This window comes from Hippopotamus amphibius, chromosome 13 (genome assembly GCF_030028045.1).
Source record: "Hippopotamus amphibius kiboko isolate mHipAmp2 chromosome 13, mHipAmp2.hap2, whole genome shotgun sequence".
In the NCBI taxonomy this organism is placed as follows: domain Eukaryota; kingdom Metazoa; phylum Chordata; class Mammalia; order Artiodactyla; family Hippopotamidae; genus Hippopotamus; species Hippopotamus amphibius.
Genome location: NC_080198.1, coordinates 81100288 through 81222183, shown reverse-complemented (window position 1 = coordinate 81222183; position 121896 = coordinate 81100288). Strand labels below are relative to the sequence as shown.

Sequence of the window (121896 nt, the reverse complement as noted above, 5' to 3'; positions counted from 1 at the left end):
GACTCAAATATGAGTTAATTTTCATAATGCGAATTTGCCTCTTTGCTCCTTTTTGTCTTGCTAGAGATTTCTAGAAGATTCTATGTTTACACTAAAAATTTCTAAAGTCTATTCCATACTTTGCCTAGTCCTGTGTAACACACTTGTAGACAAGGGTTTTGTAAAGTAAATTAGAAAACAAAGTATAAAAATTTCCTTCTGTTAGAGATTTACAAGGCAAGGTAGGATTTTTAAAACTAAGAAAGTCTGCATAAATTGACCCCTTTTAACCATGTTTAACTCCACATTTCCTGAACTCATTTTCCCTCAGAACTCTTTTTTAATGTAATAATAAATCTATCTTTTGAATTATAAGATGCTATCTATTTTAAGATACCTCATTAATTTATGTGCCACTAAGAGAGGAAAACAGAGACAGTATGCCTTTGCTTTTTAAGACCCATTTAAATATACAGTTGACAAAACACAAAACTCAGGAAATAGTATTTTATCCTATATAATGAAACAGAAATATATATTCTAGAACTGAAATATTAAAATTTTAAAAAATTAAATTATTTTTGTCCATTTCAGTAATTTTGGTAACAGTCTATTGATACTTTTAGAGATTTCCATAAACTGTGAGAAGTTGTTCTTTGAATTCTGATATAAATGTATTTAATAGTATGCTACCATACCACCATGTACATTTCTTTAATCACAGTGGTACCTTCACATATCACAGTTTTAGCTCTCGGTGATTTTTCAAGTGTAAACTATGAGGCTTACAGGCAGTATTAGGAGAGGGCACCTTAAAGAAAACTCCAGGACCGACAGGAACCACATCAACCTGTCCTCACTGATCACCCATGATAAACTTCATTACAGATCACGCTCCTTTAATCCTCCTCATGACGTTTCCATGTGTGATTTCAAATTCGATTTTTAACTACTCTAGGTAGGATCCATATCTTCATTTCTCTGTATCTACACACCATGCCCACTTTGTATGAGAGTAGGGTCATTACAAATCTTTTTTATTAACAAGAGAACACTTCTCTCCATGCAGTAGCCAAGTGGAAATATATCTTAATTGCAAAAATTTTATATTATATTACTATGGTTGTTAGCAGATCATACCTTCATTTGCCTATTTGTAAAGACTTTCATTTGTTAGAAATGAATAATATAATTCTATGTAGATGCTAAATCAGAAAAGCCACACAATTTGCTGGTGCTATAAAATGTCATTTTAATAATTAAATAAACTTTATGATAGAAACAATAAAGTTGTTTCTCAATTCTGTACAAACACTGAATTTGCAAATAATTTGTAAGGAATATATTCATCTTATTACATTCAAAATAACGGCTGAACAATGATGATTATCATTTTTCCTTTTTATATTTTATGAATTCACACACTATTAATTTATAGTATTACAGTGCTTGATAATCTTGACAATATGAAATAAAATTCTTCTAATGGCATGTAGTGTAGAAAACAAAAATAAAATAATTAAAAGCCATTTGTATAACATTTTATGAAAACAAAATAATTTTTTTTCTGTAAAAATAAATTATGTACTTTATGCTGAAACATCATACTATTAAAGTGTTTAAAAAATAGTTACATTCACGTTTTGGCAGTGTGCTCAAACATTCTTATCTGCCATTCCCTCATGCATGATAAAGTGAGGTGCAAGCTGTTCTCATGTGAGAAAAACAGCTTATTTTCACAGAAAAGGAAATGATATATGAAACAGAATTAATTAAAAAAACCCAAGTGTCCTATTATAGAGATACAAAAATTCACTAAGAAGAAAATATTTTTCAAGGCCTTTGAGGTGATGCAACCTTTGACTACACTTCATCAAAGGTGGTTTTTAATCATGCTACCCTGTAACTTCCATCAAAGTAGCATGTCCATCAATTGTAGGTTACAGTCCAATGTTATAATTTAAAGCATAGTGTTTGGTCAATTGACTGAAGCACAGCAGCTGAACTCGTCACTGACCACCTTTTCTAAAGGAGCAAGAGAAACAAACATCTCCATTCTGCTCTAAGCATGGCTTCCAAGAGTAGCACCTTTGGCACTGAGTACAAGTTTTCCAGGTGGCAGAAGTCTCGAGTGGCATAACACGAAATAAATGGTCTGTTGCTGATGGTCGGGATCCTATTGAGCCAAACATGCTGGTTCACCTAGAAAACTGGTGAAAGACTAAGTACTGATTTAAGTTTAACCAAACAGGAAAAAAATTGTACTTATCCACGAGTAACGCCCGAACGGCAATTTGTAAACGAGCCTGCTTTCTGCTGTTTCTTCTTTGTCTTATTTTTCTTCCGCTTTTTCTCAGCCTTATTTTTCCTTGGCTTCTGTTTCTTGTTTTCCTCTTTATACCATGGTCCCCAAACTCCTCCATTGAGCCGAGGGTTACTTCTGGGGTCTTTGGGGGGATACCTGACGGGCACCGCGGTTTTGTTGAACTGTGAGAGTCTCCGGAGGAGCTGCTTCACGATGCCGGGATACCTGTTAGAAAGGTCCACTCTCTCATAGGGGTCGGCTGTGATGTTAAACAGCCATATACTTTTGCCAGTTGATAAGGTAATCCGTTCGTTATGCCACCGGTTCGGTCCCAGGTTGCTGAACGACTGAGGGGGCACCCAGTCGCTGTACCCTGGGTTCCCTGTGAGCAGTTTCCAGTGCTGCACCCTGATGGCCGACTGGATGGCGGTGTTCCAGATCCCATAGCCCGCTGCCCAGGATCCATTTTTCGCCTTGGTGTAAATGGGGTCGATGTTGTGCAAAATATCTATTCGGGGAGAACGAAGGCCTTCACTTATGGTCTCCCAGACGTCATAGCCATCTAGCTGAATGTCCTCATCAATTTGTCCCTCAGCCAGTGAAATCAGAGTGGGGTACCAGTCAGTGATGTGCACAAGCTCCTTACACACTGTTCCCTTGTTTTTCAGAAGTGGGCTGTGCACGAAGCCAACAGCCCGGATCCCCCCTTCCCAGTAGGTTCCTTTGCTACCTCTGAGGGGCCAGTTACTTCCTCCTGCTGTGGGCTGGCCTCCATTATCTGAAGAGTATATGATAATGCTGTTGTTATAGAAACCATATGTCTTCAGAGCCAGGGTCACATTGTTGATTGCTTCATCTAAGCAGGAAAGCATGGCAGCATACCTGCGCCTGTTTATGTTGACAATGGATCTGTAGTGTTCAAAATATCTGCCAGGGGCTTGCAGTGGAGAGTGCACAGCTTGGTAGGCAATATATAAAAATATCGGCTTTCTGGGGTCATGGGAAGCTAAGATTTGCTGCACTCTCTGAGTGTACATCTGTGTGGAGTATATGCCGTTGTCGTAGTCCCAGGCAGCATTGTCATTTTCGTACAAGTCATAGCCACACATCCCAGGACTGTCACATTTGTAGTGTGTATAGTAATCGCCACTTCCCAAGAGGGAACCAAAAAAGGTATCAAATCCTCTCTTGGTGGGCATACATTCTTTTCTGTAAAAACCCAAGTGCCATTTTCCAACCATATGTGTTGAATATCCAACCTCCTTCAGTTTCTGAGGTAGGGTTGCATTGTCCAGAGGTAAGCAGTTGGGCTGAGTAGGTCTTATGATAGAATGTTGAAGGCCGGTGTGTATCTGATACCTTGACAAAAGAGTAAAAATCGTGTCAGCGAAGGATAAAAGAGAGATTCCACATTAAAAAATGATTCTTAAATTAAACAATGTTTCTATGAAGAGAAATGTTACCCCAAATAAAATATGACCAGTTCAGTATTCTACTGTTGACCCAAAAGTCCTACCCTAATCAGCTATATATTTAACATTTGAAATGCACTTCACTTTAAATCAGTATTTTTGAAACTACAATTTAACCACTTATCTCAAAGTCTTTTTAAGGTTCTTATAACAGAATTAATTTGAATAAACTTTAATCTTTTAATTAATTATGTGACATAACAAACTAACATGATAAAGGAAAGGATATAAATTTCAGAGTGTTTGTAACTGAGCAGGATCCTATGGGGCCTTCTCAGGACAGATGCCACCACCACCACCTACTCCCGCCATGCCATGTCCTCCACCTGCTTCTTGTTCTCAGAAAAACTTTAGCCTCCTAGGCCTTCCCCAAGTTCCAAAGAATAAATTTAATCAGAGAAGTGAGAAAATGTAGAAACAAAGGAAAACAGTCACTCAAGACAAAATAATAATAGTTTAGCCATTAGACAAAGTCAAGGACCTTTAGTTCCTCCTCAAGGGCTATAGATAATACTCTGAGCCAAATATTTGAGCTACTTTGCACATTCTGAAACTGCGACCAGGTGGGAGAAGTTAACTGTATGCTGCCCACAAGCATACAGACCCCAGACTGGTTGGAACCAGAAGGTTGAAGATGTTGACACCTGGCTACCTCACCACCAACCAGTCAGAAGAATGTGCATGAGCTGATCACACACCCCACAGTCCTCTCCCTCACCATGTCTTTAAAAACCGTTCCCTGAAAGCCATCAGGGAGTTCAGGGTCTTTCGAGCACTAGCTGCCTAGACTCCTTGCTTGGAGCCCACAGTGAATGCTGCACTTTCCTTTACCACAACCCGGTGTCAGCAGATTAGCTTTACTGGGCACTGCACACAGGTGAGTGGACTCAAGTTTGGTTTGGTAACATGTTATTGTTGTTGTTATTGTTGTTGTTTTTGGTCTAAGGACCTCACATTAGCTCCTAAATCATTTTTTGAAATAGTTTATTTCAAGCTGCTTCAGAAGTACTAAAAAGACATGCAAAAATTATACAAAAATCTCCTGCTTGATTGTCAAAACCTGTCAAATCTCTGTAATGAGAAAGAGAATATTTCTGACTCACAATACATTGTTATTGAAAAGCCATTTTAGAGTAAATGTTTTAGTTAGTGCTAAGGAAGAATTACATTTTCCCCAAAACAGCAGGAAATGAATCCTTCCATGTTTCCCACAGTGTCTCCTTTTTACGAAAATTACATTCACTTCCAATTTAGTCTAAGAAAACAAGGTAACCCTTTCTATACATTAAAATTAAGTAGATGTTAATTTCTGGCATTGTTCTCTTCCCAAGGATATTTTGCCAAGGGCCTTTTTTCCAGAGAATGGTATGAATTTTCAATTAGGTCAATATGTGCCCATTAGTTTGTGCCATTTTAAAAGCGATTAACATCTATAGTTATTATGTAAGTTAAAAAAGATTTTTTAAACAGGAGATACAGAGATTCTGAGAAAATGAAGTTTTCAGAGAGTATTAGTATAAAAGTAAAAATATTCTTGGAATCAAATTACAAACTAATATTGAAATCAAAAAGAAATTTTCCAAATTGAACCTGAAAGGCCAACGTGTGACATGTCTTGGGTGGATAGTTCAATATATTTTTAAATGTTCAAATGATGGTATAATGCAACTGTGAGTTCTTTCAAAGTGTCGACTGCAGTAACAGGCTGATGGTTTCATAGAAGCTGTAGCGATGTCCAGTCACTAACACAAGATGGCATTCATATGGGCCTTGTTTACTTTGCTGATCATTTAGCTGTCAAAGTTCACAATTAACACAGTTGTGGTAATTTAAAATGTAATAAACTCCCCAAGAAATAAGCTTTTCATAAGTATTATTTAGCACTAAATTCATAAAGTGTTATTGCTCTTGATAATTTTGATCCAGTTCAGGATCTAAAACATTCACTTCTGAAACCACTAATTTTTGTGTAAGTACATGACAAATTGGTAACACGTATTAATATAAACATTGAGGATATTTGAAAAGGAGAAATCTGTATGATGTAAGAATTTAGGGAAGGATTTGTAGGCATAGGTTATTAACTAATCTTATGCAGAAAAAGTACTTGGCCAGAGTATCTATTCAATTCATTGAACAGCTAACCAATTGAAGTCTTTCTAATTAAATTGGGCATTTTTGCACCTAGTACTAAAGGCAAAGGGAATTTAGGCTTTTGAAAGTGTAAAATACAGAAAATGTTCATACAAAAAAGAATACAAAAGAAGAGGGCTGCTGCTTTCAGAAGATGGTACAGTGTTAGCAGATAAATAAGAGAAATAGAGCTGTTAATCAACTGTGTGGTTTTCGTCTTCTCCAGAGTAGAATGGTTTTCATATTGGAAAATTTAGAATCAACAATATAAAGGATTGGCAGCAGTTCGTAACAGAAGAGAGCTTTTCAGGGCAGCTCCTGCTTAAATGAGTTCAAGCCTCTGGGGCCAAATATAAGGGACTTTGAGGTAGAACTGGAGGCAAGGGTTAAGGATATAAGTTTTGGGGTCAGACAGATCTGGGTTTGAATTTGCTTGACTGCTTATTAGCTGTGTGACTTTGGGCAGTACTTATCCCCTCTGATCCTCAGTTTCCTCATTTGTAAAGCCAGCATAATAATACATATTGGGTTTTTGTACCATCAAAAGAGAGCACAGAGTCTGGTAAGGAGAGTACATTCAATAAATGATAGCTTTTATTATTATTATCCTAGAGTTCTGAATCATCTGTTACTAACATATTTCTTTAAAGTTTTATAATTTATAGGCCTTCTTTCACATGCATTATTGCATTTAGTCCTCATTACAACAGTGAGAAGTAGGATCCTTTATGTTCATTTTATAGATGGGAGGATAGAGTTATAGAGAGGTCCCCCAACTCCCCAACCTCCCCCACCAGGCTGTGAAACAGGTTCCTGAACAGCAAGGGCTAAGCCTGATGTTTTCTCTGGTCTCTTTAAGAGTTAATTCCAGTACTTCTTGAAAAATCAAGGAGCAGAGGAAAGATGCAGTCAATCTTGGGAAGTGAATCTGTTCTAACTTTCTAATTAAAGATAGGAAGAATTTATAAACCAAATAGTGAGGCTTATGCTGATCCCAGAAAAATTTAAGAACAATTTTTTAAGTAGATCATTTGTGAGCATTAAAAAAACAAAAACCAGGACTTCCTAGGTGGCGCAGTGGTTAAGAATCTGCCTGCCAATGCAGGGCACATGGGTTCAAGCCCTGCTCTGGGAAGATACCACATGCCACAGAGCAACTAAGCCCGTGTGCCCCAACTATTGAGCCTGTGCTCTAGAGCCTGTGAGCCACAACTATTGAGCCCATGTGCTGCAACTATTGAAGCCCATGCACCTAGAGCCCGTGCTCCACAACGAGAGAAGCCACTACAATGAGGAGCTTGCGCTCCACAATGAAGAGTAGCCCCCCGCTCACAGCAACTAGAGAAAGCCAGTGTGCAGCAATGAAGACCCAATGCAGCCAAGAAAAAAAAAACAAAAACAAAAAAAACAAAAAACAAAAAACAAATTAGGTAGGATCGAAAAGCAAGCAAATTCTTGCCAAGTTAGCTTCATTTTCATTTTAAAAAAAGATCAGAATTAAGAAAATAGCTTAGGAAAATGATAGGTATTTGAAAAGTCTGCCCATGATTCTTTTCTTATAAAATAATGGAAAATCACCTGTACGACAGCACTATAGATCTGTGATAAGAATGATAACCTTACACTTTCATACCAGTTAATTGCATACAGAAACTTTTCACTTACATGGTCATCTCTGGCTTCCACAACTGTGTGGAACAGGCAGGGGATTCCATTTACTAGTTCCATCTAACAAGAACAATAACAACAATAAAAGAACACTGAAATTCAGAGTAATTTAGTGGCTTTCCCAAGTTTTACAGCTGTAAGTTTTGAGTTCTACACTGGAATCCAGATTTTTGGCTTTGAAGACTTTTCCACTATACACTCACAGCTAACTGAACAGTTAGACCCATGTAAAGTTTGGGTTAATTTATTGGCATTAGTCTTCAGTATTTATTCATTTCCGTAGTTAAGCAATATTACTGACTGTATAACATGTGCCAGGAATTAAGTTTTTGTCTTGTTCTGTTTCTCTCCCTGCTGCCAGAGCTGTTATATTATCAAGTGGGTTGTAAGTAAAGATCCTCTAGCAATGGGGGTGACGTGAAGGTAAGAGTTCTCTGAACCCTGGGATCAGATGGAGACAGTGCTGTCGGTCATGAAGAACAGCACTGAATGCTAATACATTTTTTTCTTTCAGGAAGGAGATGGTTGGGATCTAGGGAAGATCTTGATAGAGTTTTTGGCTTCTCAGTGACATTGACTTGGCAGCAGCAACTAGCTGGAAGACCAAGCAGATAATTCTTCAAAATAAACTACAAAATAGTATATTAATTAATATTAACTGATTAACTGTTTGAGAATCCCCAAACTGGAAAGCAGTTTCTGGAGCAGCACAGAAACTACTTTCTGTGCCCTTTTTCTGGGCCCTTTCTTTGGCTTCAACTCACTGATTATTATTATGCATGACTTGAATAAAGAAATAGAAGACATGCTTATTATCTAGGAGGAATAGTTAAAAGTGGCAAAATGGAGATTCAAAGTAACCTAAATGACCCAAGATGTTGTTGGAACAAAGAAGATAAAATATACATAGAAAGTTAAAGAAGAGTTTAAAGACCGAAAGGGAATATGTCAAAAAGATGTAAAAAAAACCTGAATTAAGGAGCTCTTAACTGGCCAAATCTGGGACAATGCAAACATCAAAATAAACAGTAATAAATTACACCTGCTGAATAAAATAGGAAACCCTGAGTCCATAGTAATATAAGTAAATAAGTAAATAGGAAAAGTTTTATATGCAATGGGATATTGATATAGTCTCAAAATACCTCCTCACAAAACACTTATTAATTATATATATATATGGAAAAGAGTAAACATAGTGGAAGTGCTTGCTAAACACCATATTAATCAAGTGATCAAAGTTAACATCATCAGTAATCAGGATAAGTCAACATCATGTGCCACCAGGTAGGATGCAATGAGAAGAATATACTATAGTTTCTACAGTGTTCCACCTTAAGAATCAAATCCTCAGTACATATCTGGCAAAACCACACTAAGGGACATTCTACAAAATAACTGGCCTAAAATCTTCAAAATTATCAAGGTTATACAAGTCAAAGAAGGAGTGAGGAACTCTTCCAGTTTGAAAGAGACTAAGGAGACATGAATAAATGCAATATGTGATTCTGAGCTGGAATGTTTCCAATAAAGGACATACATGGGGAACTGGCAAAACTTAAATGGGGTCTGAGGACTAAATGGGAATAATAATGTTTTCCTGTTTTTGATAGTTCTTTTGTGGCTAATATATGAAAATATCTTTGTAGGACATATACAGTAAAGTATTGGAGATGATGGGGCATCAGGTTGGCAATTAATTCTCAGATGGTTCAGGAAAAATGTTATTTATGTTGTACTTGTGCTGTACTTAATTTTTTCTGTGGGTACAAGATAGTTTCAAATTTTTTAAAAAATGTGTAAGAAAATCTAAATGGGATAAATGAAAGGCATTACATGTCATTTAAAAAAATCAATTGTTGGGACTTCCCTGGTGGTCCAGTTGTTAAGAATCCACCTTCCAATGCAGGGGACACAGGTTCAATCCCTGGTCAGGGAACTAAGATCCCACATGCCGCAGGGCAACTAAGCCTGGGAACTCTAGAGCCCTCATGCCACAACTGGAGAGAAGCCCTCGCAATGCATGCTGCAACGAAGATGCAGCCAAATAAATAAATAAATAAATAAATAAATAAAATCAATTGTTTACATGTTAGTTATATAAGACTATGTAACTAGATTGGGAAGTTGGACCTATCAGATTATGAATTTAATAAAAAGCAAAAAAGAAAAATAAGAGCTAAACTATATATACTGTACTAATTTATAAACATTATAGAAACATATACAAAAATAGGAATTAAAGCAGATAAGATAAAAATAAATATAAATATAATATCTGGTATTTCTTCTTGCATTCTAATGAATCATCCTGTGTTGTCCTAGGGTGTCAGGATTACAATTTGTAGATTGTTAGTATAGGAAGGAGATTGTAGGAAGATTAAAACCAAAACACAGAGTTTTTTTTTAAGGCTATTAAAGTAGTTTGGGTCAAAGATGATGGTGGCTTGGACTACCATCTAGTGGCAGTAAAAATGAAAGTAAATGGACCGATCAAATGCATACTTTGGACTTAGAACTGACAGGATTAAATCAGTGAGGGGAGGGAGGATAGTGGGAGAGGAAAGGGAAAAAAATCAATAATGACTTGTAGATTTGTGGCTTTCATGATTCAGTGAATGGCAGATGGACCAGCTGGTCTCTGTTTTGGAAATTCCAAAGTATATAATTGGGACTCTTGGGTAACATTACAAGGAGGCAGATTTCACTCCAATGCAAAAACAAAAACAAAAACAAAAAAATTCCAAAGAAGAAAAGAAATAAAGACCAAAAAGTAGGTTAGATGATCATCTACCAAAGATTCTACAAAAGACATATGTGAATTGGAAAATAAGTACTAAATGACTTCTAAGGTTCCTTCTATAAAAATTCAGGGGTCAAGGACTATAGTTTAGTGTTTCCATAAAGAACTCCTTACAACCTCAGAGCAGAATTACAAAACCAAATTTATAATATTATGTACAGGTATTTGATAAAGAAGTTTCCAAAGGCATCAATATATATTTAACTTTCTTTGAATAATATAAAGTTGGATGAAAAAATAGGTTTTCACAGAATATATTCTGAATATATCCAGAATATATCCTGAATATAATTCTGTTTGCTAAAAAATAAAATAATTTTGAAATTCAGTGGGTTTTTTTTTGTCTCCATCTGGCTACGGTGTGAAGAAAATTCCATATGAACAATAGTAAAACTAGAGTTGATGCCAAATCTGCTTAAATCGATAGCTATCATTCTCACTTTCCTGCCAACTTAAAAGAAAAAAGCTAAGTGGGCCTTTCAGCTTGGCATTAGAATACGTGAAGAGTTTTGTAATCTTTTAAAATATTAATTTATATTACTGAGTGCTGGCAGTAACAGCAGTTTTTGAATTCTCTTTTTTCTAATAATGTCTAATATAATATTATTTTAATCCAATTACATATTTAATGTATCCTTGTAAGTATTTGTACTTACAAGGATAAAAAATGAATCCTTATAGTTTCATTCAGGCTCTAAAATCCCGGATGGTTAGAGGGTACAAAAGCAGCCAAAAGTGCAACAGAAACTGATATTTTGAAGGGAAGGAAACAGGTATAAGTGACTGCAGTTTATGTATCAAATGTCCACAGATATTTATAAGTTAGAAATTTATAATTTATTTTCCATATTCTGAAAGGAGTTCCTTTATTTATTTCCTTCCAAAAGACTTTTTTGTCTCAAAGACTATAATTCTATTTATAGGCTTTCATTTCATCGTTTAGTACTTACATCTTCTGGTGGGAGGTGGAGATTGGGGAGGGTTGTCATACAAAATCTATGCCAACGTTTTCATTTCATGAACAAATATCAACTCATTTATGAGATGAAAACTAGGCATAGTTTAGTATGAATTACTTATTTAATACTCCTTCACCCACCACCAGTCAGACACTGCTAGCTTTGGGGGTCACAAAGTTGAATACGATGGGTCCTGCTCTCAAGGAACTCAGTCTATTTGAGATGCAGACAACAGTTAGAAGATTATTATGACAGCAGTAAATACTACAGCAAAGAAAACCACAGCATTGTCTGAGTGCTAATAGCGGGTCAGGAAATGCTCTCAGAAGGGACCATGTTAGACCTGATTGCATTCATAGGAATATCTGCGGAGTATATAGACAAGTAGGTGCCAAATTACAGAGAGCTGTATTACAGCCTACAGCTGTACTAAGTTTTTTGTACTTAATGTAGGGCTCATAGGAATCCACAGAAATTTTGAAGAAAGAATAACATAATAAGTTTTGCATTAGAAAAAGCACTCTGGCTATAGTGTGAAGAATGCATTAGAATGGAACAGGATTTAGGCAAGGGGATTTGTATTAATCTAAGAGATAAATGTTGATAGTCAAAACCGAGATGGGTAACAGCAAGGATGAGAGGGGAAGATTAGAGATTATAAAGAGGGACATTTAATAGGGTCACAGATTATAGGTGAAGAGCATGGGACAGAGGAATGTTGAAAATGAGTCCAGAATGTCTGGTCTAGGTGGCTGAGTGAAAGGAGGCTTCCTGCACTAAGAAATCCAGGAACAGGAATGAATGGGAAGATGACTCCTGCTCTGTATTAAGCTGGAGGCACCTATAAGATACCCATCTGGAGGTGTAAAGGATGAAATAACATAAAGATTTGAGACTACTTAGCATATAGGTGGTATGTGAATTCATAGGAGCACATGACACTATCGAAAGACAGAACGGAGGCTGAGGGCAAGGAAATAATACCATCATTTAGAAGAAAAGCAAGAAGCACCAGTGAAAGAGTCTGACATGAAACAGCTGCTGTGTGAACTAGAGCAGTGGAGGGGAGTTATACAGAGTCGCCTGTATCCCATACTGTGAAGGAGTCAAAGAAAGTGAGAACTGAACAGCATCAACTGGATTTCACAACAAGCACACGAGACCTGATAAACGATATTTTAGTAGAATGGTGTGGGAAGAAGCCCAGATTTTTGTAAGCCGAGACATGACTGGAAAAATGTATAGGTGGTGAGCATAGACTACTTCAAGATTATAAATGGAAAAAGGAATATGGTGGGGCTCTAAACACTGATCTGAAGACCTGCTTATGATGTATTGCTGACTGCAAGAACATCTGGCTATGGCAGAATATCTTATTGTATTATTACCTCTTTACAATAAAAAATGTTAGGTTCTGTGAGGGCAGGGACTATTCACTGCTGTATCTGCACCACCTAAAACAATACTTGGCTCATAATAGGATATCAATAAATATTTTTGAATGAATGAATGAATAAATGTGAGCGTGTATGTATTCATTGAGAGAGAAAGAGAGAAAAAAATGTAAAGATATACACCAAACCCTTAGACATGATTATTTCCAAGGGAATAACAATTGTGGGAGAAGAGGAAGCTTTCACTTTCTGTTATATAAATTTATATATAGATGAAATTTAGATGAATGGGTTTCAAAGTAACTAGCTTATTCTACTCAGACTAATTATTAATATGGGACTAATTTTACCAAGGCAATTGGTTAGCAATTTGAAATAAAAAAAGAAATCTAAATGCCAACTGAATGGAAACACTCATTTATCTTATCAAGGAATGCTCTAAGTAAGGACATCTACTTGGGCGATTATCTTTAGCCCAGAAGAAAGGGGATGGAATGTGCTAAATGAATTCTGTAATTATCCCCTAAAACCCAGAGAAAATGTCTCTTTTCACTAAATAAGCATAAGGATAACTTGTCATATAATTTTAAAAATTCCTGCCTTTGAATGGTCTTTGCTGGTCATCAGAGCCTGCTGCTTATCCTTGCAATTGACTTGCTTATCCACAAAGCTTTCGCTACACTGATTATAGTTTTCCTGGTCTCATAAGAAAGACGGCTGCAAATCACAAGGTGAGTGGTTTCTTTCTGGAAATGTTCTTTTTATTCTCATCTATAATGTGTGTAAATCCTTGGCAGTTTCCATCAAAAAATAAGTTTAATCCCTAACTAGAGGGAATTTGCCATGACCCCCTTTTTCTGTTATCCTTTGGAAGTATTCCTTTTAAAGACCCAGACTTTCTACACTCCATTATTTAAAAATATTGTTTAATACATAAGTTAAAGACTACCAAACATCTATCCACGTGAACATTCACTTATATAGTTAATTGATTCCTTACCTGTAAAATTATTTACAGAGTAAAATTTAAGAGGGAACCCCAGAGGAGCATATAAAATGATTTAAAGAGACTTTTTCAAGGACACATGTATTCCATAAAGCAGAGTGTACCCATACTGTCAAAATAAAATTTCTATTTCTCTTGCCATTTTCACTACTACAACAGAGTATTATTAAATCAATTTAGAAAAAAACTGATTTATCGCTTCTATTCTAAACAGAAAATGTGCTTAGAGGTGTAGAACAGAGAGCAGCTTAAATATTAAACCACATTTCATGTTACCAACTTTGCCCTGAGACAGGATGTGTTACGGAAAGTATCCTTAGCTAATATTCTATTGATATTAGTTAAAATTATTAATGTAAAATGCAGATTCCTTAGGGAAAAAATCCTTCTAATTTTTTGGAAAATATGATCTCTTCACTTTCCTCTGTAAGCATTAGTCCATCATTTAGTTAATTCCCCTAGAAATAGGATTGCCATATTTTCAAATGGTGGAAAAGTCCAACATTTTCTTTGCAGTTCTGATTTTGAAAAAAAATTATGAAGAGCTTGACATTTCTGTTCATTAGTTGTCTTCTCTAGAAATTAGCCCAACAAAAAAGTGGTAACATTCTTGCATTCTTGAGCAGGATTACCTCCTCCTACCCATGGTTAGGAATTCTCTTTCAAATAACTGAGTATCTTTGCATCTGAAATTAGCCACATGTAAGTGAAAGTACTTCATGTCAAACTCATGTGGAAGGTATCAGTGTCTTAGCTGCAAGCCATGTGAAAACAAACTGAAACTCGGTGGCTTGGTAGAGAAAATGATGGCAGTCTCTAGAAAAATTTACAAATTCAATTTAATAAAAATTACATTTATTAAGAACTTACAATATTCCAGGCACTGTACTATGGGGGAACAGAAAGGATAGTGAGAATTTACGATAAATAACTCTATGGGGCATACTGATATACTAAGTATCAAAAGTAAAGAATAATTTTTATGTTTTAGGGAAAGTTTAGAAAAGAATATACTTGCTTATTCCTCAAGGCAGATGGTTTATTACACTTCCAGTTAATTAGCGTTATTTGTAAAGGAAGTTTATAATTCTATGTTATAAAGCAGTTTCAGCTAAAGAGAATTATTGTGTAAAAATTGTATTAATTGGTATGATTAAATTCTCAAGGCTAGAGCCATGCATTTTCATGTAGGCATCATTAGAAACAGAACATAGGCACCAATTGACATGTATTAAATAATTTCTTTCCTAAAAGATAAATTCATGGCCTTCTAATCTATCTGTGACTTTGCTCTTCTATTGGTATCTTTTCTAAACTCTAACAGTGATGACTATTGATTCCGTCCTAAATACTGAACTATTTTAAATAGCTTAGGATTTATTATAAAAATGGCAGTATTAATAAGCAATTAGTGCTGGCAGATAAGAATGTGGAACTGATGTTTTATATTCTGAGGTGTTAAACTTTATAAGTAGTTAGATGAAAGAAATTTAAGCAAATTTAAATGGATCCTTGTCCTAATCGTTTTTATAGATCATCTTTTTCGTACCCCATGTACAACAGCATGGTTACAACTGCCTTAATTTTATATAATAATTCTTTTCATTCAACTTTCTCTTTTGGGTAGAAAAATACCCAGAGTATTTGTTAAATTATTCTTAAGAAGCTTTTGTGGGGACTTCCCTGGTGGTGCAGTGGTTAAGAATCTGCCTGCCAATGCAGGGGACATGGGTTTGAGCCCTGGTCTGGGAAGATCCCACATACCATGGAGCAACTAAGCCCGTGCGCCACAACTACTGAGCCTGTGCTCCACAGCCCGCGAGCCACAACTATTGAGCCCACGTGCTGCAACTACTGAAGCCCACATGCCTAGAGCCCATGCCCTGCAACAAGAGAAGCCACCACAATAAGAAGCCTGCGCACCACAAACGAAGAGTAGCCCCCAGTCACTACAACTAGAGAAAGCCCGCATGCAGCAATGAAGACCCAATTCAGTCAATAAATAAATAAATAAAATAAAAGGAGCTTTTGTGTGTTTGAAATGTTTCACAGTTATAACAATAACTTCAAAAACTGGAAATAAAAAAGATAAATAAATATGCCCTGAAGATCCCTCCACTGGAATTTTTTTTTCTCTTTGGTTAGGATTATATGAAATAAAATGTATAAGAGATATTGTAAATTGTAAATTTTTATACAAATGCTAGTTATAACTACTTATTACTACAATTTCTCTCTCTCTCTTCTGTGTCCTTTCTGTCCATCATCTTTTCAACTCCACATCTTTCTCCTACTGCTCTGTTGTGTGCAAGTGATGAAACCAAAACCAAAGCAAAGCAAAACATAATGTCATCTCTTGGGACCAGTGAACTAGTGTCTTGAGCACTGTCTTTCTTTCTGACAGTCAGACTGGAATTTCCAGTTGTCAACCTGAAGCTTACCCCATGCAGTTGCCCTTTTCCCCTTTTACTTGACTAATGTGTCAGTTCCCTTAAAAGTCTATGGAGGAATGCAAAGAAATAACACATTGATCTATAGGGAGACCCATGTTACTTGCCAAGTACTCAGTTTTATTTTTACAAGATAAATGTTCTGAATGAAGACGGTTTGTAAAAAGAAGGACAGGTGTTGAATCTATAGGAATATTTATGGTATGCTGAGTTGTAATGACTTATAAGCAAAAACCAACTGATCTCTTTGTTGCCTGAGTCATACTTTCAGTGTTAATGTATGCATCTTGACATATTTCAGACGAGGAAATAAACTTGTTCCCCAAAATTTTCTTTGGAGTGCTTTAATATTATTAAGTAATATTTATTTTGTCTACCAGAGGGAAGATTTTATAGATAAATCTCAGCTGGGCTATTCCATCCAGTTTTTTGCTTACTCATACTATAACAGATAGGTTTCCAAAATATCACACAGATACTGCATCTATGACCCTGGGAAAGCATACTCAGTACTGATCATAGGTTTCTCAGCTGAATGTATCCCGGAAAGCTCCTAGAAGGTACCATTAAGAATTCAAGGGAGGGACTTTCTAGGTGGTGCAGTGGTAAAGAATCCACCTGCCAATGCAAGGGACACGGGTTCGCGCCCTGCCCTGGGAAGATTCCACATGCCACAGAGCAACTAAGCCCCGTGCGCCACAACTATTGAGCCTGTGCTCTAGAGCCTGTGAGCCACAACTACTGAGCCCATGTGCTGCAACTACTGAAGCCCACATGCCTAGGGCCCATGCTCCACAACAAGAGAAGCCACTACAATGAGGAGCCCGCGCACCACAATGAAGAGTAGCCCCCGCTCTCAGCAACTAGAGAAAGCCTGTGTGCAGCAACGAAGACCCAACGCAGCCAAGAAATACATTAAATAAATAAATAAATAAATTTATAAAAAAACAAAAAAGAATTCAAGGGAATAAAAATTGTTCTTGAAGCTGCTACTTCTCCTACTGCCTGATGCCCACTTTCTTGTACTGACAGGAGGGATCATGTGTCCTATTAAGCCATACCTGCCAACTCCTCTAAAAATTTATGTTGTAACATCCAAAACTGTCACTCCCATGTTCTTGAATTTCTACAATCCTGAAAAGCTGTTGTGTTGTTTTAGCTGCATTTCTACTAGGATCCAAAACACAGATTCTTAAAATTAGTTTAATCATATTTTTATAGTAACATAAGGGAATGTTGCATGCAAACATGTATTGATTAGCTAAAAATTATATTCAGAAGCTGTACTAATGTGGTTCTTAAATGTCATATTCAGAAAAGATTATATTAGAAACAAGTTTACAAAAACAGATCATTAATGACAATATAACTGGAGGCATGCTAAGGGAATAATAAGTGATTTGGGCTTACTAAAGGAGGACTATGTGATCTCCTTTTGTAATTTACCAATATATTATTAGAGTGTTCAATATGTCATATGATTATCAATAACTTTGCAATTCTGTTATTTGTCCTTGTCATTAGGGTTATTTTACTTTGAATTTACTATCCTGTAAAACAACAGAGCTGAGGACTAAAATGGCAAATTCATTTCAGAGAATCTCTGCATCAGTTTCTCATTTCCATGCCTCAGTTTACTCAGTTGCTTCAATAACCTCAAAATGAGGTTAATATTAGCACCTTTCTCACTATGATGAGGATTAAATAAGCTAATATATGCAAAGTGCTTAGATCAGTGTCCAGCACATAGAAACACGATAGAAAAAATTACAGAATTCAATGAGATTATGAGAGTTTTGGCAGACTTAACACATTTTACAACCTTTGGTTGTTATCTGGTCTCACCTAACAGTGAGTAAGAATCTCTAAATAACTACCACTTGATGAATTTTGGTATAGTAATCAAGGAGAGTATCACATGTATCTCAGAACATGACTCAAATACATCTCCCTTTTCCAACTATATACCTTTATGAAGCTAAGTTTTCATCACATACTTAAAATGTAACAACAATGAAAATCCAATTATCTTCTATTAAGGTAGCCATTAAAGAGAATAGTAAAATTAAAAATAATGCTAACCTTCTCACTACTTTTTAAAAAGAATATAGTTATAATCATAAAAATATTTATGTTAACGTAATTGGTTTGTCATTTTTAAATAAATAAATATTTTAAGAAATTCTCAGTTTTAATTGCTATTATGGTAAAAGCCAATAGTATTAACTAATATATAAACAAAAGTTCTTCGGAGTCCTCAGTGATTTTTTGAGAGTGCAAAAGGGCCCTGAGGCCAAAAAAGTTTGAGAATCACTTATGTCTTAATAGTCTCTGAATTATTCTATAATTAAAATTTTCTGAATAGATATGTCAATAATTACCAAACCTAAATAACAAATACTTCTATGAAATAGTATTTTGTGGTTAAAGATTATGAGATTAGGAGTAAAAGTTCCAATACTGAATCCATTGGTAACTTTCCAGCAAAATGAAAAAATTATTTTTTAAAGTCAAAATAGTATGCCAATTCTACTCATGTTGGTGGTGAAAAATTTCTGTATTGCATTCTTCAACTTCTGAAGCAGCCGGCTTTGGTTTTTACAGAAAGTAAAATAAATAAATAAATAAATAAATAAATAAATAAATAAATAAATAAAATACTATTTTTCATATCTGGATTGCACTGGAGCTGAAAGGTATATTGTCCTAGGGAGAAGATGGATTTAGCTGAGATCAAGGGCTTAGCTGTAGGAAAAGATGACCATGAGACTGTGAACCTCTAGTAATTAACAGAAATCCTGGGGACACTACAAGACTTCCCACAAACAGATGAAATCAATTTTAGGTAAATAAAATCTCAAAGAAAAGAGTAAAGTCCAGCATTAACAAATAGGCATTGCCTAAGGTAAGTCAATTCTCTACGTATCCATATCTGCTTCTTCAAAATGGAACAATAATACTGACTTCATAGCGTTGTTAAAGACATTAAAGTGAGTTAACATTAGTAAAATGTCTATGTAAACTTTAAAGTGCTAAACAAATGGTTATTGTTGATATTTTTAAAGTAACAAGTGGAGCCCTGGATCCATCATCAGAACTCATGGCTTTCAGGTCATGGTCCATCATTTGGATCCATCACTTACCCTTCCTAAACCTAACTTTCCCCTCCTGTATGAGGGACAGGGACATGCTTGATGCTCGTGGGTTTGGGGAAGGGGTAGTTAGTGAGGTGGAGGGTCAGAGAGATGGCAGAAACCTGTTGCTGTACAACATGACCCCACATTTTCAGAAAAGTTAGTAATGCCTCAGAAAAGTATTGGGAATCTTGTGGCGAAAGGAGAGGGCAGAGGTTCATAGCTCAGTGTGACTAGAGGAGGAAGCTGGAAGATGAGTAGATGCAGGAATGCAGCCTGGGAAAGGCAAAGAAATGAAGGGAAATGATGGGAATGGCCATAGTCAGCCCTGACTATGGAAGAGGGCTGTGGATCCTGGTTAACTAAATCACTGCTCCAAATAACATCTGACTTTCACTTAATATGGTCAGAATTGCAACACATGCCTTTCTCTTCAGGTTGCTGTGAAAGTTAAATAAGATATAATAATGTATAAAGAGGCCCTTTAGTAAAGAATGAAATATTATACAAGTTTAGTAATCATTATTAAGTAAGATAGGAGCAAAACAGAGTCCTGTAGATCCCTTTCACAGAGACAATCTGGGTGTTGAAGTAGTTTTGTATCTAATAGGATTCATGCTCTGTAAAGTGAGTATTGTCATGTTTTATTAAAGATTTTTAGGAGGAACTAGAAACATACTGTTCTATGGAAAGGAAGCACTTCCTTCTATATACCGAACACTTTGTTCTACACCCCTTTGAATTTTAATAAAAGAGAAAGTAACTTGATATTCCCTTGTATAAAAGCCAACAGCTAGTTTCTGAGAGTTAGAAAAAATGATACTACCATTCTGCCAAAGATCATAATTATTCTCTAGCTCTTATAACAGGGCAGTTTCAGTATGAATGAAAAGGCTTGCATAGAATGTTCATGTTTACACGATACTCAAATCTCATAAAAGATTCTCTAGAAAAGTGTTCAGTAGCTATTGGGTACAGGTGAACTGACTTAAGAGTACACATTCATAAAACAAGGCAACAAGCATAAAAATTATCCAGGATCACTTCACAAAATCTCTGTATACTGTAGACTACTGATACATTTTGCAGAAATGGGTTAGAATAACTATTGGTGACACACTTAAAGAAATATACTAGGCCACAGCAGGAAAATCCTTCCACAAAACGAAAACTTCTTATATAAAATAAGGAGTCTAGAATTAGGAAGTGTCCAGGGCCTTTCTGTTCTAACAGTCTATGAATCAGTAACTTTTACTAGCAATTAGAAGCTGGAAGATGAACTGAACTCTCCTAAAATGAAAATTTTAAGGAGAGAAATCATAAAGTATCTAGAGGCCTCTACGTCTCTTCAGAGGCACAGATTTAGCATCAAAGTCCACATCTAATACAAGTCCACATGGGAGATGAGTTATGACGATGGCCTGTTTTGATGAGAAAGTCAATCTGTTCTTCATGCACTTTAATCACCTTTCAGATTGACAATGAAGTTAAAAAATTTTTGAATAGGCTTGAGGTCCAGGATAACCACAAATGTCACATTCTCATTCTTGAACAATTTAAGCTGGGCCACTGAGGAGCTTAAGAAGGTGTTTGATAAAAAGCAATGGCACAAATAATGACATCCTGGAGCATTAAAGCTGGGATTACTGCATGAAATGGGATGGCTGGCCTGTGTGGACATTGTATGGAGTTGAATTCAACCCATCAAACGAAGAGAGAGAGCGGAATACTGTTTAAAATTCTCTGAAATAGGGACTTCCCTGGCGGTCCAGTGGTTAAGACTACATGCTCCCAATGCAGGGGGCACAGGTTTGATCCCTGGTTGGGGAACTAAGATCTCGCATGCTGCATAGTGTGGCCAAAAATAAATAAATAAATAAATAAAAAATAAAAATAAAAAAATTATCTGGAAGAGATGTACAGATACACATTTTTAAATGACCACAACTGTGAAACCAGTGGGAAACCCGAGTGTAGAAAGAAAAATTATAAGCTTTAAACTCTGAGTCATCTTTGGTTAAAATGAAAAGAAACTATAGAAAACCATGGTATTTGATGACAAGCCTTGAGAAAAAAGAATCTTGTTGACACAAGTACTTTGCAACTTCCATAAACTGTGCTATTACTCATTCCAGTAACAGAAGGAAGAGCACAAAGAACTGGGCTGTTAGGAGACTGGGGGTTGGGAGATGTGTGCAAAGGATTTAGGAGAGATTCTTTTAGTTTGTAACACACTCTTTTTCTTACTATCTTCAATGACAGTCCCTGTGTTTAATGTTTATTGAGGGGGGCAAAGGTTCTCAGTTATTCACCTGAAACTATAAAATCTGTTTAATCTACCAGAAATGTAGCTTTTAACCAAGAGGCTAGGTTAACCACAAAGCTGATGAAAAAGGCTTGCTCATCTAGCCTGTAAATAAAGCCACCAGCTAAGTGATTATTAACCCATCATTCTAGGAATAATCTCACCAACCTTGGTTAATTACACTCACCACATGGCATAGTTTCTCTTCTCAGTCTTAAAGCTACAGTCACTTTGAGTTCAGCTTTCCATTTTGCAAATTACTAAAATAAAGGCTGCCTCCAGCCATTTTAAATCCAAATGCAACATAATATTTCATCTTTCACAACAGCCACATGCAGATAGCCTGGTGGGCAACAACCAGGAATGAGGTACCTTGGTGAAAACTTCAGGTAGACAATGAGTCTAAATATCTAAATATCAATGAATTCTCAAATAATTCTAAGAAAAAACCAAGTAACAATCATTATGCTTGTACAACATGAACAGGGCAGATGTTTTCTTCCCTGTGATCTATCTTCCTCATTCAAATATGAAAGAGGGCAATGTCAACATTATAGTTTGTGAAGGAAGTAATGTCTACTACAGGGAAGAACACTTAAAAATGCAGGAAGTATCTCTGTGTCTACTTCTCTTCCCAAGGCAACTCTTTGCTTAAGTAAAACCTCATGACTTAATCAAAGATGCTATGTTAAGAAAGTACTGAGCTGAAATCCTTGGTACAAAATTAAAAACCAGACCAAATCAAGTATTGCTATTCATTTTAAATAGTTTCAATTACTAAGAGTTTGCAATTAATGAATAAGTGTAATTTAACATTTTTCATATTTGAAATATAAACAGGAGGATTATTAACAAATATTTTAATTATTCTTTTATGATTAGCTATTGTTCCATGCTTAATTATGGCATGTGTAACATAATATCATCCCATCAGGTCTACCATCCCATCAGGTCTACCATTTTTTCCCAAATATATTAGATATGTTCTGTAACTGTTTGATGGAAGTAATAGTAGATTTGACTCCCATCCATCACTGTGATATTTTCACTATGGGAAAATGATAATATTGAGAGCAATCTTCATACTTTTATTCAGATACTATAGGAAACAAGAAAGTAGTATTGATAATAATTAGATAGCATCAAAGAATTTTAGAATACTCTGAAACAGGTAACATTAAGTTAGAATGCTTTATCTGATGATTTATTAAACAAGACAGTTTTGTTTGATTTTATGAAAGCAATTCAATTTAGTACTGGTCAAATTCCTTTCTAGTGTACTCCTTGGAAGAATGCAATTTGTTATACTGCATGCAAAAAATGTTTGGTGAACTATGTGATGCTTAATTTCTGTGTCAACTTGGCTAGGCCATGCTGCCTTGATATTTGGTCAAACATTCTAGATGTTTCTGTGAAGATACTTTTAGATGAGATTAACATTTAAATCAGCAAACCGAGTGAAGCAGATTATCCTCCATAATGTGAGTGGCATATTCCAATCAGATGAAGGCCTTAATAGAAAACGCCTGAAATCCTCTGAGGAAGGGGGAATTCTCCCAGTATACCACCTTTGGACTTGAACTGCAGGGTCTATAGTCTGCTGGCTTATCCTGCAGATCTTTGGACTTGCCAACTTCCACAATCATGTGAGCCAATTCCTTAAAGTAAATCTCTGTCTCTGCAGCTATTTATATTAAAAGTAATTAAGTTAAACTAAAATTCAGTTTCTCATTTATATTAGCCATATTTCAAGTTTTCGATGGTCATATGTGGCCAGTCGCTACCATGTTGGATAGTACAGATATAGAATGTTTCTATTATTGAATAAAAGTTCTATTGGATCACATTTCTCTAGATAAGACTGTTCTAGATTCAAATTTTACTTCCAGGGCTTATTACCAATGTGAACTTTGTGCATTTAGTTACTTCATATGTAATATAATAGTAGTAGAATTTACCATGTAGGGTTGTTTTGAGAATTAAGTATTATAACTTATGTAAAATACTTGGCTTTTAGTAACCATTCAATAATTGCTAGATTTTACTGTTAGTAATATTACCATCGTCCCCGATTCTAATAAAATGCACATTTTTCATAACTTAACATTCCAAATTAAGTATTTTATAATTAACTTACATATCTAATATGATTTTATTTAATATATTGGGTTCTTTACTATAATGGCATCTTATAATCAATAAAATATGAAATACATTCCCAGAGCAATGTATGTGTTTAAAATTTGCATTTCAAAGTGATATAAAATTCTAAAAGCACCACAAGATGTAAATTAGGCAGGAACACTGAGATGAATAGCTTGGAAGAAAGATAATTTGTTTTTATTTTATGTCATAACTACAAAACTTCAAATTTATGTCCCTATCCTTCATATTATGAAATATTTCCAGCAAATATTTACTTGTCTGTTTAAAGATGGAAGACCAAGAGCTCTTTAGGTTTCTTCAGTTTTATAATTAACTTCCTCCTTCTCTCCCTCCCTCTCTCCCTCCCTTCCTGCCTGAACAATTTGCTGCTTAAACAAAGGTGAACAAGACACAGTGGCTTATCTCAAGGAGTTTACAGCCAAATAATAAAAGATAAGGTAAACATCTAGATAATTTCAATTCAGTGTGTTAAGTGCTTAAATAGGGGTGATGACAGTGTGATATGCAAACTCAAATGCTGGCATTCCAAGAAAGTTCAAAGAAATATTCCCTGGGGAAATATTTAAGCTGAGTCTTGAATACAGAATAGAAAGGTGAAGAGGGTAGGAGAGGCTAAATGATGTGAACAGGTACAATGGTGGAATTTTAAGTAGCTCAATATGGCAGGCAAGAGCCAGGGTTGGGGATGTTGGGAAGGGTTTTGTGTGGTAAAAGGACAGGTAACACTAGCTAACTGGAGTGTCTGCTGATGAGACTTTGCCAAGAGAACTCTATAGTTTTCAAGATGTTCTAGCTTTCAAGTTACAGCAAGAGAAAGTTCCTCTACTAAGGAATGCAGAACCATACAGTTTCAAAATATTGGATGTGGGAGAGACAGGCATAGAACCCAGGTGCTGTACACAAAGGTCAGGGTTAGGCAACGAGGGCAATGCATGATGGGGCAACGGAGCTCAGCTATAAGGGAGGGAAGTACTGAAATAAAAGATCGGTACGCTAGAAGCCAGCTTCACATACCTCACTTTTGACAGTGTCTGGTCAATCAGAGGAAGTTCCATAGAACGAGGACTAGCTTCACTGCACACAATGCAACAATGTGGTCTGCTGTGAAGGGGTGTGTTAGAGCAGCATCCTCATAAACTCAAAAGAAAGAAAAAGATGTACGCTTCCAGAATTAAACTACAAAATTAACCAGGTTAGGGAAGAACTTTGGAATCTGTAAAAGTCATTTGGTGGAGGCATCCATTGTTTTTACCAATGACATTAGCACTTATATAAAAAGGAATGTGTAAGGACTTCCCTGGTGGTCCAGTGGTAAAGAATCCGTGCCGCAGGGAAGGGGACACAGGTTTGATCTCTGGTAGGGGAACCAAGATCCCACATGCCAAGGGACGACTAAGCCTATGCACCTCAACTAGAGAGCCCGCGTGCTGCAAACTACAGAGCCCACGTGCCCTGGAGCCTATGCGCCACAACTAAAGAAGAGAAAACCCACACACCACAACTAGAGAGAAACCCACATGCCTTGGCGAAGGGCTGCGCACCTCAAAGAAAGATCCCATGTGTGGCAACAAAGACCTGACGCAGCCAAAAAAAAAAAAAAAAAGGAATATGTAACTCAGAATGAGGACCATTGACCTGCAAGTCACCCAGAAAAAGAAGTCAGAGGGGCAGTCTTTATTTTTGTGTCTCCAAGGCTGTGCTGTCATTTGGGTGCCTTGGTTATTTGACTCTTCTACATGTTGGGTACCTGTGACAAGTTTATCTCCATAGCAAAGATGCAAGCACTTTCAGTAGTTTTAAAACTGATGTGTCCACCTCAGGGAAGGTACAAAGCAGAAAGAAAAGATTAGAAACATTGCATGCATTTTTTTCATTCTTATAAAATTTCTGGTTTTGGGGGGACTTTTTTCTTATAATGCATATTATACATTATTTGTATATGTAATACATGATTAAAAAACATATATATACATACGTTGGGGGCATCTGATAATTTTTTAATTATAAGTTGTTTGCAATCAAAAATTAAATTTGTAAATCATAAAACATTAGAATCATAAGCATGTCCACCAGTTCTAGGCTCACTAACCAGTTTTGCTTATAATTTGGCTTCTATTCAATCAGAGAATGAATGCAGTGGCTACACCAACACAATAGCATTCCATACCATGTGAAAATTTGTATTTTAGGATAATAAATACTTTACTTGGTCCATGTACTTATGATGCCAGCCACTAAATACATATTTCTAAGAAAAAGATCCATTTTCAATGCAGTGGCTGGAAACTCAAATACCACACTCTGAATCATGAAAACTTAAAAGTTAAATATCACCCAATTAAGTACCAACAATTAAATACTGCTTTTTAATGTGATTTTTCAATATGGTCCACACATGTTTCTGAATCTACTAACTGTAACCAGTTGAAGTATACATAAATACGCATAAAAATAAAGACTGTCAATGGCTCAGCTTTCTTTGCTTTGGCCCAAATTCAATATTTTGAGCAAGAGGAAAAATAATAAGAGTGAATTTTTCCTATTCATTAACAACTTTACTCTCCTCTTGGACCTAGCATGATCCAAGATTAAATGAAAAGAGGAGGCAAAAGCAATTAATGAGATAATCAAAGCAAAGAAGGGCAGAGAAGAAGGAAGCCAACTGAGCTGTGAATGGCATAGCCCCTTTTTCCACCTGCTCAAAAGAGAGGAAAGCCATCTTAAAAAAAGAATAGCTGTATTTTCCCCTATTCCATTCCTTGTTTTGTTACTAAAATTTATTTAAAGGAAATGTATGCAATCAACTATTTTTCCCTGGTCATGATTAAAAATAATTTTTGGATTATTTTAGAATGGAAGAAGTTAAATATCTTTCTCTTCTGAGGAAGCTTTACATGTAAGCAAGAACTCATCTCAAGGGGTTCAGAATATCTGCAAGAAAAAAGTAATAACTGTAAGAACAAATAAAAATTAGAATTGAATTGAAAAGCAGGAAACTTCATCTAGGAGAAATTAAAATACAATTTAATTGCTAAATAAACTGAAATATAAACATAGGGGCAATGAAATTATTAATGCCAATCAGGAAAGAATGATGAGAATTAATAACAAACCAACAAACAAACCAAGATAGGAATTGAAGATCACAGCCTCAAAAATGGCAATGAGGAGAATCCACTAGAAGGTCAGAAGAAAAGGAAAAGATGCAAGAAATGAGAGAAAAAGGAAATAGCTCAGAGACTTCAACAATTTGCTATTATTTAGATAGCTGGCAATGACCTAATTTTCATTCTTAAGCAGAGGATTTAAGAATGTAAATGTATTTTTAAATAATTAAAGTTGATGCATGGACCAGAAAATTGGTTCACTCAGCATACTAAGTCCCTGTCATAACCACAATAAAGCTAAACATTATCAGTGAAACTTAGACTCTGGGAAACTGAAGGGAAATATGGGAAAAAGGGTATTATCTATAGATTATATAATGTGAAAGTCAAGATTTTCCCAAGAAGTTAATGACAAAACACATATGAATTCCTGGAACCACAGTATCAGCCTAGATCTGGCAAAACTCATAAGAATCATTCCCTAAACAAGTTTCTTCTTTTATAAGCTCAGAAATAGCTTAGGCTAAATTTCTACAGAATATCACCAATTTATAAATGACCCAAAGCAGAATTTTCTAGCAAAAGTTAAGACTCTACTCTTATTCACATTCTACCTTTCCACTCATGAACATTAAAACTACAGTCTCTTTTGTCAAACACGCTTATTTTCCAATAATACATTCTCAGCTCTGTAGACCATTGGCAAGACCCTCCCCCACAACACAGACAGGTCCCCTCTGTGCTCTGGATCAGCTCCCATCCCATTTGGTCTTTTATTCCTATTTAAGTCACCCCAGATGAAACCCACATCAGCGTCTCCAATTCCATGAAGGCTGTATATATTCATTCCTCTTTTTGCTCCCAACTCCAACTCCTCCCCAACACACTGTGTCCTCTGGAGCAGTCAGAAGTGAAGCTAATTTACTCTTCAATTTCTTCTTGAACCTGATCTTTACCTTCATGTAGCCACTGAAAACTGGCTCTCTTCTGACAGCACTCCATCCCCCTTAGCTCTCTCAAGAGGTGGCTCTTCCTTCTTCCATACCTCTCATAACACCAGGCCTGGAAGTGGGGTAAATACCCTACTTGCACTTCATAACTACTTCCAAACAAGTCTCTTTCTCCTCCCTATAAACCCGAACTTTGAATCCCATGTTATCAGACTACAGAAGATACTGCATCTCAGTTTTTCACACCATTCTTCTCCTTCAGATTTTGAAGACTTTGACTCTTGGTTTACTGTAAAACACTCTTCAACTCAACTTCAATATCCAGATGAATGATTCTCCAATGCCCTGAACTTGGTTCCTTGACATCCACTCCTCCCATGACCTTGTCTCTACAGCTACCAACTCCTGTGATCATGTCTTAGAAGATCTTTTCATTACCATTTATAGAAACCCCACTCAAATCACAGTTTCAAGCACCTCATTCTCTAATCACTGACTCTTGTTTTTTTCCCTACTTATTCCTTCTAGTACTTAAGTTTTTAAAAAATCTGTGCCCACTGAGACTAGCAATCCATTTATTCTACTACCTTTGCACTATCCTTATACCCATTGCCTAGTTTAAATCCCTTGTGTATTCATTGTAATTACCTCCTTGTATATGTATGCAACTCTCTTTCCTTCCCTCTAAGTTTATCACATTCTTTTGGTGAAACTTTAATCTTGCCTAAATCCAACTATCTGCCTAAGCCATTCCATGAAAAAGAAACCTGAAATGATGTGTACTAGTCGCACTTTAAAGTCATGATCGTGAATCGCAAGTGGGTCCTTAGTATTGGCTATAATCCTACTTTATTTTCCTTGCTCATTACCGCTCTCATTTTACCAGATAAACTTTTCATACCATACTCTTCTCCTCAACTCTCTAACAGCTCTCCGTCATCCTCACTCTCAGCTCATAAAGTTACCCACCCCAATCTCCCACCTCCTTGCCTCTGTGCTCATACACTGTACCTTCCTTCCTAATTCATGGATAAGGCCAGTCCTCCACCTTGCACATTAGAGCTCATCCTTTGTTGTCTACTCAGGAACACCTTTGCAGAAATTCTGCCACCCTATCTTCAGCATCAGCAAATTCTTCCTTTCTATTGAACCAATCCCACCAGCTTAATAACACTGTTGCTGTTATTTATTCCATCTTACAAAACACCTTTTCTTGACCCTACTTCTCTTTCCAGGTACTGCCCCATTTTTTTTCATTTCATTTTTACATCAAAACCCCTTGAAATATTTGTTGACACTTGTCTTCATCTAGCTTTTTCCCACTCTTTTTTTTTTTTTTATTGTATTTTTAAAATTTTTTTTTGGGGGGGTACACCAGGTTCAATCATCTGTTTTTATACACATATCCCCATATTCCCTCCCTTCCTTGACTCCCCCCACCTCGAGTCCCCCCCACCCTCCCCGCCCCCGTCCTCTAAGGCATCTTCCATCCTCGAGTTGGACTCCCTTTGTTATACAACAACTTCCCACTGACTATTTTACAGTTGGTAGTATATATATGTCTGTGCTACTCTCTCGCTTCGTCTCAGCTTCCCCTTCACCCCCCACCCCCTCCCATACCTCGAGTTCTCCAGTCCATTCTCTGTATCTGCATCCTTGTTCTTGTCACTGAGTTCAGCAGTACCATTTTTAGATTCCGTATATGTGAGTTAGCATACAATATTTGTCCTTCTCTTTCTGACTTACTTCACTATGTATGACAGATTGTAGTTCTATCCACCTCATTACATATAGCTCCATCTCATCCCTTTTTATAGCTGAGTAATATTCCATTGTATATATATGCCACATCTTCTGTATCCATTCATTTGTTGATGGGCATTTAGGTTGCTTCCATGTCCTGGCTATTGTAAAGAGTGCTGCAATAAACATTATGGTACAAGTTTCTTTTGGGATTATGGTTTTCTTTGGGTATATGCCCAGGAGTGGGATTACTGGATCATATGGTAGCTCTATTTGTAGTTTTTTAAGGAACCTCCAAATTGTTTTCCATAGTGGCTGTACCAACTTACAGTCCCACCAACAGTGCAGGAGAGTTCCCTTTTCTCCACACCCTCTCCAACATTTGTTGTTTCCAGATTTTGTGATGATGGCCATTCTGATTGGTGTGAGGTGGTACCTCATTGTGGCTTTGACTTGCATTTCTCTGATGATGAGTGATGTTGAGCATCTTTTCATGTGTGTGTTGGCCATCTGTATGTCTTCTTTGGAGAAATGTCTATTTAGGTCTTCTGCCCATTTGTGGATTGGGTTATTTGCTTTTTTGGTATGAAGCTGCATGAGCTGCTTGTATATTTTGGAGGTTAATCCTTTGTCCGTTGTTTCATAGGCAATTATTTTTTCCCATTCTGAGGGTTGCCTTTTAGTCTTGTTTATGGTTTCTTTCACTGTGCAAAAGCTTTTAAGTTTCATGAGGTCCCATGTGTTTATTCTTGATTTTATTTCCATGATTCTAGGAGGTGGGTCCAAAAGGATCTTGCTTTGATGGATGTCATAGAGTGTTCTGCCTATGTTTTCCTCGAGGAGTTTTATAGTGTGTGGCCTTCCATGTAGGTCTTTAATCCATTTGGAGTTTCTTTTTGTGTATGGTGTTAGGAAGTGTTCTAATTTCATTCTTTTACATGTTGCTGTCCAATTTTCCCAGCACCACTTATTGAAGAGGCTGTCTTTTTTCCATTGTATACTCGTGCCTCCTTTGTCAAAGATAAGGTGCCCATATGTGTTTGGGCTTACTTCTGAGTTCTCTATTCTATTCCATTGATCTTCCTTTCTATTTTTGTGCCAGTACCATACTGTCTTGATCACTATGGCCTTGTAGTATAGTTTGAAGTCAGGAAGCCTGATTCCACCAACTCCATTTTTCCTTCTCAAGATTGCTTTGGCTATTCGGGCTCTTTTGCGTTTCCATACAAATCGTAAGATTTCTTGCTCTAGTTCTGTGAAAAATGCCATTGGTAATTTGATCGGGATTGCATTGAATCTGTAAATTGCTTTGGGTCGTACAGACATTTTCACGATGTTGATTCTTCCAATCCAGGAACATGGTATGTCCCTCCATCTGTTTGTGTCGTCTTTGATTTCTTTCATCAATGTCTTAAAGTTTTCTGCATACAGATCTTTTGCCTCTTTAGGCAGGTTTATTCCTAGGTATTTTATTCTTTTTGTTGCAATGGTGAATGGGAGAGTTTCCTTAATTTCTCTTTCTGCTCTTCCGTTGTTCATGTACAGGAATGCAAGAGATTTCTGTGCATTCATTTTGTATCCTGCTACTTTACTAAACTCAACAATTAGTGCTAGCAGTTTTCTGGTAGAGTCTTTAGGGTTTTCTATATATAATATCATGTCATCTGCAAAGAGTGACAATTTTACTTCTTCTTTTCCAATTTGGATTCCTTTGATTTCTTTTTCTTCTCTGACTGCTGTGGCTAAAACTTCTAAAACTATGTTGAATAATAATGGTGAGAGTGGACACCCTTGTCTTGTTCCTGTTCTTAGAGGGAATTCTTCCAGTTTTTCCCCATTGAGAACGATGTTGGCTTTTGGTTTTTCATATATGGCTTTTATTATGTTGAGGTAATTTCCTTCTATGCCCATTTTCTGGAGAGCTTTTATCATAAATGGAGGTTGAACTTTGTCAAAAGCTTATTCTGCATCTATTGAGATGATCATATGGTTTTTATCCTTCAATTTGTTGATATGATGTATCACGTTGATTGATTTGTGTATATTGAAGAATCCTTGCATCCCAAGGATAAACCCCACTTGATCATGGTGTATGATTTTTTTAATGTGCTGTTGGAGTCTGTTAGCTAGTATTTTGTTGAGGATTTTTGCATCTATATTCATCAGTGATATTGGTCTGTAGTTTTCTTTTTTTGTGACATCTTTGCCTGGTTTTGGTATCAGGGTGATGGTAGCCTCGTAGAATGAGTTTGGGAGTGTGCCGCCTTCTGCAATATTTTGGAAGAGTTTGAGAAGGATAGGTGTTAACTCTTCTCGAAATGTTTGATAGAATTCGCCCATGAACCCATCTGGTCCTGGGCTTTTGTGTGTTGGGAGATTTTTAATCACTGCCTCAATTTCTGTACTTGTGATTGGTCTGTTCATGGTTTCTATTTCTTCCTGGTTCAGTCTTGGAAGATTGTATTTTTCTAAGAATTTATCCATTTCTTCCAGGTTATCCAATTGATTGGCATATAATTGCTTGTAGTAGTCTCTCATGATGTTTTGTATTTCTGAGGTGTCCGTTGTTACTTCTCCTTTTTCATTTCTAATTCTGTTGATTTGCATCTTCTCCCTTTTTTTCTTGATGAGTCTGGCTAATGGTTTATCCATTTTGTTACTCTTCTCAAAGAACCAGCTTTTAGTTTTATTTATTTTTGCTATGGTTTCCTTCCTTTCTTTTTCATTTATTTCTGCTCTGATCTTTATGATTTCTTTCCTTCTGCTCACTTTGGGGTTTCTTTGTTCTTCTTTCTCTAGTTGTTTTAGGTGTAAGGTTAGGTTGTTTATTCAATAATTTTCTTGTTTCTTAAGGTAGGACTGTATTGCTATCAACTTCCCTCTTAGAACTGCTTTTGCTTCGTCCCATAGGTTTTGGGTTGTGTTTTCGTTGTCATTTGTTTCTAGATATTTTTTGATTTCCTCTTTGATTTCTTTAGTGATTTCTTGGTTGTTTAGGAGTGAATTGTTTAGCCTCCATGTGTTTGTATCTTTTGCAGTTTTTTTTCCTGTAATTGATATCTAGTCTCATGGCGTTGTGGTCTGAGAACATACTTGATATGATTTCAATTTTCTTGAATTTGCTGAGGTTTGATTTGTGACCCAAGATGTGATCTATCCTGGAAAATGTTCCGTGTGCACTTGAGAAGAACGTGTAGTCTGTCGTTTTTGGATGGAATGTCCTATAAATATCAATTAAGTTGAGATGGTCTAATGTGTCATTTAAAGCTTGTGTGTCTTTATGTATTTTCTGTTTGGATGATCTGTCCATTGATGTAAGTGGGGTGTTCAAGTCTCCCACTATTATTGTGTTACTGTCGATGTCCCCTTTTATAGCTGTTAGCATTTGCCTTATGTATTGAGGTGCTCCTATATTGGGGGCATAGATATTTACCATTGTGATATGTTCTTCTTGAATGGATCCCTTGATCATTATGTAGTGTCCTTCCTTGTCTCTTGAAATGGTCTTTACTTTCAAGCCTAATTTGTCTGATATGAGTATTGCTACTCCAGCTTTCTTTTGACTTCCATTTGCATGGAATATCTTTTTCCATCCCTTTACTTTCAGTCTATATGTATCCCTCGGTCTGAAGTGGGTTTCTTGTAGGCAGCATATAGAAGGGTCTTGTTTTTGGATCCATTCAGCCAGTCTGTGTCTTTTGGTTGGAGCATTTAATCCATTTACATTTAAGGTGATTATTGACATGTGTGTTCCAATTACCATTTTCTGAATTGTTTTGGGTTTGTATTTGTAGGTGTTTTCCTTTTCTTGTGTTTCCTACTTAGAGAAGTTCCTTTAGCACTTGTTGTAAGGCTGGTTTGGTGGTGCTGAATTCTCTTAACTTTTGCTTGTCTGGAAAGCTTTGGATTTCTCCCTCAAATCTGAATGAGATTCTTGCTGGGTAGAGTATTCTTGGCTGTAGGTTTCTCTCTTTCAGGACTTTCAGTATATCCTGCCATTCCCTTCTGGCCTGCAGAGTTTCTGTAGAAAGGTCAGCTGTTATCCTTATGGGTTTTCCCTTATATGTTGTTTGTTGCTTTTCTCTTGCTGCTTTTAATATTTTTTCTTTGTCGTTAGTTTGATTAATATGTGTCTTGGTGTATTTCTCCTTGGGTTTATTCTGTATGGGACTCTCTGTGCTTCTTGGACTTGGTGAATTATTTCCTTTCCCATGTTGGGGAAGTTTTCCACTATAACCTCTTCAAATATTTTCTCAGACCCTTTCTTGTTTTCTTCTTCTTCTGGGATGCCTATAATTCGAATGTTGGTACGCTTAATGTTATCACTGAGGTCTCTGAGACTGTCTTCTAATCTTTTTATTCTTTTTTCTTTTTCCTGCTCTGTGGCGTTTATTTCCCCCATTCTATCTTCCAACTCACTTATTCGTTCTTCTGCCTCAGTCATTCTGCTGGTTATAGCATCTAGAGTATTTTTAATTTCCGTTATTTTGTTATACATTGCTGTTTGTTTTTCTGAGTTCTTATGAACTGTTTCTTGTACTTTCTCCATTTTGTTATCGAGATTTTGTATCATTTTTACTATCATTACTCTAAATTCTTTTTCAGGCATTTTTCCTATTTCCTCCTCATTGATTTGGTCTTGTGGGTTTTTTCCTGCTCCTTTGCCTGCATGGTGTTTCTTTGTTTCCTCATGGTTGTCCAAACTTTTGGGGTTGCTTGTCCAAGTTCTGGCACATAGTAGGTGCATAATAAATATGAATGTCCTTCTCCCAGTGCCTCTAGCATGTTAGCCACTTCTTGTTTGGTGCACCAAGTCCCAGGAACTTGGTTAAGTACTTTGCATAGTAATTCCTTCAGTCTTCATATTGAAACCAAGCAGGACACTGTGGGGCTCCTGGGCACCTTCCCACTCTCTTTTGAAAATATTTCTAACTGGTTTTTATACCCACCACTCCACTAAAAGATCACCATTGACCTCATGTTATTAAGTCCAATGGCCAATATTCAGTCTTGATCCACGAGTAGCTTTGATCCATGAGTAGCTTTCAGCAAGCTGATCATCTGATTCTCCTTTACACACTTTCTTCACTTGGCCTCCAGAACACTCTCTTAGTTTCCCTCCTACTTTTCTAGCTGCCTCTTTTTAGTATCCTTTTGATTCCCCTCATCTAATAGATGTCTTAACTCTGGAGTGCTTGGGTTTAACTTTGGATACCATATAACCTCATGGCTTTCAGTGTCTTTCACTTATATCTTCAGATATATACTCTCTCTTCCAATCCCCAGTTTCTTGTATTTAACTGCTTTCCTGACAACTCCATTTTAATCTCCAATATGTGCCTCATATTTACCAAATCAAACTTTTTAATTACCTCCCTCCTCAAAAGACACAAATGATTTAAAACAATAAACAATTTAAAATTGTGTATTCTAAACCCTGGAGTTTATCTTTTATTAAACTGAAATATGAATTGATCCAAGAAAGTAAGAGCAAACAAAACCAGTTTTCTGGTGCAAACCCAATTCAGGGATTCTCTGTGTCCTTGTTTTGACTACATGCTCACCCCTTTCCCAATTTTCCCATTTACACTAAGTGTATAACATGATTCTCAAAATTCCCCTAAAATAGAAATTAATAGTGTCTGGATTTCATATTACTTTCCTTCTGAAAGTCAGTATCTCTGAAAATTTAAAATGAATTTTAAATATTCTTTCTAACCTTAGGTAATTAATTAAGGATACCAACTGAGGGAATTAAATGTCAGATAAAACTAAATAATTAGGGAACATGTTGCCCATTATATCCTCACCATAATTCACAATGTAAATAAATGCAAAATATGATGCTTTAACCTGGAAAATACATAGTGATCATATGTGTAACAGCTCTGAGTTAGTGTGACCTTTTCCTCATTCATGTAATGAAAATGTATTGAGCAATTTCTGTGGGGAAGGCACAACTTTAGATGTCATGAAGAATGCCAAGATATATAAGAAACATAGAGCTAGGTAAGGAAGACAAGATATATATAGAAATACACGCGAGACAAAAAATTCTTCGTGGGCTCTGAAGAGGAGGAATCTAATGCTGGCTGGGTAGACAGAAAGAATGTCACATGGTTCATAATTTACTGGAGAGTAGAGTGTGATTCCTGGCTTTCTACTTCATACAACAATACTGAAATAAAGGTGTTACTTTAAAGGTTACTGAATGAATGAGTGAATGAATAAATGAATGAATTTTGTGTACTTTTATGTTCATCAATGAGATTGGCATTCAAAAGAAGGAGAATGTATCTGCTACCTTCTGAAAAAGAGGGCATTTGCATGTAGAGGCAGACAACAGTGGGCAGATGTATTCCAAAGGCAATCTGGTTTGGTCAGCAAAAAAAAAATTTGAAGAACTTTCAAAAAGCACATCTACGACTTTCATTAGGTAGCTGCTTTTCACACTTCACACACAGGCACTTGCGTTCGTGGCTTCTGGTGCCTGTAATAGCTACTTCAGATAAATACATTGAATGAATACACACATAAGCGAAGGCTGAATGTTAAAGAGTGTTCTCTACCAACTCAGCCTGTATATTTTCTGTGTGGCATAATCTGAAGTTACCTGGGTTATTTGTTCCCTACGCGCTGCACACAGGAATTAGAATACAAACTCCATGCAAGTGAAGGCCTTTCCTGGCTTCTTCATCGCTGTATTTTTGGTGCACTGCAAAGTGCCTGATGCACACAGCACAACGGAAATAGCAAGGCATGAGTGTTTTAATATCGGGATGTGGCAGAGTAAGGAAGGGAGCAAAGTTAACTATTACGAAGGAGGAATGTTGCCTTGAAAAATGGACACATTGCTAACAACTGATACTTTTTGAATATTCATAATTTAAGTGACATTAGGCAGGATGCTATGTGGGATATACACTAAAAATCAAACAAGGAACATAAAAAATTATAGTGTCTTTAACCTCTGTTCATAAAATGAAGACAATAATATGATCTTCCTCACCGTAACCCATAAACACAGAAAAATATATTTTTCCTTAGACATAGAGAATTGCTTGGAGAATGTTACTACATAAAGATGAGAAAATTTTAATAGCTAGAATTAAAAATAATGTACTAATTAAAAAATAATTTGGTTTCTACTTTTTATATTATGCTGAAATCTAACCACAAAATTAGTTATTAAAAAAACTAGTATATATTCTTTTAGAATTAGAATCAGATTCACTTTGGCCTTTTTTTAACCTAAAAATAATTAGAAGGGCACTGTCACTAATCATGGAGGTGAAGATATTTTATTATGGCTTGAATACCAAAACTTTTTTGTTTTGCAGCTCATAAAAGCAGAATAATAATGAAGCAAAATAAATTAAAAAAAAAACCTCTAAGAATGTAATAATTATTTGGTTATTTCAAATGAAATATTAATGTGTCTTTAATATCTCCTGTTCATATGTTTACATCCCAATTTTTAGTTATAGTACATCAAAGTCTGTGGACACGAGAACATTAACGCATCTAAAGGACATGGAAAACTTAGTGAGAATTAGGTCCTGCTGGATTAAGCAACAGGATAATACTGAATGCCTAGAAAGTAAGGATAAGGAAAGACAACTCAGAGAAGGAGGTGGAATTATCAAAGATGGATTTTTATCCACTTTAAAACTTGGCCTAGGGCTTCCCTGGTGACACAGTGGTTAAGAATCCACCTGCCAATGCAGGGGACACGGGTTCGATTCCTGGTCTGGGAAGATCCCACATGCTGGGGAGCAACTAAGCCCGTGTGCCACAACTACTGAGCCTGTGCTCTAGAGCCCGTGCTCCACAACTACTGAAGTGCCTAGAGGCTGTGCTCCATAACAAGAGAACCACTGCAATAAGAAGCCTGTGAACTGCAATGAAGAATAGCCCCCCACTCTCCACAACTACAGAAAGCGCGCACACAGCAACAAAGACAAAATGCAGCCAATAAAAAAAGAAAAAAACAAAACCCCCAAAAAAACTTGACCTAGAATTGGCTCTAAGAAAAAGTTACATTAAAGAGTAAATTCAAAATGGATTACAAATTTAAAATAAGAGAAAACTTTTTTCATGTTAAATCTAACTATTTTGATAGGCTGTATACATACTTCTTGAATTTAGGTATATATGTTTAAAGCAGATTACTCTTGGGGTAAGGTTCTTAGGGATCCCTTGCACAACTGATTTCCTTTTTCTTTTCTGGTTTCTACAAAGCCCTCCTGAAGTAAACCTCCAGGTTTCAGAGAAAAAGGAGATAGGCTTCCAGCTGAGCAGCCTTTGAAAGTTTATTAACAGAGAGCAAACAGATCTTTCCATTTGGTTCTACATCTGAACTTCTGTGCTCTTCACAGAGCCGGGAACATTGTAGAGACTCATAAATATTTCTAGAAAGAATGAATGCCATCTTTCCAGATGTGATGTACACAGCAACATGAGAACACCCCATATATTCTGAAAATAAGATGCACTAGTCAGAGTTTCTAAGGACTCCAAAAGTTGTAAAACAAAATAACTCACTTTCCAGTTACATAAATAAGCAAGTCAATGTGTAATTCTTTGGCATCTCCGGGAATTTAAAATGATACAGGAGTTGCTTCTTCTGTGTTCATGTCTTGGTTCATCAAATATTTATTTGGTTCCTACCATTTGGAAGAAAATCTAGGACTTTAAAAGATGTGATGGCATGGCCTATCTGCCCTCATATGACTTACGACAAAGTAAATTATCTGATATTGGTGTGTTCCCCAGAAGCCCCCAAATAATCACAATTCAAGACAGATGTGCTGCTAAAAATTATAAATTGTCACTTAATTCAAGTTAAAAACATGAATTAAATACCTAATGCATAAGGCAGTACATGAAACTCTGTGGTGGAAACAAAAATAATACACAATTTATACCTTAAATTATAATCTAGATGAAGCAATAATTCATAGACATGAATTACTGTAAGCAAGACAAAATGTTAAATTAATATTGCCAAGTTAAAACTGCAATTCAAAAATAAGAACACTCGAAATATTTTCATTCATCATCTACTCTAGCACAATTCTGAGATAGATATTATTATTATTACAGATTATAAATTAGAGGTTTAGAGAGGTAAGAGATGTATGAGAGGTCACATTTCCAGAACATGGATTTCTAGGGATGATGGTGGGAGCAGGAATTCCCTGAAATATGATTAAACCGTTAAGATGCTGAAGGAGGAAGACTGGATACCAGTTATAAGGAATCTTGTTAGGTAAATGTGGGATGAATAGTGAGTAATAAAGGCAAAGAAAGATTAGATTTTGGGGGGAAATGAAGACCTAGTCAAATAATGGTAATTTTTGAATTACCTTTGAATTCATGTTTCCACCCCTTCTTCTCACTTTCCATGTTGTTCTACTCAAATTAATTTATTAAGCAGCTTCAGGATCAATATTTTATAAAATAAAGCCCAATATAATCCTGGAGCTAAAAATACCCAGTTACCTGCAAAGGACACATGATATAGCCATTGCAGAATATGATGCCATTGAAATTATGCCTGCAAATTTTCAAAGACCCAAGTAACAAGCGCCCGCTTCGTCACTGTTCCAAATAAACCCCAAACAACATCACTCCTGTGACTTCATTCAAAATGAATCCTTGTTCTGGAACCACTTTCATATTTAAAGGCTCATTTCAAAAGCCACCTCTGCCACGAAGCCTTCCTCTCTACTTCAAGCACAAAGTAGAACACAATCAACAACGACTAGGGAATGTTCTTAGGTTTGGCAAGGAGTGGATGTGAGTGATCTTTTTATAGTATTTTTATTTTTGTGAGTGATCTTTTTAGACCTTTAAGTTGGTATATACACAATGGGCAGTGCTGCTAGAACTTCAGAGTTTTTCTTAAAATGCAAAAGTCACAAAAATATGAAAAAAATATTTACTACATGTTTATTTAAATAGCACCCAAGACATATATTCCATCATAGACTAGAATAACTAACTCTTTGGTACAGCTAATATATACATATGTGAAGAAAATATCTGGCCTAACGAGTCAGAAATTTACCTAGATGGTAGAAAACAATAACAACTAGGAGTGCAGAGCATCTTTCTACTATGGACCCCAAGATATTCATTCACAAAGGTAGACTTTGACTCTTTGGTGGGGGGAGTCCCAACACGTATTCTCAAACCCAAGCAGTTTCAGGAGTTTTTCCGAGGCTACTAACATCCTTTTGGCTAAAGTTCACTTCTGAGGGTTCAGAGCTGCTCAGATACTTTTTAAAAGTTGAGAGAGAGGAGTCAGCATTTGCAATAGGCTCTACTTTTGACCCTCCCTGCTCTTGTTCCTCTCCTAGGGCTCCTATGATCCTGAATCCTTCTGCTTCACACTTTAACTCACACCTGAGGACTTGACTGGTGCCTCTTACTCCTAAAGCATCTACTGAAGCCCCTCTGCATGAATCTCTGCCACTCTTATGCTCTCCGTGGAGGATCAGATTCATCACTGTGCTGAGCACCATTCCATGATGTTCCACCACATCACATGTAACAGATTGGTTTCCTACACTGAGCAGAAATTCCCATGTAAATATCTCAAACATGTTTTACTGGGGCTTGAGAACTTGTCTGGAGGTTCTATCAGGGGAGCGCAGCTACTCGTATACCCTTGACCGAAGAACAGTCCTCCTCTATTGGGGAAGGTCGTCCTCCTCCACCGAGCGCGCAGCTTCAGGAGGGACACACAGGGAGTGGTGAGGGAGGAAGGGGACACCCACCTAGCCAGCCAGATCAGCCGAATCAACCCTGGTGATCAGTGGGGTGACAGATGTGGCAGCCAGATTGCCCTCACATCCAACTGGGGCTTACCTATGCTTTCTTTTAACAAGTATTAATTGAACACTCTTTTGGGCCAGGCACTAGAGTATGTGTGACACACAGCTGTTCACTTCCCCCAGGGGAGTCAGATAATAAACAATTCAACCAATTATCAAATAAGAAAATTCAAGTAGTGATAACTGCTATGGAAAAAACTAAAACAAGCTAATGGCAGAGAGACTGAAAAAAGGTACATTAAGCAGGGGGGAAAGAGAAGGCTTCTTTGAGGGTGTGGATTTTGTGCTGACACCTGAACGACGAGATGAAGCCAAGTAAAGATATGGGAAAGTCATTCAAACAGAAGGAAGGGTAAGTGTAAGGGCCCTGAGCTGGGAATCAGATAGGTATGTCCATGAACAGAGAGAAAGACAGTGTGGCTGGAGCACAGTGAAGGAGGTAAGATCGTAGGAAACAGGCTTGGGGGGGAAGGTAGGGCCAGAATATGTTGGACCTTGTAGACTGTGTCATGGAATTTGGATTTTACGCTAACTGAAATGGTAAAACCATTGGAAAGTTTTAAGCAGGGGAGTGATATGATTTGATTTAAGCTTTTCAAAATCTCTTTGGCTGGACTTCCTAGGTGGCGCAGTGGTAAAGAATCTGCCTGCCAATGCAGCGGACATGGGTTCGAGCCTTGCCCTGGGAAGATTCCACATGCCGCGGAGCAACTAAGCCCGTGCGCCACAACTATTGAGCCTGTGCTCTAGAGCCCGTGAGCCACAACTACTGAGCCCATGTGCTGCAACTATTGAAGCTCATGCGCCTAGGGCCCATGCTCCACAACAAGAGAAGCCACTACAATGAGAAGCCCACGCACCACAATGAAGAGTAGCCCCCGCTCTCAGCAACTAGAGAAATCCTGTGTGCAGCAACGAGGACCCAATGCAGCCAATAAATAAATTAAATAAATAAATAAATTAATTAATCAAAAAAAATCTCTTTGGCTAACTTGTGGAGAATGCAATTGTGGTGGCAAAAGAGGAAACAGTGTGAATACTGCTGTAATAATCAAGGCAAGTGGTGTTTGTGGCTTGGCCTGTGGTATGGAACCAGGAGACTCAGAGAAGTGACATTTAGGAAATGATTTGCTTGCAGATCTGATAGGGTTAAACAGGGGATGTGTGTACATGTGCATACAGGTATGTATATATCTGTGTGGGTCTGTGTATTTGGGATGGAGTAGTTGGATAAACAGGAGCCAAGATGACTTCTAGGATTTGGGATCAAGCAACTGTGTGGACAATGGGAAAACTAGAAGAGGAATATACAAAGAAATCAATAGCTCTGTCCAAAAAACAGACCACTAGATCAATCTCATAGATTTATAAGGCAGATTTCTTGAGGAAAGATTTCCTCATAATTTTAGAGTTATCTAGTCACCAAAAGGGGTTCATTGCATACAAGAAAAATAGTTAAGACCAACTTGTCCAATAAAATTATATACATTGTCAAGGAAATATTGTCCAAGATCTGGAAATGGGCAAAAGAGATTTCCGAGTATTCTTTCAGGGGTATGCTAGTGTTCTATGGTATCCTCTGGGGATTATCATTTCTATAGGGGTATGAGCCTTACAACTGACTAGTGCAACTCTGTAGGGGTTAGAAGTTAAGTGGTAGAAAGTTGAGGGTAATACAAATGGTTCTTGTCCATGTCAATGCAAATGAATTTTGTCCAGTAGAAATACAACTTGTTTCTGCCCTATAAAAAATATGATTCCAAACATTATATTTTATTGCCCTCTGAATATTAGCCATCTTGTACTTATTAACAAATTCATTTTAGCATTCATGACTGCATATACATCATTCTCCACATTCTCATGTGAATTAATATTGACTTATTTATGGTTCTCTCCTTAATTAATGAGTTTAATAAGATCTTCGACATGCTTATTTTATACTTAAATGACTAAAATTTTTATCTTTTGAAATTACATGTTAAAAACAAGACAAAAACCCCAAACGGAGTCACTTGTGTTAAGCTCCCATCACAAAACCAACACTTAATTACCACTTAGACTCTCCTAGAAATGGAATCTTAAACCAGTCAGTCAGGAGCTGCCTGATCAGCACCAGTCAGGTAATTTGCCTGATAGATGCAAGTCTTTCATTTTGTACAGCTCCTTGGAGCTCCTTTCTATCTGCTAGATTGGATGCCACCCAATTCAAATTGATTTTTGCTCAAATAAAGTAAAAAATGTTAATATCCCTCAGTTTATCTTTTAACACGTTTAACAAGAATAACAATGGCGCGTTAAAACAAGAGATATTTTTGAAGTCTGAATAGAAACTTATTTGCTGGGATTAGTTCTTTGGTGATCTCCTTAAAATGCCCATTTCTGACAATGAGACAGGAAAAGACAGAAATAAGTAAACTTTGAATAGTTAGTTTTATAACTGACCAATAGAGATATGAGTGATATCAGTATTGTGACTGAGTACATATGGAATTGTTCCTAATGTTAGGGGAACCACTGACTGAAACCACCCACCCTGGCCAGGAACGATAGTAGCCACTCGCATGAGCTATCTTACAACAGGAGGTCCTGGTAAGGAACGTGGAACTAACAAGCTACCACCAACTGGAAGAATTTGGGAAAGATCAAAATGGGAGAGGAGGGGCTTCCCTGGTTGCATAGTGGTTAAGACCTCCAATACAGGAGGCCTGGGTTTGATCCCTGGTCAGGAAACTAGATCTCACATACATGCCACAACTAAGGAACCCTCAAGCCACAATTAAGGAGCCTGCCTGCCACAACTAAGATCTGGCACAACCAAAAAAATAATTAAGAAACAAAAAAAAAGGAGAGAGGAGATGCCAGAACACATGTCCTACTCACCTCCTAGAATTCTCCTCGCTGAAGTCCATCTTGGCTGAGTGATGGTGTGCCACCAGGAAGGACCCTGAGTCAGAATGATTGGCCAGAGAGAACCAGGAAACTAACCCCATCACCATAAACCCCGAGACTGTGAGCCACGTGGCAGAGCAGTCCTCCTGGGTTCCCTTACCCTGCTGCTCTCTACCCAGGTACCCCCCCTCCAACAAAGTCTCTTGCTTTGTCAGCACGTGTGTCTCCTCGGACAATTCATCTCTGAGTGTTAGACAAGAGCCCACTTTCTGGCCCTGGAAGGGGTCCCCCCTCCTGCAATACTAAGACACTCGCATTCTAAGGGATTTGGGGTTTTTGTTTTTTGATCATCTTTCAAAAAAGGCATCATGAACAAGTATGAAAAAACTAGCTTAATTGCCACTGTAAGTCCTATTACTACATTTTCATACTAAAATCCTTAATGCAGTTTACTTTTATGCATCTGACATTCATACAAACAGATATAACCATTGTTTAGAAGTACCCTGTATATTTGCAGTATGACTGTTCTTTGATTTCTTTTTACTCTCCTACTTATGGAAAGGAAAATGATTCTCCCAAGTAATTTTCACACATCTTCACAATCTTGGTTGTTGGAAGAGGACCTTTGGGGCTTAAAAATACTAATCTGCTCATAGTTGCAGGCAGAGGGATCTAGGAAAGCAATTTCTCACAAAGTGCTTTCCTTCTACTCTTTAAATTTCCTGCCACTAAGAATCACTTCTTGGTATAAAATAATGTGCCTTGGGGTTATTGGGATGAGTAACTTTAAATAAAAGAGGCGTGAGTCACTTCTAACTACATACCCCAGATTAGAGAAGAAGAAGTAAAAAGTGAGCTGGAATTTACTTCTTCATTCTCCCAGATGTCTTTCTAGCCACTTTCTTATCTGCTTCCTTCATGCCTTTCTAGAACTGGAAACAACAGGGACTGTGCTTGCACTACAAAGTTAAAGTGAAAATCAGTCCTAAATGTTATACCCACCATTTCTGAATGACTCACAAACCACTAAGCATAAATACAAGAATGCTATACAGGCACACAGAGAAGTTTTACACAGAGAAGACTTCTTTTCACAGCAAGTGGCATTTTTAGGAGCATAAAAAAATGTACCCGAAAGAATAGAATGTTCAAATATTGAAGATAACTTAAAAATGCCATATTTTACAGTGGATCAGACTTTCAAGTTTTACACATGGTCTCCACTGAACATTTTAGAGTAAAAAGCACATCAAGAAATGTGGTAACATATATACACAGTACACACACATAGGCACACACATATGTGTGTGTGCACGCAAACATGTCAGTAACTACGATTTATATATTTAATATGCCAAACTCTTCAAGTTCTATTTTAATTTACATAAATTTACATTTCTCCTTGACCTTAATAATAGCAATAATAATGCATCTATAATATTTGTATTTGCATACATTATACAATTCATTTTCACACACATTATTACAGTTGAGCTCAGTGGGTAGTCATGAGGAAGCATATGCAGTATTAAAATCATTTTGGTAATTTGAATTACAGCTGCTTTGCTTTCCCATCCAGTGGTTTTTAGGTTCTTATTTTCTCTTCCTAAACATATTTACTGTTGCTTAATTACACAAATTTTAAGGATAGTGTAATGATAGTTAAAAGTTATTTATGTAATTTAAAAGTTAATATAATCAAATCTTCATCCATCATCAGAAAAATGAAATGGTATCCAATATTTGATGATTCACTAAAAGAATTTGATGAAGTCACTTCTCATTAATTCCATGAACTAGGTGGAAAACATTTGAGTTTTATTTTTGTCAGTATGACATTTTATACAACACTGATGTACATAGTCAAAATTTTCAAACTGTCATGTTTAGGTACTTTAATTATGATTTAAAAGTCAAAAAATAGCTTTTTCTTTATTAGATAGGAAATCAACTGCCTTAATTAAATAAATTATACAGACTGTTTTTTACAAGTTACTTAAATTTTGCTGTTTCTTTTTTGCTTGGGAAACCTTAAAATACTTTCTTTGGATAAGAGTAATATGGTAATGATGAGGAAGATTTGAAATCTATAGTTTGAGGCCTGCTATGTGAACCCTGCCTGTTAATAACTGCATAGGAATGATTGATATAAGTATAAAATGTACTGTTTCTGCCTCTGCTCGCCTTTGTCTGAACTTCCGTGTCCTGCAACCCCTAGCAACTCCCATGTCCTGTAACCCTTAGCAACCCCCATGTTCTGTAACCACCTGTAATTTATAGAAACTATGTAACCAATCAGTTAGTACCGACTGTAGCTATATGTCTTAATCTATAAAAGGAGAAAACTGTCCTGAAACAGTACCCAGAATTTTTGGAGTGTTAGCTCGTCTGGGTCTGCTGGCTCAATAAACCTGAGTTCTCCAACTCTCTGAGTGTGGTGCTTGGTTTCTCATGGGATCAAGTTCTGCAACAGTAAAACATATTACCAAATTTTCCTGGATATAGAGCATTTTCTTTAATTATAGCATTTGGAAAGTGAACCTTTAAGCTTTTTATCTAATAAAAATATATTAAACTACAGTATTTTGTATACTATATTATGAAATGATGGGGTTCCAGAATGAGTGGTACTTTAGTGTATTTGATATTTTAAGCTGAAGGAGTCTAAGGAACCAGTAGAAGCAGCAAAGTCACTCTGAACTCCTTGCTTCTTCCCTGAAAGCAGGAGATTAACCTCCCATGTGAAAGATGCCCTCCCTGCACCAGAAGGAAGGGAGACATTCTCATCACCAGAGAAGGTGAATTTAGGGCAGAGAAGGCTTTATAAACAACTGCTGTTACTTCTTTGCCATTTTCTATCCACAGCTCAAACCCCTTTGTTTTGTCAATTCTTCACAAATTTGTTTTTGTCCAAAAGGTATAAAAGCTTCCTGCTCTGGTTACGTCCTCTGGTCTTTGTTCTCCTGTGAAGGGTCCCATGTACGTGTAAACATTCAATAGAATTTGTATGCTTTCCCCCTGTTAATCTGTCTTACGTCTGTTCTTAGTCCCAGTCAAAGACCCAAAAAGGGTAGAAGACAATCTTTGCTCCCCTGCAGAAGTAAAATGCTTGTGAGTTATTTATGACTTCATTCTAAAATACTATCTTATCTATAAGAACCAGAGAAGGGAATTACTTGTTGAGAATTATATTCTTTCATAACTATAGATCAGTAAACCCAAATGCTTTATAATCACCAAGAAATCTGAACCAGGAAAAAAATTAAAAATAATTACTCTTTACTTCAGAATCTTCTTTACAATTAACATTGTAGATTTGAATATTCCCTAGAACTCTAAAGCTATACCAAGTGTCATATTTTGTAATATCTAGGCAGCTTTACTTATTTCAACACCAACCACTTAAACTTTTTATGCCCTAATAATAGTTGCATGCATGCTGCATTCTAGGATTTTTTTCTACGCATATTGTTAGTTTTATCCTTATAGCCTTGAATTTTACTGCGCTTCCCTGATTTTATCTACTGATGTCTAGGCAATCATATTTTAGAATCAAATTCCAAAGTATGTTCCAGGAAACGTAACAATTCTATTACTGCAGGAGCACAAAGGGAAGAGTACAGCTCTGTGCTGTTCCATATCCTCTTCCACCCTTCTTGGATAATATTTGTTCTTAGAATTTTCTGTATCACTTCATTTGGCTTTGCTCTTAAAATTTTCTGTATTTCTTCATTGCAACAAATGTTCAATGAATTTCTTAAAGTCCACCTTTAAGAAATGTGCGATCTCATCTATGACACCTTTTTTTTTCTGGCTAGCAGTGAAGATAAAATGAATAACAGAGATCATCTCTTTCCTTCATGCTTGACTTTCATCAAAGGAGGGGAAAAAAGGCATATGGATGAAAGTTGAGAAAGTACACACTAGAATCTGCCATTTCTCAACAAAGTTCATGATCTGCAGACAGTGAACCAGGACTGGTATTCAATGACCCACTTCCATTCCACAGATACTTACTGATGGCCCCTTCAATGTCCACATTAAAAATAGACAGGAATGATGTTAACAGCCAAGTGTTAGTGAGGTTTGACTCCAGGTCTATCCCTGTGCTAAGGGCTTTACCTCCTTCTTCCTAAATATTTCTCATAATGACCCTGTGGGTTATAGGTATAGGTATAGGTATACTAGTGTCATTTCAAATATAAAGAAATGAAGGCATAAAGAGATGAAGCTGATGGTCTCATCACTCATGAAGCACTTTTGAAATGTGTAGATTTACCCTACTCCATACACACCATGTTAGTTCTTTATGCCTCCTAACAAGCCTGCAAAGCAGATGAAGATCATTGTTATTATGGCTCAAAGCCTCTCCTCCACTTGATTTTCAAAGGCTCTTTGGAGGAAAAAAAAAGTACGGAGGAATTTTCTTTCCTAGGCATTTCCTACTTTTAATCTGGGAATGGAGTCAGACACTGTAAATGCCAAGACTCTAGGGGTCCACAGAAACACATGCTATACAGATGCAAACTACATGGTTTCTCAGGAAATAAAAAGAAGTTCTAATAAAATGTACTGAAAAGTGATTACATAGGAATAGTAATATGGGGCTGTCTGAAAGGAGAAACCTGCTTCTGAAAGAAGAGCTTCTCTATTTCCCTCCCTTTGAAGCGATTTCAGCTGTCCAGAGCTGCCCCGAAGGAAATCCATCACAGAGAAGAAAGGACATTTCTATTCTATACGCTTCCCATTTCTTTTATGCTTCCCCTAAACCTGCTCCCCTGCACCCTCATGGTTGCTTTACTGCCAGCTGGTGAAGGGAAAGCTATTCCTAGTATAGCAGATGTAGGATGCACCAGCCAGATGAGCCCTGGACCTGGCAGTCAGTTTGGTTTGGTAATAAGGAAACAGCTCAAGAGAAACATAGGAATGGGACACTGAATCATTCTGCTGAGAAACATTATGCAACAGCTGTGAGATAAATCTTGAAAGAAAGAAGGAAAAATGGGGAGGAAGGGAGGGAGGGAATAAAAGAAAGAGAGAGAGATTGGTTTTGTTTCAAAAGGTCTATGAATTCTAGAGTTATATAAATTCTATTTGGTTCTGTAATATGAATATCAAAATGCTGCTCATCAGCTCCTTAGGCTTATGCTAAGGTGACTGTGTTCTCTTTATTTTTATAGTCATTGATTATAAAGGCTTGCATATTAAGAAGCTAAGCTTTTCTGATTATACCATTACTAGGCCTAGGAATAGGATTATTTTCTCTGGAGTCTGCTCGGAGACAGCATCCTATTCTTAAAGAGATATGCATACAATTGAAGCACTGGAACACTGGTTTGGCCAGGATACTATGTAATTCGTTTATAGCACTGCCTCACCCAACTCTGCTCAAGTTTGCGGGGAGGAATCGGGGAGTAAAAGAAAACAAATGAAGGTTTCCATGTTTGAAGAAACAAATGTGAAAAAGGGAAAGGATCCAGAATCATAGAAGTTAAAGATATATGAGGAAGGCATGAAAAGCCCAAACAGTAAAGCTATAAAGAACCACACTTGTTTCTTAGTCTCACTGCTTGTTCTAGAATGCTTCCAGGTTGTGGGAATTTCAGTTTCTCACCAGACGGCTCATTTTATTTCTGAAGAGTTTGCTAATAGAAGGTTCTCATTTGGATTGATCCAGGCTCTACTTGTCTGGAATCTTAATAAATGCAGACTCTCTTCTACATTACAGTTCTTCAAATATGTGAAGACAGTTGCCATGTTTCTGAGTTGTCTCAGCTAGTTCAGCCAATCCTCACGCTCTGTGGTTGCCAGATCTCCTCGCTGGCAGGCAATGCAGTTAGTCGGTGTCCCTCTGAAAGTCTGCCACTGTGAACTGAACATAATGCTCCAGATGTGGTATGAACAGTGCAAAGTTCAGTGGGACTGTTGCCTTCCTTGATGTGCAGTCTGCACTTTGTGAGGATTCACATCAGTTTATTTGGCAGTTCACAGGGGTGGCATACGATGAGTTTGCAGGCATGTTAATAAAATAAACCCTAAGGTTTTTTTTTTTTCTCCATGTATAATTTTCTTAAGCCAGGTTTCCTGCATTTTGTAGAAGAACAGTTTAATTGGTAAATCTACACAGAGAATTTCCTGTTTTCTGATGTTTTTTTCTCATTCTTCCTGCCATTTAATGACCCAGAAGATACTTGATTTTTTCATCCAGCATGTTAGCTATTCCCCTCCTGTTAATTTTGGTAAACATGTGTCTTCACCTGAATCATGTGTTAAAGACTTTGAGGGGACAGCACTAACTCGGAGCAAAGTCTTATAAAACGTTACTGGAGACCTGTCCTCAGATTAACTTTGATTTATTACTCAGTTCACTTTGCTCATTCAACTTTTTATTTACCATTGTCTATTTTTTTAATTTAAAGGATTGACTTTTCTATAAACTTTGTTGAAACTGAGCTATTGTGGACCTATACCTGATGCTGGCATGCCAAAAGAAAATTAAGTGATATTTTGGGGGCATGATTTCCTTTCCGTGAATCTGAGGTAGATTCTAATGATCACTGATTCCTTTACTAAGTTACTGAATAACAATCAATTGCCTAGTCAAGTAGTGTTTTTAATCAGGGCACCATAATCAATTAATTGGTTTTGTTCCTAAAATCCAGACTTTTCTCTTTTTGACATTGGGATACTACACATCTTCAATATTCTGATACATTTACTTTTCAGGAGTCTTCAATATCTGCTTTTCAATTTTTTCACACACATATTAATGTTCAAAATATGGCAGGTAATCTAATCCATTGTGGATTCTCAATTCAGCTAATTGTTCTTACAATCTCTTAACCCAGGTAACCAAGTACCTTCAGTACAGGATAAACGCCTGGATGAAGTAGTGCTGAAAGTAGTCACTAGAGGGCAATAGAGGGCTGAGAAATAGGTACTGGACTGAGTGATAGCGGGTAGGACCAAGGGACCTATAGATTAGAGAAGGCCAGCCCCTAGGAGAGGCATATCTTTTACACTTATCCAAAAATTCCAGTTTAGATACATGGTTCACATAAAAACTGGGGCATGATCGAGATGGATCTGCCAGTCAGCACTCAGATGGAGGACACAGCAATGACACACGTTGTTAGGAAGTTTGATATCAATATCAGAAAATATCCTTGACAACAGTAGTCTTGGTGTCATGGTTGAAGTCTGTATTCAAAGCTAAGATCAAAATAGTATAGCCTCAGCTACAATTTATTGAGTGTCTACTGTATATCTAGAAATAAACCAACAATATCTCCCATTCTTGGAACAAGCTTTGGAAAGTAACATCATTCCCATTTCATAAAAAGGAAAGTGGGGTTTAAGAAATTTAAGTGGAAGAACTGGGATCCAGACGGAGGTCTGCTGAGCTCAAAGGCATGTGTTCTCTATGCTGAAAGACTGTAGGGTATCCTGATTCAATAATTAGAACTCTGGGAAGAGAGCAAGGCAAAAACTTGTGACTATCTGCTTCAAAGACCTGGCCTTCTCTCTTAGAACTCGTGGAGAGTGGACACATCTTGTCACTTATCTTGGGCTTCTATTTACTGGCAATTGTAATCATATTTCATCAGTCCTTTACTGTTTGAAGTCATCCTGCTTTTCGAGGAGGCTGTAAACAAAATACATTCTATTTTCTTTAAATTCTTGAAGAAAATGTATACTTTGTAAATATAATATATCATTTTTTTTTTTAGTTCTATGGATTTAATACAAACAATGCAACGTTCTCAGTAATAGTTTGAATTTCAAATAGGACCTGCACATTTTGGCCCCAAATATTGGCCACATAAAAGCAGCACCAGGTTGACCTAATGAAAATGTATATAATATAATTAAGGGAGGAAATATTTAAAGAGGTAAAAAAGGATTTTCAGTGTTAGTATCTGTAAAACAAACAAACAAAAATGATCAGTGGTAGCATAAGAAAGGATTTTAAAACTGCTGGATATTAAACAACTTAGAAGTGAAGATTAAGTGCTCTGGGGAGAGAAAAAAACATTCAAAAAGTAGCACAAGTGATGAGAAGGTCACTGATGTCAAAGATGCGTGACATAAGTTTGAATAAAATTGTTTCAAGAAATGTGACATTCAAAAAGGCAAAGTTTTTAAATATATTCAAAGCATTCTAGAACAAACTTTAGGACTAAATAAATATGATTCTTTATAACTTTACTGTTCTGGGTTTCTAATGGCTTTCTCAGCAAAGAAGTAATTAAAATAATACATTAAAACCAAATCTATTGTAGACTTTCTGAAAGGATGTCCGCTGGACATCTCATTAGGTAGCTGAATATATCCATTACATATCTGAATATATGGAAATCTATTAACAGTGGTCTCCCCTCTCTTTGCCTCCCTCCTTCCCAGCATATAAAAATTATTCCTTGCAATCAGTATAGATTTTTCCTTGAAATTAATAATGTTTCCATACTAGCTTTCTCTGATCTTAAAAAATATAATCCGCAAGGAGTATGAAATAGAACAAAATTTTAAGTTTATGTAAATAAACCCATAATTCATATTATTTGCTTGTTTTCATCCTTTATGAGGATACAGATTTCAAATACTTATAAAAGAAAATAAATAAAATGTTTATTTCAAATTCTGCCTCAAACTAAATACTTAGGAAGCTCTATATTTCAAAAAAACTAAAACATCTTCATTCATTCAAAGTTAAACAGACTATACTTTAAAAGTCCACATATCTCTTTTAACTCTCACTGCACTAACTGTCCCAAGGACAAAGATTTCCACAGTTATTATAGGAATTTTTTGATGTACGGGTATTACCAATAGGTGGGAATTTACCTCATAGCAGCGAGAGAGATGCAGCCAGCTCATACTGGGCAGCAATCCACCAACGGCCCACTTGCTGAAAATAGAGCCATGCCTTTTAAATTTGCGCTGTTTCTGAAATGTCCATGGACATTCAACACCTATACCCCCGGAGCCAGATGTTCGGCAGCTCTTAGAAATAATTTCCAATTTGTTCTAATGCAATAATGCTTCCTCTTTGTTATCTCTGTGCACTTATCTGTCTTGTGTTATTTTGGTCTCCCCTTCTTTTCCCCTACAAACAGAGCTATGTTCTTTTCTATCCCCCCTCTCAATTTCTTGACTGTTTTCTTTAGCATATTTGAGCACACAGCATCTGTTTCTGAGTCTATGCCAGATGGATGAAATTAATTATTGGAGAAATCTGAGGAAAGGGAGATCAAGCTATTTTTTAACACAGGCAGGGGTAATGGAAGGGTAGAACAAGAATTGAAAAACGGAGACAGTCATTACCAGGAATACACTAAAGCCACTTCTCAGAGTCTTGTCAGATCCAGTGACACTTATACCTAATTTGAGAAAGTTCTTGAGCAGTTATGGCAGATGTATTATACTTACCTCCCCCTCCCCCCATTCTCATTATTATTTATCAAAATAAATGGACAGACTGGTTATTATTTGCATGTTAACCAATTAACCAATTTCTTTTATTTTTTTAATAAATTTATTTATTTTATTGGCTGTGTTGGGTCTTTTCTGCTGTGCGCGGGCTTTCTTTTAGTTGTAGTGAGTGTGGGCTACTCTTTGCTGTGGTGTGAGGGCTCCTCATTGCCGTGGCTTCTTTTGTCACAGAGCACGGGCTCTAGGCGCGTGGGCTTCAGTAGTTGCAGCACATGGGCTCAATAGTTGTGGCTCACGGGCTCTAAAACGCAGGCTCAATAGTTGTGGCTCATGGGCTTAGTTGCTCCGCAACATGTGGGATCTTCCTGGAGCAGGGATTGAACCCTTGTCCCCTGCATTAGCAGGTGGATTCTTAACCACTGCGCCACCTAGGAAGCCCACCAATTTGTTTTAGATCCTAAATATAGAAGGGACTCTAATAATCTAAATGATTATATAATTAAATAGGAAATTTGGGAAAAAGACTCAACAGAAATACTCAGAGCCCAGGTTCCACGCCATCCTGCAGAGGCTCTGCCAGAGTTTTTATTGTAAGAGAAACTACCAGGATGCAGTCTGTTTGGTTTTTCCAAGCACCAAATTCATATGAGTAGAGCTCAATAAATACTATGAAAATAATAATGACTAACATGTGTGGAGTTCTTTTTAGTATACACATTGCTTTGTTTAATCTTAATAATTGTTATAATCCTCATTTATAGATAAGGGAACTGAATATTATGGAGATAAAATGAATTAGTTAAGGTCACACAGACAGTGTTTTAAACCATAACTTTCAAATTCCAAAATGAGGCTTTCTGATTCCAAATCTGTTGTTATTTCTACGTGTTGTGCTGCCTCTTTTCAAAATATTTTAACAAATTCTATATTATAGGAACCATAATGTGGTGATTATATTTTTTAATGTAATTTTTAAGAAAATGTTGTCTTTTAGTATCTTCCAGCAATAGTGGCTATGGTTTAATATTTTATGAAGATAATGTTTTTGAGCCATTTGTATTATGAAAACTGAGTCTTTTTAAACTGAAACTGTGGAAATATTATTGAAGTCTATTTAAACACCATTAGTTGGTTCCACTTTATTTTATTTGATCAGAATTTTTTTTTCTATGTATAGAAACTCGCAGTTTGGGTAGACTATAGCCCTAGCAAAGCTAAAGCCTCACCCAGGGATCCTCACAGTTACTGACAAGTACTCTACGCAAATGTGCCAACAACTCATGAATAGTGTAATGCCTCAGAATAAGGATCACCAATTTAAACAAATGTATTAAGAAAATAAAGTTTCAAAGCACACTAATTTTGATTACCTTTGATTAAAGTGCTGCTACAATGATAAAGTTTTCTGAACTAAGGATAAAGGACATTTATTCATTTAGATGAGGGAAAACAGATAACTATGTCTTTAATTAGACAATGTAATCTCTAAGATAGTTAATGTATTTTCACATTAAGAATGTTTGAGCTCACACTTTTCATAAAAAGGCCTGATATATCTCTACAGCAGAACTATTCAAAAAAAGTTAAAGGCAACTGCTCAAACTTCAAAGCAAGTATGTTCACTCTTGCTTGGGGCAAAACATGAAAATATTTAGTTGAATTAGGAGATAGTTTATGAAGTTCTGGGTAGCTGAAATAAGATTGCTTTTGTTAACATTGCAAACGACAATTTTGTAATTTTAATAGAAACAAAGAATACAATGAACAAGTCTCTTAGAGATTTTCATCTTGTCCAGAGGCCAAAATAAGTGGACTCTTTGGTCCTCATTGATCCTCTGATGGTAGTGTACAGGTGCTTCACTGAAGGGCTTGGAGATGACCTGAGCTGCCTATTTATGATGCTTCTCTAACTCCACCAAACTGTTCCACTAGTGGGCTAGGGTGAGGGACAAGGTCCTACACTTGCCAGATGGCCAGCATTAGATAATAAGCTATGGAGGCTCCTGCAGCCAGTGAGGTGTGGTGGTGTTCCCTCCTTCTGAACACTTGGGTTGGGTTTGGGGTAGGAGTGGGGAAGCCTGCCTTGGAAGCATGGGGAGCCAGGCTACATTTGTGCAGGTGCGTGAGCCTGTATTTTGTAGTAGAGGCTTGTTTGTGGGTCAACATTTGTTTCTGTGTATCAGCTTCTCTTGACTTAGGTCAATATTCAAGTGGCTGTGAGTAGAGAAAGCAAATCCCACATTATCCTGGGAAACACACTATCCTTATTTTGTGAGCTTGGAGTCCTCTGTCTCACACAGTCTGACTGAGGCACTAAAAGCAAGAAACATCATTTTGAAATATAAATTAGATCATGGCACATCTGTTCAAAACCTTTTCCATGGCACCCCATTTCCTACCACACTGCTCGTTCACTCCATGCAAGTGTCCTGGCCATTTCTCAACCACACCAAGCCAGCTCCAATCCCAGACCCTTTGCCCCTGTTGCCCCCTCAGCCTGGATCAACCGGGCTTAGCCTATTCCTCATTTCATTCAAGTTGCAAATGTTTCCTCCTCACAGACATCTTTGCTGAATGCCCTACAGAAACGGGGCAATTCCTCTCATTTTCTTTTTCCTTAAGTTGCTTTACTTTTTTATAGTAGTTACCACTTCTTAACATTGCACCATCTTTTAAATTAATATACATGTTAGGTATAAAAGTACATTTTTATAGGTTAAAAAGTCCTAATATCAGAAACTTAAATACCACCTGGTAGATATACATGCAACCTGTTTATCTTCTTTGATATTTTTTTCTTTATGTGAAAAAATTTTATGTAAATTCACTTCCATTAGGAAGAATGCAATGTTGGTTGAATTATTCTATTCTATTTTATCAAGTCTATACATTTTATTTCATAAGTTTTGTTTATTTTGTAAGGAGATTAGCTATTGTCACAAAATGGTCTTTTTGAATCACATGCATTTATTATATATAAACTAGAGTATACATATATCTATATAAACCATTACATATTGTTCATTTGGTTAGTGAATATGTTGTTCAATAAAGTTCTTGGTGAAAATGAAAAATGTGTCTTTTATTTTTACTTAAAACCAAATAAATTTTTTTGGCCAACCCAATAGTTTAGGAAACCTAAGTGCCTTGTTAACACTTACTTCACATCAAGTTCTTATTACATGTGTAACCCAACCATGGTGAAACAGAAAAACACTCCACAAAAACAAAAGCTGAAGGAAATAAGGCTAAGGAATGAATTAAGGTATTTATGAATTATGAAAATGTGTATCTTATGGTAAGTATTCTAATCCCACTGAATATGAGGAAGGACAGAAAAAGCTTAACTGGAATTTAAAATTGGTTAGGAAAGAGAAACTTCCTGCTTCTGTGGTTGAAAATAACCATGACTTTTTTAAATCAGAGAAGGCTCTGGATTTTCTTCTCTGGATTATTTTTTTAATGAAAATTACCTTTTGGATATTGTTTAGCTATCATGTAACTCTAACTTAACATAAGCAAATTGACTATGTCCAAAGCTGCTACAGAAGGAAATAAAACTCATTCCGACATTGCTCTAGGATAATAATACATCATCTTACTTATGAGAAGACAAAGTATATAATTCAACCTCTCCCTATTATATATCTTGATTTTAATCAGAAAATTAATATATTAAGGAAATGTGGAAAATAAAAAATCTTTCCACTTACAATAAGTAAAATTAAATTATTCAATAAGGACAAAATTTTATAACTTTAAAAGTTTTGATTAGAAATTTATAGTAGAGATATAAGAGTACTGTTTTTCCACAGGCTATATTAATGATAAATTCCAAACGGATATAGAATATCTGGAAAATGCACAACATATATTTATGCTTCTTTGCCAAGTATACCCAAATGATAGCTATTTGGCTTACAGTCTGATGATAATTTCCCTTTTTCCTTTCTCTTCTCTTTGTCTTTATGCTTCCAACTGACTTGACTTAGGCTTCTCTCTAATTATCTGGAATAAGATATAATTTAAACTATGACCAAATATTCATGGAACCCCATCTCTTAACCAAGACTGGATGAGTAGTAGATGGGATAAGTTAAAACAGACTTGTATTGAATAATTTCTCAAGACAGCATTGGAGAAGTTGAATATTCACTGAGCTATATGCCCAAGCTAAAAAAAAAATTTTAAATATCTTTTAAAATTTGTCTATTCCATATATATGCGTTACTATATGATATTTGTTTTTCTCTTTCTAACTTACTTCACTCTGTATGACAGTCTCTAAGTCCATCCATGTCTCTACAAATGTCCCAGTCCTTTTTACAGCTGAGTAATATTCCATTGTATATATGTACCACATCTTCTCTATCCATTCATCTGTTGATGGACATTTAGGTTGCTCCCATGACCTGGCTATTGTAAATAGTGCTGCAATGAACACTGGGGTGCATCAAACCGATCAACCGGTTTGCAAGGCAGAAATAGAGACACAGAAGTAGAGAACAAACATATGGACGCCAAGTGGGGAAAGTGCGGGGTGGGAGGGTTGGAGGGGGATGAATTGGGAGATTGGGATTGCCATATATACATTACTAATAAGAAAAAAAATATCAAATTGTACACTTTAAATACATGCAGTTTATTGTATGTCAATTATATCTCAATAAAAGTTCTTAAACAATAAATGATTTGGAAAAGAAAAAAAATTTCTTTGCCTAAAAATATGAGGATACTATTGGGGAAGATAGTGATTTTGAAAGACAGTGAGATAAAGCCTACTCTACAAAAACAAACAGAATAAAATAATTAGGACCCAAATTATTTATAATAATAAAAGGTGCCTCCTCATTTTATAGGGTGCAGTTAATATACTGTTCTCTTAGAACACAAAGAGGTAGGAAAAATAGAAGAGGATCCAAGCTAAAAGCAAAATATTATAAATATACTAGAAATCAGTAAGACACATATGCACTTAATATTTAGTGACTATTTACTATATGCCATGTAGTGTCAGATATAGAGCAAATTTAAATTTTTAAGACAAGGCCTCGGCTTTTGAAGAGCTTGAAGTGCAACGGAAAATATGGCAATGAGGGCTGTAGTACTGGTAATTACGTGTCAATAAAGTGTGTGAGTAAAAAAAGAGAAATCTGCAGGAATAAGCAAAGGAAGAAAAATTTGACTTGAGTTTTGAAGGATAAAACACATATACACAGGATGAGAAAGGGGTAAAATGCACTTCAAAAGGAACAGCATGAAAAGGCATAGAAGTATGAGAAAGAGATGAGTTCATGAAATGGTGACACGATCAGACACGCAAGTAGATTACAGGGTACTTGGAGGAGCTATGAGAAAAGAGTCTGGAAAGACAGCGAGAGGCTGGTTTGTGAGGGGTGTTTTGTGTGAAGATGTAGGCTCCCCATTGTCAAGAGCATCATCCGATATGCAATTTAGTAAGATAATTTCAGTGGCTTAATGGAAAAAAATGGTGGAAGGAAGAGAATGGTGGTCATGGACCATTTCACAACTGTTGCAATTGTACAGGTAAGATGAACCTACATAACTATGTATGTTGCCACATTAGAGAATACATTTTACTTTAGAATAATTAATGTTTTAAATAACTGTGGGCAGCTCATAATTACAAAATGTTTTTAGGCAAGGCTAGGTTTGGGGAGGCAGGGTCTTGAGGAGGACTCATTACATAGTAAGCTGATAGCATTAAGGCTTCAATGTGATGTCTGATGCTTTGGAACAGTGACAGTTCTTTTGTATTCAACTCTCGTGAAGGTATTTTTAAATTTATACATCTTTTATTTACGTATTTTATTTCCATTTTATTTCCATATCTTTATTACCATCTTTAAACATCCTTTTTTAAAAAGTTGATTTTAGAGACCTCTCCTGAGAAAAGTGAATACAAAAATAAATCCTGTATGACTGCAAAACTAATAAACAATGCATTTTATTGGAAAATACAATGTAAAATTAAGTCAACTAACTATGTGAGGATGGCAATGGGTCTTTAAAATTCTGCAACAAATGTGATCTTTAATTCCATCTAGCAAGAAAATTTTAAATCGATCTTTCCAAGATATAACATCGAAAAGCAAAATCTAACAACTCCAAGTTCTCTCTCTATTGTTGAGCACAAAACCATACTCACAAATGCACAACATATGTTCTCATAGTTCACAGTCAGTGATTTGTTTGTATATTGAACATGCTTTGCTTCTTTTATATTTCTTTTTTTTTTTTAAGTAACATTAACCGGCAAGAGACTCCAAATTGCCTATGTGAGGAAAAACCTTAAAAGTCAGATAGAATTTCATCTACATGGCTTAAATACATCTTTTAACCTTACGATGTAATGGCAGTCATAAAACTTTTATGCATAAATAACAAATTGGTCTAGCACACAGATGTTCTAAGACATCCTCTCTGGACAACATCCCCTAAGTTAGGAGTCAGTGATTACCATTCTATGTTCCATGCTAAGATGTTCAAGAAAACAGCTTCGTATTGAGTGACATATACAAGTGCAGCAAATCTTTTTAAATTTGCATGTTGTTTTGGGAAGCTTTTTAAAAGAAACTATAAGCCAGCATATGGAAATTTATAAATGTGGCCCAAGTCTGCCTGGAATCTAATTAGAGATGCCTTCCAGCTGTTGCCAATGCCGGGAGCCTCTATTTCCTCTTACTCTCTCCTTCCAAACTACCATGGAAAAGAAAGCTGAACAGCAGTCTCCTGATTCAACTTGAACTGAGAGAGGCGGCCCAGTAAAAAAGGAGATGAAAAATCAGCCACCTTACTTAGTGTTACTGTACATAAAGCACTGCACCACGAAAATCCAGTCTAACTAGGGAGAGTTACAGAAGAAAAATTAGCGCTAAATAAAAAATTATGTGCTTAACTGGTAGCAAGAATAGTGTTATCAAGGTTATGATTAATGACAGAATGCAGTCTAGTGTTTCCCTATGTGTATACAGGTTAAGGAATCCATTAATTATTTTTCTATTTGTACTATATTCCCCAAACCATTCACCTATGATAATTAAAGAAGGTCTGTAGGGACTTCCCTGGTGGCGCAGTGATTAAGAATCTGCCCGACAATGCATGGGACACGGGTTTGATCCCAGGTCCAGGAAGATCCCACATGCCATGGAGCAATTAAGCCCATGCAACACAACTACTGAGCCTGCATGCCACAACTACTGAAGCCACAAGCCTAGAGCCCATGCTTCACAACAAGAGATGCCACCGCACTGAGGTGCCCACGTACCACCATGAAGAGTAGCCCCCATTTGCCACAACTAGAGAAAAGCCTGCACGCAGCAATGAAGACCCAACGCAGCCAAAAATAAATAAAGAGGGGAAGAAAGATGGCAGCGAAGTAGGACATGGAATGCATCCCTCTCCACAGATGCATTAGGAATACATCAAAAGATGCAATAATTCCCACAGAGAACCAGCTGAACACCAGCAGATGACCTCAGATACCAGAAAGGACTGAAAAGATTCTGACATAACTGGTATTTGTTTGACTCAACACTCTTGCCATTAGTCTGAGGCTTGGACAGTCTTCTTTAAACACCTATTGCTGGGACAAGCAACCTCTGAAGTCTGAACTACTCTATCAGAAGTCCAGTAGGAGGCTCTGGGGAGGGAGCACTGAATCCAGGATGCTAGACTACTAGGGAGTCCTCAGACACAAGGAAGATTAACTGCAGGGAACTCTCATGGAGCCCTGTACCAGAGTCTAAGACCGGGCTTCATCAGACTGTCTGCAACTGCCAGTGCTGGGCACCTCACACCAAACTACAAACAAGACAGGAACACAAACCCACCCATCAGCACACAGACTACCTAAAGCCATATTAACCTCACAGATACCCTAAAACACACCACCTGACATGGCCCTGCTCATCACAGAGAAAAGGCACAGAGCCACACACCAGAAAGCAGGCACCAGACCTCCCCATCAGGAAGCCTACTCAAGACACTGGACAAACCCCACAGGGGGAAGAGGGCAGAAACAAGAGGAATTACTACTAGACAGCATAGGGAAAGGAGACAGCAAATCCTATAAATTAGACAAAAGGAGAAAACAAAGAAACACCATGCAGGCAAAGGAGCAGGAAAAAAACCCACAAGACCAAATAAATGAAGAGGAAATAGGAAAATTGCCTGAAAAAGAATTCAGAGTAATGATAGTAAATTTGATCCAAAATCTCAACAATAAAATAGGGAAAATACAAGAAACAGTTAATAAGGACTCAGAACAACTAAAGAACAAACAAACAGTAATGGGCAACAAAATAACTGAAATTAAAAATACCCTAGATGGTATAAACAGCAGAATTACTGAGGTAGAAGAACAAATAAGTGAGTTGCAAGATAGAATGGGGGAAATAACTGCCACAGAGCAGAAAAAAGAATAAAAAGAATGGAAGACAGTCTCAGAGACCTTGTTGACAACGTTAAGTGCACCAACATTCGAATCATAGGCATCCCAGAGGAAGAAGAAAAAAAGAAAGGGTCTGAGAAAATCTTTGAAGAGGTTATAGTGGAAAACTTCCCCAACATGGGAAAGGAAATAATTAACCAAGTCCAAGAAGCACAGAGAGTCCCATACACAATAAATCCAAGGAGAAATACACTGAGGCATATATTAATCAAACTAACGACAATTAAACACAAAGAAAAAATACTAAAAGCAGCAAGAGAAAAGCAACAAACAACATATAAGGGAAAACCCATAAGGATAACAGCTGATCTTTCTGCAGAAGCTCTGCAGGCATGAAGGGAATGGCAGGATATACTGAAAGACCTGAAAGAGAAAAACCTACAGCCAAGAATACTCTACCCAGCAAGAATCTCATTCAGAGTTGACAGAGAAATCAAAAGCTTTACAGACAAGCAAAAGTTAAGAGAATTCAGCACCATCAAACCAGCCTTACAACAAGTGCTAAAGGAACTTCTCTAAGTAGGAAACACAAGAAAAGGAAAACACCTACAAATACAAACCCAAAACAATTCAGAAAATGGTAATAGAAACACACATGTCAATAATCACCTTAAATGTAAATGGATTAAATGCTCCAACCAAAAGACACAGACTGGCTGAATGGATACAGAAACAAGACCCTTCTATATGCTGCCTACAAGAAACCCACGTCAGACCAAGGGACACATATAGACTGAAAGTAAAGGGATGGAAAAAGATATTCCATGCAAATGGAAGTCAAAAGAAAGCTGGAGTAGCAATACTCATATCAGACAAATTAGACTTGAAAGTAAAGACTATTAAAAGAGACAAGGAAGGACACTACATAATGATCAAGGGATCCATTCAAGAAGAACATATCACAATTGTAAATATCTATGCACCCAATAGAGGAGAACCTCAATACATAAGGCAAATGCTAACAGCCATAAAAGGGGACATTGACAGTAACACAATAACAGTAGGAGACTTTAACACCCTACTTACATCAATGGACAGATCATTTAAACAGAAAATAAATAAGGACACACAAGTTTTAAATGACACAGTAGATCATTTCAACTTAGTTGATATTTATAGGACATTCCATCCAAAAATGACAGAATACACTTTCTTCCCAAGTACACATGGAAATTTTCCAGGATAGAGCACATCTTGGGTCACAAATCAAGCCTCAGTAAATTCAAGAAAATTGAAACTATATCAAGCATCTTCTCTGGCCACAATGCCATGAGACTAGATATCAATTACAGGAAAAAAACTGTAAAAAATACAACCACATGGAGGCTAAACAGTATGCTTTTAACAACCAAGAAATCACTAAAGAAATCGAAGAGGAAATCAAAAAATATCCAGAAACAAATGAAAATGAAAACACAACAACCCAAAACCTATGGGATGCAGCAAAAGCAGTTCTAAGAGGGAAGTTTATAGTAATACAGTCCTACCTCAAGAAACAAGAAAAATATCAAATAAACACCCTAACCTTAAACCTAAAACAATTAGAGAAAGAAGAACAAAAAAACCCCAAAGTGAGCAGAAGGAAAGAAATCATAAAGATCAGATCAGAAATAAATGAAAAAGAAATGAAGGAAACAATAGCAAAGATCAATGAAACTAAAAGCTGGTTCTTTGAGAAGATAAACAAAATTGATAAACCATTAACCAGACTCATCAGGAAAAAAAAGGGAGAAGATGCAAATCAACAGAATTAGAAATGGAAGTAACAACTGACACTGCAGAAATACAAACGATCATGAGAGACTACTACAAGCAACTATATGACAATAAATTGGATAACCTGGAAGAAATGGATAAATTCTTTGAAAAGTACAATCTTCCAAGACTGAACCAGGAAGAAATAGAAACCATGAACAGACAAATCACAAGTACGGAAATTGAGACTGTGATTAAAAATATTCCAACAAACAAAAGCCCAGGGCCAGATGGCTTCACACGTAAATTCTATCCAACATTTTGAGAAGAGATAACACCCATCCTTCTCAAACTCTTCCAAAATATAGCAGAAGGAGGAACACTTCCAAACTCACTTTATGAGGCCACCATCACCCTGATACCAAAACCAGGCAAAGATGTCACAAAAAAAGAAAATCACAGGCCACTATCACTGATGAATATAGCAAAAATCCTCAACAAAATACTAGCTAACAGAATCCAACAGCACATTAAAAAGATCATACACCATGATCAAGTGGGGTTTATCCCTAGGATGCAAGGATTCTTCAACATACGCAAATCCATCAATGTGATACATCATACCAACAAATTGAAGGATAAAAACCATATGATAATCTCAATAGACGCGGAAAAAGCTTTTGACAAAATTCAACATCCATTTATGATAAAAAAAAACTCTCCAGAAAATGGGCATAGAAGGAACCTACGTCAACATAATAAAAGCCATATATAAGAAACCAAAAGCCAACATCATTCTAAATGGTGAAAAACTGAGAGAATTCCCTCTAAGAACAGGAACAAGACAAGGGTGTCCACTCTCACCACTATTATTCAACATCGTTTTGGAAGTTTTAGCCACAGCAATCAGAGAAGAAAATGAAATAAAAGGAATCCAAATTGGAAAAGAAGTAAAATTGTCACTCTTTGCAGATGACATGATATTATATATAGAAAATCCTAAAGACTCTACCAGAAAACTGCTAGCACTAATCGATGAATTCAGTAAAGTAGCAGGATACAAAATTAACGCGCAGAAATCTCTTGCATTCCTATGCACTAACAACGAAAGAGCAGAAAGAGAAATTAAGGAAACTCTCCCATTCACCATAGCAACAAAAAGAATAAAATACTTAGGAATAAACCTAACCAAGGAGGCAAAAGACTTGTATGCAGAAAACTATAAGACACTGATGAAAGAAATGAAAGATGATACAAACAGATGGAGAGACATACCATGTTCTTGCATTGGAAGAATCAACATAAGGAAAATGACTATCCTACCCAAGACAATTTACAGATTCAACACAATCCCTATGAAATTACCAATGGCATTTTTCACAGAACTAGAACAAGAAATCTTACGATTTGTATGGAAACGCAAAAGACCCCGAATAGCCAAAGCAATCTTGAGAAGGAAAGATGGAGCTGGTGGAATCAGGCTTCCTGACTTCAAACTATACTACAAGGCCACAGTGATCAAGACAGTATGGTACTGGCACAATAATAGAAAAGAAGATCAATAGAACAGAATAGAGAACCCAGAGGTAAACCCAAGCACATATGGGCACCTTATCTTTGACAAAGGAGGCACGAGTATACAATGGAAAAAAGACAGCCTCTTCAATAAGTGGTAAAATTGGACAGCAACATGTAAAAGAATGAAACTAAAACACTTCCTAACACCATACACAAACATAAGCTCAACATGGATTAAAGACCTAAATGTAAGGCCAGACACTATAAAACTCCTCGAGTAAAACACAGGCAGAACACTCTATGACATACATCAAAGCAAGATCCTTTCTGACCCACCTCCTAGAATCATGGAAATAAAATCAGGAATAAACAAATGGGACCTAATGAGACTTAAAAGCTTTTGCACAGCAAAAGAAACCATAAACAAGACAAGAAGGCAACCCTCAGAATGGGAGAAAATACTTGCCAACGAAGCAACGGACAAAGGATTAATCTCCAAAATATACAAGCAGCTCATGCACCTTATTAACAAAAAAGCAAATAATCCAATCCACAAATGGACAGAAGACCTAAGTAGACATTTCTCCAAAGAAGACATACAGATGGCCAACAAACACATGAAAAGATGCTCAACATCACTAATCATTAGCAAAATGCAAGTCAAAGCCACAATGAGGTATCACCTCACACCAGTAAGAATGGCCATCATCACAAAATCTAGAAACAACAAATGTTGGAGAGGGTGTAGACAAAAGGGAACTCTCCTGCACTGTTGGTGGGAATGTAAATTGGTACAGCCACTATGGAAAACAGTTTGGAGGTTCCTTAAAAAACTACAAATAGAACTACCATATGATCCAGTAATCCCACTTCCTCGGCATATACCCAGAGAAAATCATAATCCAAAGGAAACATGTACCATAATGTTTACTGCAGCACTATTTACAATAGCCAGGACATGGAAGCAACCTAAATGCCCATCAACAGATGAATGGATAAAGAAGATGTGGCACATATATACAATGGAATATTACTCAGCCATAAAAAGGAATGAAATGGAGCTATATGTAATGAGGTACATAGATCTAGAGTCTGTCATACAGAGTGAAGTAAGCCAGAAAGAGAAAAACAAATATTGTATGCTAACTCATACATACGGAATCTAAAAGAAAAAAAAAAAAAGGTACTGATGAACCCAGTGACAGGGCAAGAATAAGGATGCAGCTGCAGAGAATGGACTGGAGGACCCGGGGTTGGGGGGGCAGGGGGCAAAGGGGAAGCTGGGACGAAGTGAGAGAGTAGCATAGATATATATACACTACCAACAGTAAAACAGATAGTTAATGGGAAGTTGCTGTATAACAAAGGGAGATCAACTCAGTGATGGGTGATGCCTTAGAGGGCCAGGACAGGGAGGGTGGGAGGGAGTCGTGGGAGGGAGGGGATATGGGGATATATGTCTAAATACAGCTGATTCACTTTGGTGTACCTCAAAAGCTGGTACAAGAGTGTAAAGCAATTATATTCTAATAAAGAGCTTATAAATAAATAAATAAATAAATAAATAAATAAAGTAAGTAAGTAAGTAAATAAATAAAATTAGAAAAATAAAGGCCTGTGCACCATTAGCTTTAAGAAATATCAGGCCTCTGCATCATAGATTTGCTATTTTTTTGTCTACATTAAGCTGAATATTTTGTCTTTGACTTAATGCATAGCATATTTGGAGGACACTGATCTAGATCTTTAATGATAATTAAGATTTCAAATAGGTTGAGATGAGGGTGATTGTGGCACGATTTTACCTCTCTCTTTAGTTTAATCACTTACTTTCCACTGAATTCCCCTCTATCTTCTGCCATGCCTTCACCCACATCTTCAAACATTTGTCTCTCTTCGAACCTACTACTTTTTAAATTACCGCAGTATTTCTCTGTTGCTTTTGTTTCAAGGCCAAAGCCCTCATACAGGTTACACACACTCTTTTTATTTCTGCCCCACTGACCCTTTTAATAACTTCTCCAGAAGCAAAGCTATTTGAGTTTTTTGGGAGGAGGCTGGATAAAATAATGTCTTTTCTTTTTTAAAATAAATTTATTTATTTATTGGCTGCATTGGGTCTTTGTTGCTGTACATGGGCTTCAGTAGTTGTGGCTCACAGCTCTAGGGCGCTGGCTCAGTAGTTGTGGCTCATGGTCTTAGTTGCTCCACGGCATATGGGATCTTCCCAGCCCAGGGACTGAACCCGTATCCCTTAGCATTAGCAGGCAGATTCTTTACCACAGCACCACCAGAGAAGTCCCTCTTTCTTCTTAAAATAGTAACTTTAAAGCACTATAAACACTGTAATAATAACTAGAACTGTCTGAAAAGAACATTTCTTTTCAGGCAAATGTTGTTAAATTAAGTAATCTGCCTCAAATTGCTGCAGACATAGTTTTGAATGGCTCACCCAAAACATATACCTCACAAGCCAACAGCAAACTGCAGGGGTTTGGGGGTGGAGAAATGATTTCTGTTTACCCTCAGTCCAGTGTTCTGTCCCATTAACAGCTTTACCTCTAAATATGCATGACATTTCCTTTAAAAAAATCTTCTGCTTAATGTTTCAAATACACAGACAAGTCCTGACCTAGTGAATCAATTCCTTAATATTGAATCACTCTGGCCAAACATGAGTCAGAGTAATAAAGTTCCCCGAGACATTTAGCTATTAGAACATCAGGGACATATGTGAACCTGTGAACAAATTCACAGTCTCAAGACAGAAAGTTTAGCTTTTATGAAAGGCCAGGGTAAGAGAGAAACAGCATTTCATTTGTTTCATGTCTTTTTTTTTAAATTGAAGGATAGTTGATGTGCAACATTATATATGTTACAGATGTACAATATAGTGATTCACAGTTTTTATGTTTCATGTCTTATCTTTTCTGAATTTCAACATTTATTAAAGAAACCTCAGTTTGCTATCTTTTTTTATTTATATAGGTACAATGATCATGTGCTGCATTTAAACACAAATTGTAGGGACACTTGCTATGCTTCACTTTCTACATATTTAGCTTGTTTTTTTTAGACTAATTGGCAACTATAGTCAGCATAGGGTTAACTGTTTCACCAGAATGTTGTATATGGTTGCATAGTATCAAATAGTATATGGTTTATGAAAAATGGAGTGCAAATATAAAGCCAAATACCATGGTTTAAAGTCAGAATATTCCCCACCTAGAATTTTGATTAATGCCTATTTTGGGTCATGTTACTATGATCTACTAGTCACTCAAACAGAACTTTTCTGAAAATCTTCTGGTTTCTCCTCTACTTCAAGTTATGTTCATTCAGGTATTAAGTAATGTCCATTCTATCACTATCGCTTAGATTTTTGTTCTCTTTTCCTTTCTTACTGTTATGACCTTTCAATTTCTCATTTCTCTTCTGAACAGCTGATTCCCTTGTTGTTGAATTAGAGAAATATTGGGTGAGCCAAAAAGTACCTTCAGTTTTTTAAGTAAAAATAAAAGACACATTTTTCATTTTCACCAAGAACTTTACTGAATAAAGTTCTTGTGTATTCACCCTTTTGTTCCACTACCTTCTGCCATTTTTCATGCAAATTCATAATTCCATCTTCCCAAAATTTTTTATCTTTTTTGAGCAATGAACTGTTCCAGGTGCCTTTTGCAGTCTTTCAGGGAACTGAAATTTTTTCTATTAAAAGAATTTCGTAAAGACCTAAATAAATGGAAATCTGAAGGTGCAATGTCTGGTGAATAAATGGCGGATGAATCAGAATTTCCCAGCTAAGCTGTAACAGCTTTTGCCTGGTCATCAAAGAAACACGCGGTCTTGTGTTATCCTGATGGAAAATTATGTGTTTTCTGTTGACTAATTCTGGATGCTTTTCATCAAGTGCCACTTTCAGTTGGTCTATTTGGGAGCAGTATTTGTTGGAATTAATTGTTTGGTTTTCTGGAAGGAGCTCATAACAGAGGACTCACTTCCAATCCCACCATACACACATCACCTTCTTTGGATGAAGACCAGCCTTTGGTGTGGTTGGTGGTGATTCGTTTCACTTGCCCTACGATCTCTTCTGTTCCACACTATTGTATCTGCTTTTCATTGCCCATCACAATTTGTTTTAAAAACAGAACATTTTCATTATGTTTCAGTAGAGAATTGCATGCAGAAATATGGTCAAGAAGGTTTTTTTCTCTTAGCTTATGTGGAACCCAAACATCGAAGCAATTCATATAACCAAGCTGGTGCAACTGATTTTCAACTCTTGATTTGGATATTTTGAGTATGTTGGCTCTCTCCCATGTGGTATAACATTGATTGCTCTCAATTATTGTTTTGATTTGATCACTATCAACTTCAACTGGTCTACCCTACCACGGAGTATTGTCCAGTGAGAAATCTCCAGCACAAGACTTTACAAACCACTTTTGACATGTTTGATCAGTCACAGCACTTTCTCTATACACTGCACAAATCTTTTTGTGTGTTTCAGTTGTGCTTTTACCTTTCTTGAAATAATAAAGCATAATATGGCGAACATGTTGCTTGTATTCTTCCATCTTCAATATTAAAATGGCTACACAAAATTCACCAATTTTGGTAAGTCTTTTTTTTTTAAATGCACACTGATATGACAGCTGTCACATACAATCTAACAAAATTGTTTCGAATGAAGTTCAAGAAAACTAAGTGCTACTACAACCATCTTACAGAAAAAAACCAAACGAATCTTTTGGCCCACCCAATAATAATGATGTAGTCGAGTTATAGTAGGCATTTTACAGAATATACAAAGGATAACAAATTTTAAATGTTAGTTCCCAATAACTGTTCTGCAACATGCTTACCTACAACTTAGTTATTGAATAATAGTTTCCTCCTATTCTTTTTTCTCTACTAGGATATCGAAATGGCATTTGATGACGAGAGAAAAACTTAAGAGTCTGATACCTGAAAAGTCTTCTCCGCCATACAGACATTGTTTCATTACAATTTTCCACATACTTCCATGTCCTCTCTTTTGGATGTTAAAGCCTTTCATGCCCCCTCCACTGTAGTATTACATCTCAAGATTATTACTGAATTGCCTCATCTTTATAAGCTATCATTGATTCTTTAAAAGCATCAAAACAAACATAATAATTTGTAAAAAAAAAATGCTGTAATCAAAGCATTTTCTTTAAGAAATGTGTTTAAGAGATTGGTGGCTTTTTGTTGCTGCTGCTGCCGTGTCACTATTTTTACATTTTACACACTGATTCCCATATTCTATATTCTTGAGAGAATGACGGCATTATTGAAAAGGTAGAATTCAGTCAGTAATTTATCTTCCTTGACATGTTGGAATATTACTCCCAGAGTAGATTAAATAGGCCTGAGTATCTCAAACAATGACCCAGGATCCCTGGAGACTGGGCAGAGGGGCCCTGAGCCTACATTAGAAGGAAGGGGTTGAGGCTGGGAACCCTTGCCAGCAGCTCTGCTTTCATATGTTTTGTATACTGGGGTATTCCATGAAAGAATTCACTTGAATAAGAAGTTCCACAGTTTTTTTTTTTTTAAAAAGTCTGTAAATCACGGAACAAGTTTTAAGTCCAACAAGGAAATAAACCAATTTACTTATGGCAGACAAAGATGTGTGAAGTGGCCAGCTCCTTGAGGTCAAAAATAAGTAATGGAGACAGAGACAACAGTGTGGTTCCTGTGTAGACAGCCAGGGACGTGATACTTAAACTCTGCTTCAGAGACGAGGGGAAGGCCTCCAGCACTTGGGAGGTGAAATAACACTTACATGACAAGACAATGTGGCTTGATTACAGTTTCACACAAAGGTTTAAAATTAAGAGACTTAGAGGAGGGATCTGAACTTGTAGAATATTCTTTTAGATTCAGCATTCTTTAAGAAATAAATCATTGAAAATTTTCTTTTGCATCACTTTTGCAGTGCTTGTCCTTAAAATCCAAGAAAGGGAAAGTATGGGCTCTCTGTTACATCAGAGGAGGTTGGACCTTTTGATCTCAGTAGTAGTGGGGTAACTAAAGAGAATGCATGCAAACAAACACTCCTCTAAATATAGCTTTTCTCAGTGTCTGCACAGCTGTTGACTGACTCTTTGGTCCAGAAAACAATGGCAGAGTCAGCAGTAATACAACTTACTCAAGGTGGTTCATAAGCTATTTAGGAAGTGCTTTACTTGAAGAATAAACAGAAGAGATCACCAATGTGGAAAGTTTTTTTAAATGACTGTTTTTCTAAAAATAAAAGCAAATATTTTATTTTTAGCCATTATAAAATGAGAAACAACATGGGTGTACCTTAAATTAAAACAATATATTATGAGAAGTAAATCCTTAACATCATAACTCTGAAATTACAGGTGCAGAGCCAGCCACAGAGCACTGTCCAGACTCTTTGGCTTTGGCATTCATCCAAGGAAAAGGGAGAAATGTGTAAGTGTGCGCATGTTTGTTTGCATACACTTGATGTTTAATCTGTCTGAAGTATCAGCATTTTCAGTGTGATGAAAATAGACAGGAATGTTGAGTTTATACACTGGCTCTTCTTGTTGGTTTCCTTTTTTCATCAACCATCTAAGAAACTCTGGATGTGCAGAGTTTGTGCCTATAAACCCAATGTGGTAAAGTTATGGGAATGGTGAATTCACCCAGTCAATGCCATCCTGGGACATCTTTGGGGCTGCACAACCATCCTTGCCCTAAAAAGCCTCTTCCTCCACATTACCTTTGCTGCTTTGTCTCTGTTTTGAAATATTAGTAAGTGGCTAAGCCAGAACTAAAATACTCAAACACAGATCTTCTGACCCCCATCTACTACTCTTTCCCCAAACTATACTGTGAAGTGAAATATATACATGATATATATATATAAAATGAAAAAATACATATATATATACACATATTACTGCAATCCTTCAAATATTAGGGAGTCAGGCAAAGGAGAATGGAGAAACAAAGGATGTTTTTCATTATGGGCTTTGAAGTGTATGATGTAATTGTCAAAGAGGTTCCTATAATTTGTGATCAGTAGTAACTTTATCTGCTTGAACAAGTACTTTTTTGGGGGGGGGGGGCGCGGGAGGGTTCTGTTTTTTGCTAATAGCAGAATGAATGACCTTGAATTTGTACTTGATTCCTCTTTTTCTTTCCAACCATCCAACCCATTTGTAGTTCCTCTAAAAATTCTGTCTGCTCGACCTGTGGAATGTACTCAGAATTAACCCCTCTCTACACCCCATCATCTCTCACACAGGTTATTGCAATGGGTCTTTTTACTAGGTCTTCCTGCTGCAAATCTTACCTCCAGGGTGTATCCTCAACACAGCTGCCAAAGCAATTCTGTTTACACCCAGGTTGGGTCATGTCACCCCTCTGCACTAAGCCTTCCAATGGCTCCCATTTCACTCAGAGTGGAAGTCAGTGGCTCTGCCTTGGCCTGCACTGCACTACAGGATCTGGCTCCCTTAACCTCCTTGACCTCACCTCCTGCTAGTCTTCCTTGCCCCTTCTCTGATCCAGCCTAGCTGGACTGGCCTCTTGATGGTAATTGAACTCACCAGGGGTGCTCCTGTCACAGAGCTTGTGCAGTTACTGTTCAGTCGGCCTGGAGCAGCAACATACGAGGCTCCTTCCTTCACCTCCTTCCTTGGTGAAGCCTTCCCCGAGCTCTATGATATGGCCCTCTTCACCCTTAAACTCTTAATTCCTGTCCCTTTTTCTGCTATGTTTTCCTTCACAGTGCATTAGCTGTGCTCTCTAGCACAGTATATATTTTATTTACTTGTGTCTCCCTGCACTAGAAAATAAATGCCAGGAGAACAGAGATTTTTGGAGGTTGTGTTGACGGATATGTTTCCCAGCACCTAGAACAGTATCTGGTAAAGTAGGCACTTGATAGTGAATGAATGAATGAATGAATAAGGAATGAATTTCAAGGAAATAAAAACAAAAATCCCAACTAAATCAAAGGTCATTACCTCATGAACCATTAACTGGCAATGGAAAGCTTCATGAAGGCTTACATACGAGTTTGACAAACTAGTCAATGCATTGTTTTCTCCCCTAAGGAACTTCTAAGGATATGCATTTAACTTTGGGGCTCCTCTTTACAAGACTGAGAAATAGTAACATTTACCTACCTCATCATATTTGTGGTGAGGATTAAGTGACAATATAAACATGTGCCTCATGCAAATTCTAAATTACGTTTTTTGTTTTGTTATTTTTGACATCTGAGATCATTCAGAGCCACATCAGCAAAGAGATCCGAAAAGTTCTATTGTTGGAACCAAATCATTAAATTATTTTAGCAAATCTCACACCACTGATCCAAATGACCCAATTTTCTTTTAAAGGTAAATGATGACAATAAATTCTCCAGCTAATTCAGACTATGTACAACACTATAGAAAATTCAGATATATGCGTATTCATCCGGAAACTGCTATAAATTAGATGAAATTCATAGTTTGACTTAAACAAAACTCCAAAGTAAATGTCCACTTTCTTCAGGTTGGCATTGTAGTAGAAAGGTTCTAAAAAAAAAAGAGCCATGTGCCAAAATGTCTATATCTCCTAGCACCTTTAATTTCAGGATTTAGTCCTTAGAAATTCAGTTGCTTTTTGCTGTTGAGCCAACTGCTTTGCCACAATAGAAATCTTTTTATCATTCATTCCATGGGAGCAGAGACATGTTTATAGAGAAGAAGTCTCTTTCAAAAGTCAGACCTATGAGACCTGAAACAAGCTTTCAATTATAGAGAATATGAGGAAAAACACAGTCAACTGCATTTGCTACTTGGACAGTACTTAAATAGTCATATGCATAGAGTAGGTTTTAAATAAATGATGGAAAAAAAAAGAGATAAAGATAGTAGTAAACAGTCATGAAGCATTAAAGGCTAAACTATTGCAGTGTTACTCAGTGTGGTTCCAGACAAGCAACTTCACTATCACCAAGTGGCTTGTTAGTAATGTGGCATCTCAAGCCTCACTCAAGAACTTCTGAAACAAATTTCTGGGGAAGAGCCCAGAGAAATGAGAAATGCTTTACAAATTCTCCAGGTGATTAATAATTTGATTAATAATTTAAGTGTTCTTACAAATTCTGAAAGGTAAATTAATAACATTAGCCCTAATTTACATATGAAGCAAATGAAGAACAAGAATGGATTCCAGTTTTCCCAAATTGTATGGGAAAACCAGTTTGAAATGAGTTTTTGGTTCTTAGAATAACTCTATTTAGGTCTTTTTTTTTTTTTACTTGAATAAGATATTCACTTATTTCTACTCTAAAGATAAGCTGTGAAGCTATACCAAACCCATCCTGTCAACCATCTGAGTAATGTAGTGGAAAATCATAGTTTTGGGGTTGGAATTTCTAGTCTCATTATTTACTATGGGATTTTGGCCAAGATATTTTACCTCTGTGAGCTTGATTTCTTCTTATGTAAAATGTGGATGTTAATAATTATCCCCAAGTTATGAGGCTTAGAGAATATGTATATATGGAGAGAGACACACACATAGATTAGAGAATATATATTAGAAAATAATATACATATATAAAATATATTCCTTAATACTTAAGTTCCACAAAAATATTACATCTTTTCTCCCAATATTTTATCTTCAACTAAATCCTTTAGCTAGAAAAATGTATAGCTAAGTTAATTTTATAGCATTACAAAGACAACCAAAAAAGAATCAAAGTAAAAAGCTGATTTCAAATATTTGAGCTCATATTTTTTAAGCATGTTAAAAAACTAAACTAAAATAAACTTTAATTTGACGAGTATGAATTACTAAGTTCACATATTTATTATACATTTATTATGGCTTTATCTTGTGCAAGAACCTGATGTGTTCAAAGGATATAACCTCATGATGTTCAATCTCAAAGATAATTTTTATGTCTAATAAAACAATTAAAAATTTTTGCATTCCTCAGATTCAAGATTATGGCACAATATTTTTAAAAATTTCTAATAAATTAGACTTATTAAGAACTTAAGATTATTGATCATTTATAATATACATTAATATTGTAGTGTACATTATCATGGCATACATTAACACAATTAATATTATAGTATAAGATCATACTATCAAAATTTCAGTATAGATTGATAATTATAGTATAGATTATCATAGTATAAATTAATAAGTAGAATGGAGTTTGCAAGCAAAGATAACTCATGAATTTTTGCTAGGTAGAAGAGCAGACAAATTGGGTCAATTAACTTTTTTGCTTTGCTTTTGTTTGTAGATAGAAGGAATTAAATTCATTTACATGCAGATGGAAATGATTTTGTAGAGATATAAAAATTAATAATGAAGGAGAGATGGTAAAAGTCTAGGAATCAGGGGATTGAGGAGGGAGAAGGAGCTCTGGGAGGCATGCGTCTTTGACAGATGTGAGCACCTCAATGCCTATTGGTGGAAGGAAGGCAGAAAACATGGCTATTGATGCTGGTAGGTGGGGAAATTTTATATTGGTAACATGAAGAGATAATTCACTGTTGCTTCTTTGCTTTCAATGGAACTTTGAAGTAAAGTAATGAGCTGATGAGGGGATATTGGCAGTTTGGGACGGTGAGAAATCTTGAAATAGTAGTTCTGAAGAGTTGGACATATACTAGAGGAAGGTTAGAGGACCACTGGGCATTTTTGCCTGCCTAATTTGGATTTGTGGTCATTAATTTAATAGAATATTGGTTGCCACTTAGGTTCCTGCCTCTGTGTCCACCTATTGGTTGGACCTTCTCAGACTCTTAACGTTGCCAAACCACATTTATCCAGCTTGTCTGGACACTGTGCATGGAACAATCCAATACTCTCACAGGGTCCTGTCAGTTTCCCCAGGCCTTTTCTCATCCAGATCTGGTTCCCTTACCCTCTCCAGCAAGCTGGAGAACAACCAAGTATTGAGAAAACATATCAATGTATCTCCTCAGCAAGGGTACAGTGACTTAGCAATTGTTTTCTGGCTTTTCTCCCTGCCAGGTGCAGGTGGTTGGTAGACTGGTGTTGGTGATATGATAGAGACATGATATTGATTCTGTCCGATCAGTGGAGAGAAGAGTCCCATTCATTGCTTTAAAATGTTTAACAATGTCTTTGTTGGAAAAAATGATGTGCAACATGCCTCTGAATTCTAAGAATTCCATCACTGTATTTTGGCTGCCACACCTTATAATACCCAAGAAAATGTGTATAAAGCTTGCGTATAAAGATGTAAAATGGCCAGAGAATTATAGGAGGAGAGATGAGGGATGTTGAGGGTCTGGAAGGATGCAACGGCATTTTCCCAGAGGAGAATGAAAAACATTCTAGCGAAGGGAATTCTGCTTAGAAGGGAACAGGGGGGTTAAAAGGCATAATCCTTGTGGGAAAGTACAAGTACCCTTGCAGTGATAACCCACAGAGGGTATAAAGGGGAAAGTATTGGGATATCGTACCAGAATCTTGTCAGAGGCCAGATTTTGAAGGTCCTTGTATGGAATGCCACAGGTAATGGCAGCTTCTAGAAGATGTTAAGCAGGGAGTGGCATGATTTTGACTGTGTTGCAGAGATTTCATTCAGGTCTTTGCGTGGAATATGGATTCAAATGCTGCAGTATAATCATTAAGAAAGTTAACGAAATAGTAATCACAGAGCACATGAAATGCCAATCACCATAAGGCCTAGAACAATGTCTTATTTCAAAACTCTTTATTGTACACCTACTGAGTGGTAGTCCCTGGGGCGAGCTAGCATTCAAAGCTGAATAAGAGATACTAACGACATTCAATAAAATGTTTTAAAATTATTGTTGACTGAAGGAATTTGAAGTAATTAATCACTGGCCTTTTCATTACCCAATTTTTAATTCTTTTCATTTAGTGTGGTACTCTTAATGTCACTGTTTAAACATACATCTGCTTTTGCTTGTCACAGGCTTAGCAGGGTTCCAACAGATTCTGTCAAGCATGACAATAGCAACATGCCAAGTGTAACAACCAACAACAACACACAAAATCTCCAAGTGCAGAAACTTAAAAAACATACCCCTAATCACCTTCCTGGACATTTCAGAACTAAAAATATCATATGAAAAATCCCGGTGGATAAAATATATTAAAATTGAAACACATGGAATTTAATTTTAACTTTTTATACTTACAGATTGAAATTGGAAAAGAGATATGATTATAATCACAGCTTTTAAAAAGAACAAGCAGTCAGTTCTTTTAAAGTTAGTATGTGATTAAACATTATGGAGAGGTAGTTCTAAATGTAGAAGAATTTCTACTTAAAAACTATATAATACTTAAGATTTTTCACACTATTTTCACATATGTTATCTCAATTAAGTGCTATAACCTTTGAGATTATCATTATTCCTACCCTACAGATGAAAACACGGAGTCTCCGAAAGATTAACTGACTCATTCAAGGTCATAGCCAGGAATTTGCTGAATCAGTACTGTAATTCAGATTTCCTCTCTATATATTCTATGTTAGTTCTGCTCTGTCACATGGCCTGCCAAAGGGAAATAAATAACTGTTTATTTATCTTTTCATTCATTCATTCTTCACATGTATTCTTCATGCCTATTAGTACAAAGCACTGGATTGGTTGCTGTGAGATTTATGGAGGTAATAAATCAGTCTTGCTCCTCAGGGGACCAGCGTGTGAGCAAGATGGAAAATCATGCCTAATAAGATAGTAATAGAAAGAATTATGTAAGGTTATCATTGGAATAATATTTCTGTCTAAGGAATCACAGAAACCTGTATAGGGAAAGTGGTATTTTAGCTGAATCTTAATGAGTGGCTGGCATTTGGGCCAAGTGAGATAGGGTATGAATTCCAAGTAGTGGAAACAGTAGGTGCAAGAGGAGGGAGAAAGTCAAGGATAAGATGTGCTCGAGAAACAGTGAATCATTCTTTTCTTTAGAGCAGAGAGTTTGAAGATACAGAAAGATAAGGCTAAATTTGTTTTTGAAGACTGGACTAAGGTGCTTACACATTTCACGGCAGGAGGAATGGGGTGATGAAAACAGCAAGGGTTTTGCTGAAGCCACATGCGTTTGGGTTCCAATAGAGGTTCTGCTGCTTAGAAGCTGTGTGGCCACCAACGACTTACATAATTTCTCTAAAGCATTCATATATCATCCATAAAATGAGGATATTTGTTAGGCATTTGATAAATATTTTTTGAAATAATAAAAATATATTACCTTCAGGGTGATGTGAAGATCAAATGACAGAATGTTTGAAAAACAACTGGCACAAAAAGGCTCTCAGTAAAAATCAGTTTTTTTCCCCATTCTGTGGCATTCAGTGGAACTAGGGATGGTATTTGCTGACGGGTGGTGATGTAATGAGAGTTATGTTTGAGTAAAGCAAATGTGTTGGGTGAATTAGAAGAGAGAGGGAATAAAGTAGTAGAGACAAAAAGTCTCTTTTGCAATAGAGCACACAGGGGAAATGAATGTCTCAATGAAGTTACACTCCTGGGAATATTTAATACCTGGAATGAGAAAAGAATATTGCAACACACTTTAATTATATCAGAGTAAAACACAGAAAAAGATTACGTAAAAATTAATTCCATAATATTGCTATAGGAAAAAGTCCAAATGAAACTAAATCTTGAAATAAAAGAAGTTTTCATGCCTACCTAGGAGCTCCAAGCATTTTTGGTCTTCCCTTCTTTGATCTCTGTGAGAGGTCATATGGATGAAACAAAATGATCTGAACCCTTGGCACCTGGATGTATTTCCACCTTTCAGGACAGCTATTCAGGAAACTCACCAGAATTACCTGAATAGGGTTTCACTTCAAAGCATGTCTTTTTAAAAAGACTCATTTAAAAGTAGGGACTTTGATCATAAGGGTGTACCAATAGCCTACTTGACCATGATTCTACTGTCAGAAAAATCCATATGGTCAAATAGGAAGAGGCAGCTATTTGTTGAATGGTGTTGTCTGTTGAGCCACTCTTTCTGAAATGGTTATATATGTGAGGTTTTAACGACACCCTCTCCATTTGCTGTTACATTCATTTTCTAAAGCCAAAGTGAGGCTTGGGAAAAACTCCTGTTTCTTCTAAACTTCTAACCATAAACATTTTTCTAAAGGTTTATGTATTAATTAAATATTTATGAATGTAATAAGTGAACTCTTAGTAACTGATATTTATTGTGTACTCTTAGGATGTAGAACACTACTTAAAACTAGGTCTTGGATAAAAGACGTGGATGGAAGAGGAAGCATGCATGACCCTTGATGTTTACAATCTAAGTGGGGGTGGGGGAAATATTGTGTGTATGTACCACATGCCTATGAAGTGGAATAATCAAACCCTACTCCCCTCTGCTTCCTTGAATCTTTCTCCCATGAAAGTGGCTGAAAGAATTCAAATACTTTTTCAGGGTTTTCAATACTGGGGTAATTGTTAAATAATAATTTCATATCTAAAAACAATATAAACTACTGGGAGATACATTCCCTTGCTTCCATAAAGGAGGCCTACACAGATCCTGTCTTCCTGGACCAAACCCCCAAACCTCCTCATTGTACACAGTGTGGCTACAGTAGTTGGCTATGGACAGGCAGGAGGCCCAGCTCAATCAACCTCTAGAAAGAAGTTAAAACTTGACACAATATTTCCTAGGAGGTCATCTGGAAAAAAATCCCACCATGCTTTTCAGCCCTTTTTATTTCAGTCTTCATCATAGTTCCAATCTTTCCAATGTATCTGCTTTTACTCAGATTCTAATCTCTATATATCTCTGTACATTTTCTGCTCTGATTAAACCCTTCTCCCCTCCTAAGTCCCTAACTCCTTCCAAGGAGCCTTCTGTTACTGAAACTTGGTCATTAGCAAAATCCTCTCTGACCTCATCACTTTCCCGGACATTCCTCCCACCTTCTTGCTCTAGCTGATCACTGGCTGTGCTCTCAACTTAGCACTGGTCTTCTACCCATACCCCAATTATCAAAGAGGCCGAAGCAAGAACTGGGTATCCTTCTAGTTCCTCACTGGTGCTTGTACACAGTTTGGCTCCTTTCTTTCTTTTTTTCTTTTAAGAACTTTTGAGATATAACTGACATACAAGAAATTGCATATATTTAAAGTGTACAGGGACTTCTTAGGTGGTGCAGTGGGTAAGAATCTACCTGCCAATGCAGGGGACACAGGTTCCATCCCTGCTCCAGGAAGATCCCACATGCCATGGAGCAACTAAGCCTGTGAGCCACAACTATTGAGCCCATGTGCCGCAACTACTGAAGCCCACGCGCCTAGAGCCCATGCTCCACAACAAGAGAAGCCACTGCAGTGAGGAACCAGTGTACCACAATGAAGAGCAGCCTCCGCTTGCCGCAACTAGAGAAAGCCCATGTACAGCAATGAAGACCCGATGCAGCCAATAAATAAATAAATAAATAAATAAATAAATTTATAAAAAAAAAAAGTGTACAATTTGATATTTTTTTCTTATTAGTAATGTATATATGGCAATCCCAATCTCCCAATTCATCCTCCTGTTTCTTTTTAAAGGCCCAACCTTTTTGAACAGTCAGGCAACAGGTTAGAGACTCACTGTCTTTCCTGTTAGAGTCTTTTATCTAATTCTAGGTCCTGCCCTCCCATCCCTCAGTCATAGATGATTCCAGCAACTGGCTCACTGTGCTCTTGAATTCAATTTCTCCAATTATTCTTAATGGTTTAAATATCCACCCAAGTGATCCATCCAACTCCCGGCCCTTGTAATACTTTGCCTTCCTCACTTCCAAAGATGTTTTCCTCCATCTCATTTTAGCACCCATTCCCCTATCATTTCTAAAAACTGCACTGCTTATAAAATTTTGATCCCAAGCATGCATTTCTCCAACTACCATTATTTACCTTTTCAGCTTTCCAAGTTTACTGTGGTGTCCTCACTTCAACCCTAGTCTGAGAGTCAATCCACTGACCCTGGCACTTTTTTACAGAACATATCCCCTTATGGCCTTCTCGGGTTCCTTGCCAAGTTTAGAGTCCACAATCCCAATCTATTCATTTGGCAAAGCTCCAAATCTAGGTAAATCCACCTCTTCAACAGCGCTTCTTCTGCACACAAGCACCTGAACCTGGCACAAGAAAAACAAACAAGTGATGACTGGTCTCTATTTAAATTTATGATCCAAATCTCGGATGAGCTCTCATTGCGACCTGGTGTTTTTACGGCACTCCCCTACTTAATTCACTTTCTCACTCTCCTAGAATATTTTCTATCTCTGCCTTTAAACCTTAAGGTCCTCATTCTCATCTAATGACCTCATTTGTTATTTCACTTAGAAAGTAGAATAATTCAGAAGAGAACTACCTCATATTCTCCAAAACCAAATCTTTCAACCTCTTTGAACATGTACATCCATACCCTCCCTTCTTTCATATTAAAGTGAATGAACTGGTAAAGAATAGCTAAAGCAATTTGGAAGAAGAACAATTAAAAAAACTTACATTACAGATATCAATATTTATTTTAGAGCTATAATTGTTAGGAGAATGTAGGATTGGCACAAGAATAGACAAAGAGACTAATGGTGCAGAATAGAGTCCAGAAACAGACCCAAACATGTAGATTTATCTGATTTATGAAAAAGATGACACTGTAGTGAGGTGGAGAAAGTAAGATATTTTTAATAAATAGTGTGGATCAAACGGGTTTACATATGAAAAAAATATGCTTGAATCCTGACTTATACCATACTAGAAATTAATTCCAGTTGAATTGTAAATGTAAATAGAAAAATGAAACTATAAAACTTTAAAAAAAGACCATTGTCACGATCTTGATTCAGTCAAAGATATCTTAAATAGGACATAAGGAAAAAGACTATAAATAAGCCTACAATAAAGTTAAAACCCTCTGTTCAAAAAAAAACATTATTAAGAGAGTCAAAAAGCACGCCACAGAATGGGAGAATTCATTTGCAATACAACTGTCTGACAAAGGAATAGAATATAAAAATAACTACCACAAATCAACAAGGAAAAGCAAACAGCTAATGAAAAAATAGGAAAAAAAAAAAAAAACTGAAAAGATACAAGCAGATATCCAAATAGTCCATAAAAATATGAAAAGATTCTCAATTTTTTTAGTCACCAGGGAAACACAAATCAAACCATAATGGTAAACCAGTGCATAACAACCAGAATGACTAGAATGAGAATGACAACATCAAGTGTTAGCAACAATGTGAAGCACATAGAACTCCACATTGCTAATGACAGTGTATAGTGGTAGAACCACTTTGGGTAACTGCTGAGCAGTATCTACAAAAACTGAACATACTCATCTCTATTATCCAGTAATCCCACTTTTTGAAAGATACCCAAGAGACATGTACACATATATGCACCAAAAAACATATGCAAGTATGCTGATGGCAGCACTATTAATAATGGTCCAACACTGGAAACAACACACGTCATTCAACAGAATGGGTGAATAAACTATAGTACACTTATATAAAAGAACACTATTCAGTAATGGGAACAAATGAATTATATCTACAGGCAACAACATGGATAAACTTTACAAACATAATGTTAAGAGAAAGAAGCCAGACATGAAAAAATACCTTCTCTACTATTCCATTTATATGAAGTTTGAAAACAGGCAAAATTAATCTAAGGTGTTAGAAGTCAGGAGGGTGATTACCCTTGGCAAGAGGCAGGGATTGTTTTTAAAAAAGATTAATTTATCAACTATCCTATTACAAATACACATTATTTGAGTTACCTTCGCATTTGTTAAAAATGATCATCATGATATTTCAAGTGGAAAAAATGAATAACAAAATAGTAAAAACACAAAATTATTGCCAAAAATATAAATTCAGTTCAGACTGCCAATCTTTCCAACTCTTAAAACACATCTAAATTTTGCAAAACTCATAATTCTTTTTCTGAGGCCTTATATTCTCTTTTAAGAAGAAATGATGTCAGTTCTATGTCTTTATTTGAAAAACTATTTTAAAAAAGGTGAAAAAAATTACTTTGAAATAAATCAAGCTGCTTTCTCATTCAGCCTTTATATCACCAGTCCAACTTTGAACTCCTGTAGTGTTGTTTCTCAAAGTCCAATGTACAGAACCTCTGCATCACTACCTCTCTCGGAATGTACTGCCACATCTATTTTAAATGAAAATAACAATAGTAACTACTTCATAGAAGTGCTGTAAAGATTAAATGAGATAAAAACGCATTATTTTGGAACACAGTAACTGCTCAGTAGATGCCAGCATTTAATACTAACACTCTTAATTTACATTAGTAGCATTATCAGAATAACCTAATTTTGTTAAATTACTACTAATTTCTGGGCTCAACCCCAGACCATTGAAGCTGAGTCATTGGTTGGGCCTGGAAATCTGCACTTTAGCTACTACCATTTTGGCTGATTCTTTTTGCACAAATTTGAGAATCACTGTCCAGAGACTAGGGCTTACTTATTTGTTCCTCACAGTTCCAATACAGGGATAGGCACACAATGAATGCTTATTGACAGGCTAGCTTATATTCAATACTGCCAGACTGATACGATGTAAATTATTGAAGAATCTGGAATTTATTATAGATTTGTGCAGTATAAGGGAATAGATTTTTATATTTTGACTCCTGCAAAATATAAAGGGAGGATTGTTTTGTTAATAGTATCAAAAGTAGCTCCAGCTTCAATCACTTAAACTCTTTCTTTATAAATGTGAAGATATTTGAATTCTATCATATTGCACATAACCTATTCTTTCCCTTAATGTAATTCAGTCCATTTACGTTTTTTATTGCTTTTTTTTTTAAACTTTAGAGGATCCAGAAATCATAGATATGTACTCATGGAGAGGACAAATGACCATATTCTCTGGGCTTGCATTATGAATATTAGACCCAAAACTAGGCTTCCATAAACCACTTTCTTTCTTACATCTGTGTTCATTTAAGGAAGATTCCAGCAATTTGTCTAAAAAGAGAACTGAAAGTGCAAATGTCTTCAACTGTTTAATTCAAATAGAAATTTAAGTCAAATCACAGTAGCTATTTGAACTTTCTGTCTATAAAACAGTTTCGCAACTTGTTACACTGGACAGAAAAATTTAATAAGGAGAATAAATCTTCTCATGAGATGTTTGCATCAAAAAGACAGGAGAGTCAACCTTTGACAACAAAGAAAAATGAGGATTTATTTCCACCCTCATTTCTGCTTCATGTCATTAAGTACTTATTAAGGACTTATTTTCCAGCCAACAATCTGCTCCTTTACAAATACCAAATGCCCTTGACTTTCTGATGCCACAATTAACCTTTAAAATGACTGTGAAGTACAGTGAGTCTTCTTTACGCTCCCTCTTAAGAGAGAAAAGAACTGGAATTTTTTCTTTTCTGGCAGTGATGGTAACTCCTGACAGTTTGCTAAGCAGTGGAAATCATGCAGTAAGCAAAAGTCTCTGCAAGACAGAGATTCCTACAAAATAGTCTTTATTTTTCCAATGGATACTGGCTACTCTTATAGGATCCAATTCCAAGAACAACTTCGGTGAAGCAAGGGTCCCCTGAAACTGAAATCACAAGACTCATACACTGAAACCGCTAAGGCTTTTCTTCTACCTCTGCCCAGTCATAGCTGGACCTCTGGGTCTCCTAGTTTATCTCTGTTCCACAGGCTGAATTTGGACATGCAAATCAGTTATAACAACCTATATTGTGACAGGATAGAGTGAAAATATGAAAAGGAGTGAACACCCTAAGTAGAAGATTTAGCTATTTAGCAAAGCAATGATAATACTAAAAACAGCATCCAAATAATCTACTTTTTATTAGAGTTAATCAGAAAATTCCCAGATGTGTGAGGAGCAGCAGAAAACTTCAGATGAAGCTTAATCATGCTGAGCATTTACCACTGTATTTTCTCCCACTTTGAGAACTACCTTGGTAATTACATATTGCCTTCCTTAGCAATTCTGTAAGAGAAAATTGCCTATCAAAGACCCAAACACACTCACATGTACACTGGTCAGATTTTACACTGCCTTCCATATGTTTCTTTAGCCCCTCTTCTCTCTGTGATTACCTGTGGCTTTGATTATTCAATCCTAGATTTAAGAATAAACCAAGAGTCCAGAAAAATTTTGGTCTGTTTTTCTTATCAGTCATGGTGACTGTGAATTCTATTGTGAAACCTGACACAAAATCTGAGCATTCTCAAAAGCCAACACAGATTTAGAAAAGAAGACTTCTGGAGCCCTCTGGTTGGTAGGTGGGAGTTTACAAGTTCTGATCTCATTTTAAAACTCTGAAGGCACTTCACAGCAGGCTCTGAGAGTAAAATGAGACTAAAAAGTGAGGAAAATGAGACTAAACTAGTGATGAGACTTTCAGGATCATCAACAGGACATTGATTCTAATTTCCACCACAACTAAATGCATTTTATCCATTCATTCATTCACTCATTCATACTTTTAGTTCTCCATATTTTCTGCAACTCCATTAAGTTAGGAGCTGGATCTTAATTAAGTGCGTAATATTTCTCCAAGGAATAAATATATGAAGCAGTAACACTTACTTTCCAGTAATAAACTGACTCCTGGACGGTGTGCAAATAGGCTGGACATAGTAGTTCTCCAGTTTAACTCCTTCGGCAGCAAGCTTGTCAAGAGTGGGAGTCCTTATCTCCGATCCGTGGTAACCCACATCTCTAAATCCCTGATCATCCGCTAGGATGAAAATGAGATGGGGCTGGGAGATGGCAGTTATGCTGGGCTCTGGTCTGTCTCCAGTTTGAGCTCGCAAAGCCCCTTCCTCTTCCTCCTCCAAGCCCTGGCCCCAGGACAGGTAACCATAGGTAAGGAGGCTGAGGACCCAGAAGCCTGCCAGCGCCCCCATGGCTAGCATCTTTCCGGGCCAGACCCAGGCTTGCGGAGGAGGTGGCGGAGGCGGAGGCCCCGCGCAGCCCCTGGAGGCCATTCACTCTGGTCCTGGCTGAAACTCTAAGGCAGAACAACGCACCGCACGCCGCCGCTGGCGCACACATGCACGCAGGCGGGTAGAGCCAACAGGAGGTGGAGGGTCTCCACCTGGAAAGAAGTCCTATGCTCCTCTCAGCTGTCAACGCGTCCAACAACTTTAATCTTCTGTAAGTGGGGGCTTAAGGAATGGAACGTGTGGGAAAACGAGTCGCTTTTCTCCATCAAGTTGCACTTTCTCCTCCTCCTCCTCCTCGCTCCCCAAAGTAGCTTCCACACAAAAGGTTAATGCCTCCACCCAAAAGTTCTCAAGAGAAAAAAATCAAGTAAGGAATTGAGAATCACCTTGGGCAGAAACTTTTCGTGGCCAGAACTTTTCGCCCGCTAGGTTGAGGAGTGACGTTGTCCTGGGGGCGCGCGCACCGATGGCTGTGGGGTCGACAGTAGGTCCAGCAGTCCCATCGCCTGGAAAGTACTGGGAAGCTGAACCTCCGATAAAGAGCTCTTACCCAGGCAGATAAAGACTGCATGCAGTGAACAGGCTTCCGGATCACTCTCTCCACTTTTCCAGGGCTCTTTCTCTTGGTCCTCTCCGAGGCGTTTGCCAGTCTCTCCGAGGCGTTTGCCAGTCTCCCCGACACTCACCAGCCGGCGAAGTGAGAAAAAACATTCCGCTTTACTGATCTCCCTCCACCGCGGGCCACTCCTTCCCTGAAGGAACTTCGGGCAGCGGTTCCTTCTGCCCGCCGCTGGAGCGCACGGGGACCGAAGTGGGTCCCTGACCCCGTGCCCACTTCACGCCAAGCCCCCTTGGTCTCCGCGGGGTTGGTGTGCCGGCGGAGGAGCTGCAAGTTGCGTGCGTTTTGTCAGCGAACTTATTTAGTTTTGGCACCCGGAGTTCCTTGCTGCCTCCACCCTCTTTTCTCTCCAGTGAATCACAGAAAGGTACTTTCTGCTTTAGCTCCCCCAGCAAGAGGGGGAGGGGTAAAGCCGGTTTAGAGATTCGATCTTTCCTTTTTCCTTTTCGGGAGGAGGGAGGGGAGGTTTTGCAGGAGAGAAAGAGAGAGCTGCGAGCTGCTTGAGCCCTGCGGGATCCAGGGCAATCCGCCTGGGCTACCGCTCCCCTCTCGGACTGCCCTCCATCCTCCGGAGAAGGGGAAAACGGCGGCAGGAACGGGGAAGGGTGAAGTGGGCGCTTCTTCTCGTTAGTCTGCAAATCAAGAGCCCGCTCACCCATCCCGAATGCTGCGCGTGCAAACTTTTTCTAGCTTCTGGAAGGAGTGAGAGAGGAAGAGCAGGAGAAACAGCAAACTGCGTAGACACACTCCCTTCTTCTTCTGGTTTTCCTTTCCAACCCCCCCTCCCCCCCCCCCCATTTTTCCTACTTCTTTTATCCCCGCCTCCTTTTTTTTTTTTTTTTTTAACAGTCGCGACTACAAGTTAAGTTGAAATCCCTTTCTCTATTGCTGGCTTTTACAACCTGACTTCCTCATTAGCGTCTGTCTGCATGAAGATACTGGAATCGCCTCCTCCTTCTTACGTCTCCACAAACTTACCCAAAGCGTGTATCCAGCCAAGAATATGGGGAGGAAGAGGTATCACACATTTCACCCTCAGGAATCACGAGGCCGGTCTGCATTCCTGCAATAAAGAAACCACCATTTCCCAACTTTGTCCCTCCCCCTTTTTAAATAACTATATGGAGTAAAGCAAAAGCTTGTCCTGATTGTGAAGATATGCTTGCTTTTACTAGAGTCATGTTTTTAAAGCTCTTCTCAAACACAGGAATGATTCATACTATCTGTAGGGGAGGCAATCAATGCCAAAGCCACTGAAACATGCTTTCCCCCCTCCCCAGATTCATTTAGCAGTTATCTATTGAGCACCTACTATGTGCTGGCACATAAAATGTCAGATTCTGCCAATTGCCTAGATATAAATCTGTTTCATTTAGCTATTTCCTTATTTTTATTTATCTACTTATATATTTTATTGAAGTATAGTTTACAATGTTATATTCTGTTCCTGTTAAGTTTCTAGGCAAAACATGTGTAAAATGAAAATTTAACACCTTCGAAACTTGCAGTGTGCACCATGCAGTTAATTTTGCTAACATGTGCAGCCTACTACTAGCCTTCTCTTCCCTGAGGCCATTCTGGTTAGTCTGTGGAGAGATGGGCAGCTTTAGAAGACCTGCTTGGAAATGTGATCTTGGCAGTTCTGTGAGTTAAATCACCAAATATGTAATGAGTGAACTGAATATTGGGAGATTGAAAGCACTGTGAGGTAATGCTCCCAGCTCTTTGGGCCTAGACAGGTGCTTGAGTAGAAAAGACGCAAATAAACGTTCAGATCAATCCAGCTACTTTTAGTTGGGGAGAGTCAGTGACATAAAACAAGAAGCGTCCATGTTGCTATGCAAGAAAGAAGGCCATTTTCAGTCCAGATTTCAAGCAAAAGTAAAAAAATAAATGTTAACATTTGCTGAATACTTAACATGTGCTAACCGTAATACTCTATGTACTGATAAAGACTCACACACACATATATGTTCTAAGTATTTATATAGTGTTTTATACATTTTACCTCCTTTCCTTCTCCACCAACCTTATAAGGTATTCGCCCATTCAACAAATATTTGAGGATTTAGGCCAGTGCTAGAGGCTGGAAACATAATCATGATAGCCTCTGCTCTAGTGGAACTTACATTGTGGTAGGGAAGAAATATACTGATAAACTAATCATCTCTAAACTCTAATACCTACTATTCTGTGGTATTTTGTATAAGTATTCAGATAAGTATTCAAAGGAGAAGGAACAAAATTCAAGGACATTTTAAACAAAGAAAGCTGACTTAGACTGAGTGTGGTTAGTGGGTAAGGTGGTACAAGTGATTTAAGTGACCTTAACAGTGAGGGAGATGTTATTTTGTTTATTATTCTCTTTTTGTAGGAAATTTAGACTTAGAAATCTGACTTTAAAACCCATGTTTTTCAAAAAATATTCTTCCCACAAGTGGCTTTAAGATGTTTTCCAGCCACACAGTACAAAAAGAACACAGCTGCCAGAGTTAGAAAATTCTAATCCCCACACAAGGCATGCAGACTATCCACATGCAGGATGGAAAGGCAGAACTAAGCCCTAAAAAAGCCATTTCTGGAGTAACACTAAAGGAGACTGAGCACTACTTACAATTAGTAATAAGAGCCAAGAAACAAGAATGTTTATGCCATGGTAGACTAAATGAGATGTGACTCAAAGGGGAAAATCCATCAGCTGGGTGCCCCACCCATGGTAGGAAATAGGTAAGGGTTATTCCCACATACATAAGGAAGACTAGAGAATGGAATCAGAGGCTAATGAATGGCCTATGCTTTATCGTACCTCTACTGATATTTTAAATACATAAACTTCTCATTTCTAATTATAGGACTGGTTTCATGCACTCTAAACAATAGTTTTAACATCCTCATGAAATTCCAAGTTAAAGACCCTTAATAATTTATAGTTCTTTTCTGAGCTGGCATTTTGGTGTTCAGGCATCAGGTTCCCTTGTGGAATCACATCTTAGGTTTATTTTGGCTTGGATGTGGTCACATTGCAAGTATACTCCTCTAGTTATGGAATGTTTATATAAAAATTAAAGGTGCTATTTGATTCGGTTAAAAAGATGAGAAATGCAGAATTGCTTTGAGATGAAATTAATGTGGACTGATTATTCAGGTAAAGCCTAATCAGGAGATGGGACTGAAGCTGTGCCTTACAGTATGGTGGAAAGTTGGAAAGGAGAAGAAGAAGTTAAAGGAAGGACATTTCAAATAACAGAAAAGAGAATAGCAACTGGCTGAGACACATTTGGACTGGGAGAGTTTGGGAAATAATCTTAGAATGTTCAAGTGATACCAGATATTGAAGGACTTTGAAAAGGTATGAAGGGCTGGAACTTGATTCTGGGGACATCAGGAGTGATGAGGTCCTTTAAAAAGGACATAATATGATAAAATATTTTACTAAATCTTATTAAGGTTATTTCTGGGATTTATAGAGATAGAGGCTACAAATGAATTCCTTTAGTCCATAAAAGTTTGAAGAGTTGTAGTTTTACCCTGAGAGTACTGAGTCTATTGAAGTTTCTTGTTTTAGACATGATGAAAAATATAGGAAAAGAAATCCCAGAACATTTTTAGGAAGATATTTGAGGGAGTAAAGACTAGAGTCAGACAACTGCCACAATGTGTAAAATTTCTACAGCAATATACTTTTTAGGATAAAGAACTATGCTATGGCTATGCCATTTGATGGGAGATGGGCATTCATTGAAAGCTTAGAAAGAAGTAAGGAATCAACTAAGAGGAACACAAGGGACAAAGGAATAAGGGACACAAGATAGGACCTCCTTTGATAGGATAATGTTAAAAGAAAAGAATAAATATGGTAAATTGGCAGGATGGTCACTACCAGAGAGGGGAAATCAGAATAAGGCACCACAGTGTGGCCTGGGGCTCCTCAGGGGACAGACCAAGTGTAGTAGATGGCCAGGGGTGGAATGAAGGAATGGATATCAGGAGCCTATCAGTAAATAGAGAAGCTACGAAAAATCACAGATGAACAGTAAAATGAGTAGTTGCACAGAATTTCTTTGAAATATTTATGTTAATCCTCACCATCAAGATGACATTTCCTGTAGCACAGAATTGCCCTAGCTTACAAATTGCATATATCTAAACAAGTTTTGTTTTTCTTTGTGGTTTTTTTTTGCCTAGTAGGATAGCATGCCTGCTATACTGTTTCGTTTTCTTTGTAGGTTATTTATTTTCAACTAAACATGTACTTGGATGCTTAAAATATACAGTTAATTTTTAAATACAGCTTTAAAAAAATGTAAAAATGGTCAGTCTAGGGATTTACAGACTATTAAAAGATTTAAAGTCCTAATTGCTCCTTGTTTGGGTTTAAAAGCATATTAAGATCTTTTTTTTTTATTAAGTTCTTAAAAATGAAGTCTGTTACTAACTTTAAATTCATACACAAATTGTAAAACATGTTTGTCCTAATATAGTCACCTTCACATAGATTTCATATAAGAAACTCCTTATTAGTCATTATTAACTCTTTATGAGACTGTGGATCTAAAGCTACTTTGAGCCATTGTCACAAGAAACAACAGCTCTCTGAATAAGACCTCGTAGGATGGTTAAATGCCTGGTTTAGTAATTAAGATCACTTTCCTTTTTTTGAAAAGCCTTTGTTGAAATAAGCTGTAGTAAAAAGATGAGACACTAAAATTTCAAGCGTGTAAAATTGTAGCTATGCAAAAAGTTTTCGACATTAGAAACTCATAAAATCTGAACTCTCAAAGAACAGATCTTTCTTCCATTCTATAAACATCTTTATATGAAAGCAGATTTTTAAACAAAATATTTATTATGGGAAACCTGGTAATTTCTATAATTTTAAAATCTATTTTTATTGCTTAAATTTTAAATAAAAGTCTATGTTATTTACATAGCAATTTTCTGTTTAGAATATCAGTTCCTAAGCCTGGCTGCTTGTTAGAATCCTTTAGTGAATTTTTTCAAAGGTAATTCCCAGCTCCTCCCAAAACCTAAATCAAAATATCCAAAGTCTGAAAATATCTACGTTAGAAAAAATTTTCCAGATGATTCTCATGTGTATTGCGTTTTGAGCACCACTGATTTAGAATCTAAAGCATCAGAATGTTTTAATGGGATTGCTTAATGAATAAGGTTGGTGCCATCTACCAAATATAATATGGGAAACACAGATGAAAAATAGGTGTATAAGTCTAGAGTCAGAACATCTGAGGACTTAGCACCTAGTTCCCATAAGATGGCAGGAAGAAGTATAGTTGGGATGTGGATAAACCACCAGGATCTAGAAAAGAAAGGAGAAGCATTAAAGTCCAAGGGGGTGATTACCTGGGACAGCAGGCATTGGTGGATTCAGAAAAACTCAAAGGGAAGAGCAGCAAGCAGGAAGAGCTAAGTTTGGAATCCAGCTCCTTCATAGAAGTCTTTCGGTAAAATTCCTGGAACTCTCCTATGGCATTGACCAAAGGTATAGGGTACTGACATCCTGAGATTGAAGTGGTCTGGTGTCTGGTCTCATTGGGGCTAGACAGATGTGAAATCCAGAGTCAAGGCTAACCAGTAAGAGTAAGTGCGTGATCAGGTATCCAGAAAGTAGCATATTCCCGATTATGGACTTTATGAATGTATAACAATCATATGAATTTAAGAATATAAGAAATGATTGAATCAAAGAATAAAAATTGTATGAATTTATAAGATATTCAACAGTAAAACCAATAGAAGTTGGTGACTGGAGAAAAACAGTGAGGGAGGAATGAATGATTATACCTAGTTTCTGGTTTAGAGAAATTGAATGAATGGTGGTACCATTTACAATGGTAGAGGTCATGAAAGAACTAGCAGGTTGGGTGAGTAGATGGCAAAAAATTAGTTTAGTGTTGCTGAATTTGAGATCTGTGAGGTATCTCAATAAAGGAGTTAGTAGATAGGTGGATATATGAGTCTGGACCTCAGGGAATAGGGCAGAACAGAAAATTTCATGCACATCTAGAGTGGGTAAAATTTCCCAGGGAAAGATGGAAAATGAGAGTGACAAAGGGCCTAGGACAGAACTATTTAAGGATAGGGAAGATGAAATGAGGTCCACAAGGAGACTAAGAAGTAGCAAGAGAAATATAACTGCAAAGAGGGCAACATTTATTGAACAGTACTTAACAACGGCATGGTGCCAGCACTATATGAAGTGGTTTTTCGTGAACTGTCTCAGTGCTCTTCACAATCATACCTTTACTTATGCAGGTAAGTACTATTATTTTGTAACAAAATGGGAAGCAAGAGAAGGACATCAAGGAGAATAAGATATCAAATAGTCAAGAGCCAGAGAACCAGCACACTAGGAAGGGGGAGAGGTCAACAGAGTCAAGAGTAAAGAGGACAGTGAGATAAAGAACACAGTAGGTGTTAGTTCATTGGGATAATTCTCTGTGAATAGCTTACTAAAGCTTTCTTCTCATTTGTGTTTACCAACACTGACAATGATAGAGCTCTAACTTTTGAAGTATTGATAACAAAGTAGGTTTAAAAATAAAACAAGGTTTTAGTCCAAAATATAAAGAAAAACACTGATAATCATCAAATAATATAAATGTTAGAATAAATTAGATGAGACCTGTGGAGTCCTTACAAAGAAAAGTATATATTTATTTTGGAAGATGAAAAAAATGAATAAATGGTTTTGAATAAACTTTCTTCAAAACGAAGGACCAAATATTGTAAAGATAGTTAAAAGCATGTACTCTAGAGCCATTCTGCCCATTTGCTAGCTAATAAGTTACTTAACTTCTCTTTGCTTCATTTTCCTCATTTGTAAAATGGGGATAATATTAGTACCTACCAGATAGTGTGGGATATTGCTTAGCTGTTGCCAAACAATGCTGCTTAACAAACCACTCCAAAACTCAATGGCTAAAAACAACAATAATTTAGTCTTACAGATCTGAGCATCTGTGAACCAGCTCTGTTCCAAGTGTTTTCCATTTCCTCCTGTGTTCAGTGGGATAGACACATGTTCTTCTCATAGCAATGGCTGAAGCACAAGGGAGCAAGCCCAGCCAAGCAAGCACATGTCAACACTCAGCTTATCTTCTCACGTCCCATTGGCCAATGCAAATCTTATGACCAAGCCTAGAGTCAAGGCGTAGGAAATACACCCTTCCTAGGATTACGCCATGACAAAGCTGTGGATGCAGGAAGAGTTGAAGAAATAGGGCCAAAGTTGTTTTGAGAATTAAATGAGTTAATATTTGAAAAGCACATAGAACAATGCTTGGTCCACTGTAAGCACTATGAATGTTTGTTTTAATTTGCTATTACTATGATAATTATTTCTAAATTATTGTTCCTAAATTATAAATTATTCCTAAGTTTAATGTCATTCAGTCAAAACCTCTATCTGATGATAATTCAGAACTCAACATAAGGTAATCTCAAAAAGAAGAATAAGGGGAAGGCCCCAGCCTTACCAGATAGTAGAACGTATTATTGCACAATAATAATTAAATGCTGATTAATGAAGGAAAGGAGAGGCCAATAATGGGTCTGATGCTATAGGAAAACATATATGAAAATAAACTTTTCAATATGAGAGAAAGGGTAAAGGCAGAGTGATGAACATAATACTTGGATAATTATGTAACCATACTAAAAAATGAATAATTAGTTCACACCAAGAGGAAAACATGTCTAATTGAAGTTGGAAAGCTTAAAAAAAAAGTAAATGAAAGAAACTCCAATATAAAATTTAACTGACTATATGTCAGCTATATGGGGAAACTATTCTATTTTCAGTTTTTAAATGATACAGAAATTTCAATGGTAAATGATTGATTATTAAATACTTTTAACAGACTATGAAATCAGAAGTTTTAATAGAGGTGCCAAGATTCAAGCTGTGATTTTCCAAAGAGGTATGCCAGAACAAGATGCCAGTTTTCAAAGGAGGTTATTGAAAACCAGTTGGACAACTCTTAAAATTCTTACCCAAGCCAAGGCAATAAAGGGTCAGATTGTGTGGAGATTGGAGAGGATTTGTGAAGACATTTTTATAAAGTTGTCGGTGTGCCCTGAGAACACCTAAACCTGCCTACATGGGTCTAAGGTGGGAGATACTGACTCTGAGGTCCTGTAGTCTGGTACCTGGTGTTGCTTGAGAAAGAGTCAGGACTGGTTGTCAATGAACCAGAGGAAGAGAGGGGTTTACAGGGGCTGGCCAGCTCTCCCAGAGTTTGTTGGGGCAAAACATGGTCATGTTCCCTGGAAAGCAGATGTGGGCCACGTGTGAAAGAAAGCAGGTCTGGAATTGTCTCAGGTCATGTTCAGGAAAGTCTCCTGCAGGCTCAGGCAGACTTCCATAAAGAGAATCAAGGGGCCTGACTCTGTAGAATATGCCTAGAGGTGCCTGTTCCCATGTCAAGGGAATTGCAGGTAAAACATTGTAGGGGGGCCGATATGAAGAAAAGTCACCTTGAACACCTGCTAGGCCCAGATGCATCATAGGCATCATTCAAGAGCTTACTTGACTCCCCTACCTGTTCTCTCTCCCTGCGCACTGATCCTAGAGGAGTAGAAGTTGAAGTTAAGCTAGGGAAGGAGAAGCGGAAATACTAGGCAGGAAATAGGGAACTAGAAAAATACTCTAGGTTTCTAGGCTGAAGGGGTACTAATCTGGGGAAGGGACAGAAGATTTGCTTTAAATGAAGTTCAGAGTTCTGCTAATTATATATGATTGGGGATCCTAATTCTGAATTAAGATCAGGTTCTGTGATATACCACGATCACAAGATTATTTGTTATTTGGGAATGAGTCCAGAAGTCTGAGGGCAAGAGACATTAGGCTCACAGAATTTTAAGGAACACTGAGAAATAAAAACAAAGTTGTAAGAATCTGCTGGTTGTGCTTGTTCAACATAATAGATATAAAATTTTAACTGTGTGACAATTAATTACAAAGCTAAACCCTAAAAGGAAAATTGGTAAGATATTTCTAGTACGATAGCAAGAAAAGAGATCATATGTTTTCCATATAAAGAGTTCTTTCAAATTTATAAGAAAAATATCCTAACCACCAATAATAAGTATGTAAAGAAGCCAGGCAAACAATGAATGCAAATAGAGATGGATCAAAAGAAAGTAAAAATATTTATCTTATTTGTAATGAAAGGAATATAAAGTAAAGCAAACTATCATATATTTTTATACCTATTAAGTTAGTAAAAAGAACAGTATATGATGTGTAATATTAGTAACATTGGAGTGAAATTGGTACTCTGCTGAGAGCATTGGTTTGATATGTCCTTTAAAAAAAAAACAGCATGACAATACGTATCACAATATCGTATCACAATATCATATCACAAACCATACAGGTATCTTAACACATTAACTCAGTAATAGCATTCTTTGACACTTATTCTAAGAAAATAATTCAGTAGACTAAAAAAGGTATATTGATGCAAACAGTCATGTGAGCACTATGTATATATAATGCAAGGGAGTGAAAACAATTTCACAGGACACAGCGAGAAAGAAAGCCTCAGAGTTCTGAATCAGATGTGGTTTCAGGGTCAAATTCTTCCTTCTCTGTCTCTTTGTGATTTAGGGCAATTCACTTATCTTTTCTGAACCTCAGTGACATCAAGTAAAAATAAAGAGTGAGAAAAATTCTAGCCCTAAGATTATACCCTTTGTTTCACTTTTATATTCCTTTTCTCTCTCCTTAATAAAAGTACAGGCCTTTAACCTGTTGGATACCAGCTAAATTGATGAAGTCAGAGAGATTTCAAAATGAAGACAAAGAGAATTTGTCTTTTCAAAGAGTACCACATCATCTTCTCACAGTGAAATTGCATTAGGTTCACATATCTTGTTTCATTAAAAAATATCCTCAAATTTTGTAAATATGTTACTTCTTTCCTTACTTGAAAAATAAAGTGTATTTGAAGACTAGATTCAAGTTCTAGTTCTGCTGTCCACCATGGTGCAAGCTCCTTGAGTTTCAATTTTCAGTTGTCAAGAAAGAAAATAATATCTTTCCTATCTACTTTTTTAGTGTGGTTCTAAGAATCAAATTGAGATGATAAGCATAAAAGTGTTTTGAAACTATAAAGCACCGTATAGGTTCTTCATCTCTCCACAGTTTTCTTACTTTTTCTGACTTCAGAAAACCTTTTGCCTCTGGGGACTCCTGAGCAAATGAATGACTTGGTGTCCATCTGAAAAGAGTGGGTGGAAATCTAAACCTAAGCCAGTGGTTGTGGAATAGTTTGGTTAACTTTCCACATAAAAATAAAAGTTATGGATACTAAGAAGTCCACAACCAGCCAAGATCAACCCATAGTGAAAGATCATTACAGAATCATAGCTTACTAGTATAAGGTAAACATTCTGGCTAGGCCCACCCGAACATTACAGAGCTGGTGTCAAGATTGAAAATGAAGTCCTATGTGCCATATATCTAAATATTTAATAGTTATGTCGAGCTAAAAAATTGTTAAATACAATAGGTTCTACCCTCCTACCTACAATGAATTCCTCTGGTTGGCTTCAGTTTGAAATCTCTAACAATCAATTTAGCTTGTGTCTTGTTTCTGCCCTAGAAATCCTGCATTCTCTTGTTATACGAAGAGTAAAGGAATGTACATGGGAAACAAAGATATCATTTGAGAGCTGGAATGTATATTTACCTTCAAAATGATCTGGAAGCCTATCAAGATTAGAATTCCTGGACTTGTCAGAATTCCCTGTCATTAGTTGGTGGTTCGGGTGGGCCTGAGTCCATGTTCATGCCTCTCTTTTTCTGTCCCTGTTCTTGCACCAGAAGGCCTTTGGATACTTAGTGTGCAGACACTCCAGACCACAGGACCAAACTGTCCATATCCCCCTAAACGGTCGTGTTCTTTCCTTGATCCAGGGAGCATACTATAGGTGTGTGGTCCACCCTCAGGAGGACAGATCTGCAGAAGGGATCTTTGCATGGGATTTTGGGGTCCCAGATATTCCAAATGTGATCTAAAAGGGGGTATAAGGACTCTGGGTAGGCTTCCTGCCCTCTGGGAAGGAGCAGAACTGGAGCAGGGCCAGAGTAGTCCCTTTACAGGGTGGGACCTAGGGCAGGTACCCTTCTTGCCCAGGTCTACAGTACTGTTTCTGGCTTTTTGATTTATCAGCCTATTTAACTGCCCAATCTCTTTCTTATCTCCACTTTAACCACCCTTAGGCTCAGTTTCACTTTGGGCCTCCTAATCCCTCAAAATGGGAAATCTTTGTTCATGCCCTACAGATACTTTCATTCCTACCAAATATATTTTCATTTGTTGTAATTCTTTCAGTGGATGGTCATTTCCTTGCTTAACATGTGTAGGTAGATCCCTCTACTATTTATTCCTTCACTCAGCTCACATCTTCTCTATCAACTTCAAAAATATGCTTGTTTTAAAATCTTTGTTTTTTCTTTTCTCCTGCCTTGCCATTTGTTCAACTATCCCCTATCGAGGGCCCACTAATGGTCAGTCATTGGAGATACATACAGCAGGGCATAAGACAGGCACAGTCCATGCTTTCATGGAGATTGCAGTTGACTGGTAGAATTGATAATGGGTGATTAGTTACAACTGTGATGAGTTCTTTGAAGGTGATACGTATAGTTATATAAGAGTCTAAAACAGGGGTCCTAATCTATATGGGAGAAATCATATCCCAACTTTAGGAAAACAGCTCTATTTATTTTCTTTACTTTGGCTGTGAGTATTGCTTAATTTCATACTTTTCAGTCTCAGAGGAGTTTTCCTTACTGTATAGTTATCCTTATAATGATTTTGAAGGATCTCTCCCATAGCTTTTGAAGGCTAAAATGTAATCATTGTAAAGTAAGCTGTGATATAATTGTCACCTACATGTGGTAATCTCATGTATCCAGAAGGATACAGTCAAACTAACAGAGAAAACATGACACATGAAGGTTTTTCCCTTCATATTGGAGCCCAGCTACTCTCAGCTTCTATCTACGCCTGCATGCAACATCTCTTAAGACTCATCATATCTATATACCTTGATTCATTTCTCACTACTTGGCCTTTTTTTTTTTTTAATAAATTTATTTATTTATTTTATTGGCTGTGTTGGGTCTTTGTTGTTGTACATGGGCTTTCTCTAGTTGCAGTGAGTGGGGGCTACTCTTCATTGTGATGCGCAGGCTCCTCATTGCGGTGGCTTCTCTTGTTGTGGAGCATGGGCTCTAGGCACGTGGGCTTCAACAGTTGAAGCACACAGGCTCAATAGTTGTGGCTCACGGGCTCTAGAATACAGGTTCAATAATTGTGGCACATGGGATTAGTTGCTCCGCAGCATGTGGGATCTTCCAGGAGCAGGGCTTGAACCTGTGTCCCCTGCACTGGCAGGCAGATTCTTAACCACTGCACCATCTAGGAAGTCCTACTTGGCCTTTTATTACTATTCACATTATAAGGAAAAGAGAAAGCAGTTACCTTCATTAGCAAATGCAGCCTGACTGCCTACTGAAAATATAATAATAAAATCAAATTAATAAACTAGCATTCTGATTTTTGGATCATTTTCTTATTGTTTTGGTTAGTGTAAATTACTCACAAATAAATTGCTAATCTGCTCACGCTTGGATGAAATAATACAATAGAGCTGAAGTTTCTGAACCTGAAATGCTGAGAATGTAACCTGAATCCATGTTAATATTACTGACACCATAAAACTAGGATGAGCTGTTAAGTTTTAGGTTTACCTCTGAAACTGCTTCTCTAAAACTATATCAACTATGGATGCTAACAGAGAAGAGGAGGACTGAAAGAAGACCCCTAGGGTTTCTAAATGCTATGATCTGAATGCATCTCCCCAAAATGCATTTGTTGATATCCTAACCTCTCACAGGTGATGGTATTAGTATGTGGGGCTTTTGGGGGTGTTTAAGTCATGAGGGTAAAAACGTCATGGGGAGTAGTACCTTATAAAAGAGGCTCCAGAGAGATCCCTACTGCTTCCACCATGTAAGGACATAGCAAGGAGACACTGGATAGAAACCAAGAAGAGGGACTTCACCAGAACACAACTATGCTGGCACTTTGATCTTGAAGTCCTAGCCTTCAGAACTGTGAGAAATAAGCTTATGTTACTTTCAAGTTACCAGTCTGTGGCATTTTGCTATGGCCACCCAAATGGACTAAGACTCTAAGTAATGAAAAGAAGTTGGTGCCCATTTTTGTTCCAAATATAATTTAAAATACCAAGATCCTATATCATTATAGGTATAAGGAAATCCAACTTACTACTGATTTTTCCATTATAATATCAAATAATCAAATATCAAAAATTTTATTTTTTCCCCAATATTTGTGATGTCTTGACCTTTTATTTAGGCTAAGCCTCCTGTGCAAACTAGTCATAAATTCTTCCCATCTCTGTGTGCTGCCCTTTGCAAAGCTTCTCCCTTCAAGAGGAGGAATCAATATTCCCCTCCTTGAATCTGGGCTTGACTATTGCTTTGTCCAATGGGACCTGAGTACAGTTAAGGTAAACAGAGACTTAAAAAGTGCTTGTAGTTGGGGACTTGGCTTTTCTCTTTCTGTTTTTCAGAACCTTGAGACCTCTGTGATAGAAACCTGAACTAGCCTACTGGAGGATGGAAAACTGCGTGAAGCAGAGACGAGCTGTCTCTTGTTCCAGAGATGAAGCCTGATAGACCTAACTAGTTATGAATGAGGCCATCCAAGATTATCCCCAGCTGAGATACCTTTGACCACAGTGGTCTGTCAAGCTGACATAGACCAGAAGAATTGCCCAGCTTACTCAGAAAATCATGAGCCAATAAAGTGGCTCTTATTTTAAGCTACTCAGTTTGGGCGTTGTTTGCTATATAGCAATAGTCACCCTGTTGTTAATTTGGCTCTGCCTGTACCCAGGCCATGATACAAAGCCTGACAATAAAGGGTCAGGATCAATGGACGCTCTTCCTAAAAGAGAAGCTTGCTGAAGTGAGAATGGAAGGACCAGCAAGGACCGATTCCAGGGGCCAAAGTGAGGAGAAAGAATTGAATGGCTTCTTAGAAAGGAGATGCAAAATGAGAGAAAAAAGTCACCTGGGAATAAAAGTTATGAACCTAATGGACAAGGTAGAAAGTTTATTCTGACCTTAACTTTTGTCATATAATAAAAAGGGCTTTCCTGAAATTCCTTCAATATTATGCATACAGAGTTTCAATATATTTCTGGCACATATTGGTAAATATTTGTGGAAAAGAAGTAAATTTAATGGATATTTTAAGATTAATAATAGCATATTGCCCAATGCTCTCCACTTTTAAAAAACATTTGATATCAGATTTTTGGGGGGTAAGAAACATAATACCATCCTAATGATATCTTTCTTTAAGAGAATACAAATTACTATATAGCCTATTTTTTTTTTTGCCCCAGAGAACATTAATTGGGTATAAAGAATGAGATGATTTTGTGAAAGCATTGTGCACAGTACCTGGCAGGATGTGATATACTCCCTCTAACTAATATTCACTGAATGGCTTACTGGTGCTGGACATTTTCTTCAGTGTGTATTAACATATTTAATCCTTGCATCAATCAGCCTTATGAGTGGGTAGTGTCTTTACCTTCATTTTAGAATTAAGGAAAATGAGACAAAGGTAAGTTAAGTAACTAGTTACACAACTAATATATTGGAAAAGAGATTTGAAACTTTTGGTCTCACTCCCAAGCCACCTCACTAAAACTAACAATTTTGTTTAGTACTTTCATATTTCAGGAATTTCACTCAGGTTTTTTCCAATGAGTCAAGTTTTTTTAATGCTCAGAACTTCCTCTGAGGTACTGTTGCCATTTGCATTTTATAGCAGATGCTCAAAATGTGCTAGTTTTGTGTCCCTCCTTTCTCTTTTTCTCCCCATTTCCCATTTCTGCCCTCTCAGCTCCTGGTTCTGCAGTTACTAGAAGAGGGCCTGTCTCCCAGTGCACCCAACCTTCCTCTGCATACTCTCACCTGAGCTGCCAGGTGCCATTTTTTCTTGTGCTTCTTGTGCTTTCTTGTGCTTCATCTGTTGTTGAACCCTGGTAGTGTATTTTTCAGTTCAGTTATTGTATTCTTCAGCTCTGTAACATCTGTTAGGTACTTTCTTATATTTTCTCTCTCTTTGTTGAAGTTCCCACAGTTCATCCATTTTTCTCCCAAGATCAGGGAGCATCTTTATGACCACTAGGTTGAACTCTTTATCAGGTAAATTACTTATCTTCATTTCATAAGATTTTATTGAGGTTTTTATTTTGTCCCTTCATTTGGAACACATTCCTCTGTTTCATTTTGCTCCACTCTCTGTTTCTATGTATTAGATGAAACAGCTACCTCTCCCAGTTTTGAAGGAATAGCCTTGTGTAGAAGATAAACCTTATTGTTCAGCCTTGTCTCAGCTCTTGGTTGTCTCTGGAAACTTTGTGGCTGTCCAAGCAGCCTATTTTATTTTTAATAACTCCCAGTTGTTGAGGGTGTGCCAAGACCTGTCAGTTTCCCAGAGGGAAGAATCTTAGCACATAATTTTATACTAATTGGAAGGCAGACCTTCAGTCAGCAGCTTTTAAAGTATGTAACTATATATGGTAATGTGGGACCACAATGGTAAATCCTGCTGACTTCCAGAGCAGGAGATCTGGAGGTGCCTCGGGTGACAGCTGCAAAAATCGGGGCTCCACGAAGTGTGTAAACTCCATCTGGGAGATACCAGCCAGCTGGAGTGAGGTAGAGGAAAAGTGCAAACTGAGAGCATTTAGCTGTGTGGCAATCCTAAAGCCTGCCCCTCAGGCTGAAGCTCCAGGATGAGTAAATAGGCCTCTTTCACAGAAAGACGGGGGAGACATTCCAGCCTGTGGTCTGCACAGTACCCTGGGCGTGGCAGTCTGGCAGGAACTGTTTCTCCAATTGTTATAGTCCCCTGGGACGGAGGAATACAAGTCCCACTGGCCACCAGAGCCAGGCGATGAAGGGGCATCCCCTGGGCAGCAGCCACAAAAACTGGGGCACCAGACACATGTAAGAATTTCTCTCCAGGAGATCCTGATGCTCTGGGGCAGGGCAGAGGAAGAGTGTGAAGACAGCACCCACCCTCTGAGTCTCTGGGTAGGCTGATGTCAGCCCTTAGATGTGTTGAATTAGGAGCCTGCCCCTCTCACTGCAGCTCTGATGATAAGCTGATAGGCTCCTTTCACTGAAAAACAGCTCCTAGCTCTGTTGCCTCTTGCTCTGCCCTGAGAGTGGCAGCAGTTTAAGAACCTTCTCCCTTGGTTTTTGTGCCGTGGGGCCCACAAGCATAAACCCAGCTGGTCACCAGAGACAAGTGATGTAGAGGTGTCCTCTGGCAGCAGCTACAAAAATCGGGGCACCAGACAAGGGTATGAACTCCTTCACGGGGGATGCGGGTGAGCTGAAGTGGGTGGGGGCTGGCACGCGCAATGATGGCGGCCAACAGCCTCCATCCCCTTCGGAGCCTCTAGAAGATTGACAACCAGAAGCCTGCCCCTCAGGCCAAAGCTCCAGGACAAGAAAACAGGCCTCCTTCTCAGAAAGCTGGAGGTTTGCTTCAGTCTGTGATCTGTGCAGCACCCTAGGCATAGTATTCGCCTGAGAACTATCTCACTGTCAGTCCCATGGGTCCCAGGGACGCAAGGCCCTCTGGTCTCCAGAGCCAGGTGGTCAAGAGCTGTCCCCGAAACTGCAGCCGCAAAAACCAGGGCACCAGACGCGTGTTAAAGCTCCCCTCCCGGAGCTACTGGCGCTGTGGAGCGTGGCAGAGGGAGACTGAAGATGGCGCCCACCAACCGGGAAGATGGCGCCTGGTGGCGTCGGCAAGGTGGAGGAGAGCACGAAAAGGTGGCCTGCCAGCACCTCTGTCCCCGGAGGGTATCCTGACAGGCCCTGAACCTCTGGCAGAGGCTTTAAATTTAGCAACTGAATCTCCAACTATCGTCTCGGTACTTTTCAAACTGCTGCTTCTGCGCTGGGAACTGAGGCCAGTGGGTCTGTGCGCGAGCCCTTTAAGAACACTTGCCGGTTCACCACAGCTCCTTAGATCTCTGGATGCGACCCTGTTGGTTTTCAAAGATGTTTTAAAGGCTCTAGCTCTCAGGAAGCAGCTCTTTAAAGGTTGGGGTGCCCCGTGTGGAGCGTGAGCCCTTCGCTCCTCAGAGAGACGTTCTGGATGTGAGTTCCTGCCTGCCCATCCCTGGGTCGCGGAAGCGGCACGTTTATCGCGAGACCGTGTCTCAGCCGCTCCAGCGTCCGTGTACCTCCGCGTGGCCCTTTCTCGTTTCCTGAGATGAGGGAGCTGTTTGGCTAGTTCTCAGGTCTTTTTCAGACTGAATTGTTCCATAAGTGGCTGTAGACCCCGTGTGTCTGTGGGAGCGACGGGCCATCCTAGGCCGTCTCCAACCTGGCGCCACCCGGTGTGGTGTTCGCTGGGACTGAGGCGTCAAGGTGAAGCCATCCCTCCTGGTCATAGACAGGCTCAGCCAGGCCCAGATGAGGTGCGTTTATGTGTTATAACACACGGACGATCCCACGCGGACTCGTGGACCCTGGAAACAGCTGGTAACTATTACTTTGTTTCACAGACAAGTAAAGGGAGGCTTTGAGTTGTTTCACAGACAAGTAAAGGGAGAGATTTCAAGGTCATGTAGCAAATCTGTGACTGAAGAGGAAATGAAAAGCTGGGCCTTCTCTTGCCTCTGCTTTCATGCTTTCCTTTTTCATGACATAATGCTCTTTATTATTATTTACTAAAGTAGGTGTCTCCTTGTTTATAAATTAAATGCTAGAAGATTTTAACTTAAAAAAGTTAAGATAGCCCTCTGTAAAAATATTATTACTGAAGTCAGTTCTTACACTCAGTTATTCAGAAGGAATTTGATTTTCAGAAAACAAGTGGAAAATAAGTGGAATGGACAATGGATATGCTTTTATATTATGATGGAATAGAACACTTGCCCCCCACCCCAGTCTATTCGGAAGCTCTTGATTTTAAGTTCCTGGGTCAGCTGTAGCAATAATAACCCATTTTGACAACACTAAAAAATATGCGGATGTTTTGTATTATTCCTTGTCTAAAGTGGGGGACACCAGTTTTGCTAAGTGTTTTTTTTTTTAATGTCTTTTAAAATTACATTCCATATTTTAAAATGTTGTTTGTCAGAGTTTCATATTAAAATAATACCATGGGAAAGGCATTTCCTTGCCTTAAACATCACTGTAATTGATATAATTTCCTTTTGATATCAAAGATTTGGCTTATAAAAATAAGGTTTTATAGGTCATGTTTCCACTTGTGGCTATTTTGTGTTTACTTGCCTCAGTAAATAAAAAAATAGATTTTCTGCAGATGTTTCTATTAGCATATAGAGAATTCTGAGTCCTAAAGTCTAGATATAAACTAGAGTCAGACTCTAGTTTTTTATTTTTATTTTTTTTTTCTAGTTTTTTAAAAAATATCCACCTTAAAAAGTTTTGGAAATAAAATGAAGATGTTTATTCTCTTTCTTTCAGTTTAACACCACATGGAAACTAGTTTTGCAACATTCCTAAATTTCTTTTGGTATGAATAAATTTAAGGAACCTGCACTTCCTTTATGATGATGCCTTAATAGTTTTAGTAAAAAACTTAACGTGTAAATATACATTTAATCATATAGTATCTTTTTCGTGGAACTATCCAATTAACTTATCTGAATTCAACATAAAATAACCAATAATTATAGGTGTACAGCTAGTATGATGGGAGCTTTTCAAATTTATAAATTGATAGGTGGAAAGTAATTCTGATTTGGTTAAGCATTCTTTCCCTCACTGCTATAAACTTTAATGACATTTGTAAGGAGAGAATTTCTAGTTCATATCTTGTGAAGTAGAAAAACTCAAAATGCAAGGAAAGGAAGTAAATACTTTACAATGTTAGAAACTTTCTGAATAGACTTTAGACTGTATAGGGAGTGGTAAGCAAATAGTGGTGTTTCAAATAATTTGAGATTAAATGGGAGAAGACTGTAGAGGAATAATGGAAGAATAATTGAATTTTTAGAGAAAATCAATATACAAATATATATTATGTAAAGAAAGAAAGATAAAAATGGGAGTATTGTCTTATACATTTTGAAATATATTTTGTCACTTGATGAAGAAGGTATCATTTTCCCATACTATTATAAATTTAACTTTTTTTTTTTTTTTTAAAATTTTTGGCTACATTGGGTTTTCATTGCTGCGCGTGGGCTTTCTCTAGTTGCGGCCGATGGGGGCCACTCTTCATTGCTTCTTATTACGGTGGCCTCTCTTTTGGTGGAGCATGGGCTCTAGGCGCATGGGCCCCAGCAGTTGCTGCACATGGGCTCAGCAGCTGTGGCCCGCAGGCTCCAGAGCCCAGGCTCAGTAGCTGTGGCACACAGGCCCAGCTGCTCCATGGCATGTGGGATCCTCCTGGCTCAGGGATTGAACCCATGTCCCCTGCATTAGCAGGCGGACTCTTAACCGCTGTGCCACCAGGGAAGCCCTAAATTTAACCTTTTGATGTCATGTCTGTTAGTTGAATTTCTTAAGTCAATGTTATTTTCTGGAAATAACTAGAGGAATCTGTTATGACAAGGTATATTTTGTGTTGTGATTCCTTTTAAAGATCCATGTTGTTAACCTAATATAGTGATTCAGAAATAGCAAACAACTAGTTGAATCTAGTTCCACTGTTAACCATATCCTGAAGCTTTATACAGCAGATAATTAGAGCAAGATTTAACAAGGGGTACTTGCCTGACACCCACTCAGACCCTACTCCAGTTAAAACATACATGAACAGAATACACAATGAAACATCAAAAGTATATCGTATGTAGAGTTACTTTGCCTGGATGTTACCCAGTTTGTGTGTTTTCCCACATGAAATATAAAATTTATTTTTCAAAGTTCCAGATGAGTGCACATAAGGTGAGGTTTCTTCTATGTATATTTTTATTAACCTAATATTAAAAAGTCAGTTACCTTGCAAAGTGATGAATTACTTGGCTTTCCTGCAGGTGATTTTCTACATTCAGCAATTACATTAAAAAAATACATATCTGATCATGCACCAGTCCTGCCCTCCATCTACCTCAAATTTCTTTTGTCCAGAATGTTTATTTCAGCCTATAATGATAGTGTATTTGATTAATGCCTGTCCCCCACCCCCACTGGAGTAGGAACTAGGTCAAGTTTTGCTGGCTTAGGGCTTATTAGCACAATGTCTATTCTTTAGCAATACTTAATGAATATCAGCTGAATGAAGAGGGATCCTGGAAATTGATGTTGCATGGAACCAGAGTCCTTTCTACACTGTGCCTAATTATCTTCAGTGGGTATGAAGGTGCTGGGATTTGATACTGTTTCTTAGCTTTGAAAAATGCCTCAGTTAACTGCACCCCTCCATCCCCTTCCCCCTCCCGCCCATCCTTTTGCCCCTTTGGAATTGAGAGATTCATCGGGAAGCTTTGGGGGCTGCTAAAGTCCATCAAAGTGTCTGGCTGAAAAAATTGCTTTTGTCTTTCATAGGCACACTGAGATAACTCTTATATTCATTAATTTGCTCTTCTGTCTTCACTCAACAAATATTTAAGAAGTATGTTACAACAAACAGTAGAATAAAGAGTAATGAAGTTTTGACTGGGTAGCCAAGTCTACTTTTACAATTGGCAATATGGCAGGAAAAAGCAAAGGTGCATTGGCTCAGAAGCCAATTTCCTTGCTTGAGACTCACTCACCTGAGAGGACTGTGTCACCTTTTCAGAAAGGATGGGTTGAAGAATTAGTGTTCAGTTTAACAGGCTGAGCAGGGATTCTTTCCTCTTTAGGAATATGGAGCCCAGATTAAAATATAACCCTGCTAACCCTACCCCTCCATCCCCCTATGGAAACTTAAAATGGAGTCCTGCTCAAATCAGCTTAGATAAAAGGCAATGTATGTATTTGTTTTTTTATTGCACAGTTAGCCAAGCAAGTTGTTAACAGCTGTGCCCGGAGAGTTAAATTAGGAATGCCATCTCTAAATAAGAGGATGGAAGCTGGAAGCCTGTTTGGGTGACTGGTGGGGGAGTTCCTCCTTCCTGCTGAAAGTGAACACCAGCATCATAAACAGACCACACAGAATGCTTGAGAGGGAGAAAAGGCTTAAGGAGCACTTCTCCACACCCTGTGTAGGTCTAGAGATTGAAGAGTTGCTGGGGTTAATGGAGGAAGTGAAAACAAAAGAGAACAGAATATGAAGATTTCAATAATATGAAAGGAATACACATCTGGCAACAGGAGAGAGAAAGAGAAGGGGAGGAAGGGAGAGAGGGAAAGGGGAAGGAAGAAAGAGAGAGAGAGAATATGAGAGAGGAAAGAAATGGACAGAGATGGAAAGAAATGGACAGAGATGCAAAGAAAAGCCATTCTGTACCACTGGAGGCATTCTTTGAAGGGTGTCTCTCTCTCTTTTTAAACAATAGGAAACATCTCCAGCTCGGAAAGATGCAAGGAAATCTGCTACTGGTCATGTGAGGAAACAAGGGTTTATGATAGCTGGTGACATTGAATATAGTCTCTTTGGGCATTTGGGTGTTGCTTCTTCAAGCATGTCTTTAAGAAGTGGAAATAGGGCCATGGAAAAAGGGCAGAATTAGAATCAGATGTATTGAGGCTCTGCTCTATCAGTTGCTAGATAAAACCTTGAATAATGTGCTTAGCTTGTCTAAATATTCTAGGTTCTATGTGAATATGCTAATGTCCTTTATAAAGTTATTGTGAGGATTGTATGAAACAGTTGGCATATCACAGGAGCTTCAAAGTATGATTTGCATGCTAACGTGTTATATCTATCTTAAGATTTTTCAAAGTTCAGGTGGAGATATATAATTGATGTGGGGATGAATGGTAATCTCATGAAAAAACATGGAGGTATATTTAGGGCTTACAATTATTCTTGTGTAGGGAATTAGAAGTGTGGGGTCATAATTGAAGTTTGCATTGCTTCTTCCTACTGACAGTTGAATCTTTCAAACAGAGAACGATAAAAAGTGAAGGATCTGCTATGCATATGGTATAAGTGAGTAATAGTTTTCTGATGTCCTCTTGGCTTTTAATTAGGTATGAGGTTAGGGATGGAGCGCAGTTCAGAAAGACCAGCTTTCATTCAAGGGTGTAAAGACTGGGAGGTGGGGATCATTGGAGGCCATCTTAGAGGCTACCTTCTACACTAACCGAATTCCTACTTCTAACAAGCCCATGAAGATCGTTGGAATTACTGCCATTTTCAGGAAGGACCCCGTGTCATCACTGCAAATGAAGTGTTGCTTTGAGCTAATGATAATTTATACTTGCTGAAATGTATGTACTGTTTAATTCATTTATAGACTTGACCTTAAAATTTACTTTTATGACCTTTTATTTTTTGTGTGTTTACTGCCTTTCTGCATTTTTAATGTCAGTCTGTTTCTACCACTTCTTTGTTACCACTGCCTCATCCTCCCCTGTTGGAAAAGAGAACTGGAAAAATGTTTCAGAACAACTGGCAGAGGAACTGAGTAGGGAATTGGATGCTGTATTCAGTTTAGGGCCAAGAACGATAAACTGTAGTTGACAGTTAGAACCCTAAAGATCTTTTCCTCTAAAATACACTTTGAAAATGCACGTAGTCAAGATTAAGATAAGGTTTTTTCCCCCAATTCTAAAATTTTTCTTATTATAATTAGGCAACTTACTGGGACAGGGACATTCCATTTTTTTTCAGTTTCTCCTATAGATAAGATTTAAAGGAGACAGAATAAAATTAAAGTGTATAGCTGGAAGAGAATCTTAGAGATGATTTACTCTCTCATTTTAGAGATACAGAAAGTGAGCCCCTACAAGCCTCAGTTTCCAGGCTTTGGTTCAAAGATACCTCAAACACAGTAATGTAAAACCAAGCTCATGACCTTCCCTGCAAACATGGTCCATTTCAGTCAATGGTATATGCAAGCCCCAAACCTGTAGGTCTCTGTTGACAGTCTCATCTACTATATCCAATCCATCATAAAGGTCTATTCATTTCACTCCTGCAATAAAGTGTATTTAAATCCATTTACTTTTCTCTTTTCCTACTAAACACCTATCTGGTCCAAATGACCATAATCTACATTCTGGATTCCTGTAATGGTCTCTTTCCTGATTCTACTCCTTTTTTTTTTTATTGGAATATAATTGCTTTCACTCTTGTACCAGTTTTTGAGGTATACCAAGGTCAGTCATCTGTATTTATACACATATCCCCATATTCCCTCCCTCCCTCGACTCCCCCCCACCCTCCCTGTCCTGGTCCTCTAAGGCATCATCCATCATCGAGTTGCCTGATTCTACTCTTGCACCTTTCTAATCCATTCTCCACAGATTAGCACAGTAATTCTTTTAAATGCAAATCTGGTGCCATCAATTCCATTTTTTTACATTGCTGTTAACTTTGAGACCAGAATTGCTAACAAGCCCTCCTAGATCCTGCAGGATCTGGCTTCTTCGTCACATCTAATTCTCTCTTCACCTTACCTAGGGACCTAAAGTTCCTTTTCAAACTACTCTGCTGCTTCAAGGCCTTCCTTTGAAGACTTTCCTCTGCCTGGACCAGCATTCTCTGCTCCCTGTGTCCAACCTATTTATATCTTGGGTCAGATATCACTTTCTCTAGGAAGCATTTTTTAACCTTTCTGATGCAGTCAAGTTTCCCCTGTATTCTAATGTCACATTTGTAATTATATTTTTGATTTGTGTGATTATTTGATTACTTATTATTTTCCTCACCAGATTGTGTTAGGAGGACAGAGGAAATAAATGTTTTGTGCACTATATTATTTCAGTGTTGGGCACAGAATTTGAGATCTAGAAACACTTTTATGAACAATGTCTGAATGAATGATTTGCGTCTTGGACTCAGATCCCTTAACTCGGGGTCCAGTGATTTCTACCACATTTTGCTGCCTTTTCGTCTTTTGTTAAATAAATAGTGCTGTCTTTTAATTGAAAGTGGAAGAAGCATAGGAATTTTAACTTCATAGTGAATTTTTAAAATGGGAGGTGAATAATCACTGAAATGAAATAACAAGGTCAATTGTTCATAATGGAATTGTGTAAATAGAAAAACTAAGCACACACAAGACTCAGTGGTAAAAAATACAGAGGAACATGGGGCAACAGGGCAAAATTAATTATTTTACTATTGTCATGATAAAATAAAAGCAGTGACTATATGTGTATGTTATAAGTGGGCCCAGCATAGAGAATAAGTTAGAAGGACACAGAAGCGGAGAAAAAGCATCTGTCGCATTACCATTGCTAGCATACCTGAGAGAGATGGGCAAAGCAATGGCTTCTTTTTAAGCTCTAAAACATAATATCACTGACTTTTCACTTTTCTCTAGTTAGTCCTTAAAAACTGTAGAAAAACTGATCATATTGATATTTGGTTATGGCATTCTCCCCTGCCCTTACCCCCTGGAAGGATTAGCTTAAAGTAAGGGAAAAGAAGTTCAGTGACCTACTAACCTAGTTAGATTATTAGAGTCAGACTTTAGCCACAAAATGATTCCCTGTGATTCACACTGGGCTCAGAATAAAATTCTAAAACTTCTGGCAAAAGCTTTTTAAAAATCACAATATTTTTTCCCAAACAGTAAGAAGATCTACCTTGAAAGTTATGACTGAGGTGCTTGAAATTCTGCTGTCCCTCTGTGGAAGAAGCAAATAGAAAAGACTGCCAAAAAACACGAAACACCTGGAAAGGATGGGCTTAAGCCATCTCTCAGGAAATGATCCTGCTCTACATCTCGCACCTGGGTGGAGGTATGTGTTCTTACTAACATCCTGAATATGACTGTGTTATTTTAAAACTGACAAATGAAAGACTTGCCTAGACCATATCTGATTATGTTAACTGTTATTAAGGATGATCATTCTAACAAGAAATGGCTGTTGCACAAGTATTCACAGGTATCAATTCAATACTTTTTGGATTCTATGCAAAGGTAAAGTAATGAATATAATTTTAAAAGTACTTGTGTTTGGAAAAAGGAAAAAATGTCTAGAGAGAAAAGAGGAAAGAAAAAGAAAAATATCTGTATCCTTTTTACTTCATACAAAGATCTTTGCTATTTATATATGGTAGGTGAAAAATTTTCCAATAATGACAAATAAAAATCAGTTAATTTCTAATGAAAATGGCTAACTTGGATTTGATCCTGAACACATAGGCACATTGTGTCTGGTTGTTCAACCGCAAGGAAGCAGAATATATTAAATCAGGAATTGTATTTTTAACTTAAAAAAATCAATAATTGAGGATAAAATTTTCCTTTGCTGTTTATTTTATGTTACATGAAAACCCTTCAATAAATAGTTTACTTGTGATATTTGAACAGTGAATATCAGTAGCCTTGTTGAAACTTAAGGCAATAATGCAAGTTATTTGCATTTTGGGGGCTTTAGTTTCTTAATCCATAAAATAAGTGTAATTGTTCATATATATATATGCCTATCTAACCACTTTATATATCAGTATTAAAATATGCAGCAAAATTAAAGTATAAAGGGAAACTAGAGAAGTATGAAGTTAAACACACCCCAAACATATACACATACACAGAAAGCAACTCACTTTCCAGGTCTCCCCACCTTTTTGTTAGAGGAAAAGTTAACACATTTTTGGCTTTCAAAGGCCTATTATAGACATATTACTTTATCGATAACTATGTATGTTAAGTAAAAAGAAACAATAATAAACTTCCCAATGCCATGGCTTAATTTGGTTTGGGTTTCATATGTATCTCAGTGGAATGTTTTTCTACCTACAGAGCCTCTTTCCTAAGGTTCTATGAAGCACAGTTGGGCATCCTCTGTCCCTACTCCCCCAGCACCAATAAAAGTGTTAAAGCCTGTAGCCTGCAGTAGAGAAACCACAACAGATAAAACAGTAAATGTAACTTTTTTTTTTTTTAAATAAATGTTCCTGAACTTTTTTTTTTTTTTTTTTTTTATTGTCTGTGTTGGGTCTTCGTTGCTGCACACAGGCTTTCTCTAGTTGCAGCAAGCGGGGGCTACTCTTTGTTGTGGTGCATGGGCTTCTTACTGAGGTGGCCTTTCTTGTTGCAGAGCACGGGCTCTAGGAGTGTGGGCTTCAGTAGTTGCGGCACATGGGCTCAACAGTTGTGGCTCATGGGCTCTAGAGCGCAGGCTCAATAGTTGTGGCGCACGGGCTTAGTTGCTCCACAGCATGTGGTATCTTCCTGGGGCAGCGCTCAAACCCGTGTGCCCTGCATTGGCAGGCGGATTCTTACCCACTGCGCCACCTAGGAAGTCCAAATGTAACTTTTATAACTGGAAAATTTTTATGGTGTAAGAAGACAGTACTGTTTATATAAGATGAGGATTTGATGATTCTAACTGCTGATTTGCAGTCACTAAATACTAATTTTATGATGTATAAAATAATTGATGAGAATCCTGAGATGCCTTATTCCAATTTCAAATTATAAATGGAGGATTTATATAAGCATCTACCAAGCTGTTATGCAAAGAAGGCAATATTTTGACAAGGTATAAAGCCCATGGGGTTTATCGAAGCAAAACAAATTAGAAGCATTCTCATTTTGCTTAGCTCTCCAAGGCATAAACAGATTAACTGATCTTTCTTTTATTTCTGAGATTTATATCTGATAGCTTGCTCTGAGCAGTATGATTATGAGTAGATAACTAGAAAATTCCTTATTCTTTTTAAATTCATGTTACTAAATCTTAGGGCTGCAGCCATTTGCTAAAATGCTCAAAGTTTTAGCATTTAGCACCATCCTGCTTTGTCTAGATTAAAAATACCTTCATGGAATATATGAATGAATAATTGTCAGAAATTCAATACTAGCTTACATGCTAAATTTCCATCCTTGAAAAAAGATGCCATTTATGTTAAATCTTGAGATCTTTCTTTTAGCCTATTTTTTGGAGTTCACAAGAGGCACAATATCAGACAATAGGTCAGAATTTAGAAAACATGGTTTCTCTGTTAAAGGAACACAGCATAAAGAGAGTATATATGTCTTACTTTATGGAAATTAACCTGTCCAGCATGTGTTATGGATAAAAAGAACAATGGGGTGAAAAGAAGAAATAATTCAATGAGGTTTGGGCCTGTTTATTTAGAATTGTGTCTGAATATCAAAGTGCACATTCCTAGCTTTTTTCTTAAAGTCTCATTCACCCACTCAATTGTCCATTGCCATAGTGGGGTTGTTTTTTTTAGTCATTATTCTCTGATACCTGTAATTGTTATTGGAGGCAGTTCTTCCCAGGACCCTCTACAGATGTCCGTTTAGACTAAGGAAAACAAACTTAGAAACTGAACTGTCTCCTGGTCATCTATTTTTGTGTAGTTGCAGAGAACTCTTTCTGGTACAGAGAAAAATGCTGAGTCTGTTTCTAAAATAATCTGTGAAGATTATCCACCCAATCACATTCATTCTAATAATTTCTTTTCCCAGATTGAGATAACATATTTTTAATACACATGGTGAGAAATATATATCAAAAGCCATACAAATATAAAAACTTTTCTCCCTTAAACTAAGAATGCCTCCTATGGTCCCATGTTTATAAGCAGTCACAGGTGCAAAGATATTCATATTAAAACTTCAGAGCAATATTTTTATTATAAAAAGAAGAGATGTAAATAACTTGTTTCCAAACTGCTGGTACTTATTATCAAAGAGAGATTAAAATTCTATCAATTCAGTCATTAAAAATTGCTATAAATCTCTGTTGATAATTAAAGACAGTGATCACAGGTTGCATGTAAATGGTAGATTACAACAGTTTTTGCACATTTACGTGTGTACTTATGTTTGAGTGGGAACATCTCTGACACCACTTTTATAAAATAATTTATGGTGGTAAAAAAAAAAGAACAATGAGGTGGGTGAATAAACCAATAAAACATCAGCTTATCTGGCCTAAATAAAATTTGTAATGGACGTTTTCCAAGGTGGGGTGTATTTTTCTGTTTTCCCGTCTGCCTGGTCCTCCTGATTTAGTGATGTGTTGTGGACTCCCTCCATTCGCAACCATTCTGATTCATTTCCTGGCTTTTAAAGTTCTTTCCTGGAATAGTGCCTTCTTGGGCTGCCATCTCAGAAGGAGACCTCTCTTCTTTCTTTGGACTTATTCCAAAGTCAACTATATGCAACTCAGGCCTTTTATGTGAAGACTTGACCAACCAAGGCCCAGATCCATTTACTTAGCTCTAACAGATAAAATAACCAGACAGAAACAAAATACCTCCTTTGTTTTTCTTTACTTTGGACTTTTAAACATCAGTTTTTAAATTATTTTATTGACTTGTGGGAAAAACACAATTGATAGTGTTGACTAAGAGGATCTGTAACAATGGGAGAGCATGGTAGGCACATTAATTCAACATCATGAGGCACTTCTGTGTCCAATGCACAGTCTTCAGTCATACATCCTGGGTTTTCTCCCTGTATCTTCCAGTAAATCCTTAATTGATTCAGAGGCTTACTGGATATCTCCATACCTCATTTCTATCCCTTGTAAATTGAGGAAAAAATTATGGTCACTACCATGTTTGGTAAAATAGCTATCTAGATGTTTTGTTCTCATATTTTAGATCTATCAATCTGAAGATTTACTCAAGATTCCTCTAAAACTTTTGAATGTTTTAACAATCCGTTTGTTGTAGAGTATAAGGAGCAAAAATAATTGCAGCTGTCCTATGTATCTCAGTCTTCACTAAAACTAATACATGACTTAAAGCTGCTAATTCCCTAGAAGATCTCGGAGGAAAGAATTAATGATTTTGTTTGCTTCTTGTTTTCAGTTGGAATATAGTGATACAAAAAATATATTCTCAAGTTATGAAAAATATTCATGGCTATTTTTTAGTAGAAAGATTTATTTTAGAATAACTAGTTTAATCTGTGCAATACAATTGCATATACTTATTTTTGTGTTAGTGACTGTAGAAGAGCATACTTGAATCTTATTATATTTTTCCCAACATGTAATGGAAACTTGGAGACATCTATATGGTTATGACTTCATGGTCATGATTTTTGTCCTTATGTAGGTCTTCCAAGCCTACAGAGAAAAATTCTCACTCCAAGACTACTGGTGTTAACCAGTTGCTATTCAGATTTGAGGTCTGGGTGAAAAGACAGAGGAGAGAGAATGAGGATAGCATGTAATCCAGAATGTGTAACATTCTTCACACAAGCAGACTGATACATGGAACTCCTTTGAGCAAAGTTATGCCTCATGAGTCTGTAAGAACACACTGCAGATTTAAAAAATGATTTCAGTTTCATTTCAAGGGTGGAGTGCCCCACAATAAAGATTACAGTAGGCTACTGGCAACATGTGCAGTAGACTGGTTCCCAAGCCTGGCTCGTTGTTGGACTCTCTTAGTGTGGCCCCAGCAATGCTAGAGTCAGAAGTTCTAGGATATATCTTGCGAATTCCATTTTTAAAATCTCTGGTATGGGAGCTATCCTTGTAATGGTCAGAGAGTAGACATGAAATCAGAGAAACCAGTGTCTAAGTTTGCCACGTCTCACTTTTCTTATTATTGAATAGAGGGAAATGATACCTGTTCTGTAAAGTGCTGCAATATGAGAGTAAACCATATGCAAAACAACTGCTAAAAAATTATCTCTCAGAAGATAACCACTATTTTTAAAATTGATAATAAATGTTATAATGCAAGGTGAAGAACTTCACCAGGAGAACAGGATTTGTTAAGTAGGACTAGAGGAGAGTTCAGAAGCTGAGGGTTAAGAAATAATATGTCAATAATAAACAAGGAAAATGCATGAGGAAGTGCATGAGCAATTCAGAGTGACACGGAGATGCCGAAGTGGGAGACTTGAATAGTGAAGGTCAGAACCACAGAGAAAATGGAAACCAAGTTGTCAGATAGTGCTGAAGGATCAGCCTGGGGAAGGAACCAACCCAGTACTCAGGGAGAAAGGCCCCGAACCCTGAATCGAGAACCAACGCAAAGAGCCTGGACAGCAGAGATCAGAACTTTCCACGTGTGAGAATGTGGCATATAGTCCTGCACTAGGTTACTGTTGGTACAGTCTTCCTAGATTTAGGGGATGGGAGCAGGGAGTGGGGAGCATAGAATTATGGATCATGGGTAAGCACAGGCTGTGCTGGACCATAGTGTCTGAGGTGACGGTACAATTCTCTCCATTTGCTTTCCATTCTGTGGATATTAAGAAACTGATCAAAAGACCAAGGCAGTTGAAATTCTTCTCACATTTGGACAGAACATGAAGAAACAGATGTGTCTTTCATGACAATAATATGAAACTATTTTTTTATTAATAGTGTGGAAGATTTTCTGTCAGTGCAAAGATTGAAAAAAATGGGTGGCTTTGAATCTGAGAATGGCAAAGACTTTCCTTGTGAGGAAAATATAAACTGAGACTTAGAAGTAAAAGTAACAGCATCATTTCAGAAGGGAAAGTGGTCAATCAACAGAGTTACTAGTAGATTGGAAGTGGATGCAAAAGATTGAAAATAGAGCAATTAGTGTATTACTGCTACATTTATTTGGGTGTTGCACTTACTGAAATTTTACTACCTAGTCCAGATCATAGGATAATATTAGATTTTAAAAAGCCAATTTTTGTATTATTTTATCCTTTTTAATTTTGGTAAAGAAATTTTTTCCTTCGAGGTTCATAAAATTATTCACATGGTTTTAATCTTACTGTTTAAGTGTTTAAGAATCAGACAGAACTGAAGATTAATTTCTTGTTTGAATGTTGTTTACTCAAAATGTTTAATAATGTTATTTGAATACTTTGGCTGAGGCATAACCATTTAAAAGCCTTCATAGAAAGCGAGAGAATAGCACAGACATATATATACTACCAACTGTAAAATAGATAGTCAGTGGGAAGTTGTTGTATAACAAAGGGAGTCCAACTCGAGGATGGAAGATGCCTTAGAGGACTGGGGCAGGCAGGGTGGGGGGGACTCGAGGGGGGGGCGTCAAGGAAAGGAGGGAATACGGGGATATGTGTATAAAAACAGTTGATTGAACCTGGTGTACCCCCCCAAAAAAAAAAAAAAGATGTTCCTACATTCTACATTAAATATTTATACATAATTAAATAAGTTGGGTTTCAGTGCAGCTGAATAGTTGATATAATGTACAATTTGTACATGTTATTATCAGTTAATAATAATTTCAACTTATAATTTTTTCATATTTTTGAGCCCATAAAATTTTTAGAGTTTGAAATCTGGCAAGCCCAAGATGCAGTGCTTTTAAAGATTTATGAAAAAGCAATTGGCCTAGGAGTAAGGATTATTTTACTTACGTAGGATAACCTCTTAGAAAAAGTACATCTTAGGACTCTCATTACAAAGGAGTAGAGAGAATGTTTGTTGATCCATTAAGTATCTCATTTCTCAAAATAATAGGATTTAGTGATTAGTTTGGGGGGGTTGATATATTTACACTTACGTGGCTTCTTTCCTAAAGTATCATGTAAATTTCTTAAGGCATAGCTTTCCTTTTTAGGCCACATTTTATCCTCAGGATCAGTCTGGCGACTTCTACTTAGTAAGAGTTTATGGATTATTCCCTCAAATCTAACCACCTCCTTTATTTTTTTTCCTTTTGCTAAATATTGTAAGTATAGTTCCTATATTTGGTGCCAGCTGGCAGAAAACGCATTACCAATAGATTGATTGCACAATATTTAAGGATTTACTGTGACTTCCTATGTTCTAACCAACAGGAACTGATTTTAAAAGGTCAGCATGTGGGTCTTTGTATTAACAATAACTTTCTCAAGGTTTATGTCTTTGCATATTATTGAGTTTAATGCCAGCGCCGAACTAATATATAAGTAGGAAAAAACATCTGCCATTTCACAGACTTGCTAATAAAATTCTGTTACAAATTAACTGGTTCCTTTGCTAAGAATTTTCTAGTATGAAGAAAATTTGTCTTAAAAACATAGTAAAATCCAATATGTATAATATTTATGCCAGATCTAATCTCATCTGATTTTCCTTTTCAACTGGCTGTTTAAAATCAAGTGGTGTTGAAAGGCATTGTGCTACATCTAAGCCTGAGATGCCTTAGAGTTTTAACTTGGGTGGAGGTGCGAAAACAAACTAGTTCACAGGAAGTTTATTGTAAAAAGGCCACAGGGACCACAAATTGCATGATGCAGAGCAGATTCAGAAAGTCACCTAAGGCTACAACATTGCCAGCTTCGTACAGTCAAATAAAAAGATACAGTTGATAAAATGGTGGAAGAATGGAATGGGTAAAATGTGCATAAATGTCCTAAATTATTATTAAATAGTGGAATTGACTTTCATTTTGAAATCAAGTTTGTTTGTCACTATTTTTTGAAAGAAAATATTACCTGCTAAATGTCACTCATTTGGAGAAATATAAAAAGTATACCACAGATATTATTCTATATACAAGAGGGATTAAATTAAAAATGTTATTTACTATATGGCATTTGTGAGAAAGAGAACAATGAAATCATTTAGCAGTTTTTGAATTTGTAAAAACATAATGTGACAAAAGAAGCCAACATTCTAGCCAGCTTAAATCATTACAGATTCTTACACCATGTCTATATTCCTAAGAAAGAAACATAAACACATGAAAATTATAGAGGGTGACATATACCATCTTAGTCATAGCTTTCGATATGTTTCCTTAACAAGTTTTGGTTACATCTAAATGCTTTTAAATAAGAACAAAACAACTCATTAGATTTTTGCCTGAGCATGTGCAAGAAAGTATTGACTCCTTAGAGAAAAGAGAAAGGAATGAAATAAAGAGTGCAAAGAGAAGCAAGGAAAAAGACATCTGTGTGGTCTGATAGAATAATGGGATACAGACCTGTAGAGAGATCCCTATGGATTTGAGAAAGTGCTGGAACCCCTGACAAGAGCTTAGTCTGAGTAAAGTAAAAACATTGACAAATACAGAGGCCACAGAGTAGGGTCCCAAAGTATATTTGCTGAACCTAATTGAATAGCTTACAATGTATTTGAATATCTGGTTCATACTTTTTTTTTTTTTTTTTAAAGTACTGTTAAAAAATCTGTAGCTGCTGCTCTCCTTCCCCAAGCTGTTACCATGGAAACCACACTCCACTTTTAAACAAGTGTGAGTGTTTTGGTCCCACGTACTTAGTGGCACTCTTTTGGCCATTTTCAAGATGGTGGCTTTTCTTTTCCAAACATTAAAGCCCAAATCCTGATGTAAGAAGTCCTGTGATGAAAAAACAAGTGCTCATCAACTACCCAGGATCGAAACTTTTAAGTCTTCTGAGCAGAAGGTAAAGAATTTGGAACTAAGAATTAAAGAATTTTGCTAGACCAACAATTTATATTTGCTTATTTGTGTGTGGGTGCTCTGACTGGCTAAAGGAGCATTATCTTTAGCTGCAAGTTGGAATTTTCTAGTAATAGGCTGGAAAGAGTGATGATAGGGAAAGTGGGTCCAATTAGAGCTTTTCTTGGTACTTACTTTTCAGAAGAAACTTAATTTCAGGAAAGCCATTCTCGTTTCTCCACTGTTTAAGACCTCTTAATCAAGGTCTTAAAACCTTTTGTTAAATGGAGGTGAAATAACCTACCTTTCAATATAGCTATGAAGATTAAGTAAAATGATGTTTTAAAACAGACTAGGGTAATAATTGTGATAATAACACTGATAACAACTGTTACAGCTGAATTGTGTCTTCCTCAAAATTCGTATTTTGAAGCCCTAATTTCTAGCACCTTAGAATGTGAATCTGTTTGGAAATAGGGCCTTTAAAGGGTGATTAAGTTAAAATGAGGTCATTAGGGCAGGCCCCAATTCTCTCTGACTGGTGTCTTTATTAGAAGAATAAACTTGGACACAACAGAGGGACGCTAGGCATGCTCCGGCACAGAGGAAAGACCATGTGAGGACAGTGGGAGAAGGTGGCCACCTGCAAGCCAAGGAGAGAGGCCTCAGAAGAAACCAAGCCTGCCGACACCTTAATCTTGAACTTCCAGCTTCCTGAACTGTGAGAAAAAACATTTCTGTTTAAGCCACACAGTCTGTGGTATTTTGTTATTGCAGCCCCAGAAAACCAATATAATAATAGGGACTGAAAACTTGCTATAGTTTTTACAATTAGTACTATTTCTTGGGACAGTTGCTGAATCAATTTAGAGAATGGGTGAGGGTGTGAAGGGAGCACTCCACCTTTGCCTTTAACATCACAATGGACCAACTGTAGTGTAGGCAATTAATTGTGTCTTAGTATTGCAAGAACAGAGAGAAACCTTCTCTTATAGTAACTGACAGGGTCCTTCACAGTTTATCTTTGGTATGTTACTTAGTTCTGGATGGAATCTAATTATCAAATAAAATCTGCATATTTTATTTAAGTTTTATTCACTGTTCTTCCGATGGAAATTTAAATACACAGTAGTGACTCAGATTTTCCTTTTCTTTCAAATTTTCTTTGTTTCAAATTTTGAGTGTGGAGTGAATGGAAATGAAAATCCATTCCATAGGGTGTATTTGTTTACTGTGTTCTTTTAAGGCATCCTTCATATTGGTTCAACTTGGAAGACCTACCACTGTTTGCTCTCTAAGTTTGGCCAGTTTTACTTTCTCAAATTTTAATATAAATTTCTTTATTCTGGTGAATGCGATATGTTTATTCTTTCTTTCTTAGCAAGCAGGAAGAAGTCTGAACCCCAATTCAAAATGCAGATTTAGTCTGAGTCCAGAATTGGGGGAACCACTAAATTAATTGGCAAAAGTATTATACTTTAAGAATGCCATTAAAATTTCTGTTGGTTAAGATTTCTGTATGTGTGTGTATATTATATATGCATATATATTTGTATTATCAATTACATATTAAAGATAACCTATACTGTATGTTTATTATTTATATTATACTGTATAGTTACCTATCCATCTATTATTTCTATCAAATCTATTTTAACTTAGGACGTATATATATATAGATTATGTGATGATTAGAAAATTAATTAAAATGATAATCCTTTCTGAGATTAAACATATCTGTAGTTACAGATACTAACCCCCATGTTGATTTCACTGTTGATCTTTTCCTTTAAAGACCAAGTCTGATTACCATTTGTAAATTATTCTTAAGGCAGTTACTTGACTAATATCTTGGCTCATTTACCTGAGAGAGAGAAAAATTGAGAAGACTCATTCAAAAGCATATTGACTACAAACTGTGGTAATACTTGAGTTCCTAACAAAAATCAACTATGTAAGATTTAGTTATACAAGGTACTAATGCCTTGGGACATCTTAAATTTGCAGTATGTGTACACTAGTTTTTCTGAAACTCAATTGAATAAAGCATACTTTGTAACCTGCTTGTTTTGGTTACTGTTAGTTTCTTCATGACTCTTATAGTTTCTTTTCCCATGGTCAGTTTTTTTATATTTGTTAAAGCACATGTTTAATCTCAAAATGACATCATTTAAACCAAGGAACAGACGTCTTTCATAGACTATAGTAGTACTACTAAAATTGTGATAATTTTGTGTTTTCTTTGCTGTGTATTTTTAAAATAAGCTTTGACAAGCCCTTACTTTTACTTTTTCTCTAACCCTGCATATTTGTTATTTTGAAATCAGATACTGTTGCTTATATTCTTGGGTAAGAGAATAATTTTTATGTGTTAAAGAGCAGATGAAACAT

General features: G+C 37.1%; 1 protein-coding gene across 1 annotated transcript; it reads right to left on the bottom strand.

Annotated features, from left to right (window-relative positions):
- Positions 1-1224: 1224 nt before the first annotated feature.
- ARSJ (arylsulfatase family member J) lies at positions 1225-85467 on the bottom strand. Its single transcript, XM_057705214.1, has 2 exons — positions 85067-85467; positions 1225-3643 (listed from the first exon to the last, which is right to left on the bottom strand). The coding sequence occupies exons 1-2, from the start codon at positions 85465-85467 to the stop codon at positions 2245-2247; spliced, it is 1800 nt and encodes a 599-aa protein (XP_057561197.1). The 3' UTR covers positions 1225-2244.
- Positions 85468-121896: the final 36429 nt, after the last annotated feature.

Coding starts and splice junctions, on each gene's coding strand:
- ARSJ (XM_057705214.1), bottom strand. CDS start 85,467: ATGGCCTCCAGGGGCTGCGCGGGGCCTCCGCCTCCGCCACCTCCTCCG. Junction 3,644..85,066: donor AGTCAGTTTATTACTGGAAA/GTAAGTGTTACT, acceptor TCTTTTGTCAAG/GTATCAGATACACACCGGCC.